A 144,179-nucleotide genomic window follows, 5' to 3' on the forward strand; every position below is an offset into this window, starting at 1 on the left:
TCTAGCTTATCTCTCCACGCTTCAGGCTCACTGCCTTTATTCCTGATGAAGGGCTTTTGCCCGAAACGTTGATTTCGCTGCTCGTTGGATGCTGCCTGAACTGCTGTGCTCTTCCAGCACCACTAATCCAGTATATGAAAACGTCACTCCCTAGGTCCTTTTTACATCTTGCCTCTCTCACCTTAAGCTATGCTTTCTAGTTTTGGACAAGCTTGGTTAGAGACAAAAAAACTGCAGTTGCTGGAATCCAAAACAGACAGGCAGGAGGCTGGAAGAACACAGCAAGCCAGGCAGCATCAGGAGGTGGAGAAGTCGACGTTTCAGCTGTAACCCTTCTTCAGGACTGGGGGTGGGTATGGGGGGAGCTGCAGATAAGGGGATAGTGGGGACAGATAAAGATAGATAGAGGATACAACCTGGTTTTGTGTGTAAGCTCCTCATCAGGAATGTATGAAGCTCTTCCTGATGTAGAGCTTCTGCTTGAAGCGTCGACTCTCTTGCTCCTTGGATGCTGTCTGAGCAGTTGTGCTTTTCCAGCACCACACTTTTTGACACTGTACAAGCCCTGTTCTAGTTTGCCTTACCAAAATGCAACAACTCACATTTATCTAAATTAAAGACTGTCTACCATACCTCAGCCAATTGGCCATTCCGATCAAGGTTCCGTATACTCTGAGATAATCTTCTTCTCTGTCCACTATAACACCTATTTTGGTGTCATCTGCAAATTGCCTAACCATACCTCCTATATTCACATATAAATAAATGTAAATTTATTTAAATTATGAAAACTAGTGGACCAGCACCAATCCTTGTGGCACACCACAGGTCTCTAGTCCAAAAAGCAACCCTCTACATCCACCCTCAGTCTTCTAACTTCAAGCCAATGTTATATCCAATTGGCTAGCTCCCCTTGGATCCCATGTGATCTAATCTTACTAACCAATTTACCATGCAGAAACTTGTCAAACGCTTTGCTGAAGTTCCTATAGATAACGTCTACTGCTCTACCTTCTTCAATCTTTTTTTTGTCACCTTTTCAAAAAATTCAAGTTAGTGAGACGCAGTTTACCATGCAAAAGCCAGATTGACTATCCCTGATCAGTTCTTACCTTTGCAAATGCATATAAATCCTTTTCCTCAGAATCCCCTCCATTAACACACCCACCACTGATGTAAGGCTCACTCGTTTTTCCTTGCTATTCCTTGATCTGAGAACAAGTTTTAAATTGATTAATTTTCATTCGTAACAAACAGCCTGTTTTCAGTTAAGTTTTCCAGTTTGATCTAATCAAGGAACTGGCACAATCTTTAGCAAGTTGTTACTTGTTAAAGAATGGAAGGGTATGCCAATAAACATACTCATCCTTGGTTTCGTGAACTGACTGGCTGGCTGGAGGAATAAACCCAGGATAAATCAGAGCTCTGGCACAGCAAATAATATGAAGTGCTTGTCACTGGAATTGTTGCAGTTCTTAAATTAAGCTTGAGTTTGTTCAGCAACAAAAAATGTTGGAAAAACTTTTGCTTATTTCTCCTGGCAGAATTATTACATATTTAATGGATTACAGTGAAACTGCAATAATGATGAACAATTTAGCTAACTTGGTCCTTGTTTTAATTCACAGAATGAGGGTGTTGCTGGCCAGCCCATCCCTAATCGCCAGAGGATAGTTGAGAATCAACACATTGCTATCGGTCTAAAAGACATTAATTAGTGAACCATAGAGGTTTTTTTCCTTATAATTGACTTATGGACTCCTAAGTTTTTTTTAAAATTAATGACCATCTGTCATGGTGAGATGTGAACCCAGGTCCCCAGAGCATTATGGGTCTCTAGATTAACAGTCCAGCGACAATATCACTGGGCCACCATCACCCTGAAGACAGTCTCTCCTCTTTAAAAACTGTATCCTCATGTTTGTTCCCCTGTAGTTGTATTTCCAGAAGCCATAAGGTGGCTCCAAAACTCTCAGGTTGTGAAACTAGACTGGTGAACTGTTCTATATATTGTTGTCATTGTTTTTGTGCAATCAGCTAATAGAGGGTGTGTTCTTGTACTGAAGAAAGAAAGACAATATTGGCTAAGTTATTTTTTGAAGCTTCAGTATATTATCATTATAAGCAATTCCATTTAATGATCTGAGCAGTAATTAATCAAACTAACTAACAGAAAAAAATCCACAACTGCCTATCTGGAAGGCAACAATCTGCTACTAATGTCAAGAGTAATAAACTCAAATCATTCATTGTTCTGGAGATTTAACATATTGTATATATTTCTTGTGGGTGAATGCCGGTCCACACAGATTAGCTGTGTGAAAGTATTGTGGTCCCTAGCAACAGGCTGGTGGTTTGAATTGATAACAGCATGGAAACAGAACTTCAAATATGCATTTTTCAAGTTTAACTGGGGCATCAGAGTAATCTGCTTTGGAAGAGTGGCCCAATGGTTTAATATGGTAATAAAAATGTGTTCCTCAGGTTTTGACAGCTCTTTAGTTTTAAAAGCTGTAGGTGAGGTTTCCTCGAGAGCTTAGGAAATAGCACCATTTATGGTCTGAGAAGTGCTTACTCTGCGCCCACACCATCACCCAAGCAAACCTCCTGTGATCTCATCTCTCCTCCAGCCTCTCTCCTTGCAATCATTTCACATTGTCTGTTCCCTGTATCTCCTAACTCACGATCTCCCTCCAGTTTCCATCTCTCCCATGAACTCTGTCACTATATTCATGATCACCTTGCCATGATCTGTGATCACCCCTGTAATATCCCTTACCCTGTGATCTCTCACACCTTCTACCTCTCTTCCGATAATTTCTTATGTGTAATCTGCCTTGAAGTGATCTCTTCCATTCTGAAAACTCTATACCTATGATCATCTCCTCCTCCGGCACTTCTGCGCTCTGAGATCATGATTCACAAAACTCTTTCCCCAACCTCAATCTTGTAAATTGCTAGGACCAAGCCCCGATGGACTTCATGTGCTGTATTTTACTGCAGATGTCCTGTGCTGTATATGGTCAGCTTTCTTTTTGGCTGGCTGTCGAGTGGGATGTGGAATTAAAGCATCTTAATGTGGTGCTGTCATTTCAAGACCCATCCCACTAAGACTAATGGGCCACAAATAGATAATGTACCGTGTTTGTGATTTTGAACACTACAGGAAGGGCTGATCTCCAGACTGCCTTGTAGGTTTCAAAGTCTCTTGCTGGTGCTGGACTAGTATAACAGAAATATACAGACTACCGGCAGGGCCACTTAAGTCATTTGGCTGGTTTGTGATGGAGAGTGATTCCACCAGTGTGGGTTCATTTGGGATAGTCAATGTGGCTTTGTGTGTGGGAAATCATGTCTCACTAACTTGATTGAGTTTTTTTGAAGAAGTAACAAAGAGAATTGATTGAGGCAGAGCAGTGAATATCATCTATATAGACTTCAGTAAGGCTTTTGACAAGATTCTGCATGGTAAACAGGTTAGCAAGGTTCGATCACATGGAATTGAGGGAGAACTGGTTATTTGGGTACAGAACTGACTTGAAAGTCGAGGCAGGGTGGTGGTGTGGGGTTGCTTTTCAGACTGGAGACTTATGACCAGCAGTGTGCCAGAAGGATCAGAGCTGGGTCGACTGATTTTTGTCATTTTATATAAATGATTTGGATGAGAACATAGGAAGTGTGGTTAGTAAGTTTGTAGATGACATCAAAATTGAAGCTGTAGTGGACAGCAAAGATGGTTTCCTTCAGAGTACAATAGAGTCTTGATCAGATGGGCCAATGGGCCGAGCAGTGGCAGATGGAGTTTAATTTAGATCAATGTGAGGTGCTGCATTTTGGAAAGGCAAATCAGGACAGGACTTATACACTTAATAGTAAGGTGTTGGGGAGTGTTGCTGAACAAAGAGACCTTGGAGTGCAGGTTCATAGTTCCTTGAAAGTGTTGTTGCAGATAGATAGGATCATGAAGAAGGTGTTTGGTATGCTTGCCTTTATTTGTTAATGCATTTAGTATAGGAGTTGGGATGTCATGCTGCAGCTGTACAAGATATTGGTTAGGCCACTTTTGGAACACTGCATGCAATTCTTCAATAGGAAGGATATTGTGAAACTTGAAAGGGTTCAGAAAAGATTTACAAGGATGTTGCCAGGGTTGTCGGGTTGGAGCTATAGGCAGAGGCTAAATAGGCAGGAGCTATTTTCCCTGGAGCGTTGGAGGCAGAGAGGTGACCTTATAGAGATTTATAAAATGAGGGTCATAAATAGGGTAAATGGCAAGGTCTTTTCCCTCAGGTGGGGGAGTCCAAAACTAGAGGGCCTAGGTTTAAGGTGAGAGGGGAAAAATTGAAAAGGGACCTAACGTGCAACTTTTTCACACAGAGGGTGGTGTGTGTATGGAATGAGCTGCCAAAGGAAGTGGTGGAGGCTGGGACAATTACAGCATTTAAAAGGCATCTCACTAGGAAGGGTTTGGAGGGATATGAGCCCAGTGCTGGCAAATGGGATTGGATTTATTTAGGATATCTGGTCAGCATGGATGAATTGAACCAAAGAGTCTATTTCTGTGTTGGAGACCTCTATGACTCTATAACTTTCTGATGTTACCATGGGGGGATTGCATCCTCCACCTTTTTCCTGTGACCTGAGGTGTGATGAGCCTCAGGTTAACTGACCACCAGTTATCTCTCTCTCTTTAATAAAAGAGTAAGACTGTGGCAAATTTACCTTTTCATATGACAGAAGCCCAGGCTTTGGTTGAAATCCCATAATCGTAGCAGGTGGAATTTAAACTCGATTAATAAAAATGTGGAACTGAAAACTAGTCTCAGTAATAGAGACCATGACAACAATCGATGATTGTTGTGAAAAAGCTACATGGCTGGCAAGGAGAATTTGGTGCCATGCTTTGTAGACAGGCACCTGGAGGTCCTGGTGGATGGGATGATGCAGAAGAGGGCTTTCCTCCTCTCGAGGTGCAGCAGAGGGGGGCCAGAAAACACCAACCCCTGTCAGCAGGTTGCCTCCTAGGACAGTGTATTCTTAGCCCAGCAGTGTAGGAAGAAGATCCATAAGAATCTGTGCTCTGCCAGGGTAAGTGACATAAGAGAATCCTGATGCCGAATGCCCAACCTCCTTAAAGGAAATTTGCCATTCTTACCTAGTCTGTCTGACGTGTGTTTCAGATCCACAGTTACATGGTTGACTCTTAACTACTCTGTGAGATAGCCTAGCATGTCACTCAATTTAAAGATTATCAAAGATGAACAATAAATGCTGACCTGACAAGTGATGCTCGCAGCCCATGAAAGAATTTTTAAAAATGTGACCACTTGGACAAGAGCCATATTGCCATTGAACCATATCTGTTGGAAGACTTTTTGAAGAAAGAAAAAAGGAAGATATAAGATACATTTTCAGAGTTAAGATTTACAGAGAATTTAAAAGGTCCACAAAATGAAATAATGGAATATTCATGGCATGCACTAAAAAATGTATGTGGGAAAATGATCAGCATACACCAGGAAATGTGCAACCCCTACATTGTATTCAATTAAGTGGTATAAAAACACATAAAATATATACTATGTGAAAGAGTTCATCAGATAATCTCATGTTTGTTTGATTGATTGACCTCTGTTACAATGTAAGCTAAAAGGTCACAGAAACAGAAACACAATGGGCTGATTCTTGTTTTTTTTTTGGCTGTGTCAATTCAATGGTATTTCATCAGGGCTTTTTATTGTAAGACCCAATGGGTTTTCTTGTACTATGTCCCAAACTTGCATTATTAACCTACCCTGTCTATATGGTACCTCTCTTGTTTGACGATGGTTGAATTCTCCTGTTTGCCATACCTGCAAGAACTTGTCATTGCCAGGATATCCCAGAATGGTCCAACATCTCTGGCACTGGTTCCTTCTTTAAAAGACTGTTGCACACCAGAACAAGCATTCAGTCCAGTGCTGCCCTGCATGGTTCGTGATATTTGCCCCTGACATAGCAGCTAATGGGAATTTAGTGCACTACTCTGTAGACATGCGCTTGGAGGCCCTGATTAATGGCATTATGCAGAAGACGGCTGTGTAGGAAGAACGTCAGCAATATTCTCTGCACTGCCAGGGTGACACTAGAGAATCCTGATGCTGACTACCCCAACCAGCTGATTGATAGTGCCTAAGCTCTGAACTGGCATCAGCGGTTCCCTTGACTTACTGTGCCAGAAGTCCCTGATTGAAGGTGTTTCCTTTGACTTGATTGAAGACTGCTGACAACCATGACAAGGTTTCTGACTATGTGTCTGCAAGGCAAGGCAAGGGAGAAAGAGGGTTTGGTGACATCATGCAATCAAAACAACCTCTTTGTCAATGTCGGCAAAACTAGAGAACTGATCATTGATTTTGGTCAGAAATGAGGAGAGCACACCTCATCTAGATCAACGGAACTGAGGTCAAAAGGGTGGAGAGCGTCAGTTCCTTGGAGTGATTTGGCCTGGTCTTCCCATGTAGTTGCGATAATGAAGAAGGCACAATATGCCTCTTCTTCAGGTGGCTCAGGAAATTTGATATGTCCATAAGGACCCTCACCAACTTCTACACATTCGCAATTGAAACTATACTGACTGGGTGCATAACAACCTAGTATGGCAACTGCTGTGCCCAGGATTGTAGGAAACTATAGAGGAGGATGTGCACTGGCCAGGCCATCAGAGAAGCCAACCTTCCATCCATGGACTCCATTTACAAGGCTCGCTGCCTCTTAAGACTGCCAACATGATCAAAGACCCTTTGTACCCGGTAATGACATCCTACAAACTCTTCCATCAGACAGAAGATACAGAAGGCTGAAACACACACCAGTAGGTTATGGGACAGCTTCTTCCTGGTTTTTATTAGGGTATTGAATGGACGCTCTAACATCAAATAATGCTGATCTTGCTAATGTCAACTCTCGTACATCCTGTGCAATGTTACCTGTATGCCTTTGTCTAAATCTTTTGTTCTGTACATCCTTGCTTACCATGTACTGTTGTAAATAAAGCTTTTCACTGTACTTCGGTACAAGTGACAATACTTAAACCAATCAAGACAGGTAGCTCTGGCTGAGCGGGCAAAGCACGGAATGGCTATGGCAGGATTGTTATGAGCATCCAAGAAGATACAAGATGAGTGAATATTAAGAGAACAGAGGGTCAGGGCAAAGCACAAAAGGGCAATGCAAGGAATGGTGTGGCAGAAATGTGAGCATCTAAGTAGGTACAAGGTGATTGGGCACTAAGAAAGCAGTGGCAAGCACTGAGATGCAGCCTGGATCAATCCTGGTCCAACCTCTTAGTGATTTCATACAACAGTATCTAAAATTCTGAAGTACTGACTTAGTTGTGAAGTAATTTGCTGAAGTTGTGAAAAGCACTATAAGGTGCTCTTTTGAACAAATTGAAACCACAAACTCCTTTCTGCACAGAGTAGAAAATTTGGTAAGAATGTCTCAAGTATTTGTCAAATTATTTTGAGCAGATAGGGAATCATCTGTGAATGCAGTAACAAAGGCAAATTGCCAACCTTTTCAGTCATAGCTGCTTTTCAGTCATAAAGTTATAGAATGGTAACATCATAAATATTCAGACCATTGTGTTCATTGTTGGCTCTCTGGTGCTTGGATACTGCCTGACCTGCTGTACCTTTCCAGTGCCACACTTTTCATCTTTGCAAGAGCAATTCAAAGAAGCCTTTACCTTAAATATTTCCATCTTGAATCTGTTATCCAGTGCCCTTTTGAAAGCCTTGATTGAAACTCTCTACCACCCTAGCGGACAGTGAGTTCCAGATCCTAACTACTTATTGCACAGTAATGGTTTTGCACATGTTGGTTTTGGTTCAAGCACCCCAAATTGGTGTCCTCTGGTTCTCAACATTTCCCCCATGGGAAAAGAGTTCCTCCCTATTTACTCTATTGGGAGTCTTTGAGTCTATATTACCATTATTTCATTCACACAAAGACAAAACAATTGTTTGCTGAAGGTTCTTAAAGCCAAATTTAAATAGGTAATATTTACATGAAAAGGCAAACAATTGACATTTCACCAATTTTGATATCATTTTCTTCCTTCATCACTTTGAAATGTCACAGGGATGGGTATACATCATAATTGGATTTTTGTATGTGGTTCAGAAAATAGGGATGTGAAATTGGGCTCGCTGATGTTCCTGGTGCTGACTTTCTTTTGCTGCTGTAGAAACAGTGGAAGAACTGTGTTAGGTTTTATTGAAGGAATTGTGTAAATGTTTTTGGAATTACAAGGATATGGTGCTGCATCTTGGCAAGAAAATCAGAGATGTTAGAGATTGTCAGGCTTGTTTCAGCAATGGGGAAGATATAGTTGGACTCCTTGAGCTTAAGCATGAGCTGACAGCAGCCACAATATATTCATCCTGCAGCAACCAATCATAAATGAACTTTAGCCCACCTTGAAGAACCAGAAATTTACTGCTCACTGACAAGGGAAACTTACTTCACACTGTACTGATGATTTCTCTCCACCACCTGGACGTGGACAGAATGCTTCCAATAAAAACCATGAAATACCATGAAACATGCAGGTGACATTATGAAATGACACAGGTAGTGAACAACATTGAACAGTTCTGATATGTTGTGTCTTGTGTTGGATTCGACATGGGTGTGTTAGAACTATTGAGTGAAAATCTCAGATCAAGTGACAATGCTTCTTTGTCAAAATTTTGCTATAGCTCTCAGTCATCATGAAGAAGTTGCATTGCTGGCTAGATGTTAGCTTTGATTTTTTGAAAACATAAATTTAGACGAAAGGAAACAAGTTCTATGGTCACATACCTGTAGCTTGCACTTCATCACAGGTAAAATGCTAAGGAGCTGGGATTTGAAACAAGGAAATAAGGCAGAAGCATACTATTATCTATAATTTTCTTAGCACTGTTAGCTGTTACTTCAGTCAGACTGCTCCATGAAATGGCGTGCCATTTCCTCTAGAGGGCTCAAGAGATGCCCACATGCCTGTTCCTTCTCAGTTCTAAACTCAGTGGTTATGGGCCAATCCGCTGTAGAGAGGGAAGAATGTCAGTGATTGTGTTGAAAGGTGCTTAGGTAATATCCCCACATGGTATTTGGCCAGATTGTCACTGCTGGCACCATGTGGTATCTCATTCCTCTGCCAGTGTGTCATACTGGGTAGGGGTGATTTATGTAGTTTGCTGCCACCAACCTTCCTTTGTCTATGCTGTATTTATGGCCTGTCTTCATGATCAGTTAGAAGAACATAATCAACTGGTGAAGAAGAGATTCTTGTCTTAATTCACAAGATGCTTTATTGTATGAAAGCTGCAAGTATGGTTTACATTATTACTCTCAAAATTCCTGCAGTGTGGTTACAGGCCATTTGGCCCATCAAGTCTGTATCAACCCTCCAAACAGCATCCCACCTAGACATATGCTATCCCTATAACCTCACATTGCTCATGGCTAATCCACCTACCCTGCACATTTCTGGACACAATGGGCTATTTAACATGGCCAATCTACCTAACTTGCACACCTTTGGACTATGGGGAGAAACCGGAGGACTTGGAAGAAACCCATGCAACAATTGTAAGAATGTGCAAACTCCATAGACCATCATGCAAGGCTGGAATCGAACATGGCTCCCTGGTGCTAAACATTGAGCCATATATTTATGTATACTTATACAAGATACACCTTCCACAACCTCCATCTTTGTAAGCTCAGCACCTGTTTTGTCTTTGAGGTCACATCTTATTATTTTTTAAAAGGGTAATAAAACTCCATTCTTTTTGGTTAACTAAATTTAATTAAAGTGTGATAGCTCCATACAAAAAATAATATTGCAAGACCAAGGAGGGACTAAAAAGATGGGAGTGGTGACCCATCCTCACCTGGTCATAACACAGTGCTTATTGACTCAATATCAATTTCATGTTTCAACCAGGACTTAATGGTAGCATTTTTCCCTGGGTTAGAAGGAATTCAAATCCCATTCCAGTGATAATCAAGTGAAGCCCTGTGGGAATGCTGTCCAATTGGAGTTACTGATAGCGACTGACACATTGATTGAGTGATTGAATACCTGTCTGCTATTTTAGATGATGCAAAGAAACTCATAGCCCTTTTTTGAAAGAAAGATGTAGGGTTCACCTTGATAGCTTGGCCACTGTTTACCCCTTAACAAGTATCATTAAAAACTGCAATTGATAGCAATAAGTATGGTTTACTTCTGACACAATTCTAAATGATGAAGGTGATGAACAAAGCATTTAGTATTTATCCACTCTTCATACAATATATAATTTTAATGTGGTTCATGTACACATCCTTTACATTATACATCTATAGCCATTCTCTAATTGTTACCCAATGTTTCTTAAATTGTCAATATATTAAAATAAGAATTTGCTTGTCATTGAAATCCAGACAAGACTTTTAAAAAAATCTTTCTATTCTTCTCATCTTGCATTTATATATGTATTTAATTCTTTTAAAAAAAAATAGAATTACAGTTTTACAATACGGACCAAAATAAAATCAAATAACTTTCTAAACTATGTAACAAATATTGTCTGTAATTTAATGTGCCAGGGAAAGCATTTTCCACATGATTGAAAGAGAAACATAAAGCTGGGTGTTGTTTCATTTCTCTTTTTACACAACATTCACAAGAATAATACACACAGTGTAAGTTCAATTGTTTGTAAGTGGTGTGAGACACTATTCTATCATATGAACTGAAACATAACCTGTAAGAAATGGATCAATATTTTGAATCCCAGTGGATAATTTTTAATACATTTGCTAGACACTATGTTATGCAGATGTGCAACATACAAACCAATTATGTTCTTCTATATCCAACTGGAGGTTAAATGCTACATTGCAAGTGAAAAAGTGGAAATGAATGCACAAGACCCATCAATGAACAGTAAAATCAAAAGCACATTAGGTTGTCTCCAATGTACGTTTCATAAAGAAATCTTCAATATTTTTAAGTATAAAAGGTGCTTAAAATCTGGAATCCAGTGAGCAGATCCTTAGCTTACACATGTCCAATCATCTCAACTGTACCCAACCTACTAAAATAATACTTTATACTTTGGCTGTTTCAGCAGTTTATTAATCCATCTACTTAAAAAGCACAAATGCTATTTAGGGTGTCCATAGCTGAGACATGCCAATATATGGTTTTACTTTTCAGATTAGATGCTGCAACAGGAATGGGAGGACAGGTATTGGAATTGCATTAGAAAATCTGTACTATTTTAGAAGTCCCATTTAGTGAAACAAAAACACTACCCTTCTTTCAATGCTCTGTGCTTGGTCGTCATCTTCCTTTTTGTCCTCTATGTTCCTAATGGTGGTGAGCCATAATATAGGTCTGTGGTTACCGATAGCTTGCTAGTATTTTGTTCAAAGGACCATTTTTGAATCAAGACTGGGAATCCCAGTTGGCTTTACAACTGTGCACACACATATGCTTTCCAGAAGTTGCTCAGTGAATGATGATTAGGAATGAAAGCTGACTTATTGATTTTTCTCCTCCCTGGCTCAATGCATTGACTTCAATCATTGCAAGTTTCATGTCTCCACGGTTGATGTTGACCAACAGACAGTGAGTGAATCTGAGTTGTTTGGGTTTAATATCATACCACTCACTCTAAATTTACTTAGAGGGTACTTTAAGCATTTGTAATGTCCCCTTGTATGCTGTTCCAAAAACTTCATATAAACCCTTTGGACTCTAACCTGGTGTCATGTTATTTGTAACCAGTCTAACAGCAGCACCTCCATATCATGACCCTTGTATGCAGTTCACACAGCAATTTTTCAAAGCATATATAATGTGATTGTTTCATTGGAATCTATCAGGTCTATGATATCTGATTCGGAAACTGCAATTTCAGCTCTCTGTTGATGCCACATTCTCTGCACAAGTAATTTTCCATGGATCTCCATCATTGCTGCCTAACTGCAAACATGCGACAAGTGTGTAACGTCCTAACTGCTAGAATTGATTTTTTTTTAGTTGCCCGCACCCTACTTCCATGAAAATTTTGAATTAAATCTGTGATGATAATCCATCACAATGTAAAGCTACCCTCTATGCTTGAGGCAATAAATAATTAACTTTCACAATTCTGCTTGTACATTGTTATATATTATTCCCTTACAGGAGATCAGTAATGGGGAAATTAATTTACACAACATACCTAAACAGATATTTTTAAAAGCCAGTTCTTTCAAACATTTGATTAACTATTTAGAATGTTTAACTGTTTCAATTAAATGTTACATGCGTGTCCTGTAATGTTTATTGGAGTGTACTAGATACTACACATTGTCTGCGGGGAAAATTGGGTAATGGATGAAAACTTTCGTGAAAGAAACAAACAATTGTAAATAATATTTGAAGACTATTTTTAATATATTTGGGTGCAGCAAGGGATTATCACTTGAAAAAAAGTGAGAAAAAGTGCATTTTTAAGTTTTGGCCTGCTGTGAGTAGATCAGCAGTTAATTTTATTTTTTACCAGCATTTTAACTTTATCGATTTAATTTTCTGCCTACAAATTCAGATGCCAAATGTCACTTTGGTGTACTATAACCAGCTTAGGGCTGTCACTCTTTGAAGATCGCAGCCACTTTACAGTTAGCTATTAAAATCCTACCAGCCTGTGTGACTACATTTTCAATACATTATTCAGGGTTCCCCATCACCTGGAATAATTTGGTTCCTGGGCAGTAAAATAAAGAAATCTTTTCTTAGCCATCTAACGTGTTTCTGCAATAGTCAGTCCAACAGGCCATTTTATGGCAACTAAGGGAAACACTGGACTTCAATCTAAAGATAAAATAAAATACATTGCAAAGCTATGACTACTGTCCACTAACATGGTCATAGTGCTAATGGATGCCATAATCTTTTACTTAATTATTACATGCAGGTGTCTTTTTTGACCATTTCCTAAAGATATATCGTAATAATATAAACACATACATATTTACATGTATAAGATTTCAACGTTTTTAAATGCTGGTTTCAGCATTGTTGTAATTTAGTTTCAAGAAATTTTGATCCATTCCTTCAAATCATCTTCATAATTTATTACTGCTGAAGTTAAAAAAAAACTGCCTGCGTAATAAATCTTCCATCAATGATGAACCACAAGAGCAACCCTGAAATCTCAGTAAAAAGAAAAACCCTTCATAAAATATATAGGTTTGCATTACAGATAAAATACTATCTATACTCCTTTAATCCACAGTTCTTTTTACCAACAGAAACAGATTTCACAAACAGCATTGGAAGGTCAGTCTTGCAATTTTGAATTAACTCTGGTCCATGAACACAATGGAGCAGCTTTTAAATGTCATGCACAAGGGTTTTTTTTCCACTACTTAGTATCCAAGTATTTACATTCTTTTGACTGTTGCGGTGAAACCTTATGAAGTGCAGTACATTCATCCTAGTGCTATTGCAATTGGTGATGCAGGAATTTTAAATCCTTTTTTTCACTTTGGGAATGCAGAGTTGCACAGAACTGGCAAACTTAGCTGTTGGAGGAGTCTGGATATTGCATCTCTGTGCTGAATACTTCCTTGTAGAGTGGAGGAAAGTTGTGCACTGTTTGTGGATGTAGCAACTTAAATAGCTGTAGCTTATCCACATGGAGGTTGCATACGGACTTCACCATGGACAATTTGGAGATCAGCTGTTGAGAAGGAAGAGAAAAAAACTGCAATGAGCTGTTAGAAAACAGAGAGAGCTTCTTTGAAAGCTTATTTAAATTATGTTAAAGGATAGAACTCTTATTTTTGTTTCAAGGCCCAGAAATTAGTTCTTAGATTAGCATATGAATGCTGCTGCTTATAGTTACTCCGACTAGACGGGCTGTCATGGTTTGGTTTGCACCTAACCCTTCTTCTGCAGCTCGTCTGCAGCCACTCTGTAACTATGCCTTGGTCCAGTTTACTTTTTATAACATTGTCCACTATTTTAAGTGTAATGTGAACATCTTCATTAAAATAGTGAGCAGAAAGAAACAATGTAAAATTCCACACCGAGATGTCTTGCTGAAGTGAAGTAAAATTGGATAACTCACTTCCAAATGATAATCAAATCATGTTGGCTGGGACACATTTACAGTTCAAACTTCATGGGAGGCTGGAGAACACAGAATAGAGCAGATTGTGCTGGTAACTGAAGTGCTGGTGTTCATTTCACATTTTACAGCATCACTGACATTACTGTACTTTCTTTGTAGTTTCAATCAAGTCAATTTAAACAAAGTCTCCAGAAGGAAACCTACAGCATCAAGTGGGACATCACTGTGAACAGTTTTGGCTGTCTTATCTAAGGAAAGGTATACTGGCATGGGATGCAGTCCATAAAAGTTCACTAGATTAATTCCAGATATGAAGGGATTTTCGTACAAGGAGAGACTGAGTATGTTGGGATTGTAATCATTTGAGTTAAGAAGAATGAGAGGCAACCTTACTGGAATATGCAATATTCATAGGGGATATGGCAGGGAAGATGCAGAGATTTGTTTGCCCTTGCAGGAGAGTCTAGGACCAAAGGACATAATCTCAGAGTAAAGGGTCATCCAGTTAAGAGAGATTAGGAGAAATTTCTTTTCTGAGGGTATTGAATCTATGGAATTCTTTGATGCAGAGCGCTATAGAGGCTGGGCCGTTAAGAATATTCAAAGTTGAGATAGATTTTTAATCTGTAAAATAATCAAGTGCTATGGAGTAAAGGCAGGAAGTGGAGTTGAGAATTATCAGATCAGCATTGAGCTAACTGAATGGCAGAGCTGACTTGATGGATCCAATGTCCTCAATTTACTCCTACATCTTATGTTCTGATCAGTTTTGCATCTGTCTAATGTTATGTTTCACTGATTTCCAAAGTGGGCATGTGATAGGGTAAACTTCAGAACTTTAATAAGTGTTCATTTACTGAAAGAAGCAGCAATACCTCTGTATGGAAAAAACTGTTAAGGGCCAGGGACAAACTTATCTAGGAGTGCGATTAGCCATGCCTTGAAGAAGAGAGAGTCAAGGCGACATGAACAGAACTGTTTTAACAACTGCTTGATAAATGGCTGCCTTATGTCACAAGGACAAATGATTGCCCTACAGAAGAACTTAAGGAGTTAATCACAGGAAAGCTGCGTCTTCAAACAGACAGTCAATGCCAAATGTAACAAGGAAGCTACTTTTGAGAAGAAGGAAAGCTGCAGACTTGCAATATTTTGCATGCAAAAAATCTAAAGGATCATCAATAATGTCATACCACAAACTTGAAGGATGGAAAATTGTATGAAAATTCAACTGTAGGATTTCTTGAGAGCAGAACGTGGAGAACAACACTGCATAAGGATCGCATCCTGGACACATCCAGAGACAAACCATTGATAGGAACCGAAGCTAAAAAGCACCCTTAATTGGGTAATAGCCAACTTGAGTTGTGAGGCTTAATTTGTTTATTTGAGGGGTTTTATTTTGGTTGTTACATGCAATAAAATTTAAATCATTGTTTCAGTATTTGATTACTTGTGAGGTTTCTTAATAAGTAGCCAAATTAAAGGTTACTTGTGGTCATTTACACTTAACAGGCAGAATATCAAACAAATGTACCTGATTCTGTCTGCTTCAAATGGGCACATTAGATCAAAAATACTCCATACCATAAATGTTGTACACAAGCAGTGTATGAACAACAGATCAGAAAAATGGGCTAACTAACCACCTGATTTTTCCATTGTTGGGCTGTTTTAAAGTTCTCGAGAAAGTGAGGACTGCAGATGCTGGAGGTCAGAGTCGAGAGTGTAGTGCTAGAAAACCACAGCAGGTCAGGCAGCATCTGAGGAGCAGGAGAATCTACTCTGTTTTAACGTTTTGGTCTTATTGACACTTGTGGAATTTGGGCTGATGCAGAATCAGATGGTTTGGCTGTATGTATTTATTTTTGTCAGGAATGTGGTAGTATGTCACCTGGACACACTCCAGGGGCAGCTTGTCTCTGTCAGGCTAGAGACCTCAAATCTCTGTCTATTGTAGATATGACAAAAGGCACCAATAAAAATTTTACTTGAAAACATCAACATTTAAAAAAAACATTTTGGTGCATTGAAATTACATTTGAACCATGGGTTTTAAAATATCAAGTCAGACTTGGTTGCACCAGTTCACTGTAAATCAGTGTATATTTCAAAAGCCCTGACATCTTGTAAGTCCTATTGATTGTTTTCATGTATGATTCTTGTCAAGATACACGCACATAATCTTACTTAAAGTTTGCACCGAGGATTTCATTGTATTATGTATACTGTACTGAAATTTTAAGAATAAAATGTTACAAAGCTTGTGCTGCAAAAACTATAATGTGTACATTGTGTCTAATCTCAATTGCAATTGAAAATATCTGCTATTTTATTGTTATAGTCACCTATCCATTATTCAATTAACTATTTTATGTTTTCTTTTACTAACTAGACAAATGTTTGCAAGTTCCCCCCGCCCCACCAATGCTTGAAATAGTTTTCTCTTGTTAAATACATCACACAACTATTTTATGTTTTGTATAGAAGGAAAGCCTTTGGGTTGGATTAGACATGCAATGTTGCTTCAGTTGCTGGTTGGATTTATGATTTATTATCTTTGCTGCCAAATGAATGAATGTGACAGTAAGCAGCATGAATCAAGTTTTTTTCATATGCGTAGAGAAAAGGATGATCAAGGACCAGACATTATAGTGTAATTTAACTCCTCAAAGCAGTTTTAATGAAGGTAGGTTGACTGTGGGAGAACAACCTCTTTAATACATGGGTTGGTCACTAAATTGTTGGTCACTAATTGCCTGCCTCTCTGCACTTTTCTATTTTTAAAAGCTGCTGACCAGGCCTTGGGAATTCTAGATGGTCCAGATACCGTGACCACCATGATCACAACTTGCATTTATCAAACCAGCTCCCCAACTCAAACCACAGAGACTTTGAATACTATTCAATTCAAAGCACCAAAAAAAACCAAGAAACCTGAGAACCAAATTCTAAAGAACCAATTGCTTCCCAACTTTCACCCATCCGATCGATTTGCTTGGCTATCAGGATGGACACTCATCTGGGGAAAAAAAAGCAGGTTTTGGCATTCAACTTGGCAGGACTTGGAGGGAACCCATTTTTGGGTTTCTTGCTACCAAATTCCCCTATTCCCTATTTTCTACACGTATCAGAAACGAGTTATGCACACATAGTTTATGTAACCAATACTTTAAGAAAAGTCAGAATAATCTGTTTACAAAGAACAAATAATTTTTATTATGTCAGAGCATCCTGTGCACTAGTTCAAATATTCACATTGAGTTTTAGAAATTGACATTTTACCAACATAATGCAATAGAAACAAAGAATACCGAAGAGAATGTTCCCCAGTCCTGCAATATGCAGAGCTGCTCTGCCAGGTAAAGATTATATTTGTTAAGAGGTTTATTGTGGAATGGAAATAAAAATAGCCAAATGGTAAACTTATTCATTCATATTTCACCCAATAAAATTAAAGTCATGTAAGACAATTCTATTGTTTTTGTGCTGTCATGCTGCTTATGAGACATGTCACCTTGCATATGCGGCAAAGGACTATAGCTACATACAATAAAGCTCAAAGCCATTATTTCCAATCCTTGTGTTAAATCTATGTCCTAAAAAAGGATGCCATTCCTTGCTAGAACTCTCACACAACATTCTGATTTTGATCATTAATACCTTTTTTATTTGATGCCAATATTTCCACTCTTATGATTCTGTGACAGATACCGGAACAATGTTTTATACAAAAGTGCAATACATATACATAACTTTTGTTATTCATCCATTGTTGACTGCACCTAGTCATGCTAATTTCTGTGTCTATGACCTCCTGAAACAAATCGCTATACCTTTGATAACTTGTCATCATCCAGTTGATTTTTGTGAATGACATGCTGCAATGCCTCAAAAATCTTATCCTGTAGCTTCTTGACTTTTCTAGCTTCTGTCAACCATGGTCGATCTAAAAGAAAAAGGTGAAGTGAGACATTCCACACATACTAAAGAAACCTTCGGAAAGTCAGAGTCATAGAGATGTACAGCATGGAAATTGACCCTTTGGTCCAACCCGTCCATGCCGACCAGATATCCCAACCCAATCTAGTCCCACCTGCAAGCACCCGGCCCAAATCCCTCCAAACCCTTCCTAATCATGTACCATTCCAAATGCCTCTTAAATGTTGCAATTGTACCAGCCTCCACCACTTTTTCAGGCAGCTCATTCCATACAAATACCGCAATGTGTGAAAAAGTTGCCCCGTAAAGGTCTCTTTTATATCTTACCCCTCTCACCCTAAACCTACGCCCTCTAGTTCTGGACTCCCCCACCCCAGGGAAAAGACGTTGCCTAACTACCCTATCCATGCCCGTCATAATTTTGTAAACCTCTATAAGGTCACCCCTCAGCCTTCGACGCTCCAGGTAAAACAGCCCCAGCCTGTTCAGCCTCTCCCTATAGCTCAAATCCTCCAAACCTGGCAGCATCCTTGTAAACCTTTTCTGAACTCTTCCAAGTTTTACAACATCTTTCCGATAGGAAGGAGACCAGAATTGCACGCAATATTCCAACAGTGGCCTAACCAATGTCCTGTATGCAACATGACCTTCCAACTCCTGTACTCAATACTCTGACCAATAAAGGAAAGCATACCAAATGCCTTCTTCACTATCCTATCTACCTGAGACTCTATTTTCAAGGAGTTATGAACTTGCACACCAAGGTCTCTGTTCAGCAACACTCCCTAGGACCTTACCATTAAGTGTATAAGTCCTGCTAAGATTTGCTTTCCCAAAATGCAGCACCTCGCATTTATCTGAATTAGACTCCATCTGCCACTTCTTAGCCCATTGGCCCATCTGGTCCAGATCCTGTTGTAATCTGAGGTAACCCTCTTCACTGTCCACTACACTTCTAATTTTGGTGTCATCTGCAAACTTACTAACTATACCTCTTATGCTCGCATCCAAATCATTTATGTAAATGACAAAAAGTAGAAGATCCAGCTCCGATCCTTGTGGCACTCCACTGGTCACAGGCCTCCAGTCTGAAAAACAACCCTCCACCACCACCCTCTGTATTCTACCTTTGAGCCAGTTCTGTATCCAAATGGCTAGTTCTCCCTGTATTCCATGAGATCTAGTCTTGCTAATCAGTCTCCTGTGTGGAACATTGTCGAATGCCTTACTGAAGTCCACATAGATCACATCTACCGCTCTGCCCTCATCAATCTTCTTTGTTACTTCTTTAAAAAAACTTAATCAAGTTTATAAGACATGATTTCCCACGCACAAAGCCATGTTGACTATCCCGAATCAGTCCTTGCCTTTCCAAATACATGTACATCCTGTCCCTCAGGATTCCCTCCAACTTGCCCACCACCAACGTCTGGCTCACTGGTCTATAGTTCCCTGGCTTGTCCTTACCACCCTTCTTAAACAGTGGCACCACGTTAGCCAACCTCCAGTCTTCCGGCACCTCTCCTGTGACTATCGATGATACAAATATCTCAGCAAGAGGCCCAGCAATCACTTCTCTAGCTTCCCACAGAGTTCTCGGGTACACCTGATCAGGTCCTGGGGATTTATCCACCTTTGTTGTGGTTCTGTTTGACGAGCTGGGAATTTCTGGTGCAGACGTTTCGTCCCGTCTAGGTGACATCCTCAGTGCTTGGGAGCCTCCTGTGAAGCGCTTCTGTGATCTTTCCTCCGGCATTTGTAGTGGTTTGAATCTGCCGCTTCCGGTTGTCAGTTCCAGCTGTCCGCTGCAGTGGTCGGTATATAGGGTCCAGGTCAATGTGCTTATTGATTGAATCTATGGATGAGTGCCAAGCCTCTAGGAGTTCCCCGCTGTTCTCTGTTTGGCTTGGCTTATAATAGTAGTGTTGTCCCAGTCGAACTCATGTATTGCTTGTCCTCTGCGTGTGTGGATACTAAGGATAGCTGGTCATGTCTTTTCGTGGCTAGTTGGTGTTCATGGATGCGGATCGTTAGCTGTCTTCCTGTTTGTCCTATGTAGTGTTTTGTGCAGTCCTTGCATGGGATTTTGTACACTACATTGGTTTTGCTCATGCTGGGTATCGGGTCCTTTGTGCTAGTGAGTTGTTGTCCGAGTGTGGCCACTCAGACAACAACTCACCAGGACAAAGGACCCGATACCCAGCATGAGCAAAACCAATGTAGTGTACAAAATCCCATGCAAGGACTGCACAAAACACTACATAGGACAAACAGGAAGACAGCTAACAATCCGCATCCATGAACACCAACTAGCCACGAAAAGACATGACCAGCTATCCTTAGTATCCACACACGCAGAGGACAAGCAATACATGAGTTCGACTGGGACAACACTACTATTATAAGCCAAGCCAAACAGAGAACAGCGGGGAACTCCTAGAGGCTTGGCACTCATCCATAGATTCAATCAATAAGCACATTGACCTGGACCCTATATACCGACCACTGCAGCGGACAGCTGGAACTGACAACCGGAAGCGGCAGATTCAAACCACTACAAATGCCGGAGGAAAGATCACAGAAGCGCTTCGCAGGAGGCTCCCAAGCACTGAGGATGTCACCTAGACAGGGGACGAAATGTCTGCACCAGAAATTCCCAGCTCGGCGAACAGAAGCACAACAACAAGCACCCAAGCTATAAATCTTTGCACAAACTTTGAATTTATCCACCTTTACCCATTTCAAGACATCCAGCACTTCCTCTTCTGTAATGTGGATATTTTACAAGATTTCACCATCTATTTCCCTACAGTCTATATCTTCCATATCCTTTTCTACAGTAACTACTGATGCAAAATACTCATTTAGCATCTCCCCCATTTTCTGCGGCTCCACACAAAGGCTGCCTTGCTGATCTTTGAGGGGCCCTATTCTCTCCCTAGTTCCCTTTTGTCCTTAATGTATTTGTAAAAACTCTTTGAATTCTCATTAATTCTATTTGCCAAAGCTATCTCATGTCCCCTTTTTGCCCTGATTTCCCTCTTAAGTATAATAGGTCGGAATTTTTTGCCAGGTCAAACAAGTGATATTGGATTTTTTGCTCACTATAATGATTTTATATTGTGATGTGTACATATGTACATGTGATTTCTTTTGAAGGACTTGAGTTTTGAAGGATTATGAAAAAATAAATTTAATTTTAAGTTCTGTAAATATACCTGGATTGACTTTTTTTTCCAAAAAAGAGACAGTGAAAGGATACATTGGAACATTTATTTAAGAGATATCTGGGAAATTTCATCACTTCAACTGACTATACTGTGATTAGCTCAGTGGTTAGCACTGCTGCCTCACAACACCAGGGACCTAGGTTCGATTCAGGCCTTGGGCGACTGTCTGTGTGGAGTTTGAACATTCTCCCAGTGTCAGTATGGTTTTCCTCCAGGTGCTCTGGTTTCCTCCCACAGTCTAAAGATTTGCAGGTTAGGTAAATTGGCCATGTTAAATTGCCCATAGTGTTCAGGGATGTGAGGGCTTGGTGCATTAGTCAGGGGAAATGTAGAGTACGGTAGGGGAATGGGTCTGGGTAGGATACTCTTTGGATGTTCATTGTGGATGTGTTGGGCCAAATAGCCTGTTTCCACAGTGTAGGGATTTTGTGAAAGACATTAAATGGTTTAAAACATTACATTTAGCCGGGAGTTGTGGCTCACGCCTGTAATCCAGCTGCTGAGAGGCTGAGGATGCCGGATTACTTGAGTTGGGAGTTTTGGGCTGTTGTGGTCTGTGCTGAGGGTGACACAGTGGCTCAGTGATTAGCACTGTGCTTCACAGCGCCAGGGTCCCAGGTTCGATTCCAGCCTTGGGCAACTGTCTGTGTAGAGTTTGTATATTCTCCCTGTGTCTGCATGGGTTTCCTCCAGGTACTCCGGTTTCTTCCTACATTCCAAAGATGTGCAGGTCAGGTGAATTGGCCATGCTAAATTGTCCATAGTTGTTAGGTGCATTAGTCAGAGGGGGGGGTGGGTTACTCTTTGGATGGTCGGTGTGGACTTGTTGGGCCGAAGGGTCTATTTCCACACTGTAGAAAATCTAATCTAATTGCTTGGACTCCCTTCTCAGACATTAGCTATCCGGGATTTATGGCTATCTTGTTTGGACAATATTTTGCTTCAAAGTTTTTTTCATTTTCAGGTAGGGGAAAAGCTTTTTGACGAAAGCAGCCCAGCTTACCTATCTTCTGTTTCTAAAACATCATTGTGAATCCAGTGTGAGACTACTTTAAACAAATAGAAGACTTCTCAATGCTGTGTTTAATGAGCAAGCCGTGTCTGCCAAGACTCCAGAGACTATGGCACATGTTTAGTGACCTGTTTATTAATCAGTTTATGTGTGCCTGAACACCAATCAAAGACTAGGAAATTTTGGCCAAATTTTTTTTTTAACCACACAAAGTGAATTTCTGCAGTGAGAAGTCCATCTTTTCTCCTTTACCTGATGTATGCATGCACATGTGTTGGGTTATTTCGAGGGGTAAGCAGTTATATTATTCCTATTCCAAACTGTGCATTTGCTAACTAGGGTAATGCGAGTAGAGAAAAATAATCCACTCCTCCCATCTTGGTCATAACAACAGTTCATGCAATCAATTACTTTACAGTCAGTGGAAGGAACTATCAGGCACTGCATCTAATAATGGCCAACCCAATACCATTTCTTTTGTGCCAGTGCCCGAGAACAATTTGATTCAATGGAATTGCTGCTCATGAAGCCTCCTGCTGGTTTCTTGTTTGGCAAACTTGATAGCCACTCATCAAGATATGTATAACACAGGCAGCACACTTCAACTAATTTTTAGAAACTAAACATCATTCTGCATTAATTTATTTCTTTTACTAGCTCATAAATCTTTATGAAGTGGAATAAAGTCATTTTTAAGTTCTGATCAGTTACTTCGTCAAAGTCACGTTTAACTGATTTATCGGAGTACTTTGAAGAAGTAAATTTGCGCTGTTAATAAAAGGGAATCCAATGGATGTATTGTACTTAGACATTCCGGAAGCCGTTTGCTGAGTGCCACATCAACAGTTTTCGTGGAAAATAAAACCTCATGGTGTAAGGAATGACATATTTGTGTGGATAGAAGATTGGCTAGCTAACAGGAAACAGAGAGTAGGAATAAGGCTGTCAGGATGTCATGAGTGGTGTGGCACAGGGGTCAACGCTAGGATTTCGATCCTATACAGTTTATGTAAACGGTTTGAATAAAGAGACTGAAGATATGGTAGCTAAATTTGCTGATGACACAAAAATAGATAGGAAAGTGAGTTGTGAAGGGGATATAAAGGAGCCTACAAAGAAATATGGATAGGTTAAGTGAGTGGATGTGAAAAATTGTGAAATTGTCCATTTTTGCAGAAAGAATAAATAACGAGCATGTTTTCTAAATAGTGAGAAGTTGTAGAGCATTGTTTTGCAGAGAGATCGAGGTTTCATCGTGCATGAATCGCAAAAGGTTAAATGTGCAGGTTCATTAAGTAATCAGGAAAGCCAATAGAAGGGAATGCTTATGAAGAAAGACTAGACATGTATCCTCTGGTGTTTAGAACAGTTGTCAGTGGCTTATTTGAAAGACATTAGATCCTGAGGGGACTTGAATGAGTGAATATCAAGAGGATGTTTTCTCTTGTGGGGAAATCTAGAACTTGGAGTCATCTTTTAAAATAAGAGGTCACCCATTTAAGACAGAGATAAGGAAACATTTTCTGTCTCAGATGTTTGAGAGCGTTTGGAATACCCTTCCCCAAAGACAGTGGATGAAGAATCTTAAAAAATATCTTTAACGCAGAGATAGATAGATTCTTGATTACTAAGTGGATAAAATATTGGGGATATTCAGGAATGGAGAGTTGAGATTAAAATCAGGTCAACCATAATCTTCCTGAATGGCAGAGCAGGCTTAAGAGCCAAATTACCTACTCTTTACTCACTTTATATGTTCTGACATTAAACAAAGTCCCCACCTATCTTTGAAAATATCTCTTGAGCATTTCTAAAAGTGACAGTGCCCTAGCTAAACATCCTCCTTTCACTAACACCTCCAGAAAAGATTAACTGTTTTTATTTCAAAATCACTTGACCACTCATATCCTCCATGGCAATTTTCTTCCTATCTTCTCACTCTTATGGGTCCTCCACACTAACTAAGCTCTCTACATGAGCCCTTATACCCTTGGTGCCAAGCTATTACAATTTTTAGTTTATTCACCGTATACACTCTACAGAACCAACAATCCCTGTAGAATCAATACTAGCTGTGAAAAAAGACTTATAAAACCTAGTCACTCATTCAAACTTTATTTTTTTAAAATGCTTCTACTGCAGCCCTATATATGTACCAGCCATTCAGACCTTTAAAGTTTCAAATGGAGAAGCTACTATCCCATGGAAACCTTTACTTTGTGAAAAGTAAACATTGTGCAATCAAAAAGTAACAACTGTCAATCAAGCAATGTTTTCCCTTGGGTGCAGGTGTTTCAAAACACAAAGAGACCTCTGGGCTTTTGGCCAAACCTCACTATGTGTTCTTTCAAAACGTTCTCACGTCTACATGTTGATTCATAACACCTTAAAGGGGTGTGAGGATGACTCCTTGAAAAGTTTACCTGACACCAGAAAATCATAAGGAACTAAAAAAGAGATGCCTAATCCTGCCACTAAGCCAAGCAGTTCAGGAATACAGGGTGAGGTAGCATGACCTGCATCAATCCACACCGGCGGAAATTGAGGGGGGCTGCAAACCAGGCAAGGGATCCTAGACTCAGGTCCTGACCACTGTTTTTAAAGGTTTGCAGAGTCTCCCTGCAAGGAGGGCTGACTCCCTTAGAATGACAACTCAAGTCCTGGATTAATATCATTTTTACTGCCTGACAATTTAGAGATTCAATAATATAGCAGTCTCCTACTGTCTTTCTACATTCCATGATGTTTATATTCAGCTGTCTACTTCAAAACAATTAAAAGTGAATTCTGCTACTATTTTTCAGGAAGCATTTCAGCTCCACTGTTTAGGTGGAGATGTGTTCAAGGGAAGAATTATGGAAAAGAGACATAATCACCAGGGCAAATGTGAGGACTGCAGATATAATCACCACACTACACACACAAAGTCAGTGTACATGATTCTTAGGTGGCTCCACAGAATAGGTCATAGAGTTCTACAGCACAGTAATAGACTCTTTGGTCCAAATTGTTCATGATATCCCAATCTGTATGGAGAGACTGTTTCAGCTTCTGGACCAGAGGGTGTAATCTCAGAATAAAAGGACACTCATTTGAGATGGAGATGAGGATTCACTAGAGAGTAGTGAATCTGTAAAATTCTTTACTACAGAGGGCTGTTGAGGCTGGGTCATTAAATATATTCAAAGCTGAGGTAGACAGATTTCTAATCATTAAGGGAATCATAGGATTATGTGGATAAGTGGAATTGAAGACTATCAGGTCAATAATGATCTCATTGAATGGGATGCCAGACTTGATGGACTGAATGGCCTACTTCTGCTCCTATATTTTATGGTCTTATGATATGGTCAACAGTGCTTGTATTTTCCAGCTTACTGCTTTAAGATCTACATTTTACATACCTGGTGATAATAAGATGCCAGCTGTGAATAATGCAATCTCTTCCTCCGTCAAATGCAGGCCGCACAAGCTTTTTGCCAAGTCAAAGACAATGTTGATCAAATCATCACAACCTAAGGAGGAAGTATAAATACAACTGCAAAAATGTCTGCAAAAACAGATTACTGGTAGTGAGATAAAATTTGTCATCACCATCATCATAAAACAGCTGCAAGAATGTTACTTCTGTAATTCCTAAACTGAATGCCATAAAGTACCATTTGAGAAATGCCTTAATTTCAAAATCTTTTAGGATAGATTTACATCCTCAATTTCCACAGTCTGCAGTGGTCTCAATTTTCCATGCTTGCACCATGTGAGTTTCTTCACTAGGGGTCAAAGCTGGGAAATTGACCTTATTACTGCAATACAAAAATGGAAATTCAAATCTAAATTTTAACCACATTTCCAACTTAATACCAAAATGGCAGGTAACAGACTCTAGCTTGTAATGTGTGCACTTACTGATCTTTATCTGAGAAAGAACGTCAAACTTTGAACAGCAAAGGGCCCTTCGGCTGACGATGTTGTGCCAAATTAAACTAAACCCTTCTGCCTGCCCTTGGTCCACATTTGTTCATGCCTTGCATATTCATGTGCTTATCTAAAAGTCCCCACCATAGCTGCCCCCACCACCATCCCAGGCAGCGTGTTCCAGACGCTTATCACTCTCTGCACAAAAAACCTGCCCCTCATATCTCGTTTGAACTTTTCGCCCTTACCTTAAATGCATGCTCCCTTGTAATAGACATTTCAACTCTGAGGAAAATAATTCTGACCGTAAACCCTATCTATATATCTCATAACTTTATACACTTCTATCAAATTTCCCCTCAGCCTCCCTAACTCCAGAGAAAACAACCCGAGTTTTTTCTAGCTTCTCTTTATAGCTCATACCTTCTAATGCAGGCAATATCCTGATAAACTTCTTTTGCACCCTGTCCAAAGCCTTCACATCTTTCCTGTAATGTGGCAACCAGAATTGAATGCAATACTCTTAAATGTGGCCTAACCAAAATCTTATAAAGCAGCAACATGACGTCCTGACTCTTGTAGTCAGTTCCCTGACTAATAAAGGCAAACATGCCATATGCCTTCTTTACCACCCTGTCTACTTGTGTGACCACTTTCAGGGAGCTATGGACTTGAACTCCAGGATCCCTCTATACATAAATACTGTCAAGGTCCTGCCGTTAACTGTATATGTTTCCTTAATATTTGATCTCCCAAAGTGCAGCACCTAACACTTACCCAAAATAATCACCATATGCCATTTCTCTGCCCATATCTGCAACTGATCTAGACCCTGCTGTATCCTTTGACAATCTTCTACACTATTCACAACTTCACCAATCTTCATATCATCTGCAAACTCACTAACCCAACCGTCTATATTTTCATTTAAGTTATTTATATCCATCATAAACAGTAGAGGACCCAGTAAAGATCTCTGTGGAACACCACTAGTTATGGACTTCCAGCCAGAAAAACACCCTTCCACCACTACCTTCTATGGGTAAGCCAATTGTGAATCCATGCAGCCATGTCACCATGGATCCCATGCATCTTAATCTTCTGTATGAACCTACCATAAGGGACCTTGCTGAAAGCCTTACTAAAATCCATGTTGACAACGTCCACTGCTCTACCCTCATCCAGCACCTTTGAATTTTTCGAGGAGATGACAATCAAGTTGGTAAGACGTGATCTGCCCCGCACAACTCCATGCTGACTGTCGCTAAATAGACCATGCTTTTCCAAATGAGAATTAATTCAATTCCTAAGAATTCTTTCCAAAAACATCCCAACCACTGATGTGAAACTTGCTGCTCTATAGTTTCCTGGATTATTCCTCTTTCCCTTCATGAGCTAATGAACAACATTAATTATTCAACAGTCGTTCGGGACCTCTCTGGTAGCTAGCGAAGATACAAAGGTCTTGATCAAGGTCCCAATCTCCTTTCTTGCCTCTCTCAATAACGTGGGGTAGATACCATTGAGCTCTGGGAACTTATTCACCTTAATGCTGTTCAAGAGACCAAACACCACTTTCTTGATCTTAAAACGCCTCAGCATATTAGCATGCTCCACACCAAACTCACTATCTTCCATATCCTTCTCCTGAGTGAATCCTGATGTAAAGTACTCATTTAAGGGATTTCACCCACATCCTCTGCCTCCAAGCTCAAGTTCTCTCTTTTATCCTTGAGTGGTCCTATGTTATTTTAGTTATTCTCTTGTTTCTATAATGTATGTATAGAATGCCTTGGGATTCTCTTTAACCCTACTTGTCAAGGCCATTTCATTACCTCTCCTTGCTCTCCCAATTCCCTGTTTAAGTTCTTTAGGAAACCTAGGTGTTAATTCAGTACTGTCAGATTTTTAGATGAGTTGACTTTACTGTGATGCCTTCTTATCTGCATACTAATTAAATCTTACCCAATGATTTGAAGATCTGTGTGTCTCCATACTTTCCTTCAAAAAATATTGTATTGTTCAAAGGGTTATATGCTCGGCACATTCGAACCAATAAGACTTCTAGGCAACCTAGAATAGAAAGACAGAAAATTTCATCTCCAGTTTTACAGTTTAAGACATTTTATTTGGAACAGAAACTTCAACGTGTGGTTAGACTTCATCAATTTCAAACTGACATTTCAAAAAGAATCTTTAAAATAAGTGCACGAAACTGAGTTAAAAATTTGATAAACTTGAACATAAAAGAGCAAAATGCTACTTAGAAGTGTACCCAAGATAAATGGTTAATTAAAAAATAATGACTCAACAAATGGCGATGGCAGAAGTAGTCAATTTTGGGAGTAATTTTAAGCTAATTTGCCCACCTAGCTGAAATATTGGACTTACACTCAGCCTGATTTTACTTGCTAATGTACAGAGTAGTGCTTGGTTGGTAATGATGAGATCAACATCCTTCCAATCTTGTGAGCTTTCCATTTGATGTGTTGGTTAAAAAAACAAATCTTCCAATTTGTCTGTTTTCACAAAGGAAGAGGAATGTGGGATTAAATGATGAAGGATGCTATTAAACATCCACCATTTCGAAATCTTTAGAGGAAACTGCAGTGGGGAAGTTGACAAAATTCAATCAACAGCAGGGCTGAGACACAAGGTCATCATGAAAAGAACACAGGGGAGAATTGAGAAAGTTTTTAATAATAGCTTTATCACAAGCAGTTATTGAAACAGACACCAAATGTATTAAAAATTGGAACTGTTAGAGTATTTGAAAAGCAAGAAATAACATTTGAATAAATAGATGGTACAAGGACAATTGATGAATATGTTGAGACTTTAAGATCAATACTTTACAACTATAAACAATATGTTCATCTGCTCCAATGTTCTGGATTTGTAAACAGTTCATTCATGACCTGGCATTTACATCCACCTTTTAATAGCAAGTTTACGATATCTTTATGGTTTGTGTTTCATGTGCAATTTATTTTGTAACAAAAATAACTTGAGCTCTGACATGGAGGGTTAAATCAAATCTAACCCTGTTGCTAAATCTAACATTGTAATGGTTTCTTCAATCTGTTTGATATATTCAACCTCTGTATCTTCCATTTTAAAGTTGAATGTTAATATAGAAAGTATTATTGTTTTTAATGATGATTCATTTAAGGACATCCAGGCAATTTTCCAAAGGCAATAATACAGTCTTACAGACTAGATTATTATAACGTATCTTTGGAATGAAAGAAATTTATTATACTGGAGTAGTGTTTACTTCTGGCTGTTTTGCAACACCATGTTACAACAGAAGTTAAAGGAGTGCACAAATTCCTTTCTAGTGCCACTCCTCCCTTGGTCAAAACTTTTAAATTTAACTAGTTTGGTGATATAGTCAATTTTGTAGATTTTAAACTGTATCTTGTTTTTACATTGGAAACAATTTGGCCAAGTTTCTTTCTTCAAGAAAGAAGAATTAATTTACTACCAATCAAATTACTCAAACATGAAAATGTAATTGACAAAAAAAAACTTATACTATGCAAAGATACATACGACTATTATTCCAGCAGCCCAAACTTAACATTAGGCAAATATGAATAACTAACAAATGATGGTTGATCATCTTAAAGAGTAATCCAAATAGCAAATGTGAACAAATAGATCTCAGTCACCCCCAAAGACGCGATGGCACTTGGGGTCACCGAAACGAATTAAAATTTCACAAGGGATTACAATTCTTCACTTTTGATGTCTTGACCATGAAACTTCCTTAAAAGTGGTTTTCTCATGGGGTGCCTCAACAACTGCACATGTTCTGGTTGTCCACCTTCTTTTCCTGTGACTGCTGTCATCTGGATTTGTGAAAATTGTATTTCCGTACTTATTTATAAGCACAACTCAAGATTTTCACAAACAGCATAGTTCACCAAGCTGATACTATTTCTGTATTTCTTTGAGCTCCAATCATGCATGAAACAAATGCTGCTTGTGGGCTATCAACCCCAACTATTGCATTGGACAATTAACTTACTACCTATCTATTTATTCTATCCATGCTCCTCATGATTTTATAACCCTCTACAAGGTTATTCCTCAGCCTCCGACTCTCCAGGGAGAGCCGCCCCAGCTTATTCAGCCTCTCCCTGTAGCTCAAACTTTTCAACCCTAGCAACATCCTTGTAAATCTTTTCTGAATATTTTCTATTTATATTTCAGATTTCCAACATCTGCAGTACTTTGTTTTTAAGTATAATGATGCATTCTGTGAATAGCCCCATTATCAAAAAAAAGCATTTGTGTCTAATTTCATATTACATAGGATCGGATTATCTGTTTAGCCTGTACTTAATTTCCTTCATTATAGAATCTGTTCTCTTTCCAATCCCCTAAAAGCAGGACATCATGTTATGGTTGCTTAAAACCTGGTGCAGTGTATTTGCAGACTTATCCCTTTGTCAATCCATAGCTGAGAATACTCCAACATTCACTGTTTTGCAGGGATAGGCCAAACATAAAATCCCCCTTGGATTTAAAACAGGGCCAACAGGTGACACTACAGGGTTAGAATTCAAAGTCTGAATCAGGCTCTCAGCTTTACTGCTGCTTTGGTGCTGGTGTTTTTGCTGTGGATTTCCATTTGTCACAAGCCGATTAGAAGCATACCTGCAATGGTCTCAATGCTCAAATTTACTAAGACAATGTTTTTGCTACTTTTCTTAGAATAAGATGTGATCTGTACCTGCTTTAAGGAGTATAATCTGATCATTCTGACACAGTTCCATGAATCCACTGATTCGCTTGGCAAATTCCACTACGTACTGGATTGCATTTGTCACCTGGATTGCACACTGCTGCCACATGGCCTCACAGGACTGTTCAAACATAGAATCAAAGTCAAGGTGTTGTACAAAGACATCACCAGTCTAAACAACAGTTCTTGAACCTGACAAGTAATACAGACAGGGTAGGATCAATAGATTATTTATTTATTTATTTTTCTATAATTAATACATTCTTGTAAATGAAAGAATAATTGTTACAAACAAATAAAGCTTCTTGTGATGATTGAGGAGATATTCTCCAGCACCAAACAGAAATTCCAGGAAAATATTAGATCAAAACTTTGATTTAGTTCAATGTTAACAGAAGAGTTGCAGTGAAGCCCAATTCCCATTTTGCTTATGTGACAACCTTGAACAACATGCTCCTGATTTTAATGATCGGAGATATGAGTTTTCATGCCTGCGCTCTAATGGGTACAGTACCCAGCCAACATTTGAACAACCCCAACTGTTACAATGCAATGCTGAGGCAGAGTTTTCTCATTAGTTTAATTAATTAATTAATTTTCTAATTAATTTAATGAGAAAACTACATTAACTACTGAGAGTTAAGTTACCATCAGCAGAGTTTTCAATGACCTCATGTTTAGGGAAGGTAGGATGTAGGAGACCAGCCAGAAGTGTGTTTCAATCATCAAGACTAGGCAATTAAAGTATATAACTTAAAGACTGTGGATGGCTATCATGGATTAAAATCAGAAATATAATCTTAATGGAATTTGTATTCTTACTGTTTGGGTCTTTAAATAAATTGTCAGCCAGGTATAAAATATTTTTTCACAAGCAGAGAAGGTTGCTTCAGAGTACAAAGGAATCTTGATCACATGGGCCAATGGGCCAGAAGTGGAGTTTAATTTAGATAAATGTGAGGTGGTGCATTTTGGAAAAGCAAATCAGGGCAGGATTTATTCACTTGATGGTAAGGTCTGATATGCTTGCCTTTATTGGTCAGTGCATTGACTATAGGAGTTAATGGTAAGATACTGGGGTGTGTTGTTGAACAAAGAGACCTTGGAGTGCAGGTTCATAGTTCCTTCAAAGTGGAGTCATGGGTAGCTAGGATAGTGAAGAAGATGTTTAATATTCTTGCCTTTATTGGACAGTGCATGAGGGAGGTCATGTTGTGGCTGTGAAGGAAATTGTTAGGCTACTTTTACATTGTTGTATGCAATTCTGGTCTCCCTGCTGTGGGAATGATGTTGTGAAACTAGAAAAGGTTCAGAAAATATTTATGAGGATGTTGCCAGGGTCAGAGGAATTGAGCTATAGGGAGAGGCTGAATAGGCTGGGGCTGTTTTCCTTGAAACATCTGAGGCTGAGGGGTGACCTCATAGAGGTTTATAAGGTCATGAGGGGAATGGGTAGGATAAATAGGCAAGGTCTTTTCCAGGGGTAGAAGAGTCCAAAACTAGAGTGAATAGGTTTAAAGTGAGAGGGGAACAATATAAAAGGGACCGAAGGGACAACTATTTCATGCAGAGGGTGGTGCGTGTATGGAATGAGCTCCCAGAAGAAGCAGTGGAGGCTGGTACAATTACAACATTTAAAAGGCATCTGGACGGGTATATAAATAGGAAAGGTTTAGAGGGATATGGGCCAAAAGCTGGTAAATGGGACTAGATTAATTTAGGATATTTGGTCGGCATGAACAAGATGGACCGAAGGGTCGGTTCCATGCTATATATCTCTTATGGCTCTCATTACTTTAACTGTAAGTGACTGAGAATGTAATTTTAAACGTAAATTTCTTTTTTTAGTATGTGAAGGTCTTTTGCTTTATTAAATCATTATTTATATAATTACTGAAGGTCACTTAAAGTAGTTCAATCAGTACCTTATTTTGAAAGTTCCTGATTTCTTCTTGTGTATATGGCTGCCAGGCAAGCTGCTTCAACTCTTCAGTTGTGTACTGGCAAGTCTCTGAATGTGATTCCACCACATTCTGCGCTATCCGATCTGGAGAAGAATGTGCAGGTTTTAAAGGGATGATACAAAACACTGGCTCAGAGCCAGGAATACTTGTGTATTTAATCCAAACAGATCCTAATTACAAAGCCAAAATAAAGCATTTCTGGCGCCCCACTTAGATTGCTATCTGCTAGGGTCAGGACATATTGGTCATCGTATGATGTTTGCTGTTCATTATACTTGCCACTAAGTTATCCAACTCAAAAATGATTTGCCCACAAAGTTGGAAATCCAAGCTAATATCTGCACAGCCGCAGAATCTAAATTTTATATGCAATTGGTTAAGGAGGGATTTCTTTGGGTGACAATGAGACTAAGTAATAGAAATTCAATGTCAAATCAGGCACAAGACGACAAATTAAAAAAGAGAAAGAAGGAAAGAAACATTGGATCATAAAAGGAGAGAATAGAGACAAATTAAATATCGTAAATGGTCCAGAACGTGCCCTCAAAATAAAGGTAATGTTAATGGAACTCACGTCTATTTAAATAAGGCAAGGATCAGACTCTAAATATTGTTGTCAGAGTGGCAGCACTGTTGTTAGCTTTCACATTTGCTGTTACATTTTCCAATGAAGGTCATGAAATTGCTATACTTGCAAGCTCGTCACAACTGAAATCCACCACAGATATGTAATACTGGTATTTAGTAGCCAAAATACCCCTTTAATGACATGATAATCATTTGTTAACTGGCATTGAGAAATGAGAACTATCTACCAGATGTGTTGATTCAAGTTTTGAGCTTTTCCAGAGAGTTTTTAAAATGCCATAGAGTCATGAAAGTCTACAATACAGTAAAAGACCCTTCAGCCCATCAAATTCATATGAGTCAAAAACAAGCACCTAACTATTCTAATCCAATTTTCCAGCACTGGGTCCGTAGCCTTGTCTGCCTTGGCATTGCAAATCTAAATATTTTTTACATGTCATGTGGGTCTCTGCATCTACCACACATCAGCAAGTTCCAGATTCCCACCACTCTATGGGTGCCAACTTTTAAAATGTAATTTTTTTCTCATTTTCACATTTATTTTATTATCCATTAATCCAATCTTTTGTTTCTCCTCTTTTTGCATTTGTTTTGACATGGTGGTGATCCTCCCTTCCAGTTCTTCATGTGTTTGGTTAAGCAGGTATCCTGTTACTAGTCCTGTTCATTCAGGTCCCAGATTTCCTCTTTCCCTTACTGCATCCTTATCACTTTCAGAAACTTAGTGGGCATAATCTTTGTGAGCTTGAACAAGTCAAATGAACTACACATGATCAAACATGGAGTGATGAACAGCAAGTTACTAGTAGTTAATTGTCCACCTGCTCCTGGCCTGGAGCTACTGCTTCATTTTATAAATAGGTAACAGAGAATGCCATCAGCTTCAACATTACCAAATTATGGCCCATTATGAAATTCCAACTGCATAATCTTATGATAGTGAGATTGCTCGAAGTTTCAAGTTATTCGTGGGATACATGATATATTTGAACAGAATCATTGCAGTGTGTGTTAAATGATTTGAAAGTGAAACATATCATTTCATAGTATAGCAGGAATGCAATAGCGAAAACTGAAAATCTCTCTGGATGGATGAATTAGAATGGCCAAAAGGTCGTTCACAGCTATAATTATTTTGTAATTTAGTGTGCAGAATAAGTGGATTGTCAGCCCATATTTTTAGCACAAATCCTTATGCTGACTTAATAAAGAATAGCAATACATACCTATCTCTGCCATTGAAATTTCGGAGGCTAGTTGACCACTCTCTGGTGAAGGATAGGAGAACAAACTGGGTTCCAGCATGATTTCATATATGGACTCTTGTTTAATGTGTTTAATGTCATTCATGTCAATAGCAGACTGGTCTGGAGATGGTTCAGCAGAGGTTGAAAGATCAAAGTTATAAAAACTGTTTCCTCCATCAGGGGTCAGTGGAAAGTCAAACAGGAGCCCGTCTGAGAATGTGCTGCTAATGTCATCCAGATCTCCCAGTCCACTACTGACACTGTTTGTGTAGACTCGTGCTAGTCCCTCAGAATCTTCCTTTGATGCCAACTGCTCCTGGTGTTGTTGATGTTTTTGTACCTCTGCATAGAGGCTGTCACGTTGCTTTTTGGACATGCGACCAAACTTCACAGCTGTTAGTAAGTAAGGGAAAACTATTACTGATGATCACCGATTGCCTGTATTAGCAGTTGTATAAAAATGTGATTACAAATCCAAAAACCTTTCGAGGTCCATAAATGAGAGACGTGCTTTTGTTTAAAATTTAAAAAGTATAGGTTTGGAAATCAACAAATTTAGATCCTTCGTTTTGGCTTAATATTTTGACAATACTGTTTCTCTTGATCAGATCATCTAAAGATCTCTGCACAATTTTTTTTAAAAATGGAAAATGGACAATAAGACAAGATAAGTAAATATGGCAACAATCCAGGTGAGAGCAGAATTCTTTTCACTTCAGCCACTCCCAAACATTCCAGTTAAGGTGGAGTGAGATACAGGGAATAAAGACAACTTTCCCCAGCTCCAATAATGGACTGGATCTTCCACAGAGTGATGATCATGATTGGATTGCTATTCACCTAACCCATGCAGCTCTTCATTTCTTGCCTCCAAGCCCAGCTTCACCAGAAACATAGAGAACAACATCCATTAAAGATGTCCAATTCAGTGCAGCAATTTTTACTTGAGGAGTAGGAGTGTGTGTGTGTGTATATGTGTGTGTTTTAGAATGAATGAATGATTGGTAAGATGGTAGGCTAGAGAATTGGATGAGGTAAGTGAATAAGTAGATTGGGAGGTTGATAATGTGCTATGGGAACAGTTGGATGACAAATGATGTGGGTGAGTGTGTAAGTGGTTGGTTTGAGGGGTTCTCAGGCTGTAGGGATTAATCAGGTGTGCTTGGGTGGGGTTGTAGTCAGGGTTTATTGTGGCCTGGTAGTGGGGGGATGGGGGAGGCGGGGTTGAGGCTTGGTCAGGCAGAGTTCAGCTCTTTAGTTACCTCGATACTAAGCTTTCATAGGTCTAACACTGCTTGGCTCACTATTCATGTAGAAACCATGGAACTGTTCCTGTCCAAAGTCTCCAATTTTAGGTTAGTCAGAAACATTTGCAAATGATTCCCTGGAGCACAGGAATTGCTGATCAGAAGTCAGAGTTCATTACATTGGACCTTCAGATGATCCAGGCCAATCTCTGAATCCCAAGCTTAAAGTGAACAGGGTTGGTAATGTGGAAAATTAATTGCCGATTTCCCACTTTGTGTCTGGCCGTAAAATTGTTTTTCGAGGTTCTGATTGCAAAGGTAAACCAAAGAACTGCTTGTTTTGACAAAACAACTTTCACTCTCTCATTAACCTCCTTTCATTCAGGCATTTGTTTTTACAATTTGCAAAATTCTATTTAAAAATCCAATATTTAATATAACCCCCTTCTAAATTCTTTCTGTGGATAGAACTTAAGAGCAACTTGTTTGGTTAAGCAGAAAGTTTAAAAATCAATTAATGTGTTATCAGATTATATCTTAAAATATAGCAATAGTAGATTTTTCTCAGTTCCACATCAACATTCCATCAGCAGCTTGACAGTAGTCAAACCTTATAAATGCAATACCACACAGCTTAGAAAGCAGAGCCTTTAAAATAGCGATACTTAGGGTTTTTGTACATTACAGATAAAAATAACTAATTTGGACATCTTTGAACTGTTGCTTATTTAAACATTTATACATCTGGAGAAATGAAGAAAAGTCAAATTGGATAAACTTCCAATATATGCTGCTGCCTCACTGAAATCTACTGGTGGACGGATAGGCTTCAAGTGTTTGTAATTAATAACAGATATGTGGGGAATACATCAAGTCTGGATCAAGGAGGGTGAACAGGAAACTGAGGTGTTTGGTTTTATGACTTGGAATTCAATGCTGAAATATATTGTCTGGCCAAGAATAGGTTTATTGGGGTCCAGTGTATTGAATTAACACCAGCAAATAGAGATGGCTACAAACCCAATATGATCTAAATCCAAATCTAGCTGCCCCATGGGAAAACCTGAGCCAGTACGAATACCAGAATAGATGCAGGTTTTCACTGAAGTTCTGCCAGTGAATGATGCTAAAGGGAATCAGTTGGACAGCTTGAACTGCGTTTTGTTTCGGGTCCAAAAACCAACACACACACACACACACACACACACACACACACACACACACACACAAAGGTAAGTTTCAAACAAATGCAGAAAAAGACAGACTAGTTGAGCTAATTCCTGTCTTCTTTCTTACCATCACGTGACATTCCAAGAGTAAGACACTTCTGCAGTCGGCAATGCTGGCAACGATTCCGATTGGTCCGATCAATCAAGCAATTCCTCTGACGAGGACAGGAGTATGCAGCATTATTCTGTTGGCTTCTCCTGAAGAAACCCTGATTTAAAATAAACTTAAGGTTGTTACTAATGGTGTCACTTTGGAATAGCATATTGTATTTCCATAAACTGTTAATTTCGGACCAAGAAACTACTACTGCTCATAACAGATAGTCACCACAGATTCATGACGTGTGGCTGTATTTTACTTATTCATTAAGATGTAAAGAAACAATGAAACTACAGTATACTCTGGACACTTTAGAGAATGAGATCAGCTGTTCTTTATTTACAGCTTTCTTCACAATATCATCACTGTCAACATTTTCAATAAAACGATTAGTTTCTATACTCAGCATCCAAAGCTCTACCCTTCGATGGAGGTGTGCAAGCATCAGGAATAAAGAGGTTTTGTGAATTCTTGGGCAAGTATTCCCCAAATTCCAAAAAATTGTCATTTGTATCACAAAACTGCTGCTGCCGCTATCTTGAGCTGACCTACAATCACTGTGTTTTACATTGGAAAAGGGCGTGGTGCATTGAAAGCAGTCTATATTCCATATCGAACCATCCATGGTTTTAGAGCACCTCCTGTAAGTTATTTGGTTCTCTTGATAACTGCTTGATAATTTGCAGTTATTAGTATTATTTGAGGATTGTCCTTTTTTCAAGATTCACTACAGCTAATTAATTGCACTGCACTTTGGAACATTGAGGATATAATAAGCAGTATATTATCATGATGTTGTTCTTACAATGCAGTGTTTCTGCAGAAATGATTCTCTTTCTTTAAGACATTTTATCTCATTGCTCTTCATATGAACCACTGATTTCATGCATTATTTGTAGTTGACAGAGCAGTTGGCAGACAACCTGCTCCCAGGCTTTGATTCTGCTATTCCAAACCAGAGATCAAAGTATTGTCGGGAGGGAGAGATTGCAGGAATGGAGAAAATCAAAGCCATATATACAGAGTTTTGAGAGAAGGAATAAGAATTTTAAAATGGAGATGTTGCCAGACCAGGATTCAAAGTAGATCAATTAGCGCAGGGTTTTTAATGATTAGGCGTTTATGCAAGTTCAGCTAAAGGCGGCAGAGTTCTGGATGTGCTCAAGTTTATGGAGGTTTATCAGTGGGGGACCAGCCAGGACAGAACTGGAATGGCCAGTGAAAAACATCAAAATGAAATGAAACTCTGGCTAGCATATCACATTAAAAAGATATACCTCATCGCAAGGAACTCTGGTTGTAAAGGTGAAGAATGTCAGTTTAAGATTTTAAAAAGTTGTAAAGTTCAGTTATTATCAGTTTATTTATTTTTATAGTTATGTCATGTGCCAATATTGGCTACTGAAGTAAATACGCAGTAATACTTTCAAGTATGGTGAAAGAAGTTGTAATTTGTCTGTGGAAAAAATACATTTTGTGGTACTGTATCCACTTGCAGTAAAATACAAGGACATGGAGTGACTATGGAGAATTCCTGCCGACAGAAATGGCTCATTGTGTCATCCATAGCACTGTGGTAGCACCTAAACCTCCAAATTAGAAGATTATGGCTTCAAGTCCTACTTCAGGACCTGAACACAAAAAAGGACAAGAATGACAATCCAATGCAGTACTGAAAAAGTACTGCATTTGGATGAGATTCTAAACTAATCCCATCTCCTCTTTCAGGTGAATGTGAAAGGTCCTATACCTGAAGTCTGAAGAAGAGTAGCAGAGTATTTTTATTATTATTCATTAAAGGAATGGCCAGCATTCACTGTCCATTGTTAATTGCCCTGGAGAAGGTGTGGTGAGCTGCCTTTTTGAACTGCTGCTGCAGAAACACTTACAGTGCTGTTCGGAAGGAAGTTCCAAGCCTATTATCCAGTCACAGTGAAGAAATGGCAAATGAATTCTAAGACCAAATAGTGTGTGTGCCTTACATAAGCTGGTCCTCTCATGCAGCTGCTGCCCTTGTCTGTTGCTGGTCTAGTTCAGCTTCTGGTCAATGTTTTCCCCTAGGATGTTGATAGTAGAGAATTCAGCAATGGTAATGCCATTGAATGTCAGGGGTCAATGGTTTGATTTTCTCTTGTTGGAAATAGTCAATAACGGGCATTTCTTTGGCATGAATGTTACTTACCACTTGCCAGCCCAAAACTAGGTATATGCCCAGGTCTTCCTTCAAATGCAAATGGACTGTTTTGATATCTGGTGAGTCGTAATTAATGCTGAACATGTATAATGATCAGCAAATATCTCCAGTTCTGATCCTGTGATGAAGGACAGGTCATTGATAAAGCAGCTGAAGTTGATTGTGTCTAGGACACTTACTGGAGCAAATCGTGCAGTGATGTCCTACAACAAAGATGATCAGCTTCCAACAACCACAACATCATCCTTTGTGTAAGGTATGATTCCAACCAGTGGAGAATGTTTTCTTTCTGATACCTATTGACTCCAGTTTTGCTCAGGTTCCTTGATGCCATACATAGACGAATGCTGCCTGATGACAAGTGCAGCCACCTTTAGAGTTCAGCTCTTTTCTCCACGTTTGCACCAAACTTGTAATGAGGTCCAGAGCTGAAGTTGGCTCGCCAGACTAAATTTTATGCCCGTCACCCTCAGTGCTTCCTCGAAGTGCTGTCCAACATGGAGTAGTACAGATACATCAGCAGGGGCAAGGAGGTAGTAAATGGTAATCAACAGAAGCTTTCCTTGCTCAAGCTTGACCAAATGCCTTGAAATGTCATGGTGTCCAAAATCAGTTTTGAGGACTTCCACGGCAACCCCTTCCCAACTATACACCTTTGTGCCGTCACCTCTGTGGATTTGTTCTGCAGTTTGGACAGGGACATACCCAGGGACAGTGATGGTATGTTGGCTTATATTTGTCCTTCAAACAATATCACAAAAACAGATTACCTGACTAGTATCATACTTGCTGTGAACAAATAGACTATATTTCCTACATTACAGCAGAAACCACTGTCAAGCACAGATGTCTAGTAGCCACGAGATAGCACATGAATGAACATCAATTCTTTTTGTTCATTATTATCTTCAGTGAGATTTCCATTTACTTTGTCTGAAACATTGCACACAATTCAAATAAAGTTATAGTTATAGAGTCATTGAGATGTCCAGCATGGAAACTGGTCCAACTCGTCCATGCTGACAAGGTATCCTAAATTAATCTAGTCCTATTTGCCAGCAGTTGGCCCATATCCCTCTAAATCCTTCCTATTCATATACCCATCCAGATGCCTTTTAAGTGTTGTGATTGTACCAGCTTCTACCACTTCCTCTGACAGCTCATTCCATACACACACCATGCTCAGTGTGAAAATGTTGCCCCTTAGGCCCCTTTTAAATCTTTCCCTTCTCACCCTAAATCTCTGCCCTCTAGTTCTTGGACTTCCCCACCCAGGTAAAAGACCTTGTCTATTTACACTATCCATGCACCTCATGATTTTATACATTTCTATAAGGTCACTCCTGAGCCTCCAGTGCTCCAGGGAAAAACAGCCCTAGCCTATTTCAGCCTCTCCCTATTAGCTCAAACTCTCCAACCCTGGTAACATCCTTGTAAATCTTTTCTGAACCCTTTCAAGTTTCACAACATCCTTCCTCGAGGAAGGAGAGTAGAATTGCACTCAATAATCCAAAAGTGTCCGAATCAATGTCCTGTACAGCCGCGACATTTCCTCCCAAACTCTGTACTCAATGCTATAACCAATAAAGGAAGCATACCAAATGCCTTCTTCACTATCCTATCTACTGGAGATTCCACTTTCAAGGAACTATGAACCTGCACTCCAAGGTGTCTTTGTTCAGCAACACTTCCCAGAATGTTACCGTTAAGTGTATAAGCCCTGCCCTGATTTGCCTTTCCAAAATGCAGCACCTCACATTTATCTAAATTAAACTCCATCTGCCACTCCTCAGCCCATTGGCTCATCTGATCAAGAACCTGTTGTATTCTAAGGTAACCTTCTTCGCTGTCTACTACACCTCCAATTTTGGTGTTGTTTGCAAATTTACTATCTATACCTCTTATATTCACATCCAAATCATTTATGTAAAAGCTAAAAAGCAGTGGACCCAGCACTGATCGTTATCCCACACCACTGGTGACAGGTCTCCAGTCTGCAAAGCAACCCTCCACCACCACCCTCTGTCTTCTACATTCTAGTTAGTTCTGTATCCAATGGCTAGTTCTCCTTGTATTCCGTGTGACCTAACCTTGCTAACCAGTCTACCATGAGAAACCTTGTTGAATGGCTTACTGATGTCCATATAGATTATGTCTACCGCTCTGCCCTCATCAATCCTTTAGTTACTTCTTCAAAAAACTCAATCAAGTTTGTGAGACATGATTTCCCATGCACAAAGCCGTGCTGACTATTTCTAATCAGTCCTTGCCTTTCCAAATACATGTACATCCTGTCCTTCAGGATTACCTCCAACAATTTGCCCACCACCAATGTCAGGCTCACTGGTCTATTGTTCCCGGACTTTTCTTTACCACCTTTCTTAAATAGTGGTACTACGTTAGCTAACTTCCAGTCTTCTGGACCCTCACCTCTGACTACGGATGGTACGAATCTCTCAGCAAGGGGCCCAGCAATCACTTCGCTAGCTTTCCAGAGTCCTAGGATACATCTAATCAGGTCCTGGGGATTTATCCACTTTTATGCATTTCAAGACATCCAGCACCACCTCGTCTGTAATATGGACATTTTGCTAGATGTCACCATCTATTTCCTCACATTCTATATCTTTCCTGTCCTTCTCCACAATGAACACTGATGCAAAATACTCATATAGTATCTCTCCCTTCCACTTCTGCAAGCACAATTGCACCTGAAGGTGATAATGATCATGACCCTCTGTCCCTGCATTAACAATAGTTTTTTTAAATGTATTGTTTAAATTTACTTTTGTTTTGTTAATAAATATGATTTAAATCTTCACTCAGGTTATGCTATACTTTGTGTAGGCTTTTGGGTGATTTTTGAGCGATCATGAGTGATATTTTGTAGGGGTCTGCCCCTAACTCTGCTTTTCCCATAGGCCTCATTATTTCTATTAAGTGAGTTTTAGCTGGAATGTAACTACAGTGTTATAGGTGAGAACTACCTGTATTCACATTGTAAGTCAAGATGCATTCATAGCTGACAACTCACACAGAGGTGAACAGTTTAACAATCTTAATTACTATACAGAAATTTACAACTTGAACCAAAAACGTTCCTGCTATCAATTAGAGAAGTATTTCCTGACAGTTCAAAACCATCTGAAGAGTATTTTGAGTAAAGGAGTTGGGATGTCACGTTGAAGTTGTACAGGACTTGGTGAGGCCACTTTTGAAGTACTATGTACAGTTCTACTCATCCTGTTATAGGGCGGGTATTATTAAATTGGAGAGGGATCATAAAAGATTTACCAGGATATTGCCGGGACTTTAGGGTTTTATTTATCAGGACAGGCTGGATGGGCTGGGACTTTTTTCACTGGAGCGTAGGAGGTTGAGGAGTGAACTTAAGGAACTTTATAAGATCATGAGGGGCATAGATAAGATGAATAGCAAAGGTCTTTTCCTACGATGATGAGTTTAAAACTAGGGGGCATATTTTTAAGTTGAGAGGAGAAGGATTTAAAAGGGACCTGAGGGGCAACATTTTCACACATACGGTGGTTTGTATGTGGAATAAACTGCCAGAGAAAATGGTAGATCCAGTTACAGTTACAACATTTAAAAGACATTTGGGTAGATACATGAATAGGAGAGAATGGGCCAAACACAGGCAAATGGGACTAGTTTCATTTGGGAGACTTAGTTGGCATGGACGGATTGGACCAAATGGTCTGTTTCTGTGCTGTACGACTATATGGCTCTATGCCACTATGACTCTGATATTGTACTTTCAGTGGGGAGTCAACTGTATTTCTTTTGGACTTGGGTCTTCTTCCAATGTGAATGAAGCAAGGTTTTCAGTAACATAAATTAATTATCAGGGTTGACAGCATGAAGCAGATCAGAAGATCACCAAATGATCTTGGCAAATTCCATGTACACATGCGAGAAGTAAGCAAAAATAATGTAGCAATCTTGATTTATGGTTAAGCTGCACAATGAACTTTCATACTTTGCACTGCAATGAGAAAAAAAATGCAAAACACTATTTATAACGATTGCCTTTTCCTAAGCAGAAGCAAGTCCTCACAATACACTGCCCATATTTTGGTATTAATGAGCAATTTCACCCAAAGTAGTCATAAGCACAACTGGTCTTAGACACATCTAACTGAACAGTGGGCTTCCTTAAAATGAAAGTCAACATAGATTGTTGACTTCAGTATACAAATTATGCAATACATTATATCAAGCCTCTATTATATTTGGTCTGTAAGAAATATAATAAATAATGAAAGAAAGTAATGTTCTGTTTCACAGGACCAGTTAGTGTCTTTGCTTTCAAATGACAAAAAATTAATATCACTTTTTAAATCCTATAAACGGAGGAAGATTAAGGAGGAAGTTTATAAAGTGATGTGCAGCAACAACTTCAAGAGATTGCAGGTTGATGTTCCCTATTGTGAAATTCAACCTTCTACATTTGCCTTCTATTTCCATACTGCAGTGGCAAATTGCTGCTCACTAGTGTCCCCATTGCATTGATCTCACATTCTCTCCCCAGAAACAGTGTCAGCAGCACACCTAATGGTCAAATTTTATCATCTTCATAGCCTCTTGTGACATGAATGACATTCCCAGCATGCCATGACATCCTAAGATGCAAGAAGGAGCACAGAGACATTAGGGAACAAAACAAATATCAAAATGTGGGAGGACAGGTTGATAAGCTAATTTGAGAACATACACTCTTAGGTATTATAAACAAAGGCTTACTGTACGTAACATAAAAAAAAGAGTAATACTAAATTTATATATGTCATTTGTTAGGGCACAGTTCTAATATTGTAGAATTCCATAACACATTCACTCCAATGACAATGAAAATGACAAGTTACAAAATAAACAAGATTTTGCATTAAAGCAGAGAATATCATTCAGTTTTCTTTCAGGGATACTTAAAATTATGAGATACCTTGCTATGGTAAAATTGGGAAATATTATTCTTGCAATCCCAAACTACAGAGTATAAATTGAAAATGATGCTGAAAGAGATTCTAGTTTTTTTTGCATGGTGGGTGTTTCGGGAACATTGTCGAAAAAAAACAGCACAGTCGCTTATAATTGGAATATGGGAGCTAATTAAAAAGGAACCATTTAAAAAGAATGTCGGAAGCGGACTAGAGAATGGATCATATTAGATGGCTTTTCAAAAAACTAGAACAGGAGCAATGTAATCCGTAAATCTATTTTAAGGCTCCAACTCAGCGAGCTCCTCCCCCCTGAGTAAGAGAACTCAACAGAGAAGTGGCAGGGAATGAGAAATGATAAATTAGAAGGAATTAAATAAGTGCTTTACCCCACTTACTTTACACCCTTCACAAGTGATGACTCCATAGTGGATTCCTGAAGATTTATCTCCACAGATTTTACATGGTATCACTTCAATTTGGGCTATAACAAGAGGAACAGAAATAAAAGTAAATCAGTTAGCTAATAATTTTTTAGTTACTTTTAAATGAATGCCAAATCTAGCAAAAAAAACCCAAACATTTCCTAAATCGGAATTAATATTTCTTCTTGATTCCAATTGTTCTTCGGAAACTTACATTTAATCATTCTGAGCCCTTTATCCAAGGATCACAAAATTGTAATACCCTTATTTTCTCAACATTCAAAAAACAAACTTGAATTACTTAGTCCCCAATTTACAGCCACAAGCCACATGTAATAAGGATGCCACAGGTTAGGAAAAATTTACAAATCGATTGCCTCAAAATGAGCTTAACCCATGTATTCCCTTTTATGTACAAGCAAGTATATTAGAATCCATTTTAAGAGTTAACTTTGAAGTACATGCCCAACGTATATGGAAATCTCTCTCTTTTGCCTGCAGCATTTATAATATTATCAAAATTTCCCTTGTTGCCCTGTTCATACATGGGCAACAAGGAAAACAGCGTGACAACATCACAATACTATCACGCATCTTTAGCTTGGGTAGATCTGAAGAAAGACATCTTGCTTTATGAAAATAGAAAGGAAAATAAATTTTGGAAGTATGAAATGGAACTTCCTTTTACTCAAAGATGCTGTTTACAAAATACCACACTTAACATCCTTCAAATTTGAGAAGGCTGCAAGCCCTAAATAAGACGACATGGTTGTTACAGATTTGAACATTTTTTTAGTTTCTTCTTAAAACCAGTTCAATATTTCCACAACAAATACATTTTTAACTAAGACAGTTTTGTTTTGAGAGTACAAATATCCCTTGTGCATTATTAAAGCAATGCATGACCAGAAGTCATATGCTCTTGCTTTGTTCATTCCTGACGTCGTTCTTTGTAATTTTTTTTACTCATCCTATTTAGTGAAATTCTAGCAGTTTGTGTTCTAAAATACATAAGTCATTTTTCAAATTCCACATGACCTCAAATAGCAAATATATTTTTAACTACACTGGTAAACAAGATGTGAATTATAGACTGCCTATAGATGTGATAATTTTGGGGGGGGGATCATTGAATTCAGTAACAATGTTAGACCATTGACTCAGGTTGCAATATTGTATTGAGATTGGACTTGCATGGTAACAGAGTGAAGTGAGGTCAGCACTACAGTCATGGAGTCACAGAGATGTACTGCACAGCAACTGACTCTTCGGTCCAACTCGTCCATGCTGACTTGATATCCAAAATCAATCTAGTCCCATTTGTCAGCATTTATCCCATATTTCTCTGAACCCTTCCTATTCATATACCCATCCAGATGCCTTTTAAATGTTGCGATTGTGCCAGCCTCCACCACTTCCTCTGGCAGCTCATTCCATACACACTATCCTCTGCATGAAAACGTTGCCTTAGGTTTCTTTTATATCTTTCCCCTCTCACCCTAAACTTATGCCCTCTAGTTCTGGTCTCACCCACCTCAGGGAAAAGCTCTTGTGTATTTATCCCATCCATGCCCCTCGATTTTATAAAACTCTACAAGATCACCCCACAGCCTCCACGGAAAACAGCTCAAGCCTATTCAGCCTCTATCTATAGCTCAAACCATCCAACCCCAGCAACATCCTTGTAAATCTTTTCTGAACCCTTTCAAGTTTCACAACAGTCCACTAAGTGACTTAGTATAAGGACAACTGAGAGTTTCTAGTAATATAAATAAAATATCTCAAGTGCTAGAAATTAAAGAATAAAAATCAAAATCATCAAGTCAGTAAGCAACTATGGCAAATCAGCATTGAATATTTCTAGCTATCACTCTTCCTCAAGCAATTCCATTCTTACTGGACAAGTAGTGGTGTATACTAAATAAGTGAACTGAATCAACCTGCACTGAAATATATTCATGTTGATTTTCTTTCTACCTGCATTTTCTAAATAATAAGTGATTGCACCCATGTAGAAATCCACAGGTTTTTGAACACTATTGGAGTGTTGAAAAGATGCAATGTAGATGTTTTCTTTTGCTCCAATCAGCTAAACAGATCCAGGCTTGTTCATAACTAGCTGGTCTTAGCAACAATAGCTGCGCAGGTTCTACATTTGGTCTCAGATTAGGAAGGAAAAATATTAAGAAAATGTTCTTGCTGCTCATTTCCAGCCTATTACAGTACCAGTTTGTTGGACATTCTGAATGAAAAGCTTTAGTACCTGAAAGGAGAAAGCTATTTATAAAGTTAGCTAGACATGGGGCACTGAGGTAAATTGGATGAGCAACAATTTAATGATAGCGGAGTCAAGACTGCAGGCTGGAGAATGGAGACTTGGTGGTAATGTGAAAGGAAAAGGGAAGGAAAGTAAGAGATACGGGTTCAGAGGCATTGGGTTTCACCCATTAGAGGTAGAGGACTACTGTTTCAGGTTCACTTCTATCTTTAAATTGTTTTTAAGCAACTGCATTAACATCTTACTTGGTAGCCAAACTCACCCGTATGGTTTTCTACTTTTAATATGTTTGTCTGAAGATTACTGAAATGTTTATGGGTTCAGGTACAAGGACAAATATCTTGCTACTGATTCCTGACAGAAAGATCTGATTGGACTTATCCCCTTACATTGAAATTAATTAAAGATCACTCAACTCTGAATTTGGAAAAGAACAAGTGACTCAATTGTAAATATAATTTTTTAAGCATGTCTGGCAATATTCTATAGCATCCTGAAATCTAACTGTAAAGGTTGATTATTTGTGTTCAGAAACATATTTGAAAATCCTATTAATCTTCTTCCTTCAGATACCACACCCCAAGAAGGTGCTGACAACCACAGATAGTCATTGCATTGGCCAGGCCGATGCTTGGCAAAGTGATTTCTATAACTTTCTGTGAGAAATTCTCCCATTCTTACCATTAAGCAAATTGGAACGATATATTGGCTGGTAGTCAATTTTTTTATTTCAAAAATATATTTTATTCATAAAAATGATACAGTAGAACCTCAATTATCCAATAATCAATTATCTGAATTTCAGATTATCTGAACAAGATCTCAAGTCCCATAAAAATGGCATTATGCAAATCAGCATTCAGTTATTGGTTAAACGGCATTATGGTGTGCATTGCTGGATAACCAAGAAATGTTCAGACAACCGGCACTCATAAATTAACACTTGTTTATGATCAGATCAATTATCCAAATGATCAATTATTCGAACAACATACTCCTCACTTGTCTTGTTTGGATAAGCGAGATTCTCTGTAGTCACTGAAGCAGTTTAGTTATGTACAGTCGCATATGAACAAACATTTGAATTTGACTCACTGCAGCAGCAAACCAAAGGTATTTCTTACTTGTACACAATTATGTTTGCATATATTAGATTAGATTACAGTATGGAAACAGGCCCTTCGGCCCAACAAGTCCACACCGACCCGCCGAAGTGCAACCCACCCATACTCCTACATTTACCCCTTCACCTAACACTATGGGCAATTTAGCATGGCCAATTCACCTGACCTGCACATCTTTGGACTGTGGGAGGAAACCGGAGCACCCGGAGGAAACCCACGCAGACACAGGGAGAATGTGCAAACTCCATACAGTCAGTCGCCTGAGTCGGGAATTGAACCCAGGTCTCTGGCGGTGTGAGGCAGCAGTGCTAACCACTGTGCCGCCCATATTTGAGGCATCAGGAAAGTCCAATAACTGAACTGACCCCCATTTAACTTTAGCTGAAAGATCTTAGATGGATGTCTTTCCTCACTGCACCTTGGCAACAGCTGCCCCAAGCTTTAGTGCATCCCTCAGCACGTAGTACTGGACTTTGGAAATATGCCACTCTGCAATACTCGGCTGAGGTCAAGTTCTTGCTCTGGACGACCAACAAGTTTCGTGCAGATCAAAGTGCGTTATCAATCTGTTTGGATGTGTTCAGAGTGTACTTTCTGTGGCCATCAAGTCCTGAAGGGGTACCTGAACGCAAGGTTTCTAGCCCAGAGGTAAGGATGTGTCCACTGCATCACAAAACTTCCATGCTCCCAACTGTCCTGTTTTATAATAGATTTTGTGCTAGTTTTTATGACACACAAAATATGTTTGGGGGCTAGGTCAATGCCTCTCTGCCCATCCCTGACCTGATCCTCTTAAACAATAAACAAATGGGTGCCAAGATCAATTAATTGGCTTATTTCTCCAAAGGACATTGGTGAACCAGATGGATTTCATTACAATTGGCACATTTCAGTGTTTTCTTGTGTCTGCAGCAAGTTATCAGATTTGTAAATTTAAATGTCACAATTTGGCATTGTGAGATTTTAACCCATTACCTCTTGACTGTTAGACTTGTATCATAACCAAAGGATGGCAAGTGATTGTGAACAGCAAAACAGCAAGTGTTATCCCCACTGGCCTGCATTATTGAAGAACCATACCTTACTATAGAATAAAAGATATTTAATCATATAATAAAGGCAGAAAATGCTCGGAATTCTCAATAAGTCATGAAACATCTGTATGTAGATATGTTGAGTTAACAGGTTGAATCTTATTGATTCCTGACACCAGGGTGCCTCTTTTCATTGAGCCCCACAAACCCAGAAGCCAATCTGGTAATGGGGTGGCCAGCAACAGACCTTTCACAGGAATCAGGATCTGGGTGCTGGTCACTATTGAATGGAAAGCAACTTTTTTGCTCATCAGTATCTGATTCTGGCTGCTCCTCAACTGAAATATACTGGAGTCCCATACTCACTTAACAATCCAAGTCACAAGACTTCAAATGGGTAAAGTGGGAGGGATAGAATTTCAAGGGGTGGGGAAGGCAGAAAAGGAGGGGGTGAGGGAGCCTTTAAAGAAATCAGCAGCAAGGGCAGAGGTGCTGCTCTCAGTAAGCCAACCCCCCTTTCTGATGTTGAATCCATCAATCAGGCTCTGAGTGCTTTGCATTGAGGATCACACATCCTAGTTCCTGGAAAATGACAAACTAGATGCACAACTTTAGTTCCTGTACATACCATACAATGACAGCCTGCCTGCAGCTGGGTGAATACCAGCAGTGGCTGGATAAAGCTCTCACTCATTGGTGAATTGGTGACATGGTGAGAGTTCCAACCATGCGCCTTTATACCCCTGACCTAGTTCTAGCAGAGGTGGGAAGGTGATGGGGTTCAGGTACACCACCATCCCACCTAATTCAATGCTTTCCCAGCATTCAGAGTGTAGCACAAGAGGGGCACAATATTCTGCTCAACGACTCAGAGGTCTGTGACCTTTCGCCAGCCCTGAAATGGAGTGTTATTCAGTTTCTCACTCCACATATCAAGTATTTTCAGCACTTTTTGTCCTTATTTCAGATTTCCAGCACCATAATGTTAGTTCTTCTCATGTTACTGCTTCATTATGACTGAAATTTCTGCCTCAAGTTTGGAATACAGCTTCATCCTGGTCGCCAAATAACACATTCTGAAATGGTCATCTAGCAATCCTAGCCACGACACCTAATGATTCAGTTTGTTCATCAGACTTTGGTAGCAGCTCAACTTTTTGCTGACGTTGCAAACCCTCTTAAAATTAAGTTGAAAAGAATTTTTTGTCACGTTTTTCTAACCTGAAATTTACATGTTAAGAACTAGGAGCCAGAATAGGCAATTCAAGCCTGCTCTGACATTTAGCTTGATCCTGGCTGATTTCTCCTCAACCCCAATCTCAGTTTTCTGTCCAGTCTCCATAACCCTTCAACCCGTTACAAATTAAAAATCTATCTCTTCCTTAAATTTACTCAATGTTCCAGCATCCACCACACTTCAGGGTGGTGAATTCCATAGAAGTTTTTTTTTAGATTAGATTACTTACAGAGTGGAAACAGGCCCTTCAGCCCAACAAGTCCATACCGACCCGCCGAAGCGGCAACCCACCCATACCCCTACATCTACCCCTTACCTAACACTACAGGCAATTTAGCATGGCCAGTTCACCTGAACTGCACATATTTGGACTGTGGGAGGAAACCGGAGCACCCAGAGGAAACCCATGCAGACACGGGGAGAACGTGCAAACTCCACACAGTCAGTCACCTGAGGCAGGAATTGAACCCGGGTCTCTGGCGCTGTGAGGCAGCAGTGCTAACCACTGTGCCACCATGCCGCCCACATGATGTATGATGTATTCGGTGTCAGCAGAAGGTTTCAAAGTTAACATTGTGTCCTCTTCCAACTGATTTCAGTACTTTACAGCCACCAATCATCACCGATTGACATATTTTTTTAAAAAAATTTATTCAGCAATACATTGAGCACGATACTTAAAGACGGATCAGGTTAGTCAAGATCACGCCCAAGTTCCTAACTTGCCCCTGATCAACTTCGTGGATGATCCCACAGGTTACGATCAAGGTGAACAGGAAATATCACATTCCACAATATTCTAAAACTTCCCATAAGTTCAGATTTGTATTGATATAATCTATAGAATGCAACATTTAAGTTAAAGCTAAGGATGGAACACTCTTGTAAACCTTTGGGATTATACATAATATTGGTTTTAATAGTCAAATTTAAGACAGTACTTCCTGTTTAAATAGGCTGAGAAAGTTGTTTGCTTTATTGCCTTCTTGATGTGGGATCTATTTACCCGAGGTCACAATAGGAGGAAACAAATAAAGCCAGAGGGTTAAAAATAACCGAAAAGATTTTGCATACCTGAAAAATGTAATGTCTCAGTATCTGGGACACATGTTACAAACTTTCACGAATATTGATTATCACAGTATGGGCTGCAAGTTCACAGTTTCATTGACAGCTCTAATTTTTTGTCAGTGATGAGCTCTATTTTATGTGGGGCTGTGAATATAAATATTGTTTTTGCAGAGGACTTGTGAAAGTACTTAAATAAACTGAATGGATTTTTATCAGTGAGCTTTGTTTTTAAGTATAGTTGTCTTTAGATATTTAGTGTTTTATTTTATGTTATTTCAGTATGGCTCCTAAGGTGTTCCCATGGTGATTACAGGGTGAGCTGGCATGGAGTGAGTAACAGCAAAGAGTGGTGGGGGTGGGCATGGATTGGCAGAATTAGCATTAAGGTGGCATGGGGCTATAAGGGATTATGGGTGAGGGTTATCGGTTAGCACAGGCATCAAAAGGAATCAAATGAATGGGTAGAAAAGCTTAGGTTGGCACAGAGAGTATGAAGAGCTATGAAACGTTGGGGCAAGAGAAATGGATTGAGAGTGGGTGAGGGGACTTAGAGGGCTTAATTTTTCAAATTACCAATTTAAAATAACCTCTCTCAGGCAGCAGGCTGGACTCCAGTACAGACAGCGTCCAACTGCCCACACTACTAACCATGTCTGAGTTCTACTCTCACCTTCAGGGGCAATTTACATGCAGCTGTTTCCTCTGAGCCAGGTTTGCTTAGCCAGGAATACTCTCTGCACCAGCTTCAGTGTGAAAATCAAGACCTATTATTCTATCAGGTGACATTTTCTTGTTCATACATTAAATATAAATATTGTTATATTCTTTAATATCTCCAATCAATTTTAGTCCTTCAGGTAAAGTACCCTTTTTAAGAATATTGCGTGTCAAGACTTACATTTAGTTCCCACAAAGAACATAAAGGTGAAATAGTATGAACAATGTTAAGGTTTAAGAAAGATTGAGGAAAGTGGTTTATTTTATTGTATCAAAGTTCCAGTAATAAAGCATCTTTAATATAGAGAAATGCCTCAGGTACTTTACAGGGCTGCAATCAGACAATAGTTGACACAGAGCCAAAGTGACATTGAGAATCATTAGCACTTCTGAACTAAAGTTTGGTCTTAAAATAAAAGCAAGCTACTGCAGATGGAGATCTGAAATTTAAAAAATCATAAAGTATCTTGAAAATTCAGGAAGACAGAGTATCTATAGAGACAGAAATGGAGTTAATGTTTCAAGTAATTTTCTTTGGTAGGAAGGGCTCTCTCTCATTAGAGAGAGACGACTGCTGATGATTTAACTTCAGGGTCACCACATCTCAAGTGAGGGCAGAGGTTGAGAAGGCTGGACCTTTCACAGTAACCTCAGCCAGTTCGAGAATTGAACCTGCTCTGTTGGTGACACTCTGAATTGCAAACTATCCATCCAGCCAACCGAGCTAACCTTAGAGGGGGTACAGTATCAGAAAATCAGCCAATGGTCACTGTAAGATACTTTAGCCTTTTTGTTCCAAAACATCTCACACATAAAACGCTCACAATATTTTTAGTTACTGTCTCACAGGGCTAGCGAGCAAGAACAATATTTCTAAATCTATGCTGATTACTCGTTTGGATGTTGTGGCCTTTACACAAGCACTGACAGTATCTTGTATAATATTCGTCAGTATTTTCCCCTCAGGACTGATGTTACAAGAATGAAGTAAGTTGAAAAAAAAAGTGACTTTTTGATGAGCACAAAAACTTGTTCAAAATAATAGTTTCGGCCAGATGAACAGGTAAATATAAATAACAGGAAACTAGAAAGGAAACAAAAACTATTTCCTGTTTAGAATTTATTTTTTAAGATAATCTACACAACTTAGGTTGGCGAAAACACAGAAGGAATGAATTCGTGGAAGAGACCTTGAATAGAATTTTATTCATAGAATTTTAATTTTTTTCTTCAACAGCTTTCACAACCCTTTTACATTACCTTGAGTGAAAATGGAGTAGGACTGCAGATAGTATGACTAAGCAGTTACAAAACATTGCAGGTTTTATGGACAACCAACCATAATATAGTTAGACCATATTGAAAACTAACAAACTAGAAATGAAAATTTTCTTAATGGATTAGTATTAACATATACCTTACAAAGTATTATATTTATAATGCAACTACAGCAAATGATTTGCTTTTATTATTTCAAAAAAAAGAAAAGAGGAGCTTCACTCACTACACTGAGCACAAACATTAGTCACACCTCAGTTATATTTATCCATGTGTAATTGAGTTCTGATTATGCAGGATTTTGGAGATTAGATTAGATTACATTACACAGTGTGGAAACAGGCCCTTTGGCCCAACAAGTCCACACCGACCCGCCAAAGCGCAACCCACCCATACACCTACATTTACCCCTTACCTAACACTACGGGCAATTTAGCATGGCCAATTCACCTGACCTGCACATCTTTGGACTGTGGGAGGAAACCGGAGCACCCGGAGGAAATCCACACAGACATAGGGAGAATGTGCAAACTCCACACAACCGCCTGAGGCGGGAATTAAACCCGGGTCTCAGGCACTGTGAGGCAGCAGTGCTAACCACTGTGCCACCGTGCCGCCCACAACTTATCGGCAGGTCATTGGCATATATATCAGCAGAGCATAAAATCCACAAACATTTTTATCAGCTTCAGAATCACACTGCTCTTTGGAAAATATTACTGTAGGATCAAAAGAGCTTAGTGGAAAGTGCTAAGCTAGCTTTGATGAGATTACTTGTACAGAGACCCTTCTTCGAGATTTGGAAGATATTAATATTCTGCACAAGAACGTACAATTAAATCTCAATTAAGTAATGCAAAAACAAAGTACTGCAGAGGTTGGAAATCTCAAATAAACAAAAAGTGCTGGAAATAATCAGCAGGTTGGGCAGTATATGTGGAGAGAGAGAGACAGTTAATGTCTGAGATTGACAACATCTCAACAAAGCCATAAAACAACAAAAGAAAACCCCATTATTATTAATTATTCATCACTTCCCATAATTCTTTCTCAGAATAGTGCTTATATCTATTTTGTGACTAAAAAGAGATTCCAGAATTAGAAAAGTCGATAAATCAGTGGGTATGACCCATTAGACATATGCCATTTTCTGTGCATCATGGAATGTGTTTTCCCAGCTTCTTTGCAACGCCTGCTGATCAACATATTCAACATTAAAGCAGCGCTAGGCTGTTCTCCCTGTTTTAAGCAGAAGTTTTAAATATTAGACACAAACATCAATGAGAGAAACAAAGTATCAAACTTCCTCAATGTTGAATACCAGTAACTTCAACTAATTGATACTTACAGTGGGATGGATTTTTCATTTCAAAATTAAACTCAATACTCCTCTTAAACCATTCCTATCTGCCAATTTGCAAACAGTATCTGCTGCTCTGTTTCCCGTGGCACAGAGTAAAGCAGTGCTTACACTAATAGGATTTAACATGGAACACTCTATTCAGCTCCTTTCAAAGTGCATTACTCAGCTATCAATTCCACAACATATCTAATGAAGGTCTCTAAACCAAACTCAGCAGCAATGTTTTTGTTTAGTTTCAAAAAAACTTTCAGACCCTGGAGGCATTTAACAAAATGCACCTGTAATCGCTTCTTTCTATTCTGATAGGTTGCTCCATTGTATCCAGTGACTAAGTCATTAAAAATAAGCAACAGCTTTCAAATACTGAAATCATTTACCCTGGCAGTTATGTAACTGTCAAAATCTAAATGTTTTTTGTCAAGTAAAAGACAAAATTAAAAATTCTGAGTACATGCTGAAACAACAATCTTGAAATGAAAAAGAAAATGGCACAATAGTAATCACATGGTAAAATATTAAGGCCTTTGAGACTAAACAAATTGGCTGATTCACTGTTAGAATATATTTTTTAAAATATGTTAATAAGATAAAAGAAGTAGAGAAAATCTTAGCACTGCATTTCAAAACCTTTTCCTATGAAAGGAATATGAAACATATAAATCTTTCCATTTTCTGCATGGAGTTGCTCTTACATTTTTTTCTTAATATGACTTTGTACACAAGTCTCTCTTGGTAATGAATTCAGATACAGAATGGGAAAATCTGAAATGCCAATTAACTTACTGCAGACTTAATGGTAGATAACTTTTCATGCATTATTCTTCCAAATGAGCAAACGGATCAAAGGACGCCAAAATCTCCACTTAAAAGATGCATTATTTTGATCTTCTACACTTTTAGAATCAGTTACTACATTTCGTCCAAAGAAGACAAGTCAGTATAATGTAAAAACAATGACTGCAGATGCTGAAAACCAAATACTGGATTAGTGGTGCTGGAAGAGCACAGCAGTTCAAGTCAGTATAGTGGCTGCACTCTTTTTCATTTTGCAAGATTCAAATTAGACTGTCAAAAGTTGAGGAAAACTGCAGATGTTTCAGATTTTTAAATTAACTTTTGAATCAACATCGAAAATGATTAAAGAGTACACTTGACGTGTCTTTATTTTAACAGTGATAATTTTCCAACTAGCTGGCTGATTATACAAACCATATTATAAAATTGAAACAAAATCACAAACATAGAACAATATTTAAGATTTTCAAATTCCTATAAATTAAATTACAATAACGCTTAGTCATAGAGACATAGTGTCATAGAAATGTACAACATGGAAACAGACTCTTTGGTCTAACCCGTCCATGCCGACCAGATATCCCAACCCAATCTAGTCCCATCTGCCAGCACCTGGCCCATACCCCTCCAAACCCTTCCTATTCATATACCCATCCAAATGCCTCTTAAATGTTGCAATTGTACCACCCTCCACCACTTCCTCTGGTAGCTTATTCCATACCCGTACCACCCTCTGTGTGAAAATGTTCCCCTTAGGTCTCTTTTATATCTTTCCCATCTCACCCTAAACCTATGCCCTCTAGTTCTGGACTCCCCGACCCCAGGGAAAAGACTTTGTCTATTTACCCTATCCATGCTCCTCATAATTTTGTAACCCTCTAGAAGGTCACCCCTCAGCCTCCGATGCTCCAGGGAAAACAGCCCCAGCCTGTTCAGCCTCTCCCTATAGCTCAAATCCTCCAACCCTGGCAATATCCTTGTAAATCTTTTCTGAACCCTTTCAAGTTTCACAACATCTTTCCAATAGGAAGGAGACCAGAATTACATGCAATATTCCAACAGTGGCCTAACCAATGTCCTGTACAGCTGCAACATGACCTCCAACTCCTCTACTCATTACTCTGACCAATAAAGGAAAGCATACCAAACGCCTTCTTCACTATCCTATCTACCTGCGACTCCACTTTCAAGGAGCTATGAACCTGTACTCCAAGGTCCCTTTGTTCAGCAACACTCCCTAGGACCTTACCGTTAAGCGTATAAGTCCTGCTAAGATTTGCTTTCCCAAAATGCAGGTCCTCGCATTTATCTGAATTAAACTCCATCCGCCACTTCTCAGCCCATTGGTCCAACAGGTCAAGATTCTGTTGTAATCTGAGGTAACCCTCTTCACTGTCCACCACACCTCCAATTTTGGTGTCATCTGTAAAATTACTAACTGTACTTCTTATGCTCACATCCAAATCATTTATGTAAGTGACAAAAAGTAGAGGACCCAGTATTGATTCTTTGGCACTCCACTGGTCACACGCCTCCAGTCTGAAAAACAACCCTCCACCACCACCCTCTGTCTTCTACCTTTGAGCCAGTTCTGTACCTAAATGACTAGATCTCCCTGTATTCCGTGAGATCTAACCTTGCTAACCAGTCTCCCATGGGGAACCTTGTCGAACACTTTACTGAAGTCCATATAGATCACATCTACTGCTCTGCCCTCAACAATCCTCTTTGTTACTTGCTCTAAAAATTCAATCAAATTTGTGAGACATGATTTCCCACGCACAACGCCATGTTGACTATCCTTAATTAGTCCTTGCCATTCCAAATACATGTACATCCTGTCCCTCAGGATTCCCTCCAATAACTTGCCCACCACTGATGTCAGGCTCACTGGTCTGTAGTTCCCTGGCTTGTCTTTACCACCCTTAAACAGTGGCACCACATTAGCCAACGTCCAGTCTTCCGGCACCTCACCTGTGACTATCGATGATCCAAATATCTCAGCAAGAGGCCCAGCAATCATTTCTCAGAAAAGCTGTCTTGACCATTTATGCAATTGGGAATACATGTGCCCATGTAGAACATTTACCACTGACCCTATCAAAGTTCACAGGTCAGGAATGTCATGTGATTTAAATGCATTCACTAGGCTAGGGCCATCTGCCCTTTTGTCCTTAAAGGCCCGCAAGTTGTATAAGAAGTCACAGCAATCCTTCAATTCACTTTTGCACTCTCATGGAAATACGTTGAGAACATCTAGTGTTGTAATTGTAGGCCTAAGCTCGGCCCCACTTCAGGTTTGCAATGCAAAGTGATGACAATAGCACAGGTTCAATTCCTGCACTGCCTGAGGTTAACAAGAAGGAAATTGCATTCTTAATCTCTCCTCTTGCCTGAGATGTGGTGACCTTCAGGTTAAACCACCACCAGTCGTCTCTCTAATGAGAAAGCAGCCCTCTGATCTGTGGCATCATTAACTTCTTGCCTGACAGAGGGACTATTATTTAGCCAACGTCCATTTTATTTCAGACTCTAATTGTTAACTGTCAAATTGGTTAATGTCACAATTTCCTGGAATCCATTCTGAATACAGCAATAAAGTACAATACAGAGAGTATAACATGAGGTCTAGGTCAGCTGGTATTGTGGTACAGTGTCATTTCATTTCTGGACAAACAGTCCAAAATCAGCATGGATTTTTGAAATACAAATGCTTAGTCTGCCACCTGCATGAGTTCTACAATTTTAACATCACCTCTTTTGGATAACGAGGTTCTATTGTTGAAAACTGCTCACATGTTGCTGTTGCACAGGCCAGATAAATGGCTGTTGTGGGAAATGTAAAAGTATTGCAGCAATATAAATTATTGCTGCTTTTCAGAAGATTTAGATTAGCATTGAATGAGTGCCTTGCAATTTGTTCATGCCATATCTGACCTGGAAGTAACTTTCAGAGGGTATAAAAACTCTAAGGACAGAATTGCCCATTATTTTTCAACATGTGGGGCTGAGTGAAGAACACACCAACCCCATTAGTGAGAAACTTAACTTACTGCCTGCCAAGCAGGTTATAAAGTGCTGATAGGAGAGCAAGGAACCAGTATCTCACCCAGTCACAGGCCTCAACATTGGTGAATAGGTTGCTAGAAGCAGGGGTACTAAAATCTGCTGGTTGAGGCCTACTTCTTGTGGGGGAGGAGGGGGGGTTCAGTGGAAGGGTAAGTTTCTTTTCTCTTCTTATAGTAGGGTTGGCTATTTGGGGAAGGGGGGGACATGGGTTTAGGCAGAGGGGGTAAAGGGGTACTGCAGGTAAAAGGTAGAGAGAGTGGGGTATTGGAGGTCTGAACCAAGCAGTTAGCAGGTCACCATGGCTTCCCACTCAGGAAACTAGTCACCTTAATTGCCTACTGGAGAGCCAAGTTATTGGTGAGGTGGAGGCTTGAGGCTCTTACGTGGCCTTAATTGACCACTTAAGGACTTTAATTGCTGGTGAGTTGGGAAAGTCACCCATGGATGTTCTCACTCAGCATCTGAATGCTGAGATAGCAAGAAGGAGGTGAGTTTCAAAGACCATCTTGCTCAGTTATGTCTCTTTCTTACCATCTCTCCTTACTCGAGGAATATTGAACCCATAATACAGATGATATTTCTCACAACGGTATGCTTAAAATTTCACCAAAATATTTAAATGAAATTTTTTTTAGCATGTCAGAAATAAAATTTAATCAGACCAAATAAAGTTTTAAGCATTCTCTCAGGACTTGCTCAAATCACAGTGCAGTCTTTTTTTGTTTATAAGCTGATCATATTTTAAAGGTTAACAAAGTACATGTGTCTTATGGATGCTAATCACAAGATATGATTTTTTTGACAGGACAACAATATAATAATTGGCAACTCAAAACTGATCTAATAAAAGCTCATATTTTGGTTAAGTCCATCTAGGCGAAAGTGTGTTCGAAATTTTATTTTAGTGTCTATTGTAGCTATCAGCAAAGCATTCACCATCACAGAGCGACACAAAAACAAAACAACAGATGGCCTCAGTGGGCAGATCCCTGTGATTAGCCAAATTAAGTAACCAATGGACAGAGAACTTAAGATAACAACCAATACCCCATTTCAGTCAATGCCTTTGGAACTCCCTACTGGCTTAGTGGGTAATGTGCCAAATGAAATGTTGCTGAGGCCCACAGATCTGGGCTGAACTGGTTGAATGCCCATTCTGTGCTGAATTAGCCAGTCTTAGAAGAAAAGGCAGTGGATATGTTCCAATTGGCTTTTGTATCTTCAATATAAAAAGGGCAAAACAAACTCTGCTAGAATACTATATTGTCCAATGACCCCGTTGAAAGTGTGAAACTATCAGGTGCAGTCCAGGATGAGTTTCTCTATGATAGCCGCAACTGTTGGATGATGTGATACACAGTGATTTTCTGACTGAAAGCTAAAGAACAGGAACTTAGGCAAGGTTCCAAAAAACTTTCAAGTGAATGAGAACAGGAGAAAGGGGGAAAGATAAAGATACAAATGCATTAAGAGGCACACACATAATTATTAAAAAAATTTTTCATACTGGTCCAATCTACAGAGATGGAACAGAACATTTTACATTGTTGAATAAATTGCTAAATTTTTATCCATTCTTCCTCCTGTAACTATTTTAAACTAAACCTTTTTTTGCAATTTCAGAAATAGCACATGGGGAAAAGATGCATCAGAACTGATAAGAAGCATCCCCGAAACACAAACAATTTGTTGCAAGCTCTTGCCTATGCTGAGCATCAGCAGAATTCAGAGAGGTTGGTAAAGCTGCTAACCACAAATGTCGCTTTAAGCTTTATCAACAGCAGTCCCAACTGAAGATATCATACCTTGAGACAGGCAAGTTCTGAAAAAAAAATGCATCTTTAAAAACGTACTGTTAAATTAACTTTTCTGCTCGCCTTACAACATGCTGCAAGATTTACTATCTAAAGTCAAAATGATGGAAGACTTAAAAATATCTTCATACATTCAATCTTTATATTGATACTATGGTTTAACATTACACAGTTATAAAAAAAGTCAATGTGTATCATACTAGTATATTAATTTTCTATTATAAATTTTATTGATATGATAAAAATCTGTTTTTAATCAGTTTTATCACCCTTTTTGATCTTCAGACCCAGAAAAGTGCTATTCTAGACTGTTTCTCACACCATTACAAAGACAGTGTATTGAAAACTTGAGCAATAAATTAAACACGGCTAAATATATATATATATACACACACTAGAAACAAACTGGAACCACAGTTTATTTTTTTTTAAAATCAGCAGACTTACATGAGGGCATCTTCTATTGCTCAAATGCTGCAGTGTAGAGGCATTGAGTGCTTCCTATTTAGTTAATTTGATCATCTTCCTTGATGCACAGAACCACAGTGCAGTTACAAAAAGGTATACAGTGGTGAGTACTTCCTTTAATTCAACAATAAGCAGCAGTCAAGCTATGCACATCTATTTACAGGCTGGATTGATGAACCACAGTTATGTGGTGTGCTGGATTTCTTAAACAACTATTTGAAACCATTTTGCCACAATATGTTATACAATTTTCACAGAATGTGTTATAGGCTTGCACACTGTGCTTTCACCTCTTGGTTTGAATTCAAACCAGTGATGAGATCGTAATCGTATCTCTGGTTGCAAAATTTGCTGCAAAATAACTTTGAGGGTAGTATGAACATAGGATCTCATAACCGGTAAATCAGAGAAGTGTAGGATATACACCACAATTTACTATCTTACTAAACAAGACAAGTGGATCAACAATATAGGAAAAAGTGTTTTAGTTTACATCTGGCTATTATCATGGTGAATCGTGATTAAGCACACTAGCCCCAATTTCAATAAGCTCAAATATTTACCCAACTGTTGGAGAAAATTTAATGCTTTCTTATTTATTGTTTACAAAGGATTTCAGGTCATGTTCACATGACTTAAGGTTCTTCAGAAAACACAGCAATTCTGAGGACACAGTATAATATGAGATTGCAAGGCATAAAGGAAGGAGGATGTTTGCATTTATATAGCACCTTTTTACAACATCTCAATTCAGTATGTTTGAAGTGTACTGACTGTGTAATGGAAAACCCCCAAAGCACAACGAGAAGACACCATTAGTAATATGACTGAATAATGTGTTTTAGTGATAATAACTTGCAAGATAGATACAGGCCAGGGCACTGGAAAACTACCCCAGCTCATCATCAACCATGACACTGATCTCTTCTGGCAATCAAAGAGGACAAACTATTCCTCGGTTTAACGTTTTCTTTGGAAGATGATACCTTCTACAGTGTAGCTTGTGCTCAACACTGTATCATGGTATCAGTTTTAATTATGTGCTCACATTTCTAGAGTGGATCTTGAATGCACAACAACTCGCTCAGATGTGAGCATGCTAACAAAGAGGCAAAGCTGTAGTCAGATGTTTATCAACAAAACAAACGACGAGCCTTCTGTTCTTGGTGCTCACATTTTCTTATGGAATCAGTGGCAGACAGAAACTAGGATAAGTCTGTGAAGGGGCCATTCAACTCACATGCTCATTACTTTTTGTCTGATTTCAAATCTTCTTGCCCTGGATTTTTAGTTTCAATTTCTTCTTTTAGGTATCTCTCAACCCCATTTATGTTATTTCTTAACGTGTTTACATAGTTCCAGAAATCCAATAAGCTGTGTGAAAATATTCTGCATATATTCCCAATTTACTAATAGTTCTTTTTTAAAAATACTTTGAATCTAATCAGAGTGATCAATTTGATTTGATCAATTTTGAATTTATTTTGGAACAAAAAGAGAATGCAACTTCCTCAGTTGTTCCTTACAGTTAACATTTCCAAGCTCCAGACTTTTCTGCATCCCTCTCAATAACTATAACATTTCCTATGATGTAATTATCAGCAATACAGCATTAACCAACATCAAAATATTGATTGGCTCAGTGTCAATTTGTGCCTTATTTCATACTTGTGCAATACCTTGGGATGTTTTATAATATTAAAATTTGTTGTGTAAATGAAATTTCTTGATATATGTATAATTATTCTCAATTTGTTTTTGATCCTTTCGAGAAAGAAACTGAATGTGTTGTACTAAGCCAAGTACTCCCAAAACTATTTCCTGAATCACAGGCTTTATAAAATGTTCCAGGAAAGGTACTTAATCCAGTTTCTTTAAAAGAAAAGACAAAGACATTCTTTCTTTCCTTTACATATATGGAAATTCCCTTGATGTAATTCTTGGCTCAGTGGTAGCACTTACACATCTGAGTCAGTAGGTTACGTATTCAAGTTTCACTCCAGAATCACAAGCATATATCATTAAGGTTGACACCTTAGTTAAGTGAGGGACTGCTAAATGTCAAATGAGATGACACGTTATACCTGGACCCATTCTGGCCTAATAGGGAGACATAAAGGATTCAACGGTACCATTCAGAGCATGATTGTCCACCATCTACAAGGCAAAAATCAGGATTGAGAATCAATATCCTACATTTACAGTTCCAACAATATTTGAGAAGCTCAACACCATCCAGCGAAAAGCAGCCACCAGATTGACACCCTATCTACCATCTTCAACATTCACTCCCTTCACCATTAATTCACTGGGGCACCATTTAAAAATCAATCAATCAATCTGAAAATAAGTCAAAAGGCACTACCCACCAAACTCATGACCTCTATTCCATAGAAGTAGCAGACATAATGGGAACAACAACAACTGCAAGTTCTTCTCCTTCCTGACTTGGAATTGTCATTATCATTCCTTCAGTGTGACTGAGTCAAATTCCCGAAACGCCCTCAGTAATATCACTTTGGGTGTTCCAATACCTCCATGGTCTACAGCAGTTTAACAAAGGCAGCTCAGCACCAACATCTCCAGAGAAATAAGGGATGGGCAGTGGACTCTGGCTGAGCCAGCAAAGTCCACGTCCCATAAATAAATAAAAATGTAGGCAACTTTTTCATGGTATCCTGGCCAGCATTTATTTCTCACCCAATCTCAACATATGGTCATTATCTCATGCTACTGTGAGATATAGCTCTATGTTAAGTTGGTTGCCATTTTTCCTAGAATTGCCACTTCAAAAATACATCTTTTACTACAAAATGCTTTAGAACAATTTTTCCATGTTAATTCACTGTGCTTTTCTATTTTTCTCCTATTGTTGAACTTCCTTTTCTTAAGTTTACAACAAACGTCCATTTGTACGAAACTCAAACCATTCATTAGAGAGGAACCACAAACAAATACCCGCTTCCATTAAAGAACATAGAACACAAGAATAAGAAACAGGAGAAGAAAGGGGCCAGCCAGTCTCTCAAGCCTGCGCTGACATTCCATAAGATCATGGCTAATATGCCACAGACTTCAACTCCTTTTCATACCAAACACTCTGCAGCCCTCAACTCCTCGATATTTCACATAACTCAATCTCAGTTATATCGACTCCGCAGACCTCTGGGAGAGAGAATTCCAGACTTTCACTACTCTTTTGGAGAAGAAATTCTCTCTCATTCCAGTTTTAAATGAATCTCCCTTATTTTGTACATTAATTCAAGACTCCCCCACTCGTGGAAACATTTTTTCAATGTCTACCCTGTCAAGCTTAATGTTTCAATAAGATCAGTCCTCATTCTTCTCAACTACAATGAACAAAGGCCTAACTTGTTTCGTCATTCTTGGTAATTCAACCCTCCATCCTTGGAATACCCTCGCGAATATCTTTTGAATACCCTCCAAATGTCTGCATATTCATTTTTAAATACAGGGACCAAAACTGTGCACAGTACTCCAAGTGCAAGACTTCGCTATTTTTAAACTCCAATACCCTCTCAATCAAGGCCAAAATTCCAATTGCCTTCTTAATTACCTGCAGCACCTGCATGCTAACCTTTTGTGTTTCATGCACAAGAACACTTAGATACCTCTGCACTGCACATTTTTGGACTCTCTGTCCATTTAAATAGTAGTCTGTCCTTTGATTCTTCCTAACACAATACATGACCTTACACTTTCCTACATTAAACTCCATCTGCCAAGTTTTTACCCACTCACTCAACCTATATCCCCTTGTTGATTTCTTATGTCCTCATCGCAACATGTCTTCCCACTTATTTTTGTAAAATCAGCAAATTTGAACAAATTATGCTCTACCTCTTCCTCCAATATATTAAATACTTGATTAGGAGAAAGTGAGGACTGCAGATGCTGGAGATCAGAATTGTGAGTGTGGTGCTGGAAAAGAAAAAGGTCAGCAGCATCCAAGGAGCAGGAGAATCGATGTCCTGAGACTGACCTTTGTGGCACTCCACTGGTTACATATTTCCAATCTGAAAATGTCCTATTATTAATTCTAACTATTTGTCTTCTGTGTATTAACCAATCCTCAGTCCATATTGATATATTACTCCTCAATACATGAGCTCCTATGTTGTGCAATACCCCTTTATGTCCCAGCTACTGAATGCCTTCTGGAAATCCAAATACTAGTTCTCCTTTATCAATTCTGCTCATTACATTCTTAAAAGAACTGTAGCAAATTTGTAAAACATCATTTCCCTTTTTCCTGTTGGATTGTGTTAATCTTTTTTAAATGTTCTGCTATTTTCCCTAATAGTCTGTAGCATTTTAACAGATATGAGGCTTTGTGACCTTTAGTTTCCTGCTTTCTGTCTCTCTCTCTCTCTCTCTCCTTTCTTGAGCAGGAATGTCCATTAACAGTTTACTAATTCTCTGGAACCCTCCAGGAATGTAGTGACTTCTGGAACATTTTGACCAATGCCATTGCTGTCACTTCCTTTAAAAGTAAAATGTATTTTTTATCTGCTAATCTCATTTGCAAAGTTGGGAGGAGTATGCCAGCAATGCTCTTAATCAAATGAAAACAGGAGAGGAATGGAGGAAAGCTGAAAGGAAAGGAAAAGTAAAAAAAATTGCCAACTTTTCATAATTTTAGTCTGCACTAAAACATTTTACAACATTCTTTTTGGATTGGAATCACTGCTGCATTGTGACAAAGCAGCAGTAGTCCGAAGGTATGTACAAGTTACCCAGTGATTCAGTCTCTATACTAAAAAGTCAGTAGATATTTTCAACAATCTTAATCTCTAATATATTGTCAGTGTTTAATCTCAACATTTCCTGAATTCCAGTTTAAACATCCAGTCAAGTGCTACAATGCATTAATTTAACACCCCATTTCTACAGTGTACAGAATAGAAAAAAACATTTTGTCTTTGTGATTCTTCACATAAATGAGTTACTAATATTTACTGGGTAACAGAAGAATAAAATGTCAGCTAAGGATGAATTTTGAGCCAGTTGCCAGAAAGTGGAAAAAGGCTTCAGTACAGATAATCTAAAACAGATAATCTTTATCAAGGTGAGGTCATACCTGACAAATCTATTAAAATTCTTTAAGGAGGTAATGAGAAAGTTAGACAAAGGAGAGCCAATGGACATTATCTATTTCGATTTCTAGAAGGCCTCTGACAAGATGCCACACAGGAAACTGGTAAAAAAGAAAAGAGCCCATGGTGACAATTGGTCAATAGGAGCAGGGTACCAGCATGGACAGAGGATTGGCTGACTGACAGAAGTCAGAGAATAGGGAATAAAGCGGTCTTTTTCAGGATGGCAGCTAGTGACTAGTGGAGTTCTCTAAGGGTTAGTGCTGGGGACACAACTATTCATGTTATACTTTTACAATCTGGACCAAAAAACCGAGGGCATTGTTGCTAGGTTTGCAGGTGACATAAGTAGAAGGAAGTGTTAAGGCTGGAAGGCTGCAGATGGACTTAGCAGGCGAGGAGCGTGGGCAAAGAGGTGGTAGATGGAATACAATGTAGGCAAGTGTGAGGTTTGGAAGAATACAGACATTGACTGTTTTGTAAACAGGGACAAGCTTCAGAATTCTGAGGCACAAAGTGACTTAGGAGTCCTAGTTAATGCAGGTTAACATGCAGGTTCAGCTGACAGTTAGGAAGACAAATGTAATGTTAGCATTCATTTCGCCAGGTCTAGAATACAAGGGCAGGGATGTATTGCTGAGGCTATGAAGGCTCTGGTTAGACCACATTTGGAATACTGTAAGCAATTTTGGGCCTCATATTTAAGGAAGAATGTAATGACTTTGGCAGAGGTCCAGAGGATGTTTAAAAGAATGATCCTGAGGATGAAAGGATTGTCATATGAGAAGCAATTGAGGTCTCTGGATCTGTACTCAATGGAGTTTAAAAGAATGGGGGGTGGGGGGCAGGAATCTAAGAAAATTATGGAATACTGAAAGGCCTGGATAGAATGGATGTGGAGAAGATGTTTCCACTCATAGAAGAAACTAGTACCTGAAGGCACAGCCTTGGAGTGAAGGGATGACCTTTTTAAAAACTGAGTGAGGCTGAATTTCTTCAGCCAGAGGGCAGTGAATCTTTGGACCTAACTGCTGCAAAAGGCTGTGGAAGATAAGTAACTGAATGTATGTGAGACAAATAGATTCTTGATTAATAAGGGGATCAAAGATTACAAAGAGGAGGCAGGAGAATTGGGTTGAGAAACGCATCAGCTATGAGCATATGAGGTAGATCATACTCAATTGGCCTTATGACCTAATTCTGCTTCTATATCTGTTGGTCTTAAGTGCCCTCTCGATTTAGGAGGACATAACACACAAAGATCTATTGTTAAAATATGGATTAAGATAAATTCCAAGATGAAATGCATCTCAAATAATTTGCTGCATCCCCTGCAAATGGAAGGTATTAATTATACTTTAGTTAATTAGTTACTAATTTAATAATCAAATAAATAAGGAGGCTCAAGGGGTCAGTTTAAGGGAGGCTTAGGAATCTAAAGAGGAAAGTCAAGTCAGCAGACCAGTTAGCAATTTTAGGTAAAGATTGGATAAATGAGACAGGGAATTTAATAATGATTGTTCACCAGCAAATAAAGGCCCATATAAAAGCATAGCAAAAAAAAATTGAAAACTCTTCATCTGAATGCATGAAACAACTGTGACAAGATAAGTGGGCTAGCTAAACAAGTGTAGTTAAATGATTTGACATAATCACCATAACCAATACATGGTTGCAAGGTGACCAAAGTTGTGAAATAAATATTCCAGGTATACATTATTTTGAAAAGACAAGCATATAGGAGAAATAGCCATCATTATACAGGATAACATTATACACGGTATTAAAAGGATCTTGGCTATTCCAATTGAATTAAAATAGACATTAACTGATTAGGAATAAAAAGGGCAAGAAACATTGATGGTAGTACAACTCCTTAACATTGACAAGGGAAATAAATAAAAATTATTGGAGTTTATAACAAAGGCAATGCAAAAATCTGAGGAGAACTATCATTTTCATTTCGAATAAACAAATTAAATTGGCAAAGGCAGTCTGAAGGATTAGTTTGCAGAATGCTTTTGCAATGTTCCTGTAGGATAATCATTTGGGGAACAAATCAGAAAAGGACAAAATTTATTTTAGATTTGGGATTGTATCATGAGGCATGGTTAATTAGTAATCTCATAATAAAAAGAACCGCTGGGAAAATGTGATAATATAGCTTTAAATTGTATTACTAAGTAACAAAGTGGTGAATTAAAACCAAAACATGAATTTTAAATAAGACCTACATAGGTCTGAAGTGGGAATTGGCTAAAGCTGATTGGCTGAATAGACTGAAAGGTAGAACAGTAAATAATTGAAGAGGAAAAAGGATTCAAAATATCTCAACAAAAATTCAATATATTATAGATAAAATCTGAGTCAGGAAGATTTATCCCAGGCATACTAGGGAATTTAAGGATAGTATTTGATTAAATCAAAAGGCATATCATGCTGTAAAGTGTAATAATAGGGCTGAGGATTTGGAGAGATTTAAAAACCAACAAATGGTGAATAAAACATTGATAAAAAAGGGGAAAAAACAAAATGGGATTCACCTAGTCAGGAATATAAAGACAAATGGTTAGAGCTCTTAGGAGTACATAAAAAAAGAGAGTAGCTGAAATCATTAGTCCCTTGAGACAGACAGAAGAGACTATCACAGGAATTTGACAGGGACACAAAATGTATTCAGCACCTGCTTTCATAGAATGCATTAGAAATAGAGGCTGAAAAGAGCTGAGTAACTTAAAGCAAGCATCAGCAGGTAAAGGTTATTGGAGAATCGTAAGGAACTAATACACAGTACCTGATAGCCTGCACCTGAGGTGCACAAGAGGTAGCTGCAAAGATGTTGCACTAATTTTCCAGAATTCTCAAGATTCTAGCATTAGAAGTTAGTAAATCTAAAATAAATTATCATGAAAAGGAGAGAGAGAGAGAAAATAGGATACAGACTGGGATTAGGAACGTGCAGGAAATCTTAACAATGCACTTAGAACACCATAGAACATTCAGACTGTAAATATATGGCTCCAAAATGTGGACTAAGTTTAAATGCCACCTCAAGACTCTTGAGAAGTACCATCAACATTGTTTTAGACAAATACTCTGCATCATCTGGGAGAACATCAGCATTCCTGAAGCAGCTAATGGTACCATCATCGAAGTGATGATAATCTTCAACCAACTCCACTGGGTTGGCCAAATGCTAAGGATGCTTGCATTCGCCTTTCAAAGCAAATCTACTTCAAGCTTAAGGAAGTCACTCAAATGAGAGGGTGACAAAGGAACAATTTCAAAGACTCCTAAAAGCTCCCCTCAAGAAATGAAACATAGCCATCAACGCATGGTAGACCCTTATTTAGAAGAAACTGACTTGGAGGAAACTGTATGAAGGGATAGAATTCTTCGACAACACCTGTTAGCAAGATGAAATCTGGAAAAGGAATGTCAAAAATCTCAAGACCAAGAACCACATCCACCTCCCAGAATCACCTGTCAGAGATGTGGCTCTAGGACCAGGCTGATCAATCATGCAGGAACCCATAGATCTCATGACGAGTGACAAGGAATTTCCGAGGTGGACAATCATACTTATTAGCAAATATTGAGTTTAGAAAAGGAAACTACTGTCTGACACATTTAAGCGTTGTTTTGGAGCGTGTACTAGTAGTGTAACAGGGACTTGATAGATTGAGTCTACTTTGGGTTTCCAAACGGCATTCAAAAACTTCTAAATAAATGATTAATATGCAAGGTAAGGACTTTTGAGACAGTCAAAGATTCATACAATGTGGAAACAGACCCTTTGGTCCTACACATTCATGCTGACCAGACATCCCAATCTGACCTAGTCCTATTTGCCAGCATTTGGCCCATGGCCCTCTAAACCTTTCTATTCATAAACCATCCAGATGCCTTTTAAATGCTGTAATTGGACCCACTACTTCCGGCAGCTCGTTCCATACAAGCACCACTCTCTGCGTAAAAAAGTTGCCCTCTGGGCCTTCTTAAATCTTTCTCCCTCACCTTAAACCTATGCCATCTAGTTTTGGACTTCCCCACCAAAAGGAAAAGACCTTGGCTATTCACCCCATCCATGCCCCTCATGATTTTTTAAAAACTTCTGTAAGGTCACCCCTCAGCTTCCGACACCCTAGGGGAAAAAGGCCCCAACTTATTCAGCCCTTTCCTATATCTTAAGCCAGCCATTTCCAGCAACTTCCTTGCAAATCTTTTCTGCACCCTCTCAAGTTTAACAACATCCTTATATAGAAGGGGGAAAACAGAATTGTGGACTATTGTTGAGTTGCAGAATGCGACCAGTATTTTAAAAGTGGCCTCACCAATTGGGGCAATATATTAGCAATGATGGAAGACCCAGTTAAAGGACAGCAATCAGAAATTGGGGATAAACAGGGAATTTTCAAGTTGCCACCCAAAGCTCATGGAGTGTCATAATGATTAGTGAACTCAGATATTTATCAATCTGTACAAATAGTTTCGACAAACAGACATCGTCAGGTGTGAGATTATTCACTTTGGAAGCATGAATAGAAAAGCAGAATACATTTTATTAGGGAGCAAGCTTTTAAATGTTGATGATCAGAGAACCTGTATGTTCTAAAAAAAAGGAAGAAAAATCATTAGCATTCAGACACAGCAAATAATTATTAAGGCAAATGGTATGTTAGCCTTATTGACAGGGAGCTGGATACCACGTCTTGGTATTATATGGGGGTCTAGTGTGACGACAGCAGGATTACTGTGTGGAGTTTTGGTTACCATTCTTAAGAATGGATACAGTTGCATTAGAGGAAGTACAACAAAAATTCAACATAGTTGTTCTTGAATGACAGAGTTGTTCCGTAATGAGGAGCTGAGCAAATTTGACCTATATTCTCTGGAATGTAGAAGAATGGGGAAGGTTTCTTCTCTCAAGACGTTGTTTGGAATTATTTTCCGAGAGAACAGCTGAGATTGGGTTATTAAATAAATCGGAGACTGATTGACAAGGGAGTTAAGTGGAGTTGAGGCTACAATCAGATCAGCCATGACCTTACAAATGGTGGAGGAAGCCCGAGGGGTTGAATGGCCTATTTCTGCTCCTGTTTCTTATGTTCTTACCTCATTAAAATTCATTAAAATACACATGATACACAATGTGCACATTGAAAGACCTAAATTGCTCTAGTTCAGGAATCTAGTACAAGGTAGCACTACTTCATGATATAGGGTTGATCATTTAAGACAAAAATGAGAAGGAATTTGAGGATTGTGAATTTTTAGAATTCTCTATGACAAAGAGGTTTTTATATTTATTGATGGGATGTCATTATCACTGCCTAGGCCAGCATTTATTGTCTAATTCCAAATGTACAGGAGAAGGTGGTGGTAGGAGAACTGCTTTCTTGAACTGTTGATGTCCTAACTGTGTGGGGACACCCACAATGGCGATAGGGAGGAAGTTCCAGAACTTTGACCCAGCAACAATGAAGGAAACGATGATACAGTTCCCAAGTCATGAAAATGTGTGGCTTGGATGGAAACTTGTACATAGTTGGGCATCTGCTTTGAAGAGGCTAAAAGTCTACTCATGATCATATTAAGTTATCTTCAGAGTTGAACTAAATAGAGAGAGAAAAATTTAACACATTATCCATTTCAACATACTGCGGCTCAAAACTAGTCCACGATTCGGGATGGAACTATATTGAGCCACATTCTCTTAAGCTTTGCTCACATTCTCAAATCCATATTGAAGAAATTTGATCATTTCTAACTTTACCATGGTTAAGCTTCTCATTTAAATTTTAATGAGCCATATGAAAAAAAATGGGATGGGTAAATTAATAGGACATTTAGTCATCTAAATTCAATGTGGAAAGGCTTTAAACAGACTACAAAAGAAGTGCTCAATCTGCAAAGTTATCCTTCAAACATTGACATGTGCTGAGTGGCTGAGAACTACAACATTTTAGGATTTATACTGCTGAATCAAATCTGTTTCTGAAGTACTAAACACGTGGGATCTATTTCATTCAAAGATGGTGAAGATTCTAAATCTTCTCCCACCGCCGAAAGTTTGCAACCTGAAGCAAATTATAATTGAAATCTAGTCTATTAAAAAAGTAGAACAGCAACTATATGCTGTCATGACCATGGATCATAACCCCTGGATCACCTATGCAATTAAAACTTCAGTATGTTCAATGTGTGTTTTAAGAAAAAAAAGAGATCCAGATCCTCTATCTAACCTGTCATCTATTTTCCGAGGATCCGTAATACCTCTGCTCCCTGCCCATTCATGTATCTGTCTAGATGTGTCACAAATGACGCTACCATGCCCATGCCTACCACCTCCGTTGGCAACACATTCCAGGCACCCATTAACCTCTGCAAAAAGAACTTTCCATGTATATTTCCCTTAAACTTTTCCCCTCTCACCTTGAACTCATGACCCCTAGTAATTGAGCCCCCCCACTCTGGGAAAAAGCTTTTTGCTATCCACCTCTCATGATTTTGTAGACCTCAATCAGGTCCCACCTCAACCTCTGTCTTTCTCATGAAGATAATCCTAATCTACTCAACCTGTCTTCATAGCTAGCACCCTCCATACCAGGCAACATCCTGGTGAACCTCCTCTGCATCCTTTCCAAAGTATCCACATTTTTTGGTAATGTGGCGACCAGAACAGTATGTAGTATTCCAAACGTAGCCAAACCAAAGTTCTATACAACTGTAACATGATCTGCCAACTCTTGTACTCAATACCCCTTCCAATGAAGGAAACATGCTGTATTCCTTCTTGACCACTAATGACCTGCATTGCCACCTTCAGGGTACAATGAACCTGAACACCCAGATATGGCCAGACGATGATTGTGGATGTAAGTTCACTGGATGTCTGGATAAAATTCTGGTATGTCAGACCTGGACAAAGTCAGGGAAGAGATAACCAGAGGCTGACTACCCAACTTCCTGTCAGCAGGAAGCTCAATACAGTTCCATCATGAACCATGGACGACTTTTGAATTGCAGATATATATGTTTTATCTACCAGAGGTATACAAACAAAATGGGGTTAAAGCAAACTTCAGACCTCATCTATGTGCGTTATTGGCCTGATATCCAATTGTGCGAACTAGTGTGTTGTGAAGGTCACTGTTTGGAGAACAAATATTAAGTACCTACACTGCTAGCAAAGAAAAGATACTTTCACAGTCGAAGTGCTGCCAGCAGTCACTGTGTAAAGGAACCAGGACAAAAAAAATTCAATTGGCAAAGCCAAAATTCACAAATTTGATTGTTCAATTCCCAATATCAATACTACTGGTAGCATCCACTGGAATGGTCACAATGTTCTACTGTCTGCTGTTCACTAACAAATCAGACTTTTTTTTGGACTCACCTGTTCTTAAACATGTGCATGTGTTATGTTATTACTTCTTCTGTTCGGGGACTAATAAGTTCAAACATGTGAAATGTTATGAGTTAGTAATTCCTCTATCTAGTTCCAATTGATTGCAGCTGTCTCATAACTCCTGAGATGCAGGCAGGAGTTTGGATTCTAGTGTGCATGGCCTAGAAAACTTAAATCCTGCTGGATTTCACTATCTGATTGGTTGGCAGCTCTTCATCCCCAGCAGTGCCAAGGCTAAGTAGTGGGCACTGTCTGGATTGTAGTAAAATGCACAATGAGGATCATGGCTGTCCCAAGAAGGTAGTGCTTGGAAATGTTGGGCAGAGAAGAATCTTCCTGCCCATTTCAGGGGGTGCAGTACCACCAGTGGCCACTACTCACAGTAGGTATAGTCAGTTAAAAATTACACAACACCTGGTTAGAGTCCAACAGGTTTATTTGGAAGCACTAGCTTTCGGAGCGCCGCTCCCTCATCAGGTGGTTGTGAATGAAGGAGCAGCACTCTGAAAGCTAGTGCTTCCAATTAAACCTGTTGGACTATAACCTGGTGTTGTGTGATTTTTAACTTTGCACACCACAGTCCAACACTGGCACCTCCAAATCAAAGGTATAGTCAAGTAGCTATCATTCTCTGACTGGCTGGCATCTTTGTGGGAAGGACTTATCATTGGGAATTTCCATCATGGGAATGCCTGTTAGTGTCTGAAGGGAAATGCTGTGGCAATTACAAGAGTTCCCAACTGGTTCTGACTCATGGGAATTACCCCCGTTAGCCTCATGAAATCCTGTCTAGTCTTTAAGCTTGTTCTGTTCAAAGCATTATGAATGACTGAGCATTTATTCTCTTGGTTTGTCCATATATCCAGCTGCTGATTTGCACTGGGTAGACGTTTATGAACATGCAATCTGCTTCATTTACCTGCATAACCCCTTGAAATTGAAACATTGCTTATGGACTAGTACATCATACATTTTCCCTTCCTACGTCTGCTACACATCTGCCCATATTAAATTTTAATAACATTTCTCACTTAGAGGTAATGCAAATAAAAGTGACCTTTGAGCTGTTGTTTCTAATCCCATTGCTCCATCTACCTTGGCATCTTCTTTCAATTGACCAAAATGTTCAAGAGGTTTTTGAATTTTTCTGAATGGTGTGATCCTAACACCACTTCTTTAAACACCAGATATATTATTCTTTCCCTCAAACCTAGACCACAACAGAGTCACTCAGTATTTCTATACTAGGTTCTTATCTATTCTCAAGATATTTGTGTTCCTATAGTTTTGAGTTTAAGTCATGAACTTAGCTCAAAAGGTAATACACTACAAAACAACACTACAGATTGTTCTGTTATAGTGCAACAGTTGTATTCCTTCGCAGCCTTGCGCTGCAGAAGATCACTAATAGAAAATCACTATACCCGTTCAGTAGAAAGTTCACATTATCCAAATAACATTCCCAATTTATCAATTGCATTTTGGCCATTCATGCAGACAAAACATGCATTAGAGCAGAACATGGCTCTTTAGGGCCCAGGGCTTGAATTCCGTTCCTGTTAAGTCTTGTGAACCGAAGGTCACAAATTTGGCTCGGAATTCTGGCTGACCTCCACTATATTCATGCCCAAAAGAAAATGGGGACACAGTCTCAAAACATCAGCAAGCTGTTTAGGACTGAGATGAAGAAGTGAACTCCGGAATTCCTTGCCCTAGAGAGCTCTGGAGGCCATGTCATTCAGGACTGAAGTTGGTATATCTCCACATATTGAAAACCTCAAAGTTTAGGGCAAGAAAATGATGTTGAGTCAAAGATCAACCATGATCCCGTTGAATGATGGATCAGGCTCAAGGGGTTGAATGGCCTACTGTTCCCATTTCATATGTTTATTGAATCACTTGTGATAAATTGTCTACTTTGCAGTTCTATTAGTATGTCTGGAACTTTACTCATTATTTTAAGGCGGATCTAAGACAGATCTAAGTATAGTCCAATACATATATAATCCTGCAAGACATTATTGGAAATTATGAATATCATCTCTTTTAGTGGATTCATCATTTGTGCCTAGGTTACTGTTCTTCAGCACAGTTTCAGATCAGATGAATCATCTTTGCAGGGCATCTTGAAACAACTTGTGCTGGGCACAAAAAGACTACAGTTGTTGAATGGACTTGCACAGTTTTGTTTGAATGACACTTACTAACAAATACATTGACAGAGCAAATAATGGAACTGACAAATTACATCTTTTATTTTACCAGCACTCTTGCCTCCAAGTATCCTCAATTTCAACTCCCCATCATTGATGCCCTTGCCTTCAGATGCCAAGATCCTAAGCGGTGGAATTCCCTCCTTAGACTTTTGCCTCTCTTTCCTCTTAATGGATGCTTCTAAAATCTACTTCTTTGATGGAAATTAGTGACATCTGTTGTAATACCTCCCATGGTATTGATCTCACTAATACTGCTCGATAGTGCTCTTGTAAAGTACATTTTGATGTTAATAAATACAATTACTGTCACATATAATGATGAAAACCACGAATCCTAATAGATCAGCTGGCAGTTTTCATTTTCATCTTGATTAATTTTTTAATGAATTTTCCACCTTTAATTGAGAAATATAATGGTTCATTATGAGATGTATTATCCTGAGAACTTACATTGTATTGTGGCCTCTTAACTGATGGTCTGTGTCCCCAATTTACAGCTAATGTGCTAGACCACTTGTGTGATAGAAGCAGAAACACCATCACATTGGAAGTGTATGAGCAGTGCAGCATCTCCTCTGCAACTACCCTGTCACACTCATTGACAGATCAAGGTGATGTCTGTCATCCTTGACAGTATTCTTCTTCTCAATGTTTGACCAATGGATCACCACTATTCAAAATCACTTGTTAAGATCAAAACTGCCTAAATATCAACAAAATTAAGAGCAATGTATGTTATTGAAATATTAAATATATGTTTGTGTACCTGTGTTATCATCTTAATATATTAGCAACAGCACAGACCTTTCAGTTCACTTCTTGAAACCTTTGATAGTTCATATTTTGGAAAGAGGCCAGATACCAGAAGTGTGAAGCCAATCTAGTAATGCTTCAGGTAATGTCTAGCATTATCTATTGAGGTGACCTTTAGTTGTAAAGCACAGCTTATTGTATGTCCTCCATTTTAATCCATTTGAAATGATAAAGAATAAAGATTCAATACTCTTTACAGTTGAGAACTTTTATCATTCTGGCATGTTTCAAAATGTCCAAAATTATTGTAGTTGTGAAGGTGTAATCTTCATGATTTTGACTAACTGCTCAGTTTGGGAAAAGTGAGAATTTGCTTATGGTAAGTTAACACCTGGCATAAAGCACCATCTTACATTCCTCAGCGGGTTAACTGCATTAGCTTTAATCTAGAAGACGAGACTTTTCTTGATAAAGAAACTACCCATACACTGTCTGAACTGAGCTTTCTGGCATCTGACCACAAAGTCTCTGAAGTAATGACCACAAAGTTGATATCATTTCACCATCTTAACACTGGATCAAATAATGTACTGGAGGAAAAAAATCTAATCAAGCAAAAATTCTGGGATCTGAAAACAAAGCCAGCAATCATCTGTGAATGCCTCTCAGATTTGGTTTGATTTCGGTTCTGCAGTTCAGATGTTTCTTCTTCCCTATCCCAATGTTCCCTCTGAGTGAATCAGTTATCAGTAGTTCAAAAGGACCTCAGTTCTAAATTAGTTATAAACTCTTGACTTTAACTATTTTCCATGTTAGTGCTGAGAATGGCAACTTGAAAACGTCAAGCACAGAACCCACAAACCAAAGAGATAAGGGGCACAGAGAGAGAGAGAGCGTTGTGAGTTATTTGGCGTGCACAGAAACCACACAGTGTCTTTACAAAACTGAGTGGCAAAGGAAGTAAATAGCTTTTTAAAATGTCAAGTTGGCTGTTTTGCTTCTTAGAGTATGGCCACAAGAAGGAACAGTTTTTGCAGCCATGCATTTTGACTTCAATAAGGTAGACCATTCGCTGTGAAAGGATAATTATATCTGATCCTTTGTTCAATTCTTTGTCTTGAAAACTGCTAATGCTTTGATATATTGGTACATTTGATACTACTTAAATAATCTAACTGATAGTGGCATTGTGTACTAGAATTAATATTTGAATGTACTCAAAGATAAAAAGTGATTTAAAAACTGCATACAATAAAATCCAAGCAAAGAGAGTATCAGAGAAAAACACCCAAAAGCAGTAAATATGTTTCATGATATATTTTGATCTAATTAAAACACTGGATTTGAAAGAAAGATTGGATAAATTATTCGTTGATAATACCAACAGTTTCTTGACTGCTAGTTGCTCAAGAAGTTCACTAAGATCCATTTACTTTCACTGTCCCATGCTGTGGCTTAACATTTAAAAAGGTGAACTCTAATTTTGTACTGATTTGCGAACCACTGGATTTGAGCGTTTCCCCTGAAATCTTCTGATTGATAACTTCCCATTTTAGGATGGACAGATTGGAGACCGGGAAACCAACGAAACAAAACAAAAATATCTGGAGAAACAGCTCAAAAGTGGCAATGTTAGAACTCTTCAAGTAGGTCACCCCTTAACCAGGCTAGACAGGAGTGCCAAAGCATTTATTCTATGTGCCAAAAATGTCTTCCTTCCAAGCCTCCACGGACTTAAAATTTAAACAAGACAAACCAGCGGATTAAAAATCATTCAAATACAACCAAACATTGTTCAGGCTGTTCAGTACCGATCACCGGCATTCACAAGCTTCAGAATTGCAGCATGGGCAAAAGGGCTGTTAAGGAACAAAAAAAGGCAGGAAAGGACTTCTGTTGATGCTGCCAAACTAGTCTGGGAAATTTAACAGTATACAGTAAACCAGCTCTGTCTTGCTGCATCAATGAAACAGCAACATTTGAAACACTTGTGCTATCTTCTTTCTTGATCCACAAAGTCACAGATGATTAGTATTCCCCTATTCGGATCTGAGTCAAACAAACAAACCATTTGAACTATTACTGATCCGGGGTTGTACCAAGAAGAATCACAGTCAAAATAATGTAGCAATGATAGCCTGTTTCATGATAAAGGTAGATGAGTAATCCTGTCCTCCCAAAACAATCTCTCCTTGCACAAATGACAGCAGAAGGAAGCATCATTTAAATGAACAAAACAGGGAAGGAAAGCCACTGAGCTTCACCACAATCAATTTCATGAATTGGCAAAAGATATAATCACCCATTAACTGTTCAGGTGGGTAACCACTTAGACATTTAGTCATGACTTGCCTAAAGGATGCTGTATAACAACCAAATAAACCCTCTTGAATATACTCACAGTTTCCACAACCTTTAGGTGACAATGTTGCATTTTAATAAGGGGTGCAATTTAGGTATTAAACACTAGGTGGTAGTAAATACCAATTCTGGTCACGCTGAAAACGGTAAGAACAAGGGTACAATGCGTGTAACTTGTACTCCACTGACGTCCTTCTCACAGAGGGAAACTTCGGACATTGGGAACTACTAGAAGGTTCGAAATTCAGCAAAACACGTTTACGTATTTTCATTCAGCTACTATGAAGAAGTAAAAGGGAGCAAAATAATTTAGATGCAATTATTATTTAATTATAAATAAGGACAAAAGTAATCAGTTTTGCATATGAAATGTGGCCTTGATACATGTGAATTTGTTAACAGGTCATGATTCCCTCTACTTGTCATTTTGCCTCCACTCAAGTCTTGTATTGATATCCTTTAGTATTATTTGTTATTGTAAAACTACTGAAAATACTCCAGAAAATCTCTCTGGAAATCTATGGTACATGAAATTGAACTCAGTTACACCTAATTTTGAAGTTGTAAATACCCTTAGCATGTGCTGCATGTTTGCAGACTTAGGGGAGGAGTCATGCTGGACACCATGTTGATGCAGTTTTAATCCACAGGAAGTGAATGTCTGCTGGAAACGTGACATTGCAGAGTAGGCAGAGCACAATCCGAAGTTAATACTGATTACGCGCCACTGTTGCCAATTTTGGACCTCACCATTTCTGCCAACACCCTTTCAATCCACACACCTGAATACACATCAGCCCAGCAGGGGAAACCCTCTTCTCACCATCAATCATATTTAAAGAGATTAGTTACCATCTACAGATTAATGGATGAATGATTTCTTCTGGTTGTTGCTACAATTGTGCAGTGTTTGATAATTTCTATAGTTGCTACAAATTGTAGAACTCTATGGGGAGGGGTAGTATTTCTGGATCTGTTTTAGACACAAGTTTAAGATATTTATTTGCTGATTTTAAGGCTTCTCCAGAACCAGTGCTTCAAGGAATTCTCCTTGGCATTCTTCATAATTTTGAGAAATAACACTGGGTTGTGTAGAGTGGGACAAGCTGCTTGAAGAGGAGAAAAGCTTTCAATAGAAATCACACCTGACAGGCTACTTAGGGAGCAATTTTCCTCTCTAAACTTAGCAATGAAAACTGTACAAGATGTCTGTACTTCATTAAGGACATCCCCACTGATATCTGCCACAAGCTGCCACCCACAAAGTACAACTTCAGAATAGGGAAGATTGCATTGCCAGTGACTATGAAGGCAACAGTGGAAATGAATGTGCATCATCTATAAATCAAGACTGAAATCTTGACTTATAGATGATGCACATTCATTTTCACTGTACCAACACAGCAACATCTTGCTAATTATCATCCCCCAGTGAAGCTCAGTGTTCAAAGGCAGCTATGTTTTAATCTTCTTCACCAAAAAGACTCAGACAAATTGAGAACATGGCTTTATCTGGATTATGAAGATGATGTCACTGGCTGCATACATTACTTTGGGTGCACAGCGTTCGTACAATGCTGCCACACAAAATGTGTTGGACCAAATCGCTGGTTGCCAAATCAGCACCCCCCCCCCCTCCCCCCACCTTCCACTGCCTGAACTGATCTCATTTAATTATGCTTCAATATTTGGAGTGCTCTGCTACCAGCTCCATAACTTCTCCATCTTGGAGGGTCAAGAATTGCTACCAGCTATGCTACTGTGGAATAGAAAAACAGGGAAACACAGGGGAGGAGCCTTAGCTAGCTCATTTCCGCTACATTGTACAGGAAGAACTTAAATTGAAAATGATACAGGTAACTGCAGTCCGCAAGCCATTGATAAACAGATGCACACCTTATCTTCTATCTGCCACAGATCATCACAGCATCCGCTTGGTTGCAACACAAAAAGTACAGAAAACATATTTAGCTTTCTGTGATTCCAGCCACTCTCAGTATTGGCTCCCTACTGAAGCATTCAACCTATGACTTAATGCCAGCTGCCTACAGAGATCATTCAAATGTCCAGACTGCACAAAACTGCCGACATTGCAATCAATGGGCAGAGGTTAATTATGCTTCAAGATCCTTGTGCCTATTTTCAGGAGCTATGCAATTAAATCACCTTAGGTTTTAAATGGTTAACTGTAGCTTGTCCATTTTACACTAAAAAAATTGCAGGCAAAATCAGCAAAGGTACAAAGGTTCAGTAATTGAGAAATGAGCCTGTGTGTGTAATCTATTTAAACAGTTGCGATTTCCAGTTAGGACTGGATTAGTGGTCTCTAGTCATGGATCCCGAGTTTGCAAATTTCATTTTACTGTGCATGCTGTGGAATCAATATGGAATTCTGTAAAATGATATTTTCAGAGGTTTCATCACGTTGTTACCTAACACATTTAACATAAAAGACATGACAAAGGAATATCAAGCATGACTGATGACTGATCTGATTCCATTACCCAAATCATCATTCTATAACAGAAATGAAAGAGCACTTTTCGGATTTAGTAAAGCGATAGGGTTAGGGTTAGTAAAGCACAGAAAAAAAGAAGTCATTGAGCCATCTTGCTGGTCATTTTGCAGACAACAATTTGATCACATCATTGTTCAGGGTGAAGAGTTCTTGTGAATTGCTTTACTTTACAGGACTTGCAACTTTTTCTGCCATCATTCATGTTTAGAGCATTTTAAAAACTTATTCATACTTTCCAGTGCTCATACTGAGTTCAGAGAAAAGTCATTTCCAGTAAATTAATAAGAGGCAGCAGTTCACAGACCTCAGAAATTGCAAATTACCTCTGCATTTGGGAGATGGGGGAACACAGGGGAAGTTCTGAAAATATGCTGAATTAGAAAATTTACTACAAAACCTTCCCCTCCCCCGTGACTCCAAATAAATTTAGTTGGGTATGAATATAAAGAGCGAGTCATATTTGCAAAATTTTCCATCTTTGATTAATAGGTTTCATTCACACCCCTATTGGGCATTAGGTTGTAAATAACATAGTACCTTGTTGCAAAAATCAAACAATGGAGCTAAATTGCATCAAAGCTGAGTGTGATACAGGTGGAGAACCAAGTAACTATACAGTAAATGAGACACTTCCTGACACATTGGGTGGGATTTTGTGTACTCCACCAACGGGGAGTTTGATGACAGGGGCTTTTAATCATCTAGGAGGATGGCACGTGGGAACCCCCACCATCTTCTCGTCTCAACTCCGTTTATGGGCGGCACAGTGGTTAGCACTGCTGCCTCACAGTGCCAGAGACCTGGGTTCAATTCCTGTCTCAGGTGACTGTGTGGAGTTTGCACATTCTCCCCGTGTCTGCGTGGGTTTCCTCCAGGTGCTCCGGTTTCCTCCCATCGTCCAAAAATGTGCAGGTTAAGTAAATTGGTCATGCTAAATTGCCCGTAGTGTTAGGTGTAGGGGAATGGGTCTGGGTGGGTTGCACTTCGGCGGCTCAGTGTGGACTTGTTGGGCCGAAGGGCCTGTTTCCACACTGTAAGTAATCTAATCTATGTCTATAGGGGAAAGATCCATGTATGAGCTTCTGGCCTTGTCACCAATTGAGACCTGAAGCAAGTAACCAATACCATCACTGGTAATGTTCACCCACATAAGGAGCACAACAAGAAAACTCCTGCTGTGTTACTTGTGGCATTGGGAAGCACTTGTTCACAAACACTCAGTGTTTAATCAAGAGATATGGAAGTCTGGAAAGGGATCATGGGGAATTCCGCTAAGTAACAACTCCCTGATCCAGGTGAGCCAACCATTGTGGCTTGGTCACAGCACTATTTTGGGTGAGACAATTTAATTTATCCCATTCAGATTCTGAAGTAATATGGTCATTATTGCACTGTTTTCTTCTCATTATCAAGTTTAGAAACATAGATCTATCAAATCTATATTAAAATATAAAACATTCAGTTGAGATTTACTTATGGGGAAAAACTAACTGGTTTCTGCATAGATCAGCTGCCTTGCATTCATATACTGATTTTCTGCCAAACCTTTAACATTGCCTCTTAGAGAAATTTCTATGACTAGCAGTGAAGACACATCATAGCAGCCATTACCTTTGTACAAGCTATTAATCTATTGGTTTTAGCACAAATAGGGGAGTCAAATTTTCATTAGAAATATTAAAAAAATTAAAAGAATTTGTGCTTCACTTCTAATCAATAATTCAGCTATTGTGAAAATAATATTTATTTTAGCTTTATTCCTCCTCAGTATTTATTCAAAAATCCCACAGCTTTGATACTGTCAAGGAAGACATGGGGTCTACTTAATAATTTAAGGTTCAAGTTTTCAGACATCATCTCTTTTGATAGAATAAACTGAGGTAAAGTTATTCCCTTTAGAATGGTTCAACCTTGAATTTAAAGAAGGCAATAAAATGTAATTGGTTTTAATGAATTCAGGGCAACAATGACTAAGCAAAATGGTGGCTCAGTGGTTAGCACTGCTGCCTCACAGCGCCAGGGACCTAGGTTTGATTCCTGCCTCGGGTGACTGTGTGGAGTTTGTACATTCTCCATGTGTCTGTGTGGGTTTCCCCTGGCTGCTCTGGTTTCCTCCCACAATCCAAAGATGCGCAAGTCAGGTGAATTGGCCATGTTATATTGCCCATAGTGTTAGGTGCATTGGTCAGGGGTAAATATAGGGTAGGGGAATGGGTCTGGGTGGGCTACTCTTTGGAGGGTCGATGTGGACTTGTTGGGCCGAAGGGTCTATTTCCATACTGTAGGGAATCTAATCTAAAAAACTTGAAGTGCTTCATGGTTGTAAAATTTTGGAATAACGTGACACTTTGATAAACGCTAAACAAATATGTCTTTCTTTTAGACATGAAAATTTGATAATATTACCCTGAAAATTCTATATTACCATTGCAATGAATTGCACATTAGTATAACAGACATACCACAGAATCACAAGTGTTACAGCTGAGAAGGATGCCATTCACCCCATCGTGCTGCACCAGCTTGTTAAATGAACATCATTACCTGCTGCAATTTCCTGCTTTCTCCCTATACTCTTACACCTTAATTTTTATCCAATTAAACATCCTCTTGAATTCCTAGCAGTGTGTTCTATACCGTAACTACTTGCTGAGTTAAAATACATTTTTCCTCACGTCACCTTTGCTTCTTTTGCAGATTGTTTGAAATTGATACCTTCCTGATCTTGATCCTTTTATGAGCTGGGACAGTTCCTCTCTAGCAGGCTGCTCACGATTTTGAGGACCTGTATCAGACCTCCACTTTGCTTTCATCTCTCCAAGAAGGGAACCTCTTCATTCTATCCTCATGATTGAAGTTCCTCATCCTTGTGACCATTCTTGTAACATCTGCACTTTCTCCCATACGTTCACATTTTTTCTGTAAATTGGCTCCAAGGACCATACACAATCATCCAGTTGAGGTCTAACCAGCATCTTAAACATACACTTTGATAATTCAGAAGTATTACAAAACACTAATTTTACAAAGTTTCTAGGATCACTATTTATTAAAATTAAATATTTTGTGCTGATTTTTTATAGTGTAGAATTAGAAGTAGCTTAGCATTGAATAACAGATTGCATCAGGGGAAGAAATGTCTAAGTTTTTTCTAAAAAGTCAGTATTCTTTCAATATCCATTAATATTTTATTCAAACCAAATTAGATTACTTTTCTAAGATTCTAATAGATGCAATTGACTTGTAAATAAACGCTAACAGTATTTAAACTGAAACTAGGTCCTGTTGAGGAAACATAAAAGTCATAATTACTGCTTTCCCTCAAGTCACAAGTGGAGCAATGTATCATATTTTGAATTGTTTTAAATGAAATTGAAGACTTTCAACTCAAAAGCATTTAAAAAGAAATCATATTCAGATTTCAATCTGAATATGTGCTGCTGGAATAGATTCATCAGTAAAAATATAGATTTGATTATACATACTTTACTAAATCACTTGCAAAAAATTGATGGAAAATATGTCAGCTGTCAGTCATGATTGAATGATGCTATGGTAATGAGCTATCAATTGACCGGATGTGTGGTGACACAGTTCCTGTGTAGGCAACAGCATTACAAATCCATGCCGCAACAGATTATATTTTGAGTTCAAGGACTTCCATTTTTATTCCAGCTCAAACCTGATTTTTCATTCATGAAGACATGTTCACTTCTCATCAATGCAAGAACATTTCCTTGTGCTGTTTTGGCTCTTTATAGATAAGAGGACTTCTGAATGCTGCTTAAAACAAAATATCCCTTTGTTTACTATCTCTTCATCACCTGACAGCAGAAATTTATGTTCAAATATTTTGGAAATTAATCCTCCCACCCTAAAGTTTATTAAATGAAAGAACACAAATGCAAATATCGAGTAGACTGGAACAGAGCCAGCAACATCCGAGAAATGCAGCCTGGTATCTGTATCACCGAGCTTTGTGCAGCATGTCTTCCAGCTTATACGGAACTGAAACTTGATGAGAGAAAGATAGAACCTTTATCCCAAATAAAAGACAAGAAAAAGGCTTCCAATTGACAATGCTCTTGGTACAATTCTTATGCAAATCTTTATTTATAAAGGGGATCTTGCTGTCATCCTGAATACTTTTAGATGAGAGTCAAACTGTCTCTAGAATCACAGCATCCAGCTTTTGATTTCTTTATAACTAAATATTTCAAAAGCCTGTTAAAATAATCTGCTTGTACAGTTTTCTCACACTGCAGGTTAACTCAGTTTATTTCATTTAAAAAAAAAATTCCAAATTACTGTACATACTTTTCAACATAAAAAATAAAACTGCTGAATTCTGACAACTGACAGTGTTCCAAAGACTATCTTCCCACCATATTGGACAAAATCCCAAAGCATGGTTGGATAGCTGCAGCTCTGATTTTACTGTCAAAGCCCAGCTGTAGCAGAAGTGAGTTTTGTTTTCAAGTCATCTTTGAAGAGGAACCCCAACAACTGAGTGAATGGAGTTTATTTTAGTAAGGGAGTGTGTCTAGTTTTCAGTCTGTAATGATTGCAAGTTACTGTAACATGTCAATCTACAAAAATTTTCCAACATCTGAAGCAGTCTGATCATTATGTAAAAGTTTAATGGAATTAGGAATTAACATTCATTCTTAGTATTCTGTATACCCACTTTAAAATAAAATCAATTAAGAAAAATGCACACAACAGGTTAAGTATTACCCCTGGCAATTAGTATTGATACATTCTTCAAAAGATTTTTAAAAAATTCTTACAAGTCAACAAGAAAAATTTTATATTCAGAAGTTAAATTAATTCGCATGAGGTGGAATTTGGTTAGAAGGGTTCAAGCTGCATGAAGACCACACAAAAAAAGACTGGAAAAATATCGTACATCAGTCCAGTGGAATCATATATGTAATGCTAAATATCTCCACACTAAATTTATCAGTAACAGACCAACCTTGGCTGGGCTCTCACTGTATCGTTATATAACAATTGGAATGGCAATACTCCATTTTTCTTTTAACCATCTGTGCAAATTCTGGTGCTCAGGCAGAATCTTACTCCACCCTAGTTCTGCACTGACCGGTTCTAAAGAAGGAGTTGATGTTTTGTTTAATATGTTTGGTCCAACCAGCTGTCAATCTGTGGTATTCGATGAAACGAACTTTGAACTCTGAACAACTCTACAATAGAACAGACTTGAAGAATAAACATTGTGATTAAACCCTGGTATTGTGATTTTATAATACGCTTATGCAGAATGAAGTGGCGTTGGGATTAGACTATTGATCCCAAAATCTGACGCACAATCACCAAATCTTACAACTTCTATTTTGTTTAAAAATGTGACTTCTGAATGTTGACATCTATTGTACTACATGCATGGGAAAGTAGCTATACCCTGCTGTTCGAGACTGTAGTTTAATTAGGTATATCAACTAACTCATGAGTATGTATTGGTTAATTTTTAAAAATGAAATATAATACAAATTGATATTTCACTTCTATTGATGTTTAGTTTCAGGGAACATTTCAACAATATGCTGGACCATTTAGATTTTTTTCACCAAACAAGAGGATGGCAGAAATGATCATGGCATTGACTTCTGAATAAGTTGCTTTAGCTTTTTGTTGTCAAGTGTCTTTCAGGCATTGAAGAAGGGTCTTTCAAGAGATGCAATATTTTATGTGCAGAAGGGGACGGTTAAAATACAGAAATTTAAGGCAGATCCATTCACTCCCCAATTGAATGACAGTGTGTGTGAAAGAGAATGGGTGGAAAAGGATAGTAAACGACAGCTATGTATGAAAATTCTTAGCTTCCAAATTAAATGAATTTCAAAAATTTAGGAGTCTGCTCATGTATCTTTTACACTACATCTTACAGCTGGAATAATGTAGAGCTGATATATTTTGTGTCCACTTTGAAAGTGCTCTTAATTTGTTACTCTGAGTAAAACTTCAAATGAAATGTTAAAATGCACTAATTTCAGCATTTCAATAACATGATTATCTGACAGTAGTTTAATGCCATTACTCCCGGAAATCTAATTAGAGCTTTTCCTTCTCTTAACATTTAGAGTTTATTCACACCTATTGCAAGTCAGATGGAGTCAAAACTAACAGGGCTCCATCTGCCTCCCTAAAAAAGGATTAGAAGAGGCATTCTCTTAAAATCACCAACCATGCAGCATCTTATATTTTGCATCATCCAATATTCTGATATAGTTGGTGATTCATTAAAACTGATAGCAAAATTCACACAATGGCCGAATGTAGCTCTACGGTGCTCAGGCGATGCACTGATACCTGCAAAAACCTTTGCTTCTATCAATCTTTTTACCCTCCATTTTATATCAGGTGTCACTGAGCTTAAATCATGCGACTACAGAACAGATGCAAAGATCATATTAACTGTAGAAACAGCAAATATTTCCCTCAAAATTCTCAAAGTATTCCTAAAGGGAGTGCACACACCTTATGCTGAACATAACCAAATTTGTTTTAATTAAAAATACAAAAGTGAGAGGGGAAACATTTAAAAAGGGACCAAAGGGGCAACTTTTTCAAGCAGAGGGTGGTGCGTGCATGGAAGTGGTGAAGGAAGGTACAATTACAGTATTTAAAAGGCATCTGGATGGCTCTAGGAATTTGAAGGGTTTAGAGGGAGATGGGCCAAATGGTGGCAAATGGGACTAGATTAGGTCAGGATATCTGGTCAGTATGGATGAGCTGGACCAAAGAGTCTGTTTCCTCGCTGTATGTCTCTATGACTCTGACTATAATGGGAACTGCCAAACAGGACCGTTGGTATTTGGGACAGAAACCAAAGTAATTTTTCAGGTTCTAAATAAATTCACTTCCTTGTATTCTGACCTTCATTTCAGATTTGCAAAAGTATTCTTTTAAAATCAACGTTTTTTTAAAAAGTCGTGCATTTCTTATGCACAGCTTTAACGTGTGAAATCAAATCTTGTTAAATATTTGACTTTGAGAAGTGTATGTAAACATCAATCATATTTGTGGCAAGCTTTTCCCTGCTCTCCTGAATACAGACAAAGATTAAAGTTTGACTGTAAACCCCTATGACAGTCAAAGAGACATAAAGTCCGATGTTTGGTGTTAGACCCCATGTAAAACCAGCATTTAATTATTAAAGTTCATCATGTTCTTTATCAATCAATCTTATTTTGAATATGTAGTTGGAGAAATTGAAGGTGCAAACTCCTTGAACTTTTAAAAAAAGTCACACTGACGATACATTTACATATTCGATATTAAAGGTTGCAGTAGACAAATTAGTGACAGTATGTAGGTGTATTGTTCTCCTTTGTCTGTTCTGATTGTTTACATCATTGTTCAGTACATTCAAGGACTGAGATACACAGAAGCACTGAGCGACCCCCCAGCCCGCATCCCCCTTCCTCTCTCGGACTGATCCGCTCTGACAGATCTAGGTCACTGGGACGCTCTTGCAGTCTGGCAACTGATCAGCCCACTGCCTGCCTTGATGCAGTGCACACACTGAAATAATCATTTTAAATAAACCTGTACAAAAGTACGCCACAGCAAAGTGCACAGGCATCTGAGCTACAGGAAAGAAAGATGTTACAGAAAACTGCACGGAATGTGCACACCTACAGGCATAGCAACAAAGTTCCAGATCTAAACAAATCACCAACTGGCAGCGTTCCTACTGATGAGACAAAAGTTACAACCTACAGACTTTATATTAAATTTGATATGAGAACTTCATAACCCATTCCGCTCAAATAAGAATCTGAAAATTAGCATTGAACAAACCATGCGATTAGGCTACAAGATGCAAGGCAATGCAATACTAAGTAGCCACTGAATACACACTGCAACATAAAGATTTAAAGTAGACAGACATTTACACATATGCAAATTAATATATAGGCTGGATAGCAGCTGAATACCATGCAAGAGGGCTAGAAAAGACAATTTACTGAAAATGTCAGAAAATGATAGCACACTGCTCGCTCCACACACCGAGTGTGAAAATAAAAAGAATTAAGGCTCATCCTTAGAGGAACAGCCGTGGACTAAATGTCAGAACTTCAAATTTAGGCGTTACTAAATACCACAGAGAATACAGCGTTCGTGCCAAAGAGAGACTGGCGTTAACAAAATCCCTTCACTTTGACAACCTCGATAAACTATAAATTGCCTTGAACGCACAGAATTGCAAACAGCAAACATTGTATTTTTAAAAAGTTATTTTTTTTAAAAAAATCGTCCTTCCGCTCCCCCACCAAAAAAATATTCAGTGACTTACCTCTCATGGCTGGTATTTGCAGGGTGACCTCATGTAACAATGTTGAGGTGGAGGGAGGGAGGGTTAAGAAATAGACAAACAACAAAGCAGTTACTCAGCCAGTCTCTCCCGCGCTGGTTTGTTTGCTCAGTTGATATGAGGGATGATGAGCTGGGCACTGACTCACTCACTCTCCAATTCCAACCCCAAATTCTCGCCCAGTTTTTCAGCGACATGTGAAATCCGCCTTGGCGTGATTCGCCTGTCAGGCTGCTCTCGCTCCGCCCCGGTCTCCTCCCATTTTAACCAAGAGCCCAGCCTCCAGCCTCCCTTCTCCCAGATCCACCGAACGTTGCCCGTACCCCTTCCAGTCGCAAACAGCGTTCTCTCTCTTATCTGTCTGTGCTTCCACTCCCTTCTTTCATCTTTCGCTTTCATCCTTTCTTTGTTTCTTCCATCTGTTCTTCCCTCTTTCTCTTCCAACTTTCTCTTCTCCCTCGATCTCTGCCTCCCTTAAACCTCTCTCTCCAGCGCGTTCTCCCTATTTCTACTTTTCCCACCACAATCTCTCGCTCTTTTATCTTTCCTCAATTTCTCGCTTCATCCCTCCCTCCACTCCTGCCTCAATCTCTCCCTCCAGAAATCTCCCTCCTTCCTCCTATCTCTCCCCTCCATTCTCTCCCTCCAGAAATTTCTCCCTCTCTCCTCCTATCTCTCTCCCTCAAATCTCTCAACCTTTCTCTCCCTTTCATCTCTCCCTCAAATCTCTTCCTCCAGAAATCTTTTTCTCTGCTCCAATCTCTCCCTCCCTCCCCTATCTCTCCCTCCCTCAATTTCTCCCTCTCTCAATCTCTCCCTCCTCATCTCTCCCTCATCTCTCTCCTCATCTCTCCCTTCTTCCCTCAATTTCTCCCTGCGCATCTCTCCCTCCCCCATATCTCCTTTCTCCATCTCTCCCTCCCCCATATCTCCTTTCCCCATCTCTCTCTCCCCCATATCTCCCTCCCCATTTCTCCCCCATATCTCCCTTCCCAATCTCTCTCTCCCCATCTCTCTCTCCCCATATCTCCCTTCCCCATCTCTCTCTCCTCCTCAATCTCTCTTTCTCAATCTCTCCCTTTCATTCCTCCCTCAAATCTCTTGCCGCCCCCCACAATCTCTTCCCGCTTCCCTCCCTCTCCTATGCTCCCCCCAGCAATGTTTCCATCCGTCCGTTGTCTCTCTTTCCCTCTTTCTCTTTGCATTTCCCTCACTTTATCTCCTCTTGTTCTCCCTCCGTCTCCCTCTTTCTTGCCCTTTACTCTCACTTTCATTTCTGTGTTTGTTATGATGTGTGATCAACTATTTCCAAACACGAAGTTTGGGAAGAATAAAAAAAGAAATGTGTTACCATAGTAGCAACTTAGCTAATAAGTGATACCTGTGAACATATGTAAACTTTTACGTGTAAAATTGTCTTCAACAGGATCTAAGATGTGTTTTCAATGCTATCTTAAATCACAAGTGATGCTGGATTGATGTCTTTCTCCTGGATGTTCATGGAGAAGATGTAATATGATATTTATCTCAAAGACAGAAATCAAAGGGAATTTATTGTTTAAAACCACTAAAGTAGTGCGATTGCAATTGATTACATTCAAAAGCGGATTCCAAATCATTGTCAATGCTTATGTATAAAGGCTTCTTCGCAAACTCCCTACCAGAGATGGAGATTGGTGGGGTTCTGCTTAATTTTTTCATTGGTCCAGTACGAATTTGCCTTTTTGAAATGTAACTAAACTAATAGATTGTAGGAAATAAAACATTGCACAATTATTTAAACCATCTGGCACAGAATGAAGTCATTTCAGACTAGTTTTCCTCCAGTTTAGAGACAGATAATACACAAATCAAATGTATTGCAAATTTGTACTTATTACAATGGTTAAGTTTCAGGCTGAAGTCGACATCTTTACAACTAAAAGACTGTTGAATGTATAAAGATGCCTAATTGCCTACATTTCCTAGGTAGCACTGAATGCAAGATGCCCATTGTCCTAATACAGAAAAGGAATAATTAAAAAGTGTGCAGCAGTGATGACATTTAACCCTTATGGAATTTCAGGTTATGTTATCAACTACAAGAGAGAAAATGCTGTGATTTATGACCATCATTAAACACAGATAATATGTATTCACTTTCAGGTATATTAGCTTTTTATTTATACAGTAATGTCATTCTTCTGAGATTGGGGCTTATTTCAGTGGTAGATTCTGATTCTCATCGCAGCAAATGGCAACGGTCAATGCATTTGAAGATACTAACTGCAGGATGACATGCAAATCAAACCTTAATTATTCTTAATTCTTGTAATTGATCACATAGTAATCAACAATTAAATTACGGTCAGCATAGTTGGTATTTTTCATACATATTTCTGTCCAGAGGATTAAATTAATAGAATGACCAAATAAAAGTTTACATTTGAAAACAGTTAAAATTTAATGTGATGTCTATAAAGGCAATTTAATGCTATATAGTGCATTATGAATTTATTGAAGTATCTTGGCGGATTTCATAATTAATTCCTTTTGAGATGCAGTGATTATATTGAAGGAAGAGGCAAGATTCAGTTCAGAGATGGCTATTACCCCTCTAATGGATGTCAGTGGTTTCAAAGGAATATCATAAATGTGGAATATAATTCTGCCTGGCTTAATGTAAAATGTGAGTTGTGAAATACTTTTCTTTCTCTTCAAGATCATATATTGAAGGAGAATTCCACAATGCAAAGCCTTACCCAAACAAACGTTGTCAGGAATCCAAGGTGACACTCAACAGGATGAATTTTATCAGAGGAATGGGTGTCAAGAATGTATGTTCTAAACTTACAAAGTGGATAACAACCCTACAAGATTTTCCACGCATTAACCATTTCCAATGTGTATTGTCAGTCAGCATATGATATTCTTCACAAGAAATGCCAATTTTATAGCTATTTAAATTTATATATGAAATTATGTACCACTACCATGTCTCTGAAGTTGATTTGAATCCAGCTCAAATTCCTGGAATATAAATCTTCTCACTTTGTAAATTGGTTGTAAACAGTTAAAAATGCTATCAATTGGAGACGAGGTGGAACTGAAAATGCCAGTGCATTGTAAGGTGTGAACAAATTGATAAAGAAAGACGTTTTTCACAGATTTACTGCATCACTGTGTTTTCATTTTTTTTCACCTAAAGCATGCTTGTAGGGCTCATCAGGTTACATGGGGACAGCCTTAGCTACCTTGAAGCTCCATTTAAAACAAAGTTCTGGACGAGTTCATGTTAGTTGGACTGTGTGTGATATTACTGTAATTAACGATGTGAAACTAATTTAGATGTGTAATTTACACTAGCCACTAGTTTGACTGGTGTGAGAAATATACAGGCACCCAGTAAAACATTCTTATTTTTAAATTCTGTTATGGCCTTCTGCCTCACTAATTCTGCAATCTCTTCCAGCCTTACAACCCTTGGATAACTGTGCTCCTCCATATTCAGGCTTCCCGAAAGTCTCTGCTTTTGTTTGGGCCATCACTTGCAGTTTTCTTTTCATTGCCAAGGCATGAACTCTGGTGTTCTCTTCCTAAATATCTCCATGTTTCTACCACCCAGTTATATCCATATATTCCTCTTTAAGACCTACAATAATGACCAAGCTTTTGGTTAGTTAACTGGATAATACCTTCGTCTCAGTGTTAAATTTTGTCTGCCAACAGCCCTGTGAAGTGAATTGGGATGTGTAGCTATATTAGAGGAGCTATATGCATGAATGTTGTTATTGTACCACATTACTTGAGTCATATTTCATTCAGAGCTGAAAATGTGTTGCTGGAAAAGCACAACAGGTCAGGCAGCATCCAAGGAGCAGGAGAATTGACATTTCGGGCATAAGCCCTTCTTCAAGAATCATATTTCATTGAGGCATGAGTAGAGGCACTTTATATGTGCAATAGTGAAGGAAATTCACCCTAATCTCCAAGCAGGACTCAATTTGCTGAGAAGTATTTAAAGTTGATTCTGGTTCTTTCTCTAGCAGTCAAGTTACTTAGAGTCATAGAGTCATGGAGATGTACAGCATGGAAACAGACCCTTCGGTCCAACTCGGCCATGCTGACCAGATATCCCAACCCAATCTAGTCCCACCTGCCAGCACGTGGCCCATATCCCTCCAAACCCTTCCTATTCATATACCCATCCAAATGCCTCTTAAATATTGCAATTGTACCAGCCTCCACCACTTCCCCTGGTAGCTGATTCCATACATATACCACCCACTGCATGAAAAAGTTGCCCCTTAGGTCTCTTTTATATCTTTCCCCTCTCACCCTAAACCTATGCCCTCTAGTTCTGGACTCCCCGACCCCAGGGAAAGGACTCTGCCTATTTACCCTATCCATGCCCCTCATAATTTTGTAAACCTGTATTAGGTCACCCCTCAGCCTCTGATGCTCCAGGGAAAACAGTCCCAGCCTGTTCAGCCTTTCCCCGTAGCTCAAATCCTCCAACCCTGGCAACAGCCTTGTAAATAGTTTCTGAATCCTTTCAAGTTTCACAACATCTTTCCAATGGGAAGGAGACCAGAATTGCATGCAATATTCAAACAGTGGCCTAACCAATGTCCTGGACAGCCACAACATGACCTCCCAACTCCTGTACTCAATACTCTGACCAATAAAGGAAAGCATACCAAACACCTTCTTCACGATCCTATCTACCTGCGACTCCACTTTCAAGGAGCTATGAACCTGCACTCCAAGGTCTTTTTGTTCAGCAACACTCCCTAGGACCTTACTATTAAGTGTATAAGTCCTCCTAACTTGCATAAATGAAACTAGGAGAAAGTGAGGACTGCAGATGCTGGAGATTAGAGTAAAAAAATGTGGCACTGGAAAAGCACAGCCAGTCAGGCAGCATCGAGGAGATGGAGAGTCACCATTTCGAGTATAACCTTTTCATCAAGGATGTGGGGGGGGGGGGGGGGTGGAAGGTTGGCAAGGGAGAGATAAATGGGAGGGTGTGGGGCTGGGGGGAAGGGAGCTAGGACTGTGATCAGTGGGTGGACGTGAGGGTTGATGGTGATTGTCACAGTGGAGGGTGAGCAGATAAGTGGGAAGGAAGATAGACAGGTAGGACAGTTCAAGAGGGCAGTGCAAAGTTAGAGGGTTGGATCTGGGATTAGGTAGGGGTAAGGGAGATGAGGAAACTGGTGAAATCAACATTGATTCCATGTGGTTGAAGGATCCCAAGGTGGAAGATGATGAGTTATTCATCCAGTCATCAGGTAGCTAGGATTTGATGGTGGAGGAGGCCCAGGACTTGAATGTCCTTGGCAGAGTGAGAGGGCGAGTTGAAGTGATTGGCCACAGGGTGATGGGGTTGTTCAGTGCATGTGTCCCAGAACTATGCTCTGAAATGTTCCACAAGTTGGCTTCCTGTCTCCCCAATACAGAGGAGACCTCATTGAGAGCAACAGACACACGCAGTCATACTCGCACCTTTCCCCACCTTTTCGTCTGCTACATCGATAACTGTATCGGCGCCACCTTGTGCTTCCACTTTCACGAACTTCATGAACACCTTCTGCCCTGACCTCAAGTTCACTTGGACCATCTTGGACACCTCCCTCCCCTTTATGGACCTCTCCATCTCCATTTCTAGCAACCAACTCAACACGAACATTTACTTCCAACCCACTGACTCCCACAGCTATCTGGACTACACAATCTCCACCCACCTCCTGTAAAAACATTATCTTTTACTCCCAATTCCTCTGCCTCCATTGCATCTGCTCCCAGGAGGACCAATTCCACTTCAGAATATTCCAGATGGCCTTCTACTTTAAGGACTGCAATTTCCCCTCCCATGTCGTCAACAATGCCCACCAGCACACCTCCTCCATTTTATGCACCTCCATCCTTGAACCCCACCCCTCCAACCACAATAAGGACATACCCCCCTCCCCCACCCCGATCCTCACCTTCCATTCCAGCAACCTCCAGATACCATCCTCCACCATTTCCTCCACCTATAAATAGACCCCACTACCAGAGATATATTTCCCTCCCCACCCCTATCAGCATTCCGTAGGGACCATTCCCTTCATGACCCCTTGTTAGGTCCATGCCTCCCACCACCCCACCCTCCACTCCCAGCATCTTGCCTTGCCACCACAAGAGGTGTAAAACCTGTGCCCATACTTATGCCTTCATTTCGACCCAAGGCCCCAAAGGATCCTTCCACGTCTGGCAGAGATTTTCCTGCACATCCAAACACCTCATCTTCTGTGTCCATTGCCCATGATGTGGTCTCCACTACATTGGGGAGACAGGACGCCAACTTGTGGAACTTTTCAGAAAACATCCCTGGGGCACACACACTAAACACCCTCACTGCCCTGTGGCCGACCCCTTCAACTCCCCCTCCCACTCTGCTAAGCACATGCAAGTCCTGTCCAGCTCCACTGGCAAACTCAGCCACCCGACGACTGGAGGAAGAATGCCTCATCTTCCACCTTGGGACCCTCCAGCTACACGGAATCAATGTCGATTTCACCAGTCTTCCCATCTCCCTGACCCCCATCTTATCACAGATCCAACCCTCCAACTTGGCACCGCCCTCTTGAACTGTCCTACCTGTCCATCTTCCTTCCCACCTATCCACTCCACCCTCCACTAACGACCAATCACCATCAACCCACACTTTCATTCACCTATTGCATTCCCAGCTACCTTCCCCCAGCCACACCCTCCTCCCATTTATCTCTCAGCCCACTTGGGCCCCTCCCCCACCACATTCATGATGAAGAGCTTACGCTCGAAATGTTGACTCTCCTGCTCCTCGAATGTTCCCTGATTGGTTGTGCTTTTCCAGCACCACATTTGTTGCATAAATGAAAGTTCAGCTAGTTATTAGATTGAAGCTAAGATTTGTTAATTACCTAGCAGTTTTTTTTGCTGACAGTGTACAGAAGAAAATCAATAATAAGGTCACTGTTACATTCTGTTCCTTATACCCACTTCTTAAAAATTATTTCTAAGCTTTTGAAGCAATTTACTTGGATACTTTCAGTGCAAAGGACAATTTAAGTTGGCAAGATGGAGGTTTTGACTAGAAATGCTGGTTTAGCTTTCATTTAGAGCACATCGCCATCTTGGTAAAAGGGTTACAAGATGAGCATGTAATAGCCACCCAGAGGATTAATAGAGGGTTAATTGACACTTAAATTGCCTGTTTGGACTCATTCAAGAAGATATACAGGGAGAGTATTTTGCTGCATAGCACTTTACTAAATCCCATCTCCTAACACTGACCAGCTGGCTGGGAGAGCCAAGTTATTGCTGAGAATTCCTCGTGCTACTTTGGAGGTATACCATCTTTTACTGTTCACTTGCTGAACGTTTGACGGGGACTTTTGATATACATGGGTGATTTCTGGAATATTTTGTCAAGACTTCGCCAACACTCCATCAACTTTATTCTGGAAATTCATCTAAAAGAGCAGTGGGTGAGTGGAATCCACACATCCTGCCTTATGAAAATTGTGACTAATCAGCACTTGTGTGGTAAACCTGCAGGGTTCTGTTTTAGCTTTCCCAGACAAGTTTAAATTATGGTTATCAGTATGTAGGACTAAAATTGCATGCAAGAAACATACCTTCAATGATTAGTGTCATATTAGCACAGGACACACTTACAACTTTTCACTACGATAACACTGATATATTATGAAACTATTAAATAGGATTCTGATGGAGAAATGTAAAGCAAGATGACCATTTTGGTACATGTAATGCAAGGGAGTTTTGTTCCACCTAAAGTACACTGAATCCAATCCTTCAGCAAGAATGCGTTGGACTTTAAAAGCTGACAGTGAAACTTACTTCATCATGTCATGACTCAGCAGGAGACACAACACGTGGTTAAAATGATAGCTCAGCTATTTAGGGGTTATGATTAGATTAGATTACTTACAGTGTGGAAACAGGCCCTTCAGCCCAACAAGTCCACACCGACCTGCCGAAGCGCAACTCACCCATTTCCCTACGTTTACCCCTTTACCTAACATTATGGGCAATTTAGCACGGCCAATTCGCCTAACCTGCACATCTTTGGACAGTGGGAGGAAACCGGAGCAAACCCACGCAGACATGGGGAGAATGTGCAAACTCCACACAGTCAGTCGCCTGAGTCGGGAATTGAACCCAGGTCTCTGGCGCTGTGAGGTAGCAGTGTAACCACTGTGCCACCATGCCGCCCACTATATCCTGTAGGTGGTCCTTCAGTGCAAATGGAACATGCTCTGAAAAGAAGCCCAAAAAAAAGCAAAAATTGTGGTGGACAGTTTTCAGAAATTGGACAAATTCTGCCCCTCAGCATTCCACCAGGAGAACTTCACAAACACACACTGACATTTTCAATAAACCAGTCAAGGAAGCAGACCACACAATAAATATATCTACAAACGTAGAACTGTAAATACACCTACAGACCCACAGATTCACAGCCATTCCTTCCAAATGCAAATCCAGATAAACTTATTGATTAACGAGAAATTGGCAGGCCAGGCAGCATCCGAGGAGCGGGAGAATCAATGTTTTGGGCATAAGCCTTTCATCAGGAATGAGGCCTGTGGGCCAGGGAGCTGAGATACAAATGGGAGGGGAGTGGGGCTGCGGGGAAGGAAGCTGGGAATGTGATAGGTAGATGAAGGTGTTGGGGGGGGGGGGGGGGGGTGGAAGGTTGGAGGGGAGGGTGGGGTGGATAGGTGGGAGGAAAGATGGACAGGTCAAGAAGGCAATACCAAATTGGAGGGTTGGAACTGGGCTAAGGTGAGGGGAGGGGGAATTGAGGAAACTGGTGAAAACCACATTGATCCCATCTGGTTGCAGGGTCCCAAGACAGAAGATGAGGCATTTTTCCTCCAAGCATTGGGTGGTTAGGGTTTGGCAATGGAGGAGGCCCAGGACCTGCATGTCCTTGGGGGAGTGGGAGAGAGAGTTAAAGTGTTTGGCCACAGGGCAGTGGGGTTGGTTGGTGCAGGTATCCCAGAGATGTTCTCTGAAACAATCCGCAATTTAGCGACTTGTCTCCCCGATGTAGAGGAGACCACACCGGGTGCAACGGATACAGTAGATGACATGTGTGGAAGCACAGGTAAATTTTTGTCAGATGTGGTAGGATCCTTCGGGGTCTTGGATGGAGGTGAGGGGGGAGGTGTGGGCACAGGTTTTGCTCACTTGCATTGGCAGGGGAAGGTGCCGGAGTGGGGTGTGGGCTGGTGAGGGGTGTGGATCTGACAGGGAAGTCATGGACGGAATGGTCTCTCCGGAACACAAATAGGGGTGGGGAGGGAAATATATCCCGAGTGGTGGGGTCTGTTTGTAGGTGTCAGAAATGACAGAGGATGATGCATTGTATCTGGAAGTTGGTGGGGTGGAAAGTGAGGACCGGGGGGTTCTGTCCTTGTTGCGATTGGAGGGGTGGGGTTCAAGGGCAGAGGTGCGGAAAGTGGAGGAGATGAGCTGGAGGGCATCATCCACCACGTGGGAGGGGATGTTTGTAAATTTATCAGAGTTATGATAAAATATTAAAAAGTAAGGTGCAAGCCTAGACAATTTTTTGCATTAAAACATATTTCAGACCTTGAAAGATAGGAATATAAGGGCAGAGTGAGATGTGTTTACCTACCTATATAGGCAAAATTTGTTATGGTAAGTGTTGTAAGATAACTACTAACTATATAATGGATGGGTTCTACCTTTTGGAGTTGATGTGAATGCTTCCAGATTCGAGCCCATATAAATTAGCTGTTGAACACATCAGAAAAAGATCTAATAACAAATGGAGCTCGTGAGCACTGGCTATCACAACTTCAGTCTCTCTACCAGGTCACACACAGAACACAGCCATAAGATCAGTCTTTGCATGGAGATAGGTTCATTAGGTCCCTTGCTCAGAGGTTTCTCCATCAGCACATCAAACGAACCACTATCCATGGGACAATAATTTGAGAAATGTATCTCTAATTTTATACATGCATACATTTCCCTTACAGGACTATATGGCACAATGACAGTGGCCCCACTGAGCCATGAGACCCAGGTTCAAGTCCTGGCCGCTCCAGAGGTGTGACATAACACATCTGAACAAGTTGATTAAAAATATCGACATTTTCCCAATGATCACAAGATTACACCGAGTCACCAAGCTGTCTCTGACAGCACTGTCCGAAACCACAGCCTCTACCCATCAGGACAAGGGTAACAGATGCAAGAAATCACCTCCGCCTGCAGCTTCCCATCCAAACCATCCACCATCCGAACTTGGAACTATGTGAGTGTTCCTTCATTGCCATTGGATCAAAATCCTGGAACTCCCTTCCAGTGATTGGATTTGCATCACTTGGATTGCAATGGTTCAAGAAGGTGGCTCTATCACTTTCTCAAGGGCAGTCAGAATGAGCATTAAATGCTGACATATACACTTAATGGTAAGGTCCTAGGGACTGTTGCTGAACAGAGACCTTGGAGTGCAGGTTCATAGCTCCTTGAAAGTGGAGTCGCAGGTAGATAGGATAGTGAAGAAGGTGTTTGGTATGCTTTCCTTTATTGGTCAGAGTATTGAGTACAGGAGTTGGGAGGTCATGTTGTGGCTGTACAGGACATTGGTTAGGAATATTGTGTGCAATTCTGGTCTCCTTTCTATCGGAAAGATGTTGTGAAACTTGAAAGGGTTCAGAAAAGATTTACAAGGATGTTGCCAGGGTTGGAGAATTTGAGCTATACGGAGAGGCTGCACAGGCTGGAGCTGTTTTCCCTGGAGTGTTAGAGACTGAGGGGTGACCTTATAGAGATTTACAAAATTATGAGGGGCATTGATAGGATAAATAGACAAAGTCTTTTCCCTGGGGTCGGGGAATCCAGAACTAGAGGGTGAGAGGGGAAGGATATAAAAGGGACCTAAGGGGCAACTTTTTCACGCAGAGGGTGGTACATGTATGGAATGAGCTGCCAGAGGACGTGATGGAGGCTGGTACAATTGCAACATTTAAAAGGCATTTGGATGGGTATATGAATATGAAGGGTTTGGAGGGATATGCTGGCAGGTGGGAATAGATTGGGTTGGGCTATCTGGTTGGCATGGACGGGTTGGACAAAAAGGTCTGTTTCCATGCTGTACATCTCTATGACTCTATGACTCTATGGTTCAGTCAGCAACACTCCAAAGAGGCCATAAGAATTTCTTCACAAAGTCTGACATGACATACTGTACCCAACAATAAATATCAACCTGAATGGCAACAGGAAATTCTGTGTCTACAACAAATCCCTTGCACCCCACACAGGAGTCACAAACCTCCCTCCACTCTCCTGTTCATGGATTGAAGATTGGAGCACTGGCTCTTCATTGACAAAAGTTTACAAACCTGTTTCACTCTCTTGTCTTTTGATAATGGTATATCCTTGTGGGAGAAGCATGCAGAATAGGGAAATGGACAGTCAGAAGAAAGTAAATGGCTTCAAATTAAAAATATTGGACTTAAATGTGTCAAGTACCAGACAGAGAACAGCTTTGGAGCCTGGACTTGACTGTGTAAAACTGGACAAATAGTAACCATACAAATACATTGGTTAAATCACCTGGCATGTGAAAGGAGAAAATAATTACTTATTATTTAGAAAGGTGTCATTGTTAATGCTACTCTGTAGTTGAGAATGGAAATGAACAAATATCTGGCAAACATTTCAAAAAGTGTTTGATAATTTTGAGATAAATTGAATGGTTGAATTTTAATAATAGAATAATCAACATAATGAAGCAGATGGTAATCCTTTTAAACAAACAATCAGGATTGAAATAGAAACATAGGTTATATCTTTACAAACCGCCATTACACATCCTCTGTGAAAAGAGTGAGTATGTTTAGCACACTGCAAGACCACTTTTATCAAAGCTGCAGAACAGGTAACAGTAAATCACCTCCTCACTCCTCAAGGCCTGTCCACTATTACCTCCTCACTCCCCAAGGCCTGTCCACCGTCACCTCCTCACTCCTCAAGGCCTCTCCACCATCACCTCCTCACTCCTCAAGGCCTGTCCACTATTACCTCCTCACTCCCCAAGGCCTCTCCACCATCACCTCCTCACTCCCCAAGGCCTCTCCACCATCACCTCCTCACTCTTCAAGGCCTGTCCACTATTACCTCCTCACTCCCCAAGGCCTCTCCACCATCACCTCCTCACTCCCCAAGGCCTCTCCACCATCACCTCCTCACTCCCCAAGGCTTGTCCACTATCACCTCCTCACTCATCAAGGCCTATCCACCATCATCTCCTCACTCCCCAAGGACTGTCCACCATCACCTCCTCACTCCCCAAGGCCTCTCCACCATCACCTCCTCACTCCCCAAGGCTTGTCCACTATCACCTCCTCACTCATCAAGGCCTATCCACCATCATCTCCTCACTCCCCAAGGACTGTCCACCATCACCTCCTCACTCCCCAAGGCCTGTCCACCGTCACCTCCTCACTCCCCAAGGCCTGTCCACCGTCACCTCCTCACTCCCCAAGGCCTGTCCACCGTCACCTCCTCACTCCCCAAGTTCTGTCCATTATTACCTCCTCACTCCCCAAGGCCTGTCCACCGTCACCTCCTCACTCCCCAAGGCCTGTCCACCGTCACCTCCTCACTCCCCAAGGCCTGTCCACCGTCACCTCCTCACTCCCCAAGGCCTCTCCACCATCACCTCCTCACTCCCCAAGGCCTCTCCATCATCACCTCCTCACTCCCCAAGGCCTGTCCACTCTCACCTTCTCACTGCTCAAGGCTTGTCCACTATCACCTCCTCACTCATCAAGGCCTATCCACCATCATCTCCTCACTCCCCAAGGACTGTCCACCATCACCTCCTCACTCCCCAAGGCCTGTCCACCATCACCTGACTCCCCAAGGCCTGTCCACTCTCACCTCCTCACTCCCCAAGGCCTGTCCACCATCACCTCCTCACTCCCCAAGGCCTGCCCACCATCATCTGACTTCCCAAGGCCTGTCCACCATCACCTCCTCACTCCCCAAGGCCTCTCCACCATCATCTGACTCACCAAGGCCTGTCCACTATCACCTCCTCACTCCCCAAGGCCTCTCCACCATCACCTCCTCACTCCCCAAGGCCTGTCCACCATCTACAAGGCACTAAGTCAGGAATGCGATGGAATAGTGTCCACTTGCATGGATGAATGCAGTACCAAAAAAAACTCAAGAAGTTTGACACCATCCAGGATAAAGCATCCCTCTTGATTGGCACCACATCCATAAAACATGCACTCCCTCCACCACCAACGTTCAGGAGAAGCAGTGTGCATTATCCATGAGACACACTTTTATGACATAAAAAGATGCAAATTGTAAATTGATTCCAATAGAATCGCTTAAAAAGAAGAGTTATGCAAACACATAGAAGCCAAGCAAACCAAAATAAGTGAATCCCATTCAAAACCTGTGATACTTGGAAAATCAGTGAATGTACCGAGTACTGGAAATTGTTCTGCTGACATGCTGAATGCAATGTTCTTTCTCTGCACAAATTTAAAATATAACAAATTGGAAAATATATTCTATTTCCTGAGAGTTTTACTTCCAATTAATGAAAGAGCTAAAGTAATGTGCCAAGTAATTTTATATACAACTATTGCTCAATCTTTACCTCTTGGTGGGTAAAAAATTTTTGAAGGAGAAAGTGAGGACTACAGATGCCGGAGATCAGAGCTGAAAATGTGTTGCTGGAAAAGCGCAGCAGGTCAGGCAGCATCCAAGGAGCAGGGGAATCGACGTTTCAGGCATGAGCCCTTCTTCAAAATATTTTTGAAGTCACCTAATTATTATTTCACACTTTAGAATTGTTACCTGAATATTAATGGGGAAATTAGAATGATATGTTTTTGGTCAGCCAAGGGGCCAGACAGTTGGTAAAAGAAATGTTTAGCCTTGAAGTTTTCACATAAGTTAATTTGTTAAAATGAAAGTGTAAGGTTGGATGTAAAGAATATATTTTCTATTCATTCAAGAGACGTAGGTGTTGCTGGCCGGGCTAAAATTTATTATAGCCATTCCTGGTTGCCCATGAGAAGGTGGTGATGGTAAGCTGACTTCTTGAACCAACAGTCCATTTGGTTTAGACAGGTCCACAATGCTATTAGGGAGGGAGTTCGAGGATTTTGACCCAGTGATACTGAAGGGATGGCAATAAATTTCCAAGTCAGAATGCTTAATGGCTTGGAGAGAAGCTTGATGAGGAGGTGTTCCCATGTACCTGTTGTTCTTGTCCTTTGGTGGAATAGTAGTCATGCCTTGGAAGGTGCTGTCTTAGGGAACCTTATGTTCATTGAAATAATGGACTGGTAACAAATGAAGTTGGGTTTTTGTACAACAATGTGGACGAGTCAGTCAGGGACCAGAAAGATAAATTGAGTAGATACTAAACATTAATTATGTGTGTGTTAGTTCAGTGGCCAAGGTGGCATGAATGGGCTATGCAGACAGGAAAAAATGTACAACTGCACTTACCACCCTAGCAGCTATTTATTTTCTACCTTCCATTATTTTGTCTGCATAAACTTTCTAGTCAGCAAAATCCTTGCTGGAGATAAGTGAGACACTCATAATTATATTGTAAACAGCGATTCTGTATTGGAATTAGGACCATAATTCAATTTTAACAGCAAACATTAGGTCTCCCATCCACTGCCTAAACCACTAAATGAAGGCTAATGGATTGATTGCAAGGGTGGCAGGGTGTAGTACTTAAAAAGGTATTTAGTTGAAGGCACTCAGATTATTGGCATCTGTATATTAGTGACCTTTTTGGAGTTGTTTAACATTGAAGGTTGCTTGATTCTGATGAGTTATTTTCCACAATCACCCTGAAAAATGAGTGAGAATCTATTGTGGGTGCCCTGTACAATGTGGAGACAAAACATATAGGAGGAAGAGGACCAAGGACATTAATAGCAATGGGAGAGGTGTTGACCTCAAAGTAAAGATGCATGCTGGCCTGTGTACTCTCATGATCCAATAGGAATGGAGGTAGAAGGTGTTAACAACCAGCCTAGGTCTGTTAGCTCAGAGCTGGATCTCCAAAGAGAGCTATGAGCGAGGGGGCTGCATTTTCCCAGGGATGTAGTTGTCGATCTCAGCATCCCCTACCTGCTGGGACTGTGGGCTGAGGTAGTGATGACAGCCTTGAACCTGTTTGGGTCAGGACACTTCCAGGCTGTAACTGTAATCAAGAAGATCACCAATACATTTTTTTCTTCCAGAGTAGGTCAGTTCATTGCTTTTCCTACTGAAGGGAAAAAATGAACTGAGAAAGCCTGGGCACTTGCACCAACTTGAATGGCTTCCTTCAAGTGCAAGATACTGCTGACTGCAATTTTACTGGCATCAAGGCATGACAAGATGAATCAACACTTTTGCCAAAAGGAATTGGATTCATATTACTAATGTGCAATTGTGCAATGTGTACATGATCACATTAGAAAATGTTGCAACTCTGCCAGGTTCCAAGGAAGTTGTCACAAAATATTTATCCGAAACATCCTTGCACCTTTCCACCTTATTTCTGAGGATGGCTACTTGAGGTGAAGTAACATTCCCCTTAAACTGCTTGGTAACCTGGAAGTTCCCAAGCATGCCATGTATAAATCGACCTACCTAATGTGCCACGTATGGCAGATGGCATAAAATATAAATAGATGTCTGCTGGAACAAATCACTGATACACTATAAATAAAAGGATGCAGGTCCATGTCCACCACCAACCCATCCTCCCCTGCACCCACACCTTCCCCCCTTACCTCTGTCCAAGGCCCCAAAGGAGCCTTTCACATCAGTCAGAAATTTACCTGCACTTCCACACGTGTCATTTACTGTATCTGTTGCTTCCAATGCAGGAAGACAGGACGCCTACTTGTGGAACACTTCAGAAAACATCTCCGGGACACATGCACAAAAACAACCCCACTGCCCCATGGCCAAACACTTCCCTCCCACATTCCCAAAGACATACAGGTCCTGGGCCTCCCCCATCGCCACTCCCTAACCACCCAACACCTGGAGGAAGAATGCCTCATATTCTGCCTTGGGAACCTGCAACCACACGGGATCAATGTAGATTTCACCAGTTTCCTCATTTCCCCTTCCTCCACCTTATCCCAGATCCAACCCTCCAAATTGGCACCACCCTCTTAACCTGTCCTACCTGTCCATCTTCCTTCCCACCTATCCACTCCACCCTCCTTTCCGACCTATGACCTTCACCTCCACCTTCATCCACCTATTGCATTCTCAGTTGTCTTCTCATGAGCCCCACCCCCCTTTTATCTCTCAGCCCCCTTGGCCCACAAGCCTCATTCCTGATGAATAGTCTATGCTTGAAATGTTGATTCTCCTGCTCCTTCTATGCTGCTTGACCAGCTGTGCTTTTCCAGCACTACATTCTCGACTCCAAGTAAAAAAGGTCAGTGGATACATTGGGATAATGTGCCAAAAAACAGAAAATTATGGGGGAGTTCAGCAGGTCTGGCAGCATCTGTGGAGAAACAGAGTTAACATTTCAAGTCCAATATGACACTTCTTTGGAATCTTCTCTAACATAACTGAGCAGATTGTCAAAGTCAATTCACAGAAAGTCTATTCACCAGAACCTTCCAACAAGCACCAAGGCATCGCTTGGCTGGTCTTGAACTCACTACCAGTGAGTTCCTTCATGTATGCCTAGACTCTCTGCGCCACTGCACATTGCCCACAAAACGGCTGTGGGGGTGTAGAGTTTGTCACACATCTCCTGCTGCAATGTACCTTTGCAAAGCTTAGTTCGTTTCAAGGATTTCCATGTCGCAGGTCTCTGTGCTGTACAGTCTGTTCCCCAGGATGTACACTGAGACAAACCAAGTGTACCTGGAGGACCACCACTTAGGTGAAAGGTGCTCTTGGGTCTGCCCAAAACTTGTTGGTCTTCCAGAACAAAGAGTTGACCCTGACCGAGTATTGTAGACTGGCACATTCCAAGGTCCAGGACTATGTGCTGACAGGTGCACTAAATCTTGGGGCAGCTGCTGCCAAGGTGCAGTGGGGAAAGACTATCATCTAAGGTCTTTCTGCCGAAGTTCAATGGGAGTTTGTTCAGTTGTCAGACCCTCCCGGTGCCTCAAACAGATGTAAACATAGTCTTGTAAAAGTAAGAAAGGCCTTGGTTTGTTTTGGATAGAGTCAAACTCCAATGTTTGTTTGTTTCTTCATATGCTACTGGAGAGAAATGACCTGCTTTAGTGACTAAGTGTGTGTATAAAGATATTTTTATGAATAAGGTATATATTTGAAATAATGAAAAAAAACACCTGAGTCAGGGACATAAGTGATGGGAGCTACTTGTCTGTCTATTTCCCACCCTCCCCTTGTAATACCTAAATTGCTCATTTACTTCAATATAGATTCAGCGATTCAATTCAAACGTAGATATTTTGATAATCATCTTTTGATGATTATAAAATCTTTGCTCTTATGAACTGCGGCCATTGCTGACATGTAAAACATTTCAGGAATGCTATCACCATGTATTAGTGAGTAGCTGAGATTGTATTGTGTGGAGAGTTATGGATATATTAATTGTCTAAATATCCTTTCAGGCTGATTCTCATTATATACTCCACCAAACATGAAAAACAGGTCACAGGCAAGGCCTGTAGGTCTTATGAAGCTCCCATTCAATTGCCACATGTGATTTTAATTCAAGTTTCACCCCTGTTGTGTTTATATATGTTCTCTTGAATAAGATAAAACAGACATTAAAAACATTTCTGCAAGATGGTGGTGGCATCTCTCTGTCTTGGGAGATGATGGATTTTTGTATTGAGCATGTCAGTTCTGGTTTTTGAAGCTGACTTGTGAGTGGTGGTAAAAACAATGACTGCAGATGCTGAAAACCAAATACTGGATTAGTGGTGCTGGAAGAGCACAGCAGTTCAGGGAGCATCCAACGAGCTGCTCGTTGGATGCTGCCTGAACTGCTGTGCTCTTCCAGCACCACTAATCCAGTATTGTGAGTGGTGGTCCCAACCACAACTGACACAGAAGAATCGGGTTGACCTGATGTTTCCTGAGGCTTTTCCTTCTACTGAGCTCTTTTTTCCACTCTCTGGTCACTTGTTTTGCCCTCTGAATTTTGCCTTTCCAAACCACTGGTCATCAGTCAGTAGTGAGGACTTCATATGAATCAATTCTGGTCCTGGTCAACTTGAATTCTTAGATTACATTACTTACAGTGTGGAAACAGGCCTTTCAGCCCAACAAGTCCACACTGACCTGCCGAAGCGCAACCCGCCCAGACCCATTCCCCTACATTTACCCCTTCACCTAACACTACGGGCAATTTAGCATGGCCAATTCACCTGACCTGCACATTTTTGGACTGTGGGAGGAAACCGGAGCACCCGGAGGAAACCCACGCAGACACGGGGAGAACGTGCAAACTCCACACAGACAGTTGCCCGAGGCAGGAATTGAACCCGGGTCTCTGGTGCTGTGAGGCAACAATGCTAACCACTGTGCCACCGTGCCGCCCACAAAGTCTTATGTGTAGACATCCTTCTATTGCAGACATGTGCGACCTGTTGATTTCATCCTGATAGTAAGCTTGACTTTATGGATGCAGCTATTATCCAATTGGTTCAGATACTGTATCTGGTCAGCATAGAACAAGTTAGATCGAAGGGTCTGTTACCATGCTGTACAGCTCTAGGACTCCATGACTGTATGACCCAGCAAATGGAATTGTAGTTGCCTAAGGAGAGCAAACATTTTGGAGATCTCAGAATATTGGTGTCCATTTGTATTTGGCACATTCCAGGCCAGGAGACAACATGGATGTGGAGGCTGTTTATTTTGGCATAATGGGACAGGTTGCTGTTGGTCATTGAACCAAGGTATGTGAAGATATTGATTACCTCCAGAGTTGGGTTGTCAATGTTGGTGTGGAAGGTGAAATCTCTCTGTCTTGATCCAGGACCTTAATCTTCCTGACCCTGATTGCAAGTCTAAGCCTCTTGCAGCAATGGAAGAGATGAACCATGAGCTGTTGCAAGTGATGCTATAGTCCTAAAATGGCGCAAACAAACTGTAATGTTAAATGTCATCTCTATTTCAAAGGTGCTTTAATACAAGATGAGATAAAAAGAGAAATGTTATGCAACTTTGTTCCTGGCAGATTCTGCCTAGTTTAAAGATTATTATTACTTTCTTTTGGACTGTGGTCGAAAAATGGGAAAAGATGGTGCCTTAAGCCAATGAAACTGTAAGAAGATCCTTGCAGTTTTGAGAACAGGTAACTGGAACACATTGTGAGTTGCATATACAAGGTTGCCTTATTTGAGTCGTGAGGGAGAGTTCCAAATAAATCATCACTGCCTGTGTGGCAATTTTACACAGAGACAGTCATTTCATTAGCTTTTCAATTGGCACCAGTTGTTGTAGGTTCAGGAGAGCTCAGCATGGTAACAACAACTTGATTGATTCCAGGCAGAAATTGATTAATTACTCAATATGGATTAATGTTTAGAAACACTAGCACACCTACTTACACAATAGTAATGCTTTTTCTATCTCGGTTCCATAAAAATGAGTGTGACAGAGTCATATCTTTTGCTGCAATTTGAACTGAAGCAATGTATACCTCATCACCGTCTGTATGCCTTTGGATTTTTCCAAATCCCCATTCTTCATACATTTAGTCAGTCTATAAATCACAGATGCAGTCAATATTTGCAAACAACAATGTATTCACTACTTTTCCTTTGTAATGGAAGTGTCTGTTTACAAGGTACTAATCCCCGGGTTTTAAACTTTTGAAAAGTGCACTGCATTGCATCAAGGTCTTATTTATGACATAGACGACTGAACCTACCTGCTGGTTCATGCAATGACACATACGTCACCCTCCTTTGCAGTCTTTCCTGAAATAAATCCTGCCCTACTTGACCACTTGTCTTCAGTTTCCATTTAGCATCTCCACAATAATTTTCTTTCGGCTTATGTTTATGTCTGCCATTTCTTCCATGTTTCTCTAATTTTAGTCCAACGTTGATAAACATTAGAAACACAGAGACAATAAACCTTTTTGCACTTCTGTTCAGAACCATTCACTTTTAAGTTCTCTCATCCCTTTAAATTTGAGCTGCTCGTCAGATTTTGGGCTCTGCAGTATCCTAGCTTCTGGGCAAATATGTAAAATTGGGTGCTAGCTGTCAGCTCAATATGTGATGTGGGCCAGCTTGGCTCTGGCTGGCAGCCACTTACACTACAAATTTTGTTGCTCTCACAAAATCAAGGCTGAAGAGTGAATTGATGTATGACATGAAGGACAGTTGCTGAGCGTGCATGAATGTGGGATAGTCATAGCTGAGTAACCAGACAGATGTCCCTGCAGAAGATCTTTATCAGTAATGTATAATGAATATATTTTGTGTTATTGTACTTGAAAATTGCATTGCAAGAGATTGTTATTGTTACATTCTGTTTTGACATCACAATGAGTTTATACTAAAAGCAAGACAATTGCAGAGAATGAGAGTTTCCAAGAAACCCACGCAAAAGAAAGTATTTGAGAGATTTTTTTAGAATGCTGTCGGGTAAATGTTTTTACATTTCAAGGATTGGTTTAACTCAGTTCGTTTGATAGCTGGGTTTTCAATGATGGATAACATCAACAGCATGGGGTTAGTTCCTGCATCAGCTGAGATTACCATGAAGAACTCTCCTTCTCAATCTCTCCCATTGCTTGAGGTGTAGTGACTCTCAGGTTAAATCACCACCAGGCATCTCTGTCTATTGTGAGAGCAGCTCTATGGTTCAGTAAGACTATGGCTATTTTACTGGATCAGCCATGATCCTTTAGAATGGTGGAGCAGGCTTAAGGGGCCGAATGGCCTACACCTGTTCTTATTTCTTATGGTCTTAATCTGTGCTGGTACCAAATATAATTGCTTAAAAAGTGCTCATGTCAAAGGTAGCTTGATAACAGTGTCGCTAAAATCAACTAGGCAAAGGTGAGAACTGTTGATGCTGGAGATTAGAGTCGAGAGTGTGTTGCTGGAAAAGCACAGCAGGTCAGGCTGTATCTGAGGAGCAGGAGAATTGACGTTTCAGGCAAAAGCCCTGTAGAAAAAAGCCCATTCCTGATGAAGGGCTTTTGCCAGAAACATTGATTCTCCTGCTCCTTGGATTCTGCCTGACCTGCTATGCTTTTCCAGCACCACACTCTCGACTATAACAGTGTCGCACCTATTGTCCAACTTGTGTTGCCTTTGAGCCTTTGTAAGATCATGGGATTGCTGAATTAACCAATGTTCTTGTCAAAGAATAAACTGTGACAACTCCTTCATAACCTTCTATGTTGGATGGATGTGAATATTACCATGTGTTCTGATTGCTTCAGTCTGATTCAGAAGAACATCAATTGCAGCAGGATCAGGTCACTGTGTCCATCAAGCCTGCTCCCCTATTCAGTAAGATTAAATAAACTGAGCTCAAGATTAGAGTGGTGCTGGAAACGCAGGTCAGGCAGCATCTGAGGAGCAGGAAAATCAACATTTTTGGCCGGAGCCCTTCATCGGGAATCATTCTAATCTTGGCTATAGTCTCCAGCATCTGCAGTCCTTACTTTTGCCTGAATAAACTGAGCTCCTATTTCAACTCCTCTTCCCTGTTCTATCCTCATGTACCTTAGTACCCAAAACGCCATCACTCTCAACCTTGAATATGCTCATCGACTGAATATCCCATAAACCCCTGAGATACAGAATTCCAAAACAATCTAAGTGAAGCGGCTTTTCCTTACCTCAGTTCTAAATTGTCAACCCCTTATTCTGAGGGTATGACCACTAGTACAGTACTCTCTAGCCTGAATGATCAACTTCTTTGTCTAGTCTTCAAAGAATTTTATACATTGACTGTGATTAGCATTCATTCTTTTAAACTCCAGAGAATGCACTCTAGTGAATTCCTCTCATCCCAGGAAGAGTGAAATTTACTGCATCCCCACCAAAGCAGACATATCTGTCCCAAAACACTCCAGGTAAGTCTCACCAAAATCCTGGGCCTACATAATTGAGGCAAGGCTTCCTTACAGTAACACTCTAAATTACTTGTAATAAAGGCTAGTGTATCTTTAATTATTGTAATGAAGTCAGCCAGCTGGACTTCATAGAATATGATTTCCCTGATTGGGGCTGTTAATCTGATCCAATCAGGGAACCCTGGCTGACAGATCAAACGGGGAGATTAGAGATACTGCCATTCTGATAGCTGATTCTAAAGAGGCAGTACTAAAGTCAAGGACAGCTCATGTGTAAATAAAGGGTGACTTGGTGATGTGATACCAGCCTCTGTGGAGTTATTTCAGTAACATTTGTTACATGTAAACCTGTGATTTATATGTGAAAATGCCCAAGTCCCTCTGAACACCAATATTTAATAATCTTTCCCTTTTAAAAATGTTCTGCCTCTCCATTGTTCTTACACTATTGGTAATTTCACACCTCCTTATATTATATGTAGGGGCGGCACAGTGTCTCAGTGGTTAGCACTGCTGCCTCACAGCACCAGGGTCCCAGGTTCAATTCCAGCGTTGGGTGACTGTCTGTGTGGAGTTTGCACATTCTCTCCGTGTCTGCGTGGGTTTCCTCCAGTTTCCTCCCACAGTCCAAAGATTTGCAGGTCGGGTGAATTGGCCAGGCTAAGTTGCCCAAAGTGTTAGGTGCATTAGTCAGTGGGAAATGGGACTGGGTGAGTTTCTCTTCGGAGGGTCAGTGTGGACTTGTTTGGCCGAAGGGCCTGTTTCCACACTGTAAGGAATCTGATCTGATCTAATTATACCCATACTTGCCACCTTCTTGTTTCATCACCGTGCCAGTTTATATCCTTTTATTGTCTCTTTTCACCCTCCTGACAGCCTGCTTTCCTATCTAACTTTCTATCATCAACACATTTGGATACATTACACTCAATCCCATTATCTAATTCATTTATATAGGAGTTGAATGTTGGGGGCAGTGACAAACTTAACTTGAAGAAAGATGCCCAGAAAACCTTAGTGAGCTCCATGGTGTCAATGTCATTTTGGTCCATAGACTGACATTCAGGAACATTAAGTCATTTAGCTGACTGAGAAACCAAACAAACTGGGGAATTCTCACAGGGAGTAAAATGGGATGTAAAATGCACTAATTATTGACACTTTTTAATTATTTTACAGAGTACAAATTATCGATTTGGACAGACACGTGGGTAAGTATCATGTAAACAAACATAAAGAAACAATTCTATTATTTTAAAAATCAGTGATATTTTTATGATGCAGGAAATAACACTTCAGACTTCTAACATTAGTTTTTCAGGAATAGAGAGTTGTTCAGGAGTAATTATGACATGGGACATCTATGAAAAACTCAGTTACAACAATTTCAATCATTTTCATAGTGCAAACAATTACAAAATGTTACAGACTACATCAAGTCACCGATTCTGTGCAGATAACATCTGCGAAGACTATGCATTTTGTCAATCAGCAACAACTTCCTGACTTACACCTTTAGCTGTGCATTTGTGGATGGAAAGGTTATTGTCAGTCTTACAGAGCAACGATGGTGAGCACTGATAATTTTACTGTCATTATAGCACCAATTCTAAACCATTGGTTGGAGATAGTTAAGGTACAAGCAATTATCCTTTTGACAGTAAAGAGTTACAAACTACCTTCCCAAAAATGGCTTGTTTATTCCAAGTCCTTTTTCTATCCATTAACCAATCCTCAATCCATCATCATCTATTGCTCCCAATCCCATTAGACCTGATTTTGTAAAACAAGCTTCGGTGTAGCATCTATTCAATAAATTCTGAAAATCCAGTTATACCACATCACTGGTTCCCCCTTAACTACCTGCTAATTACATCCTGAAAATTTCCAATAGATCTGTAAAACCCAATTGCCCTTCCATAAAACAATGTTGACTTTGCCTAACATTATATTTCTTTCCAGGTGTCCCATTTCTGTGTCTTTAGTAACAGATACTAGCAATTCCCTATTGACGTCAGACTATCTGGTCTATTAGCACCTTTGTCTCTCTCTCTCTCTCTCTCTCTCTCTCTCCTTTCTTGAACACTGGGATTACAATATTGACCATTTTAGAGTCTGGAGAATTTTGAAAGGTCAATCTCATGTTCTCTGATCACTAAAGATCACTGTGCCAGTGGGAGTGGCAAATATTAAACTAAGAAATTGACACTGTCGTTACTTGTTATTTTTATCTGTACCTTATTTAATTTGTGATTAATTTTATTAATGTTAATGTTATTGCTAATAAGAAAGACATGTTGCCAAAGTTTATAATCTTGCACTTAATGGAACAAATACCAGAATATAAAGTTTCAAATCGTTATTTGCATAGAATCCCTACAGTGTGGAAACAGCCCAACAAGTCCACACTGATCGTCTGAAGAGTAATCCACTCAGACACATTCCCTTACCCTATTACTCTACATTTACTCCTGATTAATGCACCTATCCTACACATTCCTGATCACTATGGACTATTTAGCATGGCAATTCACCTAACCTACACATCTTTGGATTGCGGGAGGAAACCCACGCAGACACAGGGAGAAAGTGCAAACTCCACACAGACAGTCACCCCAGGGTGGAATCAAACCCAGGTCCCTGGTGCTGTGAGGCAGTAGTGCTAACCACTGAGCCTCCATACCACCCTAGTTATACTAGAAGATAAAAGATAAAAAAAGTGCTGATTGTTGGCAAGTTGATTCTCATTTGCTGAGACATTGCCATGAGGAAAGCAACAAAGTGGGCACAAGACTTGAACATATTCCTTCTGTTTGGAGCTGGTTATCTTTATGGGCTTGAGATCAAGGCTCTAATTGCTACAGGCCTTAGGCCCTCATCTTCAGGTGCAAAATCTGAGTACACTGCTACCTTTGCTGTAGTTTCAGCTGCAAGACCCAAGTCTGGTCAAGTTTTGCATATGAAATTCTAGATAGCAGCTTATAACAGTGGAATTATTGTCTAATATGATTAAATGCATTAGTAAGTAAATAGCATACTAAACTAAAATCTGCAGCAAAGAAAATGAGAATTTGAGGACATATATAGCACTTACAATAATATATAATGAGAATTTTAAATGATACTTTATAATAATATTATATTATAGTTCTTATTAAACTTCTAATAACTTTTCAAATATAGTGCAAATGTTTTGTGGTTTTGCGAGGCTGGGGGTCATACCAGACAGACATATTTGCAAGCCAACAAACGGAAGGAGGTGGTCATTCTAAATATGTGTGATTATGTTGACAAAATGCATGCTGTTCTTAATGACAGTTCCAAATTCGTACCTATCGGAGCTTCCACCAAACATGATACACGACCTTGCTTAAAAACAGCTGCAAACTTGTTTGTTAGACTTCATTAAGGGTAATGAGCTGTCTTGCAATATGTATAATAGGATTCATCTTCAGCATTCAGTGTCCGTGTGCTCTTTCACCATCGTGAACTTATTTATGAGTATGCTGTTGAAGGAAATTCCATCAGTATTTGCTGTGCAGGACTATATCATGACAAAAATTTTGAATCTGTATTCATTAAACTCATGAACTTAACAAGTCATGGAGGTGAGTGAAACCATGTTTGCCAAAAATAGATTATGTAGCCATGGGATCCCCTCCAGATCCAGAACTCACTAACATTTTTATCAGTTTCCGTGAGAAACACGTTTTTGTGGAATGAGCCCTAACCCCATCGTTACATACTTACGATATGTAGATGATATGTTTATGACCTTTGACTCTCAGCCCTGTGTAAGGGGATCCTCATATACCTTAATACAGTCCACCTTGCCCTCAAATTCACTTCTAAGATGGACCAGTCGAATGCACTTCTTTTTTTTGACATTCTCATTGAAAAAAAACTAATGGAGTCTCCACTAATGCATGCATACGTTGGGATTCATATATCTCCAAATGGAGCATACAGCATGAAATGCTAGTCCTTCAAGCTGAAAGAGGCAATGTCTAGGTTCATCAGAATTGACTTGCCTGGTTTGAATGTTAATGAAAGCTTGGTAGTTAAACATATCCTGGTGCATTGTCCATGACAATGTCTCTATCAATCAAAGTCTACTTCCCAACCAATCAGCACCTTTCTTTCATGAAGTGTAAATTGATGTTGCCTATGAGATTTGGTGTTCTTGCAAATCTGCCCTGATCAGTGCGGGACTAAAAAACTTCAACACTTAGCTACATTATACAGCAAACACCTGCTGTTAGATAAAACTCTGAGAGTGGGCAACTAAACAGAGTATGGGTGGCATGACCTCATCTGCCAGTTCTCTGGAAAGTGGACTCTGCTCCCTTGCACTATCCCCTTGAATAATAGGTCCCTCCACATCCCTGTGGGAAAGCCACGGTGCCATATTTCCCTTTGCTGATATCTTTAGAAAATGTCCTTGACTGAGAGGAAAACCTTGAAATGCCAATGCGTGTCCATGAGCACTGTGGCCTGTTAAAGATGGTGTGGGCACAACTGTTGTCAGTCCTTCAGTAGATACCTGGCGAATTGTCCTGGGAATGGTTCGTGTGTGATGGGACTGGAATCAAGTGTGAGGGTGGCATAGAGGTGGGGTAGATAATTATTGAGTTGGGTTTGGTAAGCTATGACGAGAAATCTCACTGGGCCTCATAGTGGGAATCCCTCCAAAAAAGTTAATGCAACTCTCACTTAACCAAATAAACTTAAGATTTAATCTAAGAGTTTCATTCATGTTATCCTGTTTGATTGGCATATGTCCTGACTTTTACTTAACCACACTGTTTTAAATGCAGCTAGTGATTAAAAACAAGGTTATGGAATCAAATATTTTACAGTCCAGTTTCTCAAACACTAATTAAGTAAAGCTGTAGCAGCCCTCAATGAAAACTTAAATCATTAGCAGAAGGTTGAAAGAGAATAATCAAGTCATGCGTTTGGTGTGAGCCCTTTATGAAATTTCTTATCTGCACAAAACTATGGCACACCTTTTCTTCACCCACTGTGAATCTATTTTTCACTTATCAGTGGTTTTAAAGAAAAAGCTGTAAATGTAAACTTACCTTCCTGCAACAGAAAGTGTGTGTTGCACATACATCTCACACTGCCCAGATGTGGTCTGCCAGGCTTGGCATTAGAAAAAAAAAGTCAGTGTGTACAAGGCTTTTGGGGAATGTAACCCTGGTGACTAGTGGAATTTTATTGTATAATTAAAGTTTTTCTACAGAAAAAAAGCACAAGGAAGATCAACAAGTTACTCTGTATCATAGAACAGGAATATAGAATGAAGAAGTATAAGTAACAAAAGCTTGACTATCTGTCATTTGGAAAATACTCTTACCTTCTCAATTTCCCCCAGAATAACTTTTTTCACCTTGCTCAAGTAATGGTACTTTCTGACGGCTGTGTTGTCCTTCCCTCTGCTTCTTCACCTCAATGATTCCATTAACTGGATCAGGTCAATTACATCCATAGTTTTCCTTCATGTCTATCTTTTTTGCTTTAAGTGGAAGTCTACTCCATAGTGAATAATCAAGTGTGAAGAAGTTCATCACTTAGTAGCATAACCTTAAATTTCCTACCTTAATTCTTCATCAAATGCGTTCTTAACCAATTTGTGTAATTACATTTTTTAAATAGTTCGCCATTAAATTTTATTCAATCCACTGAGGGAATAATTTAACTTAGAGTAAATATTTAAAATAGATCTTTACAACTGATTAAGGCACTTTAACACTCTCAGTTATATAATGTCTCTTGCATCTCTCCAGTCATGGTTAGCCACAACTTGATCATTTAATAGCTGTACTTGAATTTTAAATTCAAGAAGCCATTTGAGCACCCAGCGCTACTTTATAATTATAATTAAGTTGCAAGTACGTCACAGACATTAATCTCCATTACTTCTTATTAACATTTAAAAATGTATAGTACACATGTTGTTGGACAGTAAGGAAATCTGCTTCAGCTGCATTCATGCCAAAGAACAGGCTCTAATTGTAGTAATATTGACATGGCTAGTTTGCATGGCAATGGTAGGAATGGGGAGGTGGTCCTATTTCCTGTGTTCACACTGAAAGATAGGTTTTACCTGCCATGTAACAATAAAGCTTTGTTTCAGAGACAATGGTAGAAGTCATGCAAGAATTTAAGAAGTTCCCTTACAAAGGATCAACCTTTGTTATTGAATGTTACTCAAGTCAGCCTGGAAAAATCTGTCAAGATTGGAAGTTTTTATGTAAATTACAAGTTAAATGTGACGACATTTTGTGCTTTTCCATGAGGAAGTCCCTTTTTATGTGGACAGTTCATTAGCCTGACTCTCAATGCCCAACCAGGTAGACCAGCAAGACGTGATGGCTGAGTTGCGACTCTATTTTTGCTCAATGTCAGTCCTTTCTTCAAAGACTAAAGCCCTGATCTTGTTCTCATTGCAGCTAAAAAAGGGTACTGTGCTCTGATCGAAAACAAAAAGCTTACTGGATATCAAGTCGGTATTAGAACTCTCATCTCTGATCATTGGATTACAGGCTAGGTACAATGAATTAATATCCTCAATTATAACATCCATAATATCCAATGAAGGACAATGAATATTGTGAATGTTATAATTGAAGTTATTAATTCATTGTACCTCAGCCTGTAAGCCAGAAACAGCTATTCTCCTCATTCAGATCTCTATGTGGGTCACTGTATTTTCTCAATTTGCCCATGGAGTTCTATGAGAAAGTAATCAAACAGCTGTTATATAAACATGTTTCAATACAACTTACTCAACAACAATCTCTATGCAAATGGGATTTGCAGAAATAATCAGTCAAAAACTGAAACACAACTGAGGAAGATGTTATGGGTCAGAGATATGTTTTATAGACTGTTTTAATGTGATGTATAAAGGTAACTAAACTCAAGGCAGAAGATTCCCGAGGTGAGGGTTTAGGTGGCTGAAAGCATGGTTGTCAACACTTCGGCAAAGAGAGTGGGGAACAGGATGTAGGAGCCATGCTGCTCTACTTGGGAATTTTACAAGTTATTTGTCTGGGTTTTCATCTTAAATTTTGTTTTTCTTTGCTTCCCTACCAAATGTCAAAAATGCACATTGTAATGAATCAATGTGGGTTGCTACTTCGTGCGGTAACATTGTTGGAAGCAATTCTGAATCTTGGAGCTGAGAGGGTCTGGCTTGCTCCAATACTGGCAGACCTGTAACAAAAGGAAAGTGGATTCCAGAGCACGTACATTGGGAGATTCCCCAGAAAATTATGATTGGACATCTGCAACGATCTTACTCTCTTTGAGCTGTCCCCAACCAGGGTTGTAAGCCACAAGGAAACACCCTTGGGTATGGCAGAAAATCTTTTGAAATGATAAAAAGTCAAGTTAAGAGTGATTTTCAACAAGCATTTGCTTTTCCAACAGCACACAGGTTGAATTGAATTGAATGAGTAGAGTGAAAAGTTTATAAGTCACCACTCACAATATGTCAGGGGCTAGACATACTATGGTGAGTAACTCACTTCTCAACTCTCTAAAGCCTGTCCACCTCTACAAGGCACAAGAGAGGAATAAGATGAAATACTGTCCACTTGCTGAGACAAGTGCTGCTACAACAACACTCAAGAAGTTTGTGGGTGGCACGGTGGCACAGTGGTTAGCACTGCTGCCTCACAGCGCCAGAGACCCAGGTTCAGTTCCCGCCTCAGGCGACTGACTGTGTGGAGTTTGCACATTCTCCCAGTGTCTGCGTGGGTTTCCTCCGGGTGCTCCGGTTTCCTCCCACAGTCCAAAGATGTGCAGGTCAGGTGAATTGGCCATGCGAAGTTGCCCATAGTGTTAAGTGAAGGGGTAAATGGGTCTGGGTGGGTTGCGTTTCAACAGGTCGGTGTGGACTTGTTGGGCTGAAGTAATCTAATCTTAAAAAAAAGTTTGACACTATCTAATACAGAGCAGCCCACTTGATTGGCACCATATTAACCGACATCCACTTCTCCAGCACCAATGCTCAGTCGCAGCAGTGTGTACTATGTACAAGATGCACTGCAGAAATTCACCAATGCTCCTTAGGCAACTTCTTCGAAACCCACAACCACTTCTATCTAGAAGGACAAGGACAGCAGATACATGGGAACACCACCATCCACAAATTCCCACCAAATCACTCAACATCCTGACTTGGAAATATATTGCATTCCTTCACTGCCGCTGGGTCAAAATCCTGGAATACCAAACCCCAACCCAGGGCATTGTGGGTCTACCTACAGCATATGGACTGCAGCAATTCAAGAAGGGAGCTCACCACCACCTTCTCCAGAACAACTACAGACAATAAATGCTGGTCCAGCTAATGATGCCCATGTGGCACGAGTGAATAATACATAAATTTTGGCAGGTGCTGAGGTGAGGAGATTCTATTCACCCAATGTTTGCATTTTTCACTTTATTTTGCTTCTGCATAAAATACACAAAACATTTAATGATTATATATTGCTTTCCAGCTGAAAATATTTAGTCGTAAAAATCAAAGACTTGTTCCTTTTCTTCACCTTGCATGCCATGTATATTTTCTCTAAATTGATAACGTCCACTGCAATTACTACATTAAGTACTGACTTAAATCTATTAAGTACAAGAGTAATGAGGCTGCATTGAATGAACAGACATTATATTATGATTTTCTCACAGTAACATAGTGTTATGGCCTTTTACCACAACTTACTGAAAAGTATGGAGATGTGTTAAAAGATCTGGCTTACAGGATCTGGAATTTCCTTGGAGTAGCTCTGGATTCCTCCCAGAAACTCACTTGGGGTGCAGTAAAGGCCCTTTCAATACATAATTGGAGTTTCTGATGCAATTCTGAAAGATTTACACTGAGGAGCAGCTCTTTGGAAATTTTCAGTCAATGGCTGAGAGCTGACTTAATGCAAAGCAATTACTGGCTACGTATGTGAATGATTAGGGTCAATATAAAATTTAGCTCACGCACATCTTTCTAGGTTACCTTGTTATATTACTTCCTGTTCCAGCTCTCTACCATCATCATCCCTTTCTTTTGTGATAATTGGAGTAGTTGTTGCAGCAAATTAGGTTAGATGTACAAACAGACTTGTGAAAACTCAGGTGTCACCTCTAATTTACTCTAATCAGCATGACTAGGAAACTATTGAGATGGGCTCTTGTGGTTTCCAGCCATTCATGATTGCGCAGATTCTGCCAAAATGGATAATTTGTCTTGCAAACGCTGTTGCTGATGACCCAGGAGCAATGTTTTATGCATGCACAGTTCACACTTACTCATCATCCTGCCTTCACTGGCAAACAATCATTAATGTATTCATTGGCCCCCACTGGTTGTGACACCATGACAGAAATTCTCATTTTCTTACTTAGACTGGGCACATAAGCTTTATCTACACGTTATTCCCAAAATATCCAGGTACCAACTTGTTATTGAGAATTGACACATACTTTTTCCCCACTTTTAGCTCCCAGTCAACCATATTTGGATACCGAAGGGCAATCCTAAATTATTACACCAACAAAGAAAGCATATTTTATATCCATTAGCTACAAATGCAGATATTTGTCTGTATGTGTGCACAAAGGTGGTTTTCTCTATCCGATAGACACCCCAGCTCAGGTTTGTGCAAAGCTCTCCCTCATATTGTGATTTGGGTTTTGGGGGAAAAATTGGGACTTTTAAAATATTTTCTAATCAACTTGCACAGAGTTGCTAAAACACATCTCTGGAGCAGATGGGACTTGAACCTGGATTTACCTAGTCCAGAAGCAGGGATACTACCATTGTGCCATAGGAGCCCATCAGAATTGGTTTTATCTCCATCCTCCAATTTTTCTCAATTGTTTCTCTACCTTTATGACTCGAAGACAAGAGAAAATATGAGAGAAAGGCAGGAGACACATACTGAGATAAAAAGTATTTTGCACTTATATGAAGCTTTTCATGACATTGGGATGTCCCAACACACTTTATAATCAATTAGGTGGTTTTGAAGTGCTGTGCTGCAAAATAGGAAGCATGAAAACCAATTTGCAGACAGCAAGATTCCATAAACAGCAATGTGGTAATGGTCAAATAACCTAATAGCTGAGTGGTATAGGTATTGGCTTGGGCACTTGAGGAAGCAGGGAGACTGCAGAAGGTCTTAGACAGCTTGGAGAGAGGGCAAAGAAGGGGCAGATGGAATACAATGTGGGAAAGTGTGAGGTTATACACTTTGGTAGGAACGTCAGAGGCATTGACAATTTTCTGAATGGAGAAAGCCTTCAGAAGTCTAAAGCCCACAAAGAGGAGGTGATGGTCTGTGTGTACATCTAACCTAATCGAGAGACTCGGGTAATATTCTGGGGACCTGGATTTCAATTCTGCCACAGCAGATAATGGAATTTGAATCCAATAAAAGTCTAGAATTAGGAATGGGCAATGAATTCTGCCTAGCCAACGGTGCCCTCATTTTGTGGATCAATAAGAAAAAGCTCAGGGGTCCTAGTTTAGGATTCTCTTTAGATTAACATGCAGGTTCATTAGCAGTTGGGAAGGCAAATTCAATTTTAGCATTCAATTCAAGAGAACTAGAATACAACAGCAGGGATGTATTGCTGAGGTTGTTTCAGGCTCTGGTCAGACTACTTTAGGAATAATGGGAGCAGTTTTGGGCACTGTATCTAAGAAAGGATATATCTGGAGGGGGACCAGTGTAAATTTACAAGATGCTTCCAGGCCTGTTGAGTTTCTCCAGCAATTTCTGTATTTGTTTCAGATCTTCAGCATCCGCAGCTTTGTTTTATTTGAATGTTTGTAAATGTGGGGTGAATGCTTTGTCCTGGATGGTGTCAAGGGAAAGAAAGCGGAGTTAACATTTCATTTCTGGTGACTCTCCATCAGTTCCATGAGATCCACAAACATTCGCTCACTCCATCACCAACATTCAGAAACAATAAGATGTACTGCAGAATTTCACCCAAGCTACTTAGACAGCACTTTGTTAATCCACTACCAATGAGGAAGAAAAGGGAAGACAACCATTTGCAAGTTTCATCAATCCAATCTTCATTCAGACTTGGAAATCTATCACCATTCCTTCCCTGTCATTGGATAAAAATCTTGAACCTCCCTCCTGAACAGCATTGTGGGCATACCAACTCCAAATGAACTGTAGCAGTTCAAGAAGGCAGCTCACCACACCCTTCTCAAGGATATTAGGGATGAGTAATGAATGCTGGCCACGTCAGCAATGCCCACATCCCTTGGATGATTAAAAACATCTGAGCAGAGGCTGGTGGATCACTCCAACTTTCCTTCCCCCATTTCCTCTAATGCCTTCATGCCCAATCTCTTCAGAACGTTTCCCTTGCAGTAATCAAGAATCACAGTTCAGGTGACTCCATTTTGCATGTAGAATGTATGGCATTCTCCTGCAACCAGATAGGAAGATGACATAAATTGGTATAAGGACTATGACAAAATGTGTGCTACTAAATTGCCAAGGCCTGCAATTGCTGTACATGAGTCCATGAACATACACCAGTGTGTTTTGGGTTTGTCACTTGCTGCATGACTTAAATTACAGACAAAATGTGTGGAATTTTCTCTTGCTGCCCAGAAGATCAGGTGAATTGGCCATGCTAAATTGCCCCATTGTGTTAGGTCAATTAGTCAGCGGGAAATGGGTCTGGGTGGGTTACTCTTCTGAGGATCGGTGTGGACTGGTTAGGCCGAAGGGACTGTTTCCACACTGTAGGGAATCTAATCTAATCTAAAAAAAACTATAGAAGGATGGGCAGGGGAACTTAATCGGCTGGGAAATATAATTTTAGTTTCCTAATGCTAGGTAAATGTTTTGGTACTCTCAGGATATTCCAGGAGGGTCAGCTTTCCCAATCTTTGAAATGTTTTGAATTCACTAGCATGTCGTGAATACTCATTAACACTCCAGCCCACTCAAATTACATTCATGGGTGCAATCTTGTTAGCCAAAACTAGGCAACATGTGCTCACAAACCTGCACTATTTCCAACATGCATGTACCTGGTGGTGGTCAATTTCTTCCTTCACCCCCAGTGGGTACAAACTTGATCAGCCACTTGACTCCTTCATAACCAAGGTGTTTCTTTACGTAAATACATTCAGTGTTGGTGATCAGCTTATGGACAGTCTTAGTCAAACGCAGTCTGGTTTGTTAGAGTTGTTAACACGCACTGTGTTACAGTTGAAGCCTAACTGGGTCATCAGTCTGTCCATGTGAGGCAGCCATATTGGCTATTGCCAACAAACCTGATTTTTGGCTGACAAGTGGTGCTGATCACAAAAGGGGACTTGACTCGTGATGCCATTAATTGTCATTGTGCATTTGTCCCCTGCAAATATTTTGTAATAAAACCATCAAATGTGTATATTCTCTTAGTTATGATGAAATGACAATGACTTGATGGTGCACAAACTGCGGAATGTTGAAGCTCCTTTTATGTTTTAAGTGTGAACCCTGGTGGATGAGTGAGACACAGTACCATTGTGTTGCTAGCTGTAATGAAGCGACAACCACCATGGTAAATGTGTGGCAACCAATCTCCTGTGTAACAGTCCCCACTGTGACAACCTTACCATGCGAACTCACACTCATGAGAGCATGCAGCATTGAGGAGGCATACACTGGCAAAACGCAGAAAACCATTCATCCTCTTGTGGCACTGGGGCCAGGTTCTCTACAGCCACCTGTGACCAGACTGCCTACATCAGTCAGACTGGCCTTGTTGCTATCCATTGGGAAAAGAACTTCCCTACTCTCCTAAACAACTTCCACGAGGTCTGCTCAGGAGGTATCACTACAGCTACTTTTTGCCTTATTTCACAACACCTTTTGGGGTGGGTGAGCAGTGATGAGCAGAGGTTGAGCGATGCTCATGAATTGCAAAGAGTGAAATGCTGTTCGGGTACATTTTAAATCTGGCGCCTGGATTTTGGAGCCTGGATGGTCCCTGTGAGTTTCAGAACCTCCAGCCTGTAGGATTTAACTTTTTACCCATGCATGAAAATGTAATGAGCTGAGAAAAGGTAAATTGCATGGGGAAACCTGTCCCACTCTGAATTGGAAGTCCCTCCTGCTTTTGTGTCTGCCTCCACACTTAATCACAAAAAGAGAAAATGATGTCAATGTATTGTAATGGTGGCAATCTATTGACTTTGTAACAGGCGAGCACGCACACACACACCTCTTTGCATTTAGAAAGTAGCATGAATAATCTCTGGAATACAATGAATTATAATGCTGTACAGAGTTTGCAACGAACTGCAATTAAGACCCGAATTTTCCAAATGACCTGGTCTTGCTCCATCACCAGAAGTCACAATAATATTTTATTTGGACAATGTAGTATGGGCAGCTCAATTCTCAAGTGTTATTCCTGAAAAATAACAACACTAAATGCAGTAAATTTTAAGTACGTTCAATTAAGTAAAGCTTATCCCAGCTCCTATGTTGGGGTCACTGATGAGTCAGCAATAAGTGCTTATGCAAACTCCAACCTTGCTATTCTGGCAATGAACTTAAACAAGTGTGGCCTTCCATTCTAGAAGCTTCTAATTTTTACTGCGTGCCTTGTGCAGAAACATTCCTGAAGCAGCAGTGAGCTATTGTGTTGTCCTGTCGGAATGGCTTAGTTCTGTCATCATTCCAATTTGGACCCTTTTAAATAATAGCCACTTGGTTGTGCCAAATATACTGTAACAGTCCCAGCATCTGCATGCCCCCAGTGCAACTAAACTGATCTTCCCCAATAGTACAAGACCAACAGAAAGCGCTACTGAACAGTGTAGGAGTGATTAGACAGGAAAAATGTTGCTCTGAATAAAGAAAATGCATTGCTTGAGTTGTAGAAGTTGCCCATTCAGTCAAAGACACTGAGAAGCAATGCCTAACAGTTTTCTCATGCTTTGTCAGTGGTACTTAGACAAATGCTTGATGTTGATGTTACCATTCTCAATTCTCCAAAGCAGTTTTCTCTCTAATCTATTTTATTTATGCAACAATGTCATTGGACTTATTTTAGTCATAGAGTCATAGAGGTGTTCAGCATGGAAATAGACTCTTCAGTCCAACTCACCAGATAACCTAAATTAATCTAGTCCCATTGGCCAATACCTGGCCCATATCCCACTAAGCCTGTCCTATTCATATACTCATCTAGGTGCCTTTTAAATGCTTCCAACCTTCACCATTTTCTCCGGCAGCTCATTCCATATACACACCACCCTCCATGTCAAAAAGCTGCTCCTTAGGTCTGTTTTAAATTGTTTCCCTCTCACCTTAAAACTATGCCCTCTAGTTCTGGACTCCCCCACCCCAGAGAAAAGACCTTGTCCATTCACCCTATCCACGCCCCTCATGATTTTACAAACCTCTATAATGTCATCCCTCAGTCTTTGACGCTCCAGGGAAAACTGCCCCAGCCCATTCAGCCTCTCCCTATAGCTAAAACCCTCCAACCCTGGCAACATCCTTGTAAATCTTTTCTGAATCCTTTCAGGTTTCGCAACATCCTTCCTACAGCAGGGAGACCAGACTGCACACAATATGCCAAAAATGGCCTAACCAATGTCCTGTACGATGGCAAAATGACCTCCCAACTCCTATACTTGATGTTCTTACCAATAAAGGAAAGCATACCAAACACCTTCTTCACTATCATATCTACCCCTTTCATGGAACTACAAACCTGCATGCCAAGGTCTCTTTGTTCAACAATGGACCTTGCCATTAGGTAAAAACAATGACTGCAGATGCTGGAAACCAGATTCTGGATTAGTGGTGCTGGAAGAGCACAGCAGTTCAGGCAGCATCCAAGTAGCTTCGAAATCGACATTTCGGGCAAAAGCCCTTCATCAGGAACCAAGTCCTCCTCTGATCTGCTTTTCCAAAGTACAGCACCTCACATTTATCTAAATTAAACTCCATCTGCCACTCCTTGGCCCATTGGCCCATCTGATCAAGATCCCATACTATTCTGAGGGAACCTTCTTCGCTGTCTACTATACCTCCATTTTGGTGTCATCTGCAAACTTCCTAACTATACCTCCTATGTTCACATCCAAATCATTTATATAAATGATGAAAAGTAGTGGACCCAGCACCGATCCTTGTGGCACACTACTGCTCACAGACCTCCAGTCTGAAAAACATTCCTCCCCACCACCCTCTGTCTTCTACCTTCAAGCTAGTTCTATATCCAAATAGCTAGTTCTCTCTGTATTCCATGTGATCTAACCTTGCTAACCAGTCGTCAAACCTTTTTGTTACTTCTTCAAAAAATTCAATCAAGTTAATGAGACACGATTTCCCACTCACAAAGCTGACTATTCCTAATCAATCCTTGCCTTTTTGAATACATGTAAATCCTATCCCTCAGGATTCCCTCCAACAACTTGCCCACCACCATTGTCAGGCTCACCGCTCTATAGTTTCCTGGCTTTTCATGACCACCTCTCTTAAATAGTGGCACTACGTTAGCCAACCTCCAGTCTTCTGGCACCTACATCTGTGACTATCGATGAAACAAATCTCTCAGCAAGGGGCCAGCAATCACTTCCTTATCTTCCCACAGAGTTGTAGGGTACACCTGATCAGTTCCTGGAGATTTATCCACCCTTTCTACATTTTAAGACATTCAACACCTCCTCCTCTGTAAATGGACATTTTTCAAGATGTCACCATCTATTTCCGTACATTCTATATCTTCCCTGTCCTTCTCCACAGTAAACACTGATGCAAAATACTCATTCAGTATTTCCTCCCTCTCCTGTAGTTCCATACTTAGGCTGCCTTGCTGATCTTTGAGGGGTCTTATTCTCTCCCTTGTTGCCCTTTAGTCCTCAATGTATTTGTAAAATCCCTTTGGATTCTCCTTAACCTATTTGTCAAAGCTATCTCATGTCTCCTTTTTGTCCTCCTGATTTCCCTCTTAAGTGTATTCTTACTGCCTGTATACTCTCCTAAGGATTCACTCGATCTATCCTGCTTATACCTGACATATGCCGCCTTCTTTTTCTTGACCAAAACCTCAATTTTTCTTGTCATCCAGCATTCCCTACACCCATCAGCCTTTCCTTTCAATTTAACAGGAACATACTGTCTCTGGACTTTTGATATCTCATTTTTGAAGGCTTCCTATTTTCCAGTCGTCGTTTTATCTGTGAACATCTGCCTTCAATCAACTTTTGAACGTTCTTGCCTAATACCGTCAAAATTGGCCTTCCTCTAATTTAGAACTTTGATTTTAGATCCGGTCTATCCTTTTCTATCAATATTTTAAAACTAATAGCATGTGTGGTTAGATCAATCACAGCAGTCATTACTTTAAGCGTTACAACTTTGAAATTATATTTTCAACTGTGCTTTAGTCATGTTAAAGTAATCTTGGTGAATTGCTGCAGTGCATCATGTAGCTTTTAAAGATTACAGTCAGTGTACCAATAGTGGAGGGGCTGGGTGTTAAAACCAACTGGGAGGAATACTGATCAATCAACCTACTGTCTTGGGCCATGTTGAAATTCCTCCCAGCTCTTCTATGGCTTCAACAGGTTTGGGGATTGGTTAAAAGGAACAATGAGCATTGGTTCCATGAGGTCTCCTGACTCCATCATGTCCTTCCTCGTAAATCACAGCCCCTCTGATTTAACAAGTGCATGGATGTTTGTTTCTGTTTGCAGATTGTGGTACACTCTAGCAGGAGGATATATGTACCTCTGAAGCACCTGACATTCTTCTGTTGGCCCTCCTTTCTTTCCCCCACAATGCACAGCTAACGGGGAAGGAAAGGAAGTGTGGGGGGGAGATGGGAAATGAGAGTTCCTACTGGAAAATCTCTTCTGGCACTGTAGTAGTTGCTAAAATGAAGATAGCAGCACAACAGTTGCCATGGAATGCAAATCATAATAGAAAAAAAACCTTGAAAATAGCTTCAAGAAAATGACAAAAGAAACAACCAGAATATTGTAACATCCACTTTGTGCCTGATCCTCAAGTACTGCTAACTAGAAAATTTATTTGTCTCAAAGAAATTGTAGCATAAAGGAAACTGGCACAGATCAAGGATCAAATGGAAATACACTTAATTTTGCATAACAATGGCAAATAGCTACACTTTCTGGACCCTGTTACTTGCCTGATGTAATAACATACCTATGAATCTACAGCTTAAATTTTTGTTTGCTTTTTATTTGCTATTCCAAGACTCATAGCACAAGAATATCTAAGGAATCAGAACTACCTCTATAGAATACAAGATGTCTCTGAAGGTGTGTCTTATCCGCTTTACCTTGTGGTATGTTGTTAACCATGCAGTGAAATTGATTAAGTGATAGAAATGGAATGTGTAAAATTTGCTGTTCGTTTCACATTTTTCACAAAGATGATTCAGACAGTTTTGGTTGGAACAAGTGGGAGAGTATCATGTTCCTATGAATGGTCATCCACAACAAGCTTTCTTGGACTCTTCACATGGACTCAATGGTTACAAAAGCCCAACAACATCTTTTCTTCCTCAGGCAGCTGAAGAAATTTGGCATGACGGCGAATACCCTTGCCAACTTTTATGGGTGTGCCATCAAGACCATTCTGTCTGGATGTATCACTTTCTAGTATGGCAACTGTACCACTCAACATCAGAGACGGTTACAGAGAATGGTGAACTCGGCCTGGACAATCACAAAGGCCAACCCTCCCATCTATAGAATCCATCTACCAGGCCCGCTGTCGAGGTAAGGCCACCAGCATTCTTAAAGATCCATCCCACCCTGGCAATGTTTTTCTATAAGCTTTACCATCAGGGAGAAGGTACAGAAGCCTGAACGCATGCACCAGCCTGCTTTGTAACAGTTTCTTCTCTACTATTAGAATACTGAATGGACTCATAAGCACTTAACATTCGCCTGTACCTGTGTTTTTGATTTTGCTGCTGTTTACCTATTATTTACTTATCTATGCTACTTAACTCTGTGATCTGCCTGAATTGCTCACAAGACAAAGCTTTTCACTGTGCCTCGGTATACGTGACAATAAATTCAATTTAATTCACTTCAATTCAACTTTCTTCTCCTTTATATCAATCAGATTATCTTAAGATGAATCTATCACGTATTTAATTACTGCGTGAAAGAAAGATACACATATATTCCATGTGATGCGAAGATATTAAATTGAGCACAGGCTCTTTCAATCTCTTGGCATCTACAAGGTTGTAAGAAAATAGTTTGTCCTGTGAGCAGGAAGCTGTCCCACCAAAATAAACTTGACAAAATAGTCCAATGTTTTATGTTCCTTCACAGAAATATATGCCCTTTGTGAGGGAAGGATTAAATAAATAATATATAAAAAGCCGATATTAATATTACAACCAGTCCATTGGCAAGGTTTGCAAAATTATTAAGGTTCCAGATGGGATATCCCATCTTTTGGGTGAAGAGGACAAAGTGGCTCCCCATCTTTGTTCACCTGCCCCCTTAGATGGTGACGAGATTAATTTGCGAAGGATCCGTTCACTTGTGTCTGTTTTTCTCTAAGATCAAATGTATTTATGTTTTAAAATGAGCCAATTTAACCAGGCTTCCATGAGTTAATGAAAAAGTTTATTATTTACTAAATGCAAAAGGAAACAATAATGTAACACAGGTTAAAAATGAGAAATGAGTCCACAAAAGATAAAAGTTAAAAGTTATGCAAATTAGTCTCTGGGTTGCCTGTGAAGAGTAGATATTGACCATTGCAGCTGTTCAGTTGGGTGATACTGGTATTGCTGACATTAGGAGCTGAGCAGTCAATTGTGAAATTCTTGGCTTCACAAGTCAGGTGGAAGTCTTTTGATGAGATTAAATTAGATTCCCTACAATGTGGAAACAGGCCCTTTGGCCCGACAAGTCCACACCGACCCTCCGAAGAGTAACCCACCCAGACACATTTCCCTCTGACTAATGCACCTAACAGTATAGGCAATTTAGCATGGCCAATTCACCTGACCGGCACATCTTTGGACTGTGGGAGGAAACCGGAGCACCCAGAGGAAACCCACACTGACACGGGGACATTGTGCAAACTCCACACAGACAGTTGCCCAAGACTGGAATTGAACCTGGGACCCTGGTTCTGTGAGGCAGCAGTGCTAACCACTGAGCCACTGTGCTAACCATTGTGTTTCCTTTCCCTATTGACTGGTTTCCAAAAAAGAAACTTCTTTTTTGTTTTACCTGCAGCATAGGGATGATGAGGGGTTTTCTCAATTGTAATCTTCATAGTACACACCTTTGCCCACCTGCATATGCCAGGGCTGAAACTAGCTTTTGGTCCTGTACTTGTGTATTCCTGAAAAGCAGAAAACATGCTGACTAAGACTGCTTTCTTTTCTCCAACCATGTTCACAGTCTGAGATACATCACAGGAGGTTAGAGTTCAGTTTGCAGTGCATTTCTCCCTTTGATGTCCTTCTGTCCAAAGTCTTTTTGATACCTGCCTGGTCTGACGTTCCATGGCTTCCCTTGAGGTGGGGATAATCCACTCAGGCCTTTCAGGCAGCTCCTGAATTATGTTGGTTAGAATTCACATTCTCAGTCACCTTTTGGCTGTATGTCCACATTTTAGAAGCATGTGTTGTAACTATATCAAAATATCTGTAGGTGATCTGGGATAATAAACAGTGATCGTGACATTAATGAACTGCTTTGGTGATGTGTCTGTAGAATCATCAAGGTCCTGTCTTTGCAGTAAGTTAATGGTCTTAGTAGAAGTGGGATATCTGGTCGGCATGGACAGGTTGGACCGAAGGGTCTGCTTCCATGTTGTACATCTCTGTGACTCTATGACTCTAAGTACCCCCTCCTCCCAACTTGCATACATTGTTACCTCCTTCTTCAGCAACATTTGTTGGAATTGGTCAGCAAATTGCTAAAACCTTACTTTCAAGGGTTGTTGCAAATGTGACATGAAGGACATAAAGAGTGAGTCTTGCATTTGGGAGGCACTGTCTGATGACAGAGGAAAATAGTGACATGATGTGTGTCCTGGTGTGTGCCACCATGACATTGAGAGGCAACAGGCACCGGCACTGAAAACACCAGTCCACAATGATACCTGATAACCATTTCATCCATGGTATTTGTGGCAAAGCCTACCTCTTCACCCATCAGTCAACATGCACCTACCCCAACCCCAGTGGAGATAACTTGCTGCAGTTTCACCACCTGACATAGAGGGAAAGATGCAAATGATGACATTTTACAGCTGTATATGAACTAAAAGATTTCCATCCATCTTAGGTAAATGAGCACCATGTAGCTACCTTTTACTGCACTGTGTCGTCTGTCTGTTTCATGCAACAGAGGCAAAAATAAATGTGGGTAAAAAAAGTCATCCAGTTTCTCATCATGCATTGAAGATTCTGCCAAAGGAATAAACAGTAAAAGATATGTTCACTGACACCAATGTACCATATTCTTTTGCACAATATTAAGATTGTTGTTGAAGGATAAAAGAAAGGTCATACTTTGTTTCACACTTATCTATGTGACCACCGTAAAATACCATTATCACAATATACTTAGAGTTATAGAGTCATAGAAATGTAAAGCATGGAAACAGACCCTTCGGTCCAAACCGTCCACGCCAACAAGACATCCCAACCCATTCTAGTCCCATCTGCCAGCACCCGGCCCATATCCCTCCAAACCCTTCCTATTCATATACCCATCCAAATACCTCTTACATGTTGCAATTGTACCAGCCTCCACTATTTCCTCTGACAGTTCATTCCATACACATGCCACTCTCTGCGTGAAAAAGTTGCCCCTTAGGTCTCTTTTATATTTTTTCCCTCTCGCCCTAAAACTATGCCCTCTAGTTCTGGACTCCCCGACCCCAGGGAAAAGACGTTGGCTATTTACCCTATCCATCATTAAAATAGTATCATTAATTGATATTTGCAACTAACGCACCACTAATTATTGCTGATTGCACATGTGCACAATATTAAGCTGACCTTTGGAAATTTGAAATAGAAGTTGTACTTTGTTTTAGTTTATTTCTTTGACCTCATACACTGTTTCATTAAAATGGTATCATTAGTTGGTGTTTGTAAACATTTGTAACTATATTTCTAAGGGATGTTGTTGCTAATGCCATGCTCCTTATTGTTAGCAAATGCTGCTGTAATGTTTGTGGCAAAAAAAACTGATGATGCGACCAGAGCTGATTTGTATCATGCATGAGAATGCAGTCACACTGGGAAGATTCTGAATTATCATCCTGATTGTGTGCTGCTCCAATCTCTAACATCTGGGTGTCATGTGTCCAAAGAAACACTGTTCACAACTCTGAGGAAATACACATTGGCTGGGTAATATGAAGGAACTGTCTGGGAGAAATTGTTTTTGGCCTGAGAAACAGAACTACAATAAACTTTGAAATTTGGAAAAAAGTATATGATTAAATATTCAGTTGTCTTGTGGAAACACCATAATACTTGCTCCCCTCCACCCCCCCACCCACCTGCCCTGCCTTGCCACATTAGGGGCCTTGCAAACAGCATTGTGTAACTGGAGTTTTTCCTGTAACTTTCACCTTTTGTCTCACTTATTGGAATATGGTGGGCAAGGAGTATTTTCTAAAGAGGCCCTGATGCAATCAGAACACCCAAGAAATGTCTCGACTTTTAAGACTCTTAAGCAGTGGCACCTTTCAATAAATTCTAAACCACCCACCACAGATTCCAACTGCCTTTATGTAGTTTAGGTTTTCCTCTTGTTCAAATTACAATAGAATGCTGCACATAGCTCAATGTAACCTAATGCTTTTCAAATCTTTTTTCCCGCTGTCAACCCATTTTGATTTTTGGAAATTGTCCTGATACCTGTGAGTGGTGAGTCTTGGAGGGGAGTGTGGAAAAGACCCATGGGAATAGGTGGAAGAGAGTCAGCATTTAGCCTGTGACACCAACATTTCAGCTCCCAACCTCACTGCACTCCTGATCCCCATTTTGGGAAACACTGATCTAACTCCAAGGGGCTAAATTTAATAGACCCTGAAAACAGATACAAGGGACTACATTGTCTCACCAACATACACCTTTTGATTGAAATATGGCAGCACAAAGCATCTCATAATTTCTTCTGGTGATGTAAGCATGACCTTGTAACTTCCTATGTGCCCTCACCACAACATTTTCCTTACCATTTCAGGAGCCCAAGAGACACAATCTGGCCAGGCAGTGGAGGAAGAGGAGTTCAGAAATGAAGAGGCACTGCCAGTCAATTTCATAGTCAGTCAACACCTCAGGAATACTGATCTCTGTGCAGTTACGTCAGTGGCGCTGGGAGAAAACAGGGTGTGCCTGAAGAACGTTTGGTTGAGACAGTCATCTTGGACTCGGGGCAAGCATTTCCAGGGGTTCTGCTATGGGCTGGCCTAGGGCTCCTCTACTCAGGATGTGCCGTCTGTGAGGCTCTGCTATTGTCTACACTCAAGATGGTGTTCTCCAAGCTCAATCAGAGAGGCGAGAGTGTCCATTTCTATTGGGATGGCTCAGCCATTTTATACATCATTGGCTTGTTAATGAGCATGAGCTGATAGAATGAATATACTCCAGTACCTCTGAATTAGTGACCTTGTCCTACCAAAAGCTGCCAAGCCTATATCTGATCCCGCATAGGTGGAGGGTGTTCAGCCTTTCCCCTTGCCTAATATATATTGTCCAGGTCTCACCACTGTAGAGGAGTGAAAATGCAGGCTCGGTTGATTTGCAGTTTTTCTCAGTCAAGTTGCTTTGTTTCACAGTCTCTAACTCAACTTGGACACAACCAACATACATGTTGACATCAGCTTTAGGCTTACAGATTGCTGGCAACTATGGAGCCTAAATATCTGAAGCTGTCTGCATCCTCCAGTGTCACGTTATCAAGAAATGAACTAGTTTTGACTCAACTCCATTGCAACGTCTGCAGCTTTGAATAGAGGCCTGAAGGATGCATTGGAACCTCAAACTGAAGATGTGTGGGGTCATTTTCTGCCAAGCAAGTTTAACTTGCTGCTATTATGGCTGGAGATACCAGTTTCAAAGGGACATGTAGAATATTACAATGGTCCAACAATCCGCCCACCAAAAAGCGATGACCTGGAGAATGACAGTGGCTGTATGGTATTTGATGTGCTGAACTCTCTCAGAATGACAGCATTTGTCTTCTTACCTCTACCACTCTGCCAGTGTCCTTACCAGCCATGAATATGGCCACCACCATGCTAAAATGGCACAACCAAAGCCAGGCTAACTGTTCCAAATCATCTCAAGATTTTCCTCCAAGGCAATCTTCAATCTTCCTGTACTGAAATTTAACAGCTGTATAGCTGAAGGAGCAGTAGGATGACAGACAAAGGCACTGAGGGATGGCACAAGGCTGCTTTGTTGAAGTCTGCATGTATTAATAAGATGGCATTTGGTTTGGAATGTTCAGTGGGCGCGGCTTTTATTTCTGCATTATAGACCCAGGCAATAATGTGCTATTAATATCAAAGGGAAGGTGAGGAGTACTGGTGAATAGGGCATTGGGCTTGGGTAGCCTGTACTTCACTTGAATTAATTCTTCTCATGCATAAAGCCTAGACAGAAAGGGGATATCTCCCCTTATTTTCCTGTTCTTCCTACTCTTGCAATTTCAAAAGCAAGATGTTCCAATAACTTTGAATTGCTTTAATTAAAGTTTATATTTTACAGTGAGATTGGTGTTGAAATAACAAATCATAATACCTTGATCACTGCTGCTAAAAATAATGAAGCATGTCCTTTCTCTAATCTGCCTCTTAGCCAGATATTTAACAGCCTGTTATTATATCATCATTTCTGAACTATCGTAATGAACAAATTACATTTATGAGCTATTGATAATGACCTTTCATAACTGCATTCAAGGAACATTATTGGCCTTCTGGGAATTCATCCGACAGGTTCAGTTTTAAAATGACTTGAGAAAACAACACAAAAATAGCAAACAAATAACAGCAGTTATCATTGCCATGTAATCTCTGTTTCTAATGTGCTCAAGATCCAGGACAGGGGAATTGGATGGTACAGGTGCAATTTCACTGGAGGGTGAGAACAACACATGAACTCTGTTCTGACTTTGAAGACCCAGGAAGATATTTGACAGGCATAACCCAGGAAGTGCTAGGTGAAGCTGGAATGTTGCACACAATGGCTGAGATTGTGGAGGAGTCCAGCTCCATCCTGTATCCCAGCTTCATGCACAGCATGGGTACCATTCTGTCTGATGTGGAGCAAATCGTCAACTTCAAGGACATGATAATGGTATCTACCATAACTGAGTCTTTGCTGATAGCTTCCATGATAGTGCTGCTGTTATGGCAGCTCAGAAAGCTGTCAACTCGGTTTTAATTCTCAAACATTATATCATTCCTTACTTCTGTTCTCAATCAGGGGCCAAGTCTGAGGAGAGTGGTCATGTTCCTTGGGAAAGATACCTCCTTCTTTCTTAGGAGTATAGCATGACTGCATATCTGCCATCCACTCCACCATCACCTGGCCAGCTGGGCTAGGTTGGCCCAGACTCACATCAAGATATTGGAATCAGAAGCCAACTCCTTTGCGTTGTGCAAAGGTGGAAGTGTCTGAAAGGGTTAATGCTGAGAAGTGCCTAAAAGCACCATTACCATTATGTTAGGTAAAAACAAAGACTGCAGATGCTGGAAACCAGAGTCTAGATTAGAGTGGTGCTGGAAAAGCACAACAGGTCAGGCAGCATCCGAGGAGCAGGAAAACTGACATTTCGAGCAAAAGCCTGACGAAGGGCTTTTGCCTGAAATGTCGATTTTCCTGCTCCTCGGATGCTGCCTGACCTGCTGTGCTTTTCCAGCACCACTCTAATCTAGACCCCCAATACTATGATGATGTCAGATGGCGGGATAACAACTAAGTAAGATCAATGGAGCAAGATCAATAGGCCCTCCTTATAGTCTCTGTATCAATGGTCATCATATCAGTGCATTTTGTATTTAATTGCCAACGTGCAAAAAGGGTACATCTTATTTAAAACCAGTCTTCTGATTAGACTAGCAAGTGGTCTTCCTCCACCACGTCAGTCACCCACAAAAAAAGGATGATGGCAGCAAACCTACCCGATGGTAAGCAATACCACAAACTCCTGCAACATGGAGGTTGGCAGTGAGAAAAAACTCATACAACACTCAAGGCTCAGGATTTCTCAAAATCACTTACCACAGCCATCTGAAATATCTTCAGGGGAAGGTTGGTATCCTTCTATTTTCCAAAACCATGGGAGTCCTTCAGGGGAGCAATAGGAGCACAAGACAGGCAATAGGGATTTACACAAAAGGTGATGCTTAATAGTTCAGTACAGGATTGAATTAATGGAGTTTCTGGATTAGTGTGGATAGGTGAGAGCAAGACATTTATGACTGTATAGAAGAAAGGGAATTACATGCTGGTTGTGAGGATAATGATGATAGCCATTAAGGTATTTGGGATACTGGAATATTAATATAGAATGTTTTCTTCCAGAGATGGGATCCAGTCTATCGTTTTTACTTGAATGGAAATATAAATCAGGTGAAATGCAGAATGTTGACTGACTTGCCATCACCTATTTTATGTTAACCTAATTTCAATGCGCTCTGTAGACCCATTTCAATTTTCACCAACAGTTATCCTGAAGGGTTGGGCTTATTTCCATTTCAGTCAGTTAAAGGCCTACCAATTGCTGTTCTGGTGTAAATAATGTAAAAACAATGACTGCAGATGCTGGAAACCAGATTCTGGATTAGTGGTGCTGGAAGAGCTCAGCAGTTCAGGCAGCATCCAAGTAGCTTCGAAATCGACGTTTCGGGCAAAAGCCCTTCGTAAGTAATGGCTATCTTGAAAATAATTTGGTGTATAATGAATTTGTGGTGTTAGCTATCTGTGGAAGCAATAAAAGAGTTCAAGTTGTGGAGGAGGACAGGGACACGATGACATCAAAAATCATTATGGACATGGCAAATGAAGAGGGACTTGAATCATGGTTACATTTGCAATTTTAATCAGTGCTGTGTGTGGAACAGAGACTGGAATGGATGGTCCCATACATGAGGTGAAACAATTGGCAGTTTACCTTTGACATAATAATTGTATTCTCAAGTATGATTAAGGGAAAAAAATGTCCAAAAAGGAATGAAGAATCAGATAAAATTAACATTAAGTAAAGAAAGGGAAAGTATATGGTATGGTTAAAAAATCTTGAAATGGAAAAACATTGGAATGTAGTTGCACTAAGATAATCAAATATTTCATCAGATGTAATGCTCTCTGTGTGGATGGAATTTGGGAAATAAGAGTATTACTTTTTTTTGTTCACAGGATGTGGACATTTGCTGGCTAGGCCAGCATTTATTGTCCATCCCAAAATGCCCTTGAGAAAGTGCAAGGGCCTCCACAATGCTGTTAGGGAGTGCGTTTCAGGATTTTGACCTAACAACAGTGAAGGAACGGTGATATAATGTTAGGTCAGGGTGGTGTTTGGCTTGGAAGGGAACTTGCAAGTTGGGGTAGATAAAGAGTAGAGCTGGAAAAAGCACAGCAGGTCAAGCAGCTTCAGAGGAGAAGGGGAGTTGATGAAAGGTCCACTCTTTATCCACTCTGACTCTCCAGCATCTGCAGTTCTCATTATCTCCAACTTGCAGGTTGGGACACTTGCATGTATCTGCTGCTCTTGTCCTTTACATTGTAAATGTCAGGGAGATGCTGATGAATTAGTGCTATTCCTGCTGAAGGGCTTTTGCCCGAAACATCGATTTTCCTGCTCCTCAGATGCTGCCTGAACTGTTATGCTTTTCCAGCACCACTCTGATCTAGAATCTGGTTTACAGCATCTGCAGTCCCTGTTTTTACCAGGATGCAGGGTGCAGGATGATGGAGCCTTGATGAGTTACTGCAGTGTAACTTGTAGGTGGTACATATTACTGCCACTATGCTTCAGTGGTGGAGGGAATGAGTGTTGAGGGTGATGGATGAAGTGCCAATTAAGCAGGCTGCTTTGGCCTGATTGATATTGAACGCCTTGGGCTGCCCATCCAGGTAAGTGAGGAGTATTCCATCCACTCCTGACTTGTGCATTGGAGATGGTGGACATGTTTTGGGGAGTCAGGAGGTGAGTTACTTGCCACAGAATTCTGTATCTCTGACCAGCTCTTGTAGCTGACACAATTCACTTTAGTTATACTCAATGATTACCACCATTGATAATGCAGGGTTCAGTTATTATAATGTTATTGAATATCAAGTGCGGATGATTAGGAACATAGGAATAGGAATATAGGAGCAGAAGAGCAGGAATAGACCATTCAGTTCCTCCACCTGGTCAACCTGTCTAGATCATGACGATCATCAACCTCAATGTCATATTTATGCCATACCCTCATAACTCCTTAGAGCGATTAGTATCTGATCTTTTAAGAATCTCAGTCTTGAACTGTCCTAATAACTGACTTACCATGTTCAAGGACTGGAAAATTCCAAAGATTTATTGCCCTCTAAATGAAGACATTTCCTTGTTGATGATGGTCATTGCCTGGCAGTTGTGTGGCACATAAGTTACTAGCTACTTATCTGTTTTTTGTGTGGTATTTGTGAAGCGAATAGTAAAGCTGTGGGGAAGCATGAGATTTATGGATTTTATCAGATGTTTTTGGATCCAGGAAAGAGTTTTGCAGTTTATTTCTTCCATTTCGTAATAGGATATCTGGCACTGCACCCAGGACTATGGAAACTATGGTTTTCATTGACTGAATGCTTCTTGTTTGTACCTTAATTTATTTTATTAACTCACAGGGATAATTAAGTAAGAGTTGGATTATAAAGACATTAAAAAAAAGGCTTTGTTATGCTATAGTGTTGAGCGATTACCTATAACAATGAGCTCCAAGGAAAATAAAATCAGGCTGAAGTCCATCTCAGACAAGGATAAACTATTTCCCTTATTTCAGGTTCCATTGGCAGCTGGAGTCAAATAAAATAATTAAGTGGCTGCACAAGTTCAAAGATGGTTTCTCGAGAGATCTATTAACAGAACGCTGGAGCATAAATTGACTCTGGCTGTCAGCTCCACTCATTCAAGTCAACGAGTACAATTGAACTAGATTTAAAACACTAACTTGCAAACTCTGCTTCTTCCAACAATCCTCAAACCTGTCAAATTTAATACTCCTCTAACTGAGAGGTAGTGGAGACACAGGATCATTCCCCTTTCTTAGTTTGGTTGCTAAAGATGCATTGCCAACTTTCTTGCTGATTGTAGTGACAATGATGTGCTCCTCAAATGGATAGAAATAAAATAGAATCTAGAATAGAATAGCCATAAAGAGACAACATCATGTCTGACAAATCATAATGGTTATTTCTAAGTGAAATAATTTTCTATTTGAAAAGAAAGTGCAAAAAGTGAAGGAGCTGATCATTGATTTCAGGAAGCAGAGTGGAGGGCATGTCCCTGTCTGTATCAATGATCTGAGTTGGAGATGGTCAAAAGCATCAAGTTTCTTGGAGTGACAATTATCAACAGTCTGTCCTGGTCCACCCACATTGACACTATGATCAAGAAAGCACAATAATGCCTTTACTTCCTCAGGAGGCTAAGGAAGTTCAGCATGTCCACAAAGACTATTAGGAATTTTTATAGTTGCACCATGGGAAGCATCCTATCTGGATGCATCAAAGCAATGGCAATTGTTCTTCCCATGACCAAAAGAAACTATAGAGAGTTGTGAACAAAGCCCAGTCCATCACACAAAACAGTCTTCCATCCGTTAATGTCACCTATACTTCCTGCTGCACCAGGAAAGCAACCAACATAATCAAAGACTCTTCCACCCTCTTCTGTAAGGCAGAAGATATAAAAGCTTGTTTGCACGTACAGCCAGATTCAAGAACAGCTTCTTCCCCTCTGTTATCAAACTTTTGAATGAATTTCTTTAATGTTAATGTTGCTCTCTGTATCTTTTCAGCAGCTGTAGTATTGTATCCTGCTCTCTGTTCTGTTACCCTGATGCACTTGTATAGTATGATCAGCCTGTAAAGCACGTAAGACAACATTTTTCACTGTATGTCAGTACACATAAATGTAATAAATCAAATCAAATCAAATCAAAATGGGTGCTACAACTGCATTACTGACAATCAGTGACTATGTTGTCATCTGAAAGAAAAGCACTTTTTCATTTGATACCTTTAGCAATACAGTATTTTTTTTTATTCAGGGAACTAGGTTTGAATCAAGACTTTGTTGGGAATTTGATGACTGCTCTCCATAGGTGGCCATTGTTATTTTGCAGATGGGGCACTAACTATAACATTTGGTGGTGATACAACACTTCATTTCAGGATCAAGAAGACAACAGACTACATTACCATAACTGCATTTCCTATCACGTCTTCAGACTAGGAAAAGGTCAGCAAAGAGATGCGAAAACAGCACATATGGCTAAAATTACATGAAATAAAAGCCCCATTCAAAAAGAAGAAAATTACAAAGAACATGGATAAACTTTGCAGACACTTACATCATCTGTTGTTTAAAGTTCAGGATTTAGCAACTTCCATGATCCCTGTATTGCTTGGATGAACAATTTCATACAATACATGTGATCTTCTATCTAATGCAAAACATTGTTCCTACCAGATATGCTAAGCACAGAACTCTAGGAAATATTACAAGTGATTTGGATTTAAGGTGTTTATATTGCAAGTGGTGAGTTTATTATAGGCTGCTTGAAGAAATGCCAAGTGACACTAAAGAGCTTCCCTTCAAATCCTTGATTTTCCTCCTCATTTCTATAATACATTAACAGATTTTTCCAGAAAGTCCCTGAGGCCTGTGCTGAGTATCTTTTTCAATATGTCAACCAAATGTCAACCAAATGACCACAGCAAATATCATGGGATGACATGCATGGTATAGTGATTGTACTGGAGTCAGCCAGGTGGACCTCATGGATATGAGTTCCCTGGTTGAGGTTGCTCCAATCAGGGAGCCCTGGCTGACAGGTATAAACAGGAGTGTCAAAGGCTCAGGTCACTCTGACAGCTGGCCCTGAGGGAGCTGGATCAGGGCCAAAGGATGACTTGGTGATGGGATACAGGCCTCTGTGGAGTTATTCCAGGTGGGAATAGTGAAGTGCATTTTGCAGTGGCTGGCGAAGGCAATGAACATAATTCCTATGCCCAACATTCTTACTGTCCAGTACTGAAGACCAGTGAGACATACTAGATTGAGCTTCGGAGGTTAAGGGGTTATCTTACAGAGGCTTATAAAATCTTGAGGGGCATGGATAGGATAGACAACGTCTTTTCCCTGGGGTGATGGAGCCCAGAACTAGAGGGCATAGGTTTAGGGCAAAAGGGGAGAGATTTAAAAGGGACCTAAGGGGCAACATTTTCACACAGTGGGTGGTGTGTGTATGGAATGAGCTGCCAGAGGTAGTGATGGATGTTGGTACAATTACAACATTTAAAAGGCATTTGGTTGGATATATGAATAGGAAGGGTTTAGAGGGATATGGGCCAAATGCTGACAAATGGGACCAGATTAATTTAGGATATCTGGTCGGCATGAACGAGTGGACGTAAGGGTCTGTTTCTATGCTGTACATCTCTATGACTGTATGACTCAAAGAGAAATAGGCTCGACTATAAGAGTCCAAGGACAGGCAAACACAGTGGATACACCAAAATAGTAATTTTTAAAAAAATAACAGGTATCTTCAATGACCTGCAGTTAACAGGGGAAATGGTTGTGGTGATGCAAAGAAAATGCTCTTGACTATGCTCCCTGCGCACCATTCTCTGGATAACCAGAAATGTGAAAATTTAATGCATTAACTAATTTAGGACTGAAAGATTGAAAAACACTAAATTAGATACAACAGATATATCTGTTTCTTATTTGTCAATAGAATAAAGCCAGAATACCTTCCAGCTCACGATCAAAATTCCTGTATTAATGGACTCTAGGATAAATGTCATTGATGTAGTATTAATTATCATGCTCAAACCAAATTTCCCATGTCATTATTCTAACAAATATATTAAATTAGAACATAGAACATAGAACAATACAGCACAGAACAGGCCCTTCGGCCCACGATGTTGTGCCGAACTTCTAACCTAGATTAAGCACCCATCCATGTACCTATCCAAATGCCGCTTAAAGGTCGCCAATGATTCTGACTCTACCACTCCCACGGGCAGCGCATTCCATGCCCCCACCACTCTCTGGGTAAAGAACCCACCCCTGACATCTCCCCTATACCTTCCACCCTTCACCTTAAATTTATGTCCCCTTGTAACACTCTGTTGTACCCGGGGAAAAAGTTTCTGACTGTCTACTCTATCTATTCCTCTGATCATCTTATAAACCTCTATCAAGTCACCCCTCATCCTTCACCGTTCCAACGAGAAAAGGCCGAGAACTCTCAACCTATCCTCGTACGACCTACTCTCCATTCCAGGCAACATCCTGGTAAATCTTCTCTGCACCCTCTCCAAAGCTTCCACATCTTTCCTAAAGTGAGGCGACCAGAACTGCACACAGTACTCCAACTGTGGCCTAACCAAAGTCCTGTACAGCTGCAACATCACTTCACGACTCTTGAATTCAATCCCTCTGCTAATGAACGATAATACTCCATAGGCCTTCTTACAAACTCTATCCACCTGAGTGGCAACCTTCAAAGATCTATGTACATAGACCCCAAGATCCCTCTGTTCCTCCACCTGACTAAGAACCCTACCATTAACCCTGTATTCCGCATTCTTATTTGTTCTTCCAAAATGGACAACCTCACACTTGGCAGGGTTGAACTCCATCTGCCACTCCTCAGCCCAGCTCTGCATCATATCTAAGTCCCTCTGCAGCCGACAACAGCCCTCCTCACTGTCCACAACTCCACCTATCTTCGTATCATCTGCAAATTTACTGACCCACCCTTCGACTCCCTCATCTAAGTCATTAATAAAAATTACAAACAGCAGAGGACCCAGAACTGATCCCTGCGGAACTCCACTTGTAACTGGGCTC

General features: G+C 40.0%; 1 protein-coding gene across 3 annotated transcripts; it reads right to left on the minus strand.

The window, feature by feature from the left end:
• Positions 1–9,408: 9,408 nt before the first annotated feature.
• Positions 9,409–90,130, minus strand: LOC140494676 (nuclear receptor ROR-beta-like). Of its 3 annotated transcripts, none has more exons than XM_072594136.1 (10): positions 89,984–90,130; positions 44,919–45,004; positions 37,339–37,480; positions 34,775–35,188; positions 32,922–33,043; positions 30,985–31,117; positions 28,209–28,316; positions 25,733–25,843; positions 17,981–18,093; positions 9,409–13,751 (listed from the first exon to the last, which is right to left on the minus strand). In XM_072594136.1, the coding sequence occupies exons 1-10, from the start codon at positions 90,102–90,104 to the stop codon at positions 13,590–13,592; spliced, it is 1,512 nt and encodes a 503-aa protein (XP_072450237.1). In that variant the 5' UTR covers positions 90,105–90,130; the 3' UTR covers positions 9,409–13,589. The 3 variants fall into 3 exon arrangements, with proteins under 3 accessions (XP_072450237.1, XP_072450236.1, XP_072450235.1); XM_072594135.1 differs by having other exon boundaries at positions 89,890–90,000; XM_072594134.1 differs by lacking the exon at positions 89,984–90,130 and adding an exon at positions 55,033–55,148.
• Between the last annotated feature and the right edge of the window lie 54,049 nt (positions 90,131–144,179).

The sequence above is a fragment of the Chiloscyllium punctatum genome, chromosome 24, assembly GCF_047496795.1.
Source record: "Chiloscyllium punctatum isolate Juve2018m chromosome 24, sChiPun1.3, whole genome shotgun sequence".
In the NCBI taxonomy this organism is placed as follows: domain Eukaryota; kingdom Metazoa; phylum Chordata; class Chondrichthyes; order Orectolobiformes; family Hemiscylliidae; genus Chiloscyllium; species Chiloscyllium punctatum.

Bases quoted from the DNA above. Each gene is read 5' to 3' on its own strand.
- LOC140494676 (XM_072594136.1), bottom strand. From the start codon at position 90,104: ATGTCGCTGAAAAACTGGGCGAGAATTTGGGGTTGGAATTGGAGAGTG. The intron at 37,481-44,918 runs GTAAGTGGGGTA...ATTTTAAATCAG, and splicing joins TCACTTGTGAAGGGTGTAAA to GGTTTCTTCAGGAGAAGCCA. The intron at 25,844-28,208 runs GTAAGATTTAAT...CTTCCTCCTTAG, and splicing joins ACAGATCTTCAAATCATTGG to GTTGTGATGATTTGATCAAC.